The sequence below is a fragment of the Gigantopelta aegis genome, chromosome 11 (assembly GCF_016097555.1).
Source record: "Gigantopelta aegis isolate Gae_Host chromosome 11, Gae_host_genome, whole genome shotgun sequence".
Taxonomy (NCBI): Eukaryota; Metazoa; Mollusca; class Gastropoda; order Neomphalida; family Peltospiridae; genus Gigantopelta; species Gigantopelta aegis.
Window position 1 is genome coordinate 9747366 of NC_054709.1, and position 144179 is coordinate 9891544.

Below are 144179 nucleotides of genomic sequence, written 5' to 3' on the forward strand. Positions count from 1 at the left end.
AAGGCTCATGAATTACAAGTTAAATTAGCGTTCTGTTGAATTCAATAGGAAATGTGTTTGCCAGATTCAGTGTTTTTGCAAATTAATTTTTCTTTAATAAACAATTTTTGCAACTTTATTCATAAAATAAAAAAATATGTTTGCTTACGTCGTCTGTTTGTTTGTACTAAATTTGTAACAAAATCCCACAAAGAAAACCCCTAAATAACTCCATCAAAAAATTAAAAACTAATAATTTTATATATTCTTTATTTTAAAAGGGTTTATATGACAACATTTAGCTAGTCTCCACTGAGCCTAGTAATGCATCTAAAAGACTGACTACTATTTTGTGACTCCTTTTTTCTACTTCTCCCCATCAGCTCCCTCCCTTCTTCTCCCTCCCTCTCTTTCTCCCCACCCCCATCGCTTATTTCTTTCACATATACTCACATACAAGCACATCTTTTATATCCATTTTATAATGCATGTTTATTTATTTGGCAAAATTAGCAGTTGCAGAAATGTCTTAAATATATTGTGAAGTTCATGTATATATTACATTATTTATCTTTGTAATGTCTACTGAAAGAGTCAAACTTTAGATATTCATGAAATTATTTTTAAAATATATTTGCCAAAATCGATTTCAATTGATATTTGATGAATAACCACTTAAACCCAGATAATTATTATTATTCTTACTAAAAAAATTTTTTTAAATAATAATAAAATCCAGATAATTATTGTTACTTTAAAAAAACAACTAAATAATAAAACTCCATTTAAAAATAATAATGTAATACATTTTTTATTTAATGCAGTTAAAAAAAAAAAGTAACAAAACTCATATTTATAGTTTTTAACAAAAAATAGTAATAAAACTCTGATATCTATAGTTTTTAACAAAAAATAATAATAAAACTCTGATATCTATAGTTTTTAACAAAAAAATAATAATGAAACTTGGATATCTGTAGTTTTTAACAAAAAATAGTAATAAAACTGATATCTATAGTTTTTAACAAAAGTAATAATACAATTCCAATATCTGTAGTTTTTAACAAAAATAATAATACAACCCAGATAACAAATTTAAAAAAGAAGAAGTAATAAACCCCAGATATCTATAGTTTTGAACAAATAATAATAATAAAACCCACATAACTATTGTTTTCTTTGAGAATAATAACCAACACAACATCTGGACAAACGACTAAACTCTGCCCCGAATGACAGCCAAGATTGGGAGTGCATACAGCTAGTCAACTACACCTCAACGACCAGGGCCCTATAACAGGGGGGGATCATCTATGAATCATATTGGCCTCTAATAATACTTGACTCCCAGATCAATAGCCATCTGTGACGACTGGCCACGGTGTACGGTGTACCCAGGTCACACATCACAGTTCCTGGCTCACCGGGGCTCACTGAGACCAATCTCCCCACAGCACATTGGCTGATCTGTCCACCGGTGTCGCATACGAGCTATGGCATACGAGCCGTATTCAACCTCTCCTCTGCTACACAGTCATGGCTTGGTTAACTGTTCACCACTGTGGAATTGATTTTTTTTTTTGCCTTCTCTCTTCTCCTGTCTTCTGTTCTTTTCATCTCCCAGGGTGGGTGGGTTGCTCTGCTAAATGATTGGCACAGCGGCTGAAGGTTCCAGCCAATGGGCTTGCAGCTTGCAGCTAGCTGCCAGAGTTGTAAACACACCTTAATTGCAAGGTGCTTCGTAGCTGGAATGGTTAGATCAAGGTGTAGAGTGCATGATTGGATCAGATCACTTGTGACAAGGTGTGCAGGAGAGGTGTTTGCAAATGCATGTGGTGTGATAATGCCAGTGGAGTTGGCCAGTGTGTTGGAATATGTTTGAGGAAATTAAGCTTTCACCTTTTGGTAAGTAGAGCATCTTTCTGTCTGGCTTTTCAACCTGCTTGTTACCTTCAGTTTTTGTGTCTTTGGAAAACCTTTATTGTTTTAGTGTCTTCAGAAAGGCAACAACTTGAAACTGTTATAATTTTAAACAAGACAGTTATATATGATATTCCAGCTTTCCCTTTTTGGTATATGTGTGTAGAGGAGGGGTTTTTTGTGGGTTTTTTTACTGGGTTGTTAACCTGCATTTGGTTTTACCTTAGAATATGCAAACAAAAAATGTGTTCTTGTTTTTTAAAGGAAAGACTTGAAATGGTTGTGATTTTATAAAAAGATAGTTAAATAGTAATGCAATCTGTATTTTCTACTTTGGCAAGAAGAGTGTTTTGCTTCTGGGTCTCAACCTTCATTTTGATATTACCTTCAATGTTTCAAAAACCTTAGGTGTTTTTGTTGTGATTCTGTTTTAAAGAAACTTACTTGAAACTGTTTAGACTTTAAAGACGATAAATAATAATGGAACCTGTATATTCAGACTTTCATTCTTTAATAAATGGAGCGTTTATATTTCTGTTGGTTTTAACCTGCATTTTGATTTTACCTTCAATGTTTCAAAGATGTTGGGTGTTTTTGTTGTGATTCTTTTATTAAGAAGCTTTCAAACTGTTTAGACTTTAAATATGATAAATAATAATGGAACCTGTGTATTCAGACTTTCATTCTTTAATAAGTGGAGTGTTTATATTTCTGTTGGTTTTAACCTGCATTTTATTTTTACCTTCAGTTTGTGTGTTTTAAAAATATTTTTTCCATTTTTTTTTTTTTTTTTTTTTTTTTTTTTTTTTAAAGAAACAACTATAACTGTTATGATTTTAAGAATGATAATTAAATGAAAAAGGAATATGTATATTTGAGTGAATTATGAAGCATTTCCTAACCTGTATTTTGTTTACCTTGAAATTGTGCATTTTATCTGTATTACATTTTGATTTTAGAAAACAAGAATACAAAATGGTTGTGATTTAAAATCAAGAAAATCTATTTAAGAAATTGTGCTTTCTGCGTTAGGTCATTCGACCGTGTTCTGATAGTCTTTTACCTTCGTTTTGTTTACCTTGAGCATGTGTCTGGAAATTGTAATGGATTTTTAAAGAGGAAAAAACACAAAATGTTTACAATTTTATGGTGAAAATTCAGTAAACATGATGTTTTGAAGACAACAAGATCTTCATTTGATGAGTTCAACATACATGTCATTCCTTTTTTGGTGGTTTTCCTTGCCTTTAATTTATCTTGGAAAAAACTTTAGGGTTTATATTCGAAAGAGAAAAGGCGAAACTATATAAAAGACTAACATTTTAAACTAATTAGTTGAAGTAATTCTCGCTTTGACGAATGACTAGGTTGTTTTTGTTTTTATATTCGAAAGAGAAAAGGCGAAACTATATAAAAGACTAACATTTTAAACTAATTAGTTGAAGTAATTCTCGCTTTGACGAATGACTAGGTTGTTTTTGTTTAGCTTTTTGTTTTTACTGTGAACATATATTACAAAACCTCTATGACTTTGAGAAGAAAATAAATGTGTTTTAGATATCAAGTGACAGTATATGTTTGATGTAAGAAATTAATGTAAATCAAATGGGTTGGTTCTTAAATTCACTAGCCTTTTTTTGCAGTTAATTTTTAACACCTGTAATATAAGAAAAGGTGACCCCCCACCCATACCAACTCCTCCCCAAAAAGTGCCCGGTAGTTTTTAACACCTGTAATATAAGAAAAGGTGACCCCCCACCCATACCAACTCCTCCCCAAAAAGTGCCCGGTAGTTTTTACAGAGATGTATATGTGATAAAAGAAACACGTTTTTCAGAATATTTACACATGTTTATTTTCATTTCAACTTATTTTGTGCTTATATCCAATTAAGGTTCAAGCACTCTGTCCTGGGCACACACCTCAGCTATCTGGGCTATCTGTCCAGGACAGTGGGTTAATTGTTAGTAGGTTAGTGGTTAGTGAGAGAGAAGAGGGTGTAGTGGCCTTGCACCTACCCAATGAGCTCTTAAGAACTCGCTTTGGGTTGGAGCCGGTACTGGGCTGCGAACCCTGTACCTACCAGCCTGTAGTCCGATGGCTTAACCACTGCGCCACCGAGGCCGGTACACATGTTTAGGCAATTTTGGCAATTGAAATGGTGTGATAAGTTGATATGCTGTGTAGTATAAAACAATTATTAATAAAATTATTATTTTTGTGAGGTATTCCAGTGAAAAGAAAAACAGTTCATTGAACATGCATTGTAATTAAAAACCTACTCATTCATTCTTGATGGACTGAATCCCCATTCAGCCAGTCCCCCTATGACTGGTATATCAAAGGGACATGGTATGTGCTATCCTGTCTGTACGAATGTGCATATAAGAGATCCAAGGTTACTGCTAATGACAAAATGTTGCAGGTTTCCTCACAATTAATCAGTGTGCTCTAGTAGTGCTGTCTTTCACTCACTCACTCACTCACTCACTCACTCACTCACTCACTCACTCACTCACTCATTCATGGTGTTATCTATGTACATGTGGCTTGATTTTGTTGTAAGATACTTCAGTGTTTAAATATTATTAAAATGTGTTGAGATGTATAGGTAATTAAAAGTTCCAGTTATGTTTTTGAAATGTATAAATGGTCTATTAGTTTGCTATGTAATACAGCCTATATTTAACAAAGGAGCTAGTATGAGATATGGCATTTCCGTTACATATTGTTAAATGTACAAGTTATACGCATGTATATTTGACACTATAAATAACTGGTAGACAGTTCTGTTCACAACTCATTTTAACCATTCTCTGAACTCTCATGCAGTTGGTTGTTTTGTTTCTGTTTTATATGGCCAGTAGCTTCCAGTAATTACGTTATTCATATGTGTAAAAATAACACAAATTGGCGTATTGGATGTACATGAACTTTAAAACCTGTAGATGAGTAATAGGTAGATGACTCAGTCTTTTGAAACCTTACCACTCTGTCATGCTGAGGTTATCTGGCACTTAGCTGCGAACCTCCATGTCATAGAGGGGCGAGACGTGGCCCAGTGGTAAAGCACTCGCTTGATGTGTGGTCAGTTTGGGATCGATCCCCGTCGGTGTGCCCATTAGGCTATTTCTCGCTCCAGCCAGTGCAATACCGCTGGTATATCAACCATTTGGATGTCAAACATTTGGTAATTCGTAGTTACCGGGACGAGACGTGGCCCAGTGGTAAAGCACTCGCTTGATGCGTGGTCAGTTTGGAATCGATCCCCATCGGTGTGCCCATTAGGCTATTTCTCGCTCCAGCCAGTGCACCATGACTGGTATATCAAAGGCCGTGGTATGTGTTGTCCTGTCTGTGGGATGATGCATATAAGAGATCCCTTGCTGCTAATCAAAAAGAATAGTCCATGAAGTGGCGACGGCTGGTTTCCTCCCTCAATATCTGTGTGGTCCTTAACCATATGTCCGACGCCATATAACCGTAAATAAAATGTGTTGAGTGCATCGTTACATAAAACATTTCCTTCCTTCCTTCCTTCTTACCATAGTTTGACGCCCAATAGCCAGTGTATTTTTTGTGCTGGGGTGTCGTTAAACATTCATTCATTCTGTATCTGCCTCCGCCACCGCCACCCCACCCCCACCCCCCCCCCCAACCCAACCACTGCTCCATGTTGGCCATAATATTGACAACTGCTGCTAATTCAGTTTTTGAAAACAAGCTATTTCTCTGTAAACCATTACACAAGAAGCTAAAAGTAATTCCAAATTGGTGTGCACAGGGCTGTGTGGGACTTGTTACATCTTGAGATGGTGTTTACGTTCTTGTCACAGTTTGGGGTGAGACTTGACCCGGGCCATCTGTGAGCCAGATTGAATGACAACACATCCTTGCATCATTAACTATATCTGTAGTAAGTCTGGTGGCTTTTCCATCCCACTGTGTTGGTCTCCATTCCTATGTCTTTCTTTTTTCTCTCTATCTGTCTTGTCTTTGCTGTGTCGGCTCTAGTTTATCTGCCTTTGTCTCTGGGTTTCTTCTGCATCACCTGTCCATCTGTCTGTCTGTCCATCCAGCTATGTCTGTCCTTCCAGTTACAAAAAAATGTCCGTCTGTCCATCCATCCATCTTCTTGCCTTCATCCATCCCTCCATCCATTATCCCTCCATCCATCTATCCCATCTTTCCATCCATCCATCCAATCTTTCCATCCATTCATTCATCCATCCATCCATCCATCCATCCATGCATGCATCTTTCTGGCTGTTAATCCCTCCTATGCATCACTCCCTCCCTCCCCTCTCTCCATCCATCCATCCATCCATCCATCCATCCATATATTAATTATTGCATCAGTTGACAATAAAAAAAACACCCTGTCACCTGCTTATAATAACAGTAAATTCCTTTTAACAGCATATATACAGCTTTCTGACAAAAACAATTAATCTTGGAGGTGATTTTTTTTTTTTAAATAAAAGAGAGCTGCCAAACTACAAAACTGTGGCCAAATCTGCCAACTAATCATATCGTGAGAGTGACAAGTACTAACACTATGTTCCTGATATATCTCCGTGTCCTGTGTACCTGAGTAAATATGGCGGCCAGTGATAACCAGACGGGATGAGGACACAGGGCTCATTGTGTGTTAAGTTACGTCTCGGCCAGTTGTTTCTAATCATGTCTGCAACTAGAACCCACTTATCTGAGTAATTCATATCCACGTCGGCTGATAAAGTGCACCAGCATTCAGTGAGATTTTTTTTTTTTTTTTACATCTTGTACTTTGTGGGTTTTCTTTCTTACTAAAAAAAAAAAAAAGAAGAAAAAAAAAAAGGAACACCTGTTTTTGATTTTCACTTTGATGTTTGAAAGAGGTATGTGTGGGAAAGGGAGGGCGAAATTATGGAGGGGGGAGGAGGGGGAGGTGGGAGTGAGGTCAGGTCACATGGGAAGGCAGTCGAAGATGTGTTTGTGTAAGTAAACAGATGTAAACGGTTTGAGGAGGTTTTTTTTTTTTATATTACATCTGCTGTGGAAGTCTTTTTACTAAAGGAATGTTAATGACACATGGCAGTTATAGTGATGTAGGTTTAACATTGTCATAAAAAAGACATTATTTTAATTTGATTTAAGCTAATAAAGTTGTAGAAACAGACAAGGGTAAAGAGATAGAATTGGGAGGGGAGGGAGGGTGAGAAAGAAAGAGAGACAGAAAGAGAGAGAGAGACAGAAAGAGAATATAAAATTGGCTCTCTGTGACTCTCTCTCTCTCTCTCTCTCTCTCTCTCTCTCTCTCTCTCTCTCTCTCTCTCTCTCTCTCTCTCTCTCTCTCTCTCTCTCTCTCTCTCTCTCTCTCTGTCTCTGTCTCTGTCTCTCTTTCTGGGTTATGGAGGGACAGTGTGTAACATAAGGGCAGGGCGAAATAAAACCTTAGTATTTCCCAGTGATAATGGAATTAGGTGTGGATGGTTGATTGGAAGTGTGAAATGATGGCATTGCAGTGAAACGATGGTGTTAGTATCTGGCATTTTGTTGCCACAGTACTCAATACCTACATCATGTGCATTGAACTTTCTGTACAGTAAAGGGGAGACAACTTTTACAGAGGGTTATTTTGAAAATACAGGCTGTTGGAAGTTTTTCTTCATTAATTTTCCATCAAGAAAATAAATATATTGAAAAGTTAAAATATCTACTTCGATAAAATTTGAATATAGCATCCGTTTTGAAAATAAGAATTTGTTGTTTTCAGCTAAACTAACTAGAAGACCACTGAGGATAGTGTCCTCTATTATTAAAAAAAAGAGGAAAGGAATGTTTTATCTAATAACACACTCAACACATTTTAATTATGGTGATTGGCATCAGTTAAGGACTACAAAGATAATTAGAAAGGAAACCTGCTGATGCCAATTTTTTCGGGTACTCTTTTGGATTAATTATATGCAAGGGGTCTTTTATTATCTTACAGACAGGATAGTACATACCATGGCTTTTGTTAGATCAATTGTGGAGCAATGGCTGGCACGACAAGTAATCCAATTGGCCCACTGATGGGGATCGATCCCAGGCTGACCACACATCAGGTGAACGCTTTACCAGTGGGTTATGTCCCACCGCCTATTATTACTGACTATTCTGTTTAGTAAGGAGTCCACTAAGACAGTTTATAACTGCTCTGTTTATAGAGATGTCCACTAACACAACTGAAGACAGTGTCCTCTTATTACAGGTGCATGATTATCACGGGTAACTACGAATTACCAAAAGTTTGACATCCAATAGCCGATGATCAAGGAAAGAAATATTTTATTTAATGACACACTCAACACATTTTATTTACGGTTATATGGTGTAAGATATATGGTTAAGGACCACACAGATATTGAGAAAGGAAACCCGCTGTCGCCTCTTCACATGCTACTCTTTTCGAGTAGCAGCAAGGGATCTTTTATATGCACTATCCCACAGACAAGGTAGCACATGCCACGGCCATTGATATACCAGTCGTGGTGCACTGGCTGGAATGAAAAATATCCTGATGGGGACCGATCTCTAACTGACTGCGCATCAAGCGAGCGCTTTACCACTAGGCTACGCCTTGCCAAATGTTTAACATCCAATAGCCGATGATCAATTAATCAATGTACTCTAGTGGTGTCATTAAACAATTTTTTTTTTTTTAAATTATTAATACAGGTTACATCTTGACTTGTCCTAATATGCCCTTTCACAAGTTCAGAATGCCCGCTGTGAATAATTTATAACTATTTGATATTTTAAAAATACATTTTTGTTTATTTTTTACGACTGATGTATTTGGTCGTGCCCTGCTGGCTAGATAAGACCGGTGGGTATATGACGGATGTTTGACAGGTTTCTGACGGCCTGAACTCTCATCATCCTCATCCTGGTCTTGTGATATGCCCTGAAGCTTTGAACTAGCAGTGGTGTTATCGGTCTGTTTAGATGTCTTGTGCCCACCGCTGTCTGCATGCTGATAATCTGTGGTGTGATACCAGTTACACTTATTGTTCGTTTCATACATTCATATATACCAAGAGGTCATGGTAGTTACAGGTGCAAAATAATTGATGTGTTCATTCGTCGTTTGTCCATTCATCCATGCATCGTATATTCATCCATCTGTCCGTATAAAACACCCATTCATCCATCCATCCATCCATTTGTCCATCCATCCATCCGTCCATCCATCTTTCCATCCTTCCATATAAATTATTCATTTATCCATCCATAAAAATCGTTCATTCATTCATCCATCCATCCATCCATCCATCCATAAACCATCCATCCATCCATCCATCCATCCATTCATATAAACCATCCATCCATCCCTCCATCCATCCCTCCATCCCTCCCTCCCTCCCTCCCTCCCTCCATCCATCCCTCCCTCCCTCCCTCCCTCCCTCCATCCCTCCATCCATCCATCCATCCATCCATCCCTCCCTCCCTCCCCTCCATCCCTCCATCCATCCATCCATCCATCCATCCATCCCTCCATCCATCCCTCCATCCATCCATCCAACCATCCAACCATCCATCCCCATCCATCCATCCAACCATCCAACCATCCATCCATCCATCCATCCAACCATCCATCCCTCCATCCATCCATCCATCCATCCATCCATCCATCCATCCATCCAACCATCCATTCCTCCATCCCTCCATCCAACCATCCAACCATCCATCCCTCCATCCATCCATCCATCCATCCATACCTAAATTAGAAAAGTTCGTTTTATTTGTTTTACATTTAGCTCAGTCATTTGAGGTGCTTGTATCGCAGGATCGAATAAACACGGTGGATCCATTCAACTGATTGGGTTTTTCTTGTTCCAACCAGTGCACCACAACTGGTCAAAGGCTGTGGAATATGCTTTCCTGTCTGTGGGAAAATGCATATGAAAGATGCCTTGCTGCATTAGGAAAACTGTAGCGGGTTTCCTTTGACGACTACATGTCAGAATTATCCAATGTTTGACATTGAATAGCCGATGATTAATTAATCAGTTTGCTCTACTGGTGTTGTTAAACAAAAAACCCCAAACATTTATAAAATTACTGTTTATCATCACGCTATGTTCTCTCATAGCACATCTTCACAGTGTATATATATATATATATATATATAATATTATAATCAGTTAATTATGTTATCATGTTTGTTTTTAAACACCTGACACATAACACTTGTAACGCACAGTCACATGTGACACCCTCTTACAAATGTACATTATAATCACCACCAGTCTGTTTCCCAAGTGTGGCCAGTTCCTATGAAATAATAATACATTTCCTGCACAGCTCCATTTGCTGGCAGGTGCCTGGGTCCAACTCATAGGTACTGCAGTACCTAGTCCTACACACTGTTCACTTCACATATTGAGGTCACTTCCTACCTTGAGGCCCTCTTTGGGATTGATTAAACATGGTTTTAACACAATAATAGTTTTTAAAATTTAATTGTTTTATGGTTTTCGGAAATGATCACTGGGGATATGGGGAGTGGGAGAGGAGCATTATTTATATTTATATACTCATAATTATATAGTGGCATAGGAAAGTGCCAAAAAGTGGGAGAGGCCACACTTTCATATTTACACTTTTACACTATTACAAAGCAAATATAAAGCAAAATATCTGAAAAGTGGCCTTGCCCCCACCCACCCCCACCACCACTTCCTATGCCAGTGATATATATATATATGTGTGTGTGTGTGTGTGTGTTTTGTAATAAAATCAAACTCACCAGAGATAAACTTAAAAGTTTTTTGTTTAATGATACTACTAGAGCACATTGATTAATGATTAATGATTAATTATAGGATGTAAAAAATTCGGTAAATGTGACATTTGATCTTCAGAGAAAATCTGCTATATTTTCAATTTCTTATATATTACAACATTTTATAATTAGATGCCAAACAGCTGCAGTTATTCTAATTCTAAAACATTCTGTGCTGGGGTGTGATTAAACATTCCTTTCATTTAAAAAATTATATATCCACCTTTGAGATGGACCACAAAGCATGGAATGTTCTACTTGAATGACTACAAGATCTGTTACAGACTGATGGTCAACCGCGACACTTCCAACTGCACGCAATTGCACAATTACTCTATGATTGTAGGGCCAGCCCCTCCCCCGCCACTACGCACCATATCTCCCCTATACGTCCAGGAAGCTCTGTGACAATGTCTTTACTACATGCCTGGTCACCCTTTTAGTGTCGACGCAGTACAGGTTTCCCCATCTCTCCATTCTCCATCCGTTTTACCCTTGTTAGTGACGGACAGGTGAAAAGAATTTTATTGTCGTAGGGGGAAATTGTCGCACGCTTGGGTTCATTCATCACACTTCCCCATTGCTTGTCGTGTGTCTTTTGTGAGCGTAATTAAAGGTTTGCTTAGCAGGGATACATCAGCCGTGTTTCGGATATCAAGCAGAGGTGCTCAGACAATGTATCGATGCGAGGAGTCCGACATAACGAGAGGTCACACCGTGACCTGAGCGGCGGTATATTCTGTGAAGAAAAATACCAAGTCCTTTTGAGTCCTTGTCAGTCATATTCGGGTTACAACAAAGCAAAAATGTCAAATCTGAAAAATCTTTTCTTCGAAAGCCGTGTCAAAGTTTTAATAGAAGTTCTCTCTTTGTGTCCCGTGTTTACTTGACTCCAATATTGTCTTCTTAATGAAGAGGGCCTGTTATCATGACAAGTGCTTTTTTTTCTTTCTTTCTTTCTTTCTTTTTTTTTTTTGCTTTCTTAGAGTAACAACTCATTAGATGTTTTGTGAACAAAGTAGCGAGAAATGAGAGCCGAGTTAATTGCTACGTTGAACAAAACAGCCACTTCCTTGAAGACGGGAGGTAACAATAGAAATCCCCTCATAATTAATAATTCAATCAAACACGTTAAGAAGAATAAGTGACGGCAGTATACAGTCGGGAGAAGAATACGAGAGAGAGATGAAGTATTTTTCCAGGTGTTTTTTCGGCAGATAAATTTGCGACATTTTTCCGACTTTTTATTGACTGTCGGATTCAGATTTCGTCTTGAGTGCCAACGTACTCCTGGTGAAGGACCCGTAACGTGTGTAGTCGGTTGGTTTTCTTTGTAGACACCGTGACGAGAGCATGTTGCTTGCCATTTAGTCACGGCCCCGAGAGCGCGTAATTCGCGTAGATACACAATCGCCGAGCGTGTCGGCTTTATAGGACGTGGCTACATTAGATGTGAACAATTAAGTTTAATAAAGAAGAAAAATGCCGTATTTCTGATTGCCAATCTTTGTGTGAATATTTATGAGTGTTTTGTGACCATTTAATAAGATTTTCTCAAAGAACTCTTCAGCTTTATGAAAGCAGCTTTCTGTTTATTTAATATAACATTCAAAGTGGTGTCATAATTAGATATGTCAATTGTAATTTTATCATTTTACTTTTCTATTTGGTGACAGGTGATATGTCATTTAAAAAATTTTTTTATTACAATTGAAAGAAGATAAACAGTTGTTATAATTTAAAAAATAATAATTAAAAAAATGTTTTAATTTTTGTTTGTTTTTAAATAAAAGTTAGTTTTATTGTTTTGAAAACACTTGTTTTTCGCAATTTGTGAAAAAAACAAGACAAATGAGAATGAATGAATGAATGAATTAATGAAAATAATATTTGTGGACAAAATAGTGATTACTACTTTTTGGATTAAGTTTTAAAGAATAGATATATTTATAAATAATTTATTAATACAAATATAAATATGTTTAGTAGTTACAAAAATATTTGCATATCTAAAAATAAATTAATATTATCATTATTTTATTTCTTTCTTTAATATTAACTCTGCCGATGTCCAATTCTCTGTACTAGCACAATCTCCATAATTTTTAATATATATATGTAGTTTGTAATCCTGGCAATCCTCCACTTCCCCACCAAACAGCAGAGTACCAAATGCTTCGATCATTATCTCTACCTTATTCAAATGTTTTTGTGCAAATGGCCAGAAAACTAGATTTTCAAAACGAGAGAGCCAATATTGACTTTCTATCTTGGATGCGAGCATGCTTGAAGGGCATTCTGACGAATGTCCAACGTGCCGGAATGTATTGGTGTGCATGGACGGCATTGATTTTCCAATACACACACAGCGTAATGGTTTTGGAGTGTGGGTGGGGCTGGAGGAGGGGGAGGGGAGAGAGAAGTGGAAAGTATTTTTATTGATGCAGCCATGGGGGGGGGAGGGAAGGGAAGGGGGGAGACATGAGAAGTGTTTTGTTGATGCAGCCAAGGGGGTAGAGGGAAGGGGGAGAGAAGAGGAAAGGGTTTTTGTTGATAGAGCTGGGTGGGAAGGGATAGAGAAGAGGGAACGGTTTTTGTTGATAGAGCCAGGGGGGAGGGGAGAGAAAAGAGAGAAGGGGTTTTCAGATGCAGCCAGTGGGGAGGGGGAGAGGAAAGAGAAATGGAAAAGGGTTTTTGTTGATACATCAGGAGTGGGATGGGGAGGGGGGAGAGAAGTAGGAAGGGGTTTTGTTGATGCATCAGAAGTGGGTTGGGGAGGGGGAGGGAGAAATGGGAAGGGGTTTTGTTGATAGAGCCATGGGGGGGGAGGGGAGGGAGAAATGGGAAGAGGTTTTGTTGATAGAGCCATGGGGGGGGGAGGGGGGAGAAATGGGAAGGGGTTTTATTGATAAGGCCACGGGGGGAGGGGAGAGAGAAATGGAAAGGGGTTTTGTTGATAGAGCCGGGGGGGGGGGGAGGGAGAGAGAGAAAATGGGAAGGGGTTTTGTTGATAGAGCCATTGGGGGGGGGGAGGGAGAGAGAGAAATGGGAAGGGGTTTTGTTGATAGAGCCATTGGGGGGGGGAGAGAGAAATGGGAAGAGGTTTTGTTGATAGAGCCATGGGGGGGGGGAGGGGAGAGAGAAATGGGAAGGGGTTTTGTTGATAGAGCCATGGGGGGGGGGAGGGGAGAGAGAGAAATGGGAAGGGGTTTTGTTTATGTATCCAGGGGGGAGGGGGAGAGGAGTTAGAAATGGGAAGGTGTTTTGTCGATGCAATTCCTTTCTACCCATTGTGTAATTTCCACCAATCTGTTGTGTTTCGTTTTCCGCAGTTGAGAACGAGGACCCCATCGATGAATCGACAGCGGCCGCAGCCACAGCCAATGAGAGCGCTCTGGAGGTCCCCATGCAGCAGAAGCAGGCCAACGGTTACCATGACGATGGAGCAGAATGTAACCATGACGATGCTGTCGCAGGTGCAGACAATGATGACGACGAAGATGACGATGATGATGGCGGCACAACATCAGAACGCTGCCCAGCCCGACCTGAAGAGAATGGTAAGTTCAATGGCTGCAGGGCAGCAGAAAGGTCTCTTGCCACGGTTTTCTCTGTTATTAGCGTTTTGTCTTTCTCTCTCTCTCTCTCTCTCTCTACACTGACTGTGTTAAGCTGAGTTAATGTAATTTTGCGTCTCTGTGTTTTCGAGTCAAGTCGCTTGTCTCCAGAGTCGACATTGTTTTGTTTTGCGTCGTCGAGACGTGATGAGTCCTTGTGGAGAAATAGTGAGTCGCATTATTGGATCAGTTGTGGAATGGATTTTACGTGATCGTTAGCACTGCGAGTTTATGAAATGTTCTTACTGGTAATATTGTCTTGAATATTTTAAAGATTTAAAAATGTTTATTGTTTGCTCTGTTATTCTAATGGTTTTTATTTATTGGGATCTGTATTTATTGTTTATTTTTATTTTTTTATTATTTATTTCTTTATTTCTTTATTTAAATTTTATAAACATTTTATTTATTATTTATTCATTTGTTTATTTTTTTATTTATTTATTTATTTACTTACTTATCTACTGGTTTTTAATTATTATTTTTTTTCTCTTTCTTTCTTTGTTTCTTTATATAATTATTTATTTATTTATATTTTCATTCGCTCATTCGTTTGATGTTTGGAAAGGTATACAAAACATTAATTCAAGAAACTAACAACTCCATTTATTGATTGCACATTTAAGACAGGTGGTTGTTTTATACAGGTCATTTTGTAGGAAATTAACTAATTTCGAAATCACCAATATGTTTATGTCTTTTAATGCTTTGCGTTTTTATCAATGTGGCTTGTTCGTACGTAATGTGTTCGTAAGACACCAAATGGTCATATTTTAAATATACTGTGGTGTTGCAGATAAAACATTCCTTTCTTTATATCCATATCCATCCTTGTTTGTAAACTAGTGCAAATTAATGAGTTCATTTATAAACAGGGACTGGATAACTAACATAATACATTACTTAATACGACCTCATGAAGAGAAATAATGTGAATCCAGCCTGGAGACTCAGTCTGTTAAAACATTTGCATTGGTGTGGAAGTAAATCTTTAAAAATAATTTTTTACTTTAGATTTATGCTCCCCCCCCCCCCCATTTTTCTCACCACCATATGCCCTCCCCCCCCAAAGCTGGTGACATTAGTTGACATCTTAAGAAACCTAGGAATGCAAAATGGAGGAGGTTCAATGGGTAGTTACTGCCATTTTTCTTTTTTTACATTTTTTTCGCCATAAAAATTAATTATTAAACCATAGAATTACCACCCTCCACCACCCCAACAAAGCCATTTTAAACATTCTGTGTGACATGCATGATTTATGTTCATAACTGTCATCTGAAAACACAATGTTGAAGAAGACCTATTACAATTAATTGATTTTTTTTTTTTTTTTACAGGTTTGACAGAAACATCGGCTGATGAATCAAAGGAAGAAAAGAATAATGAGGAGTCATCCACTCCCCCCGCAGGGCCAACCTCCCCCACCCCACCCACTTCTCGTCTTCCACAGGTGTCGAAGGCCGAACAGTTACATAAGCTGCTCAGATGCAGCGACACCGCAGTTATCTACCCTGAACCGGTCAGTGACCAGGATGAAGAGAGCAGCACCACAGGTATTAAAATCATTTTGTTGTCAGGGCTCGAAATTAACACTTATTACCTACAGAAATATTCAAAGGTTTTTGACTAGGGTATTAAATTTGTTATTGCTGACAGGGCTAAATATTAAGAATTTGTTAGCTACAGAAATTCAGAATTTTGTTACCTACAGAAATTTTCAAAGGTTTTTGCCTTGGATATTAAATTTATTATCTTGGCAGGGTTCGAAATGATGAAATTTGTTACCTACAGAAATTTTCAAAGGTTTTTGCCTAGGGTATTAAATTTATTATTTTGACAGGGCTAGAAATTAACAATTTTGTTACCTACAGAAATTTTGAAAGATTTTTGCCTGAGGTATTAAATTTATTATGTTGACAGGCCTTGAAATTAACAATTTTGTTAGAATGTTTTGAAGGTTTTTTGCCTTAGGTATTAAATTCATTATGTTGACAGGCCTTGAAATTCCTTGGGTATTGAATTTATTATGTGAACAGGGCTAAAAAGATTTTCGTCTTGGACAAAATGTTCACCTGCGGCAATTTTCAGCCTACCTACAGCACATGTTCTGTGTAGTCTGTTGCCAGATCTGGGCCTGTGTGTATATGGGAAAATACATACAAAAGATCTCTTGATTGTAATAGAAAATTATAGCAGGCTTCCTCTAAGATTATGTCAGAATTATCAAATATTTAGAATCCAATGGCTGATGATTAACAAATCAATGTGTTCTATTGGTATCGCTAAACAAAACAAATGTTAACGTTCAGCTTTGTTTTTTTTTCATTTTAGACTGCCTCCACCCAGAAGAGGAATACACCCTTAAGTGTGTCCACTGTAGCGAGTCGTTTCCCCGGGCAACCGAACTTCAGGACCACATGAAGGAGAAGCACGCGGGCAAACCAATCCGGTTCCAGTGTCCCAAGTGCGATGAGACCTTCCTGCTGAGGAGCCAGCTCGACAAACACATCTCTCTCCATTCCCCGACCTCGCAGAACTGTAAAGTGTGCAACAAGACCTTCGCGAACGTCTACCGGCTCCAGCGTCACATGATCAGTCACGATGAGAGCGCTGATTTGAGGAAATTCAAGTGCGCGGAATGTGGAAAGGCCTTCAAGTTCAAACACCACCTGAAGGAACACGTCCGCATCCACTCTGGCGAGAAGCCTTTCGAATGCCCCAACTGTGGCAAGCGTTTTTCCCACTCTGGCTCCTACTCCAGTCACATGACGTCGAAGAAGTGCTGGGTGATGGGGGTCAAAGGTCGAAGGATGGACCGGAACGGCAACAGCGAGAGCATGATGTATTACAACTCAACCCCCGGCCAGCCTTTCCATCATGATCCGTTGAAGTCTCCGCCCCCCGGGAGCTACCCTCAGCAGTTCTTGAAGTATGACCCCCGTAACGGCGGAATCCCGTTCTTCACTGCCCCTGTGACCTCCAGTCCGATTCACGGTGCGGGAATCGTGGCCTATTACTCGAAACCGTTGCAGAACATGAATCTCGTCATACCCACAACCATCAGTCCACAGATCGAGTGCTCGAAGCCGCAGGTTCTCCCATGCACCACGTCCCCGGTGTCCGCGGTGCCGCAGATCTCGCCAGATGTCAACTCCAACACCCAGCTTTTCAACATGGCCGCCGACAAAATGGCCACCGACAAGAAGGTCGATCTTGTTGACGTTACAAGAGTGAAGATGGAAGCGGACGTTGCTACGAAAGGATCGCACGCAGACTCGCCGAAAGAGTCGGCTAAACGCGAGAACCTTGGCCCCGAAGCGAACAGTCATGGCAGCTGCTGCCCCGGAGATCTGACCTGTCGATACTGCAACGCGGAGTTGAAGAGTCCCGTGGAGCTACACCAGCACGAGACGTACCTCTGTAAGCTGAACAAGCTGATCGTCCAGAGGATGACGGGTCGAGACCCGTCGCAGAGCTCGCCTCTCAGCACGGCTTCGGACACGGATACCAGCCACCAGGCGACGCCCAACGGGAGTATTGGGGAGCCGGGGTCGGAGGAGGATGAGGAAGACCTGCTGAAAGAACACGAGAGTCTGCAGGACAGAAAGTATCGCATGAGGTCGCTCATCAGTGACCAGCAGCTGCAGTTCCTACGAGCGCACTACCAGCTGAACCCGCGGCCCGGCAAGTCGGAGCTCATTAAGATGGCGTCGGAGATCGGCTTCTCGAAACGCGTCGTCCAGGTCTGGTTCCAGAACATGCGCGCCCGTGACCGCCGAAAGGGCAAGGTTGTGCCGTACTTCCCGAACATGGCTCGGTTCAAAGCAGCCGACGACATTCCAGTCCCAATAACAGCAACAACAACAACAACATCATCATCATCATCATCATCAATGTCGGTGTTGTCACCATCCTCCTCTTCTTCATCTGCCTACATCCCTGTCGTGCCACAGCCGTTTGCAAGTGCTCTTACGATGACTCCAAGCAACTCCGCCCTCACGCCGAAACTCGTTGGGCAGCTTCCTCCGTCACATTCCCTCCCGGCCTCGAGCAGTCTGACCGCCGGTCAGGACCAGCCTCTTGACTTGAGCATCAAGAGAGTACCGCCCCCTGCTCACAGCAACAACTCCTCCCCTGCCCCGTCCCACAGCGAAGACCAGGCCCTGAACCTCAGCTGCAAGTCGCCAGCATCGGTGGACGATTCTGCGAAGAAATCATCATCTTCCTGCGAAGAAGTAACGCTATCATCATCCTTGTCATCATCTTTGTCGTCGTCTTCTTCCATCGCCAGGATCCAACAGTCAGCCATATTCAAGTACATGCAGCAGGAAGGTCTGTTCCCTAGCAACCTGCTAATCCCGAAACCCGTCGTAACCATGGCGACGACGGCGGCAGCGGCGGCGACCGTCATACCCACCTGGCCGACCAACTCCATCATTCCAGCAGTCGTTTCGAAGCCCAAGTCGTTGTCCGTGTCTCCAAGTCCTTCGAAACTGTCGATTGGCCATCCGAAGAGTCGTGAGAACGGGAAGCGCCATCTGTCGGATGAGGAACGAAACACTGAGCAGTACGACGATGATGACTCGGACTCGTCAGACAGCTCGGAGGAGGACAACTCGATGGAATCGGACGAGGTCATTGATTCGGGCCGCCTAGTCATCGACGAGCACAGCAGCGGACAGCAGGGCGGTCATCACCTGATGATGAAGAACGGCCCCGCGGCCGCAGCTGCCGTCTTCCACCAGAACCTCACCACATTGGCCGATGTGTCGCTGGCTCACATGGAGGCACTCATCAACCCAAACAGCAAACCCAAACGGAACCGCAAAAAGTCGTGGAGACAGGTGAGCGAAACGGGTTTTTTTTTTTTTTTTTTTCGAATTTGGTTTCTAAATTTTGTGTGTTAAAAGTTGAGTGTGTTTTAGCAACCACATGTGTTAAAGAGGCCTGTTTAAAATTTAGAAGGATTCTGGGTTTTTTTCCACAAATCCCAGATTTTCATATTTGGTTTCTAAGTGTGTGTGTTGCAGTGTTTTAGCAGCCACCTGTATTAAGACGCAATCTTAATTTTTTTTACATAATTTGACAGGTTGAAAATACAGCAAGATTCTGTGTTTTTTATGCAAATCCCACATTTGGCAACCTTAAGATTTGACTAAATGTGTGTGTGTAATGGTTTTAGTAGGCACAATTTTTACTGAAATAATCACTGCTTTAGTAATTATGCTATGTGCATTTTCACAGATTACCCACAGTCCCTAAAATCTTCCAAATATTGTAATGGTTTGAATATAAGGAATGTGGCCAAACTTACTACATGTACCAAATATCACATTTAAAATTGTAGGTCTATTCAAGATATTTACAGTTAATGGTATCGCATTTTAATACCTTTTGTACATGTATATCAACTTGTTCCAGTGGAAACCAGTTTAATTCTTATGAATTTTGAATAGACGACACTCCATGAAATCGGTAAATGGGGAAAATCATCATCACGTTTAGAATCCTGTTTCTGTACAAGATAAAGTCCAGTGGATGTTTACAACAGATGGCAGTCTTGTGTGTGCATGCAAGTTTTTATTGGTGCATGTAGGTTGCAATATTTGACTCGAGTTTACCATGTGATTTAAGACACAGGTCTACAAAATGTTTGTGCTTGCCAATATTTAGCTAGTTGTAAGGACTAAGTTATGATCCATCAGTTTTGTAAATCCGTTATCAACATATTGACATTTGTAACTCAGTGGAACTCTATGGAAGAATGCTATACACAGATGCAATAGGTTGTAGTCTTATGTGCGACATCTCACAGACAGGTTAGCACATACCACAGCCTTTGATATACTGAGAAATAGCCCAGTGGTACTTTTGAAATGAAGTAGTTATAAATTGCACCTTCAGGTTACACACCACAGTTAATTACGCCATGCAGTTCAATACAATTTCTATGTCAGAATATATTCTGTGAAAAATACAACACTGTCGAGACGGTCATGTGACTACTAATTTCAGGGAGTGCTCTCAACTGACAAGTACTGTGTAAAAATGTCAACATAGGTCGACCACAAGATTTTTCAGTTTGTGGCCCTATGCCTGACTACCACCTCATGTTGCTGTTACACAAGTGACACCATACCACTTGCACAGTTGTTATCAGTTAGTACTACATATAACAAGTAACTTCAAACCAATGGGTTAATTAAATACGACAGAGGTCAGCCTATGTGTAATCATTGAAGAAAGATTTCAAAAAGCATATCAGAATTTTGTAGTATTTTTTTTAATGAGGAACTATTTCCTAAACCGGACTATATTAAAGGGACAGACCCTAGTTTCAACCTGTGAAAATTAACACTGAGTTTAGTTAAAATTAACACTAAGTTTAGTTAATATACAAACCTGTAACACACTTGGATAAAGTTACAATTGAGTGAAACATGAGTCTGTGACTTTGAAATGGTGAAATACCCTCTCAAAATAGACTAAAAACTCGACCCCATAACTCTTACTTCTCAGATGCACGTGCATTTTTTAAAATATGAGAAATGCATTTTGTGATATTAAAAACACCAGGATGACCGAAAACATTTAGAATGTACGGAAATGGATAATCTAAACAATACAATCTAAGTAATGTTTGATTTTAGTTGTCAAAAAACGGCTCTAATAGTAAAAAATATGCCTTAGTGTTTAAAACTAGGATATATCCCTTTAAGCTGCCAGATAGTGGTGTGTTTACGTCAGGTTTGTCTAGTTATAGATATTTCATTGCTCAGTTGCTCAGGTGCCATAATTGCTGCTTGTGTATCTCAGATAAATACAATGTATGTAATATGTGTACTGCATCTATACAGAATTGCCAAAATTAATCGATACAGTCAGTGTTACTGCCAGATAGAAATGTTTGGGTATGGCGCTATGGAATTGAATGCAACCACAGTCAACAGGGGGTATGGGGGGCCTCCCCCAGAAAGAAAATGGGTTAAGTTTAAGGTTAGGGTTAAGAAAAGCATACAGTAATGATAAGAATAATTAATTTTGTTGAAAGGTTAACTTAAAAAATAAAATCTGCCAAAAATTTGGGTATGGTGCCATACCCATTTTATCTTCTGGAACAAACCCTGACTGGTGTATTTTTGCTGTCAGTTGTGAAACATTTGACTTGTCCTCATCTTACGTCAGTGCATATTTCATGCTGGGGTGTTGCTAAGCATTCATTAATTCTGAAACATTCAAAGAACATTTTGCTTTCAAAATTTTGATTTTAGTGATATTTCTAGTCAATTAAAAATTGATTAGGAACTACTGTTTAATGTTTTTTAAATTGAGTAGCAATATATATGAAACATGCATAGCGAATTGCGGCATGATACTGAACAGAATGTTACCTGACATTGTGCCTAAAATATATTCCTTTTAAGAATAAGACCTTTCTGAGTAATTCTTTTAATAATGACTGAATGTTTGTTATAATTTGTTAGCCTTATTTTTTTTTTATTTTTTTTTTTTTTTTTTTTTTTTATCAAGCAACATTGCGCCTTTAAGAACAAAATTATGGTTACCTAATGTTTGATTATATTGGCAATGCTGTATATCATTTCCCACTATAGTGAATTACGTGTGTGTGTGTACGTGTGTGCTCATTTTGCTTGTTCCTATTGGTGCACTGTTTTTGTATGTGTTCAGAGTTTAAGCTGATTGTTTTTAAAATGTCATCCTTATTAAAGATCCTTCAGAAATTGATTACAAAATTCTTTTAAAACTTTTTTTTAATTGGCAATAAAATGGTAAATAATTAAAGGCTCCTTAATTTTTTTTTTTATAAAATGTATATAATTTATATAAAGTATTTTTTATTTTTATAAAATTGGCAATAAAATGGTAAATACTTAAAATCTTCTTTGAAAAATTCTTTATAAAATGTATATAATGTTAAAGCCAAATTAGCAAATAAAGCAAAATATTTGAAATTTTTTACTAAAACTCATACTCGTAAACTATTAACGTGCCTCTATCCAATTAAGATTCAGGCATGTCTCTCCCACACCCAATCTCTGGCATGGCCAGTGGTCGAGTGTGGAACAGAAAATCACTAAAACAAGCCACCACCCCCAAGTTTTTTTCCAAGATCAGCTTAAAGTCGTCACCATGTCTTGTTGCCTTGGTAACATTGTCTAACCTTTACATGTGTCTAATCCCTCTTGTGCTGAGTGAGGCGTGTTTAACACTTTTTCTATTTCTCAACATGTGCCGACAGCCATGTTTTTTCTGGCAGGTGGAAGCCGACGAGGGCCTCCTGGAGCTGGACGACTCCCTCACCGACGACGACGAGCCGATGCGCAAGAAGCGCAGGTCGTGGAAGAACCACAAGCTGGACGTCGACGTTGGCATGTACGGCTGTGACCAGTGCGACAAGATGTTCAGCAAGCAGAGCTCACTAGCTCGACACAAGTACGAGCACTCAGGTAGGAGTTATGTCCCTTGATTTACTGTTGCTGTAGTTATGTCCCTTGATTTACTCTTGCTGTAATTATGTCCCTTGATTTACTCTTGCTGTAGTTATGTCCCTTGATTTACTGTTGCTGTAGTTATGTCCCTTGATTTACTGTTGCTGTAGTTATGTTCCGTGATTTACTGTTACTGTAGTTAAGTTCCTTGATGTACGGCTGACCAGTGGACAAGATGTTCAGCAAGCAGATCTCGCTCGCTCAACACAAATATGAGCACTCAGGTAGGCAGGTTTTAGAGTTATGTCCCTTCATTTACTGTTTCTGCAGTTATGTCCCTTGATGTATGGCTGTGACCAGTGCGACAAGACGTTCAGCAAGCAGAGTTCGCTCGCTTGACACAAGTACGAGCACTCAGGTAGGCAAGTTTCAGAGTTATGTCCCTTGCTCTCTTGCTCGAAACAAGTACGAGCACTCAGGTAGGCGGGTCTCAGAGTTATGTCCCTTGCTCTCACTTGAAACAAGTACAAGCACTCAGGTGGGGGTCTCAAGAGTTATGTCCCTTGCTCTCTTGCTCAAAACAAATACGAGCACTCAGGTAGGTTGGTCTAAGAGTTATGTCCCTTGCCCTCGCTCAAAACAAGTACGAGCACTCAGGTAGGTGGGTGATAGAGTTATGTCCCTTGCACGATACAAATACGAGTACTCGGATAGGAGTTATCTCCTTTGATCTCTCGCTAGACACAAGTACGAACACCCACTCAGGCAGTTTTCAGAGTTATGTCCCTTGCTGTTGTACTGTTGCTGTAGTTGTGTCCCTTGCTGTATGGTATGTGACGATGTTCAGCAAGCAGAGATATTTCGCTCAGCACAAGTACGAGCACTCCCTTGCTGTTGTAGTCTTACTGTAGTTTCATGGTATACAGGACCCCCCCCCCCCCCCCCCCCCCCCCAGTGGCATCCAGATTAAGTCTGAGGACCATTTTCTCTTTATTTTTTCTTTAGTTTTCTTTATCACACTCCATTTCTCTCTGTCTCTTTCGTCTTCCCTGTCTCTCTCCCCCCTCCTAGCTCTCCCTCTCCCTTCTGTGTAACAAAAAAAAAAATATCCATGGTGTCTTTAAATAAATATTCCTTTGCCTTGTTTCTTGTAGGAGCACGCCCATTCAACTGTGACACATTCCTTTGTCTTGTTTCTTATAGGAGTGCACCCATTCAACTGTGACATATCTTTCTTGTGGGAGTGTGCCCATTCAACTGTGACAAACATTCCTTTCCCTTGTTTCTTGTAGGCATGCCCGTTCAACTGTGACACATTCCTTTGCCTCTTTCTTGTAGGAGCACGCCCGTTCAACTGACAAACATTCTTTTCCTTTTTAATTTTTTTTGACACAATATTCGTTTCCCATGTTTCTTATAGGAGTGTGCCCATTCAACTGTGACACATTCCTTTGCCTCTTTCTTGGAGGAACACACTCATTCCACTAATGTAAAACAAATTATAATTTTTTTTTACATCACATTTGTTTCCCTTGTTGTGTTGTAGGAGTGTGCCCATTCAACTGTGACAAGCATTCCTTTGGCTCTTTCTTGTAGGAGTGTGCCCATTCAACTGTGACAAGCATTCCTTTGCCTTTTTCTTGTAGGAGTGTGCCCATTCAACTGTAACAACATTTTTTTTTTTGGACATAACATTTGTTTCCCTTGTTTTGTTGTAGGAGCGCGTCCGTTCAACTGTGACGTGTGTTCGAAGGCGTTCAAGCACAAGCACCACCTGACTGAACACAAGCGCCTGCACTCTGGGGAGAAGCCATTCCAATGCAAGAAGTGTGGCAAGCGGTTCAGCCACTCGGGCTCGTACAGTCAGCACATGAACCACCGCTACAAGTACTGCAAGCCGAACGACGGCGACGAGGAGGACTGATGAGGTCGGAGGTCAGAGGTGAAAAAGACAGCGACGAGGAGGACTGAGGTCGGAGGTCAGAGGTGAAAAACAAACAAAACAAAGAAACAAACAAAATACACCCCATTACCACACCACACTTGTAGAACTGTGGCCATGACAACCACTATTGGCCGAGCTTAAAAAAGCCCCAAAAACTACTACTGCGGAAATGAGGATGATTTTTTTTTTTTTTTTTTTTTAATGATTTTATGTTAAACGGATTGTTGAGGAGTTGTTAAGAAAAGGTCTTCCAGGATATTTGAAGAAGAAAAAACAGTGAAAGAAGTATAAATTATTTGAATCTGATTCCATTTGATAGCTCTGATTCAAAAAGAAGAAAAAAACAGAAGGAAAAAACTATTTACAGCTATCCAATGTCTTCACTCCTCACTTTTTTTTTTAAAGATAAAAGAAGACCGATTAAGTAATGGTGCTTTAAAATGTTTAATTTAAAATCTTTGATAAAATTGGTTTAAAAAATACCCTATATTAACAGCTGTTTGTTAGAAAGGAGGTGTTGGTAACTCTTTGAGGTATGAAGTCTGAAAATATTCATCCATATGCAGTCAAAGGGAGATAAAAAACAAAAAACAAAGGGAGTGAACTGTTGACTGTTTTTGACCTGGCCAGCCTTTTCTACTTGGGCGACTCGTATTATAGCAATGTCAGTGATATGCAATTATTGTGTATGTTATTTGATCTTCTTTTTCTCAAGTTCCAAGTTGTCAAAATAAGGTTTGATTTCGAAGTGCTCATTTTATATATATATATATATATATATATATATATATATATATATATATATATATATATATCCCACTCTGTCTATATATATATATATTATCTATATATTACGTGACTGTGCTGTATGTAATTTTTAAATGCTATTATTGTTTTTGTTCTTAAACATTTACTGTTATTATGAAAGTGCTTAATTAGATAAGCACACAATTCCAGTTGGGACCACAGAGACAGAAAGGAAAATCCTACGCATGTTATATTTGATCGTTTTTATCATTTCATCATTGTTATGCATGCTATCATAAAACAAAAATCAAGGGTTAAAATCCATTTTGTTATGAAAGGTTAAACCTTTTTACGCAAGTTCCCAGTTTTAATACAAGCAGTGTTTTTTTCTGCTTCGTCGTGTCTTCACTGTCATGTGTTTTTACTTTTTGAATATTATTACTCGTATGTTATGTGGTACGTCGTACTATTCGTCTCCAGAGTTCTGCGTGTGTGTGTGTGTGTACAGTTAATCCTTTCACCTCTGATGAACCACAATTCTCAACATGATGTTTAGCTAGGATTTGGATCTCTCTTTACATGTCCGAAAAGGCACAGGACCTAGCCCAGTGGTATAGCATTCGCCTGATGCGCGGCCGGTCTGGGCTTGATCCCTGGGCTATTTCTCACTCCAACCAGTGTGCCACGACTGGTACATCAAAGGCTGTGGTATGTGCTGTCCTGTCTATGGGATGGTGCATATAAAAGATCCCTTGCTACTAATGGAAAAATTTACCAGGTTTCCTCTCTAAGACTGTCAGAAATTGCTGAATGTTTGACATCCAATAGCTGATGATTAATAAATCAATGTGCTCTAGTGGTGTCGTTAAACAAAACAAACTTTTTATTTTTATAATACTAATATGTGCCTGATCTGTGAAATATTTAAATTATATTAAATTGACAATTTAAAATTGTTTTAAAATGGTTGTCACAGAAACAAAATGGTAGTTGAAAAGTAGACAAATTTGCAAAAAATTAACCTAAAATATTTTCAAACATTTATTTGTAATGTTTTATTACATTCTACTACATTCGGAAATACATTATCGCTACGACTACATTGACAGCTTTCAAACTGAACCCTTTGTAAACCAAACTTCCCTCAAAACCAGACGTTTTTCATGGTCCCTTTTTAAATATCAGTACAGAGGAGAACCTCTCTAAACCGGATACCTCTTAAAAGCAGACATTTAATTTGGTTCCGAGGGTGTCCGGTTTAGAGGGGTTTTAATCTAAGATTGTTTGCAGGGGTGAAAGGGTTAACGTTCCTGCCTTTTTGCAGCTTGCAGCATGATGTACACACGTGTGGATTGAACAAATGTTTTGAAAATGGATTCGTTGCAATACTTAATGCCGTGTGTAATTAATGTTATAGTCAAAATCGGTACCAGTATTAATAGAATAGTCCATTTCAGTGGAATAAATATTCTCATCCTGTTTAAATATGGCAATAGGCATTTATTCCAGTTAGTATTAATACAAGTAATATTTGATAACCATATTTTTAACTGTTTGGTTTAAGCAATAAAAACATTTCTTGTTTTTGCAGTTAATGAACATTTCTGCCTATCGTATATAATGTATTAATCTGCACTGCAATGTAGATGCTTTTGTTGTTACAATTTCATTTGTAATAGTTTTTAAACAAATGCTGTATTTAAAAGTGCCAATATGTATTAGATATTAGTATTTGGCAGATATATTGTCTTTTATAATAGCACAACAATTGTGCTGGTACTACTAATAACAACATAAAAACCAATTTTATTTGAGTATTACTATTATTATTTTATTATTATTTATATGTCTTAGAATTACGTTGCATAAGACTGGCATATTGAAGAAATCCTTCCCACTTGTGAAAGTTTTATATATATTTTTTTTCATTTATCAAAGTTCTTCCTTTTGTCTCAGTATTAGCTAAGTATATGCATATTAATAATGTTTACATAAAAATGCATACTGAAATAGCAGGGTTTCTGCCAGAGGGTAAAATGGGTATGGCGCCATACCCAAATTTTAATTTTTTTAAGTTAACATTTTGACAAAATTAATGACTCTAATAATTATTGTATGATTTTCTTAAGCCTAACCCTAAATGTAACCCATTTTCTTTGTGGAGGAGGCCCCCCATAGCCCCTGTTGACTGTGGTTGCATTCAATAACATAGCGCCATACTCAAAAATTTCTTTCTGGCAGAAACACTGTGAATATGTTTCCACTACATGGATAACGATGTCTTCCTATAGCAAACTAGTTATTTAATCTTGGCACTGAATTTAACTCTCTTGTTATTATCCTAGTTTAATTAAAGCTGTAACATTTTTATGATTGTTTCTAAAAGACATAATGAGCAGTCTGTATTATTTAAAATAATATATACAGAGATAATATGCAATTCTAAATCATCATTTCAACTTTAACGAACACAAAAATTATTCATATTTTTGGCATCTTGTTACATTAACAGGGGACATTTTTGTTTTTAAAATCTGGATTAGCGATATTTGTAGTCAATTGATAAAATTGATTAGCAACTACTGTTCAATGTTTTAAAATTGTGTAGTGATCTCTGAAACGTGTGTAGCGAATCGCGACATGATACTAAACAAAATGTTTCCCGATTAACATCAGATGCATAACAAGACCTGTAGAGCAGTTATATATTTTGTGCCAAAATTTTGATGACTAGTTTTAATTATTACCAACCAAAGCAACAAAACGGTTTGTTTTATTTTATTTTATTTTATGTGTTGTTGAAGAGTTTAGCATCCATGATATTACATATTTAAAATAGGGCTATTTCTACAAGTTAACTTCCATGACTTGCTCTATAGTGGCTGATAGTAACCCAGGGTTTTGTATTTTTTTTGTTATATAAATATGTGCCAAGTTTTAACCAAATATATTCGTACTGTGCCAATATTGTCTAGTCAGTTATTGCATGCATTCGCTTACTCTTGTACATTTTAGTACATGAAGATAACATTCTGCCTCAGACCTTTCACCCCTATTTTCTTAAAATAGGCTCTTCCAGTTATATTTAAGGTCTGCTCAAGAATGGTTTAAAGGGATGAAAGGTTTAAGATTTGGGTTCATAATTTTATTAAAAAAATGGTTGGTAATTTATTTAATTTGCACAAAATGTCTTTAAAAAATTAAAATTATTTTGGACTTTTTCTTTCATATGTGGTTAATATGCACAAACTTGGTTAATTAAAAAAACATTTGAGAGCAAATACAAAATGTAAAGAGGATAAAAAGAATAAAAAAATTAATGTTATTCAGAAATTGTGTAGCAGCGATCTTTGAAATTTGCATAGTAAATCATGAGATAATACTGAACAAAATATTCCCTGTTATTTTGAGTTGGTTTTGTTATAATGCTGTTGTGAACTCAAAGGCAGAATGTATCTCTGAGAGTGAGATGTAGGTATTATGTGTGGATATAGACGATGATGTGTACAATCGGACGTCTTTACTCGACAGTATTAACTCGAAATACAGCCAACAAATCCCTACTCGTTTTCGGATGTGCTGGATTTCTCGTCTTCCAAAGATATAGGGTGTGTGTGTGTGTGTGTGTGTGTGTGTGAAAGTGTGTGAGAGAGAGAGAGAGAGAGAGAGAGAGAGAGAGAGAGAGAGAGAGAGAGAGAGAGAGAGAGAGAGAGAGAGAGAGAGAGAGAGAGAGAGAGAGAGAGAGAGAGAGAGAGAGAGAAAAGGAAAGAGTGTGTATGTGTTAGTGTTACTTATTCAGTATTATTTGAATAAATTAATATTCATGTCTTCCACTGTACAATTGTTCCATGTTGTGATAATGTATGACAGATGCTTTATTTTTGTTTCAGACAATATACAAAGTAAAATTAATAACATAATTTAAAAATAAATAACTAAAACAATATTTACAAAGTATTTTTAATATGGCATTTTAGTAATTAATTATTGATTTATATTAACAAAAATTAATTAATTTAGATATATAGAACAAAAATAAACTGATATTCAGGATCTTGCTAATATATTTCAAATAGATTATAAGTCAAGATAAAAGGATAAAAATACTAGTTGATCAGTGTTCCCTATAGTCTCAAATCTCATGTTTAAAAATAATACGAAAAACATGTGCAAATAATTCAGTGTTTTTGTCTAAATGGATGAAAGTTGTTTGACTGTGTCTCGGTTCATGTGTGGGGTTTTTTGTTGTACATGACTGTGTCTGTTTAAATGCATGTTTTTATTTTTGAATATATATTGTGAACATGTTAAATCATGTTTGACTTTATATGATATTCCACGCCAAAGCCAAATACTTGTACATAAACCATAGGTTAGTTTCTCGTTGTGTGTTGAGTGTATTCGTGTCCACATTGCAAACATTGAGAAACTTTTAAACTTATTTTTATTTTTAAAAAAAAAACCCCAGACAACCCTAAAAAACCAACAAAAAACAATAATAACACCCCCACCCAAAAAGCAGCAACATTTATCATTTTTATAAAATTTCATAATTTTAGCTGAAATTACTGGTAGGTACTGCTTTTTTGCTAATCTGTATCAGACAGTTCAATAAAATAAAATTAAAAAAAACAAAAAAACAAACAAAAGAAAACATTTAGATCCAGAAATTGTATTGTGTAAAAATGGCTTCAAAAATTAAATTGCGATTTTTAATTATTTTTTTTATAATTGTCAATACATTTTAGATAATGTTTAATTTCCATCTACTTTAAATTTAGTAGATTGTTATTTCTACTGACTGTAACTAAGTATTGTTATTGAAGCTGGGATAAATGGAGTTGGGGGTTGAGTATTTTAAAACAAATACATAGATGGTGCAATAAATAAAGACTCGTTCTGTGTATGCTATTTGCAGTGTTCACTTCAGATGTTTGCTTTGTGTAATATTTTGTTTCTTTTTATTATTATTTTTTTTGAAAAAATTTAAAAAAAGAAACAAAATCTGATGTCTAATATTTTTCATTGTGCCAAAATTCAGTTGCCATAGCAACAAAACAACAGTATTCACAATTTGTCTTCCGTGATATTTTTGTTTATAGTTGTTACGTTTATTTATAGTGTAATCTAGTCACCAAGTGTACATTAGTGGGCTATCTTAGGTAGAAGTAATATCGTATTCTACATAAAACCATGTAAATATCAGCTGTTTTCATTTCATCATAAAACAGTTTTTTAATTTGCACTCAGTATTTTACAAATTCAAAACAAAATCTGGAAAAATAAATTTTGATACATTTAATCTTTATCGATTCTCAGTATTTTGAAAGCAAAGAAAGTAAGACAATAGGGATACATCTTATGGTGTTTTACCAAACGTTATTGAATACTGGTCTGGTAGAACTTAATAAGTCGAATAAATTTATTCAAGTTTTTAAAATAAAGATAAAATTTCAATTATTAGTCTCTCGGAATAGAATTTTAGTGATAAATTTTAATTAAAAATATTTTAAGATTTGAGGTGAGAAAACTAGCTTTCTAACTCATCTAAATATATAGTAAAATTTTAATTATAGTCTGTTCATAGTGCATATAAATAAATATTTAAATCAGAAAGAAAAAAAAAAAAATGAAAAAAAGTTGCAATATTTGTTGGCGAATTACATGTCACTAGTGTATATTAATTTCTAGTCAGTGAAAAACCAGTGCCAAAAGTTAGTTTATTTCTGTGTAAAGCAGAATCAGATTTTTTAGATTAATAATTTATTAATAACAATGATGTATTTTATGTTGTACATAATATTTTTTAATCCCTGTAGTTGTATTTTAAATATGTTCTTTCCTGAACATGACTGAGAAGTCATTGTTCATCTATTATGATGATTTTTTTTATAAGAAAATTCAAATATTGCTAAAGCAGCAGAATGTTATTCTATATCCAATCATAATAGAGTATATAATACTATTATCTAGTCTTCCATTCTGTATACATCATTCTGTGCATGTGCTGTTTTAAACCTGTTATTAATTCAACAAAGTGTTATGCTCTGCATTAAAATAAAATTATATTATTAATTTATTGGTATATAATTAATATAATATATATAGCTACTCCTCTAAACTTAATTTTGGCATTCAGGGCTTTAGCGAGTCGCCATATAACTATAAATAACATGTGTTGAATGCATCGTTAAATAAAACATTTCCTTCGTGCCTTCATAGCTTTAGATTGCACCGAAGTGAAGGTGATAAGTGCTATCCCTAAAATAAGTATGCCCTGAATGATCACGCCCAAATTAAGTACAAATATGCTGACCAGCAAAATCTGAAATTTTGAATTTTAATTTTAAAAATTATTTTTATTTATATTAAAATAACTTCCAATATGGTATGTTTCTGAATTTTTACAACCCTTCAACATCTCTTAATATCATTGCTGTGTTTAGACCAAACACACATCCCCCCCAAACCCCCCCCCCCACAAAAACCAACAAAAAAACCCCCCAGACCCCCCCCCCCCCCCCAAAAAAAAAAAAAAGAGAAGAAAAACCTACAACAATCTCAAACCCAACAGTTTTGCCCAGATTAGTGCAATCTAAAGTCCTGACCATTATTCATTGCATAAATAACAGTATTTTAAAATGTGTTATCACTTCAACATAGTATTATACTCTACATTTGTGATTATAATAAATAATACCATTAGCAAATGATTAATATTATATATGATAATATATGGAGTGTTCCTTACTTAATTTTATTGTTATTCCATACTTAAACATGTAGCAGTATTTTAAACTTGTTATTAATGCAAAAAGGTATTAAACACAACAGTCACAAGGAAAATAAATAGTACATGTATTATTAAGTATTCCATATTTAATTTAGACATTATTCTGTATGTTAATTCCTTCCCCTCCCCCCCCCCATAATTAATAATCACAAATTGTAACAAAAATAATGCTTCCAGTATAAATATAAGTCATTTTACAGTGATAATAAATTTGATATTAATGCAATCATAACTTGTAATAATAATTTTCCTCGTCTTCTATTTAAATTAATAACCATAAATTATTTTTAAAATAATGAATCCAGTATAAATATAGGCCCCATATTTGTTATTTTTACAGTGAATAATAGATTTGACATTAATGGAATGACAAATTTACTCATAATGTTATTTATTATTATTATAATCAAAATTGTCCTGGTCTTCTATTTCAATACATTGTATATAATAATATTCATTAATGTTTTTCATATTGTTTGCCATTTCAACAAACCACTGATTTTGCAACAGTGATGTCTTTTTAATAAATACAGAATTATAGTCAGATGTATCCAAAATGCCACTTTTGTGTTCAAAATATTGTAGTTCAAAATACAGTAGTCTGCCTTTAAAAAGCAAAATGCCAAAAAGATCAAAACCTATTTACATGTACACCTGTTATTATTAAAAATATTTTACACTATTCTAGTCTGTAGGTTTAGTATATTATTACATAGTATTATTGTATATTATTACATAGTATTATGGTATATTATTACATAGTATTATTGTAGTGTCTACAGTATTATAATTTATACCTGCTGAATTATTGTGTAAAGGTTTCATTGACCTTTTGTGGTGCAAAGTTGTAAAACTTTATAGAAATGTGCTCTGTAAATATTTGCTCACTTACTCATGACTGCATGTTGCCAAGAACAATTTTCTGGGTTATTATCAGCCACTATTACAATACTCAAGATTCTTGTAGTCGTAATAAACTTTTATTTTTACTGTGCATAAATTAATAAATTATGTTGATTATATCTGCCATTTTTTATGAATGATCAAAATTATGTTTATTGTAATCTTCAACCCTATCTGCATAATAGGTGAATAATGCGACATTTATTAGTACTAGTCTTCTTTGAATACTATATTCTATACAACTTGCAACATTTATTAGTACTAGTCTTATTTGAATACTATATTCTATACAACTTGCCCCGCATTTATTAGTACTTACTTGAATACTATATTCTATACAACTTGCAAAATGTTTTATTATATGTGTACTTCTTAGATTTGCATAATACATTTGCTTGTTTTACTACATTTTAATTACATTACATCGTCTTCCTGGTGTATAGAAATTGATTGTGTTCCAAGCAAAAATCCATTTTCTTCCTCAAAGTATCAAACAAAGATATATGAGCAGTACCGTAAAATACTCAAGTATTATTTTAGCTGTTGTACAGTAGTGATGGTTCGGTTTGGTTTCTAAAAAAACCTGGGGCCTAATTCACACAGGTCTTTTAGGCTTTGTTAGACAACACAGCATCCTCTTTGTAAGTAATTTAGCATTGCTCTTCGAGATCGCAAAGTTGCGAGAGTTTAGTGAATTAGGCCCCTGGAATATGGTCTTGAATGGAATCGCAGGGTTGCATGACGATGAGATTGTATTTAATGAAATGGCATACTATCTGAACAGTATTAAGACTAAAATCAAAACGGTCGGTGTTGTTGTTCCGTGTATACCATGTATTTAGTTGTGTGTTTTGTCTGTTGTACATTTAACAGAATCGTACTTGTCTTGTATGTTATGTATGTATTATACTTGTGTGTGCTTTTTAAAAAAACGAGGGTGCAATTTCAAATAATTACGTTTCTATTTTGGAATTTTGAAGAAATTTTGAATATTGTAGCGCAATCATGATTTTCTTTTACTTGGTGCAAATTGTATGTTTATGTTTTATATTATGAAATGTTTAGCTGTATAATAAACAGACTACAATGCTAATATGGGGGAACGCTCTATAGTCCGAAGGTTCAATGGTCTGAAGGTTCAATAGTCCGGGGTTAGGTCTATAAACCTTCGGACTACTGAACTTAGGGTTAGGATTAGTGTTGAACCTTTGGACCACTGAACCTTCGGACCACTGAACCTTCGGACTATAGAGCTGTAACTGCTAATATGAAACAAGATAGAAAGCTAGGTAACTTCTGGTTATTCTTGTTGTTTTTTTCAGTGTTATTACCCGACTCTTGACAAATGTGGCAATAACAAAATAAAAATAATAAAACTCTCTTTTTTTTTTTTTTAAACTACCTTTACATACATGAACTTTATACAATTTAAGTGATTTTGTATTCAGTACAGTTAATCCAAATTAATTTATAAAACATTATTTTGACGAAAACAGTAATAATAAAAAAACGAATCTCACTAGTTTTTATTTATCCATGATTTTTTATTAGATAATGATCTCATATCACAATTAGAAAAATAAATTATACGATCTGCATAATTAGCATAATTTATTTATGTATACAAAAATCATGAGACCATCTATCGGGTGTTATTTTTCTGTTAAATAATGAGCCATTATTGCAATCTGCAAAATAAATAGGATCTGATTAGCATAATTTATGTACACAAAAATCATGAGATAATCTATCTAGTGGGTTTTTTCTGTTAAATAATGAGCCATTATTACAATCGGCAAAATAAATAGGATCTGATTAGCATAATTTATATTAACAAAACACTTTATTTGGTTTACTTTGTATTTGATGCATAAACTATATATATATATATATATATATAAATGACTTTATTCCATATCGGTTCCATATTCCAGTATGATTATTGTTGTTATTAAAAGTTGTATATTTTCTTCTCAATACATTTTGTTCATTGTTATATCTGCGACCGAGTCCGTTTCATTCACTTGGTCATTTACCATTTAGTCATTTTCTCTTCTTATGCCAAGCTCAAAAATAATGTTTGTAGTTCACAATGAACTTTTTGTATGTACATGTAAGTCGTTCTTTTGGTTTATCATTGTAAATAATTCATATTTTATTATTTTAAAATGTTTTTAAAAAATGTATGAATTTTTTTTTTTTTTTTTTTTTTTTTTTTTATAAATGATTGCATGGAAATGTTGGAAATGTTCTGGAGAAAAATGAGATGTTTTGTTGCTTTCATCTCAGTTGGATGAGTATCATGCCTAGTCATAATTTGAGTCAGTTGTCCATCTGTCTGTCTGTCCGTCTGTGTGTCTGTCTGTCTGTGTGCTGAACTGCTGAATGTTGACTTTACAACTGTTCTTAACACTACACTCGCACTTCTGTAAGACTAAATATGTTATGAAACACAATTTACTTGTAGCCGAGTTTGGAGAGGGTTGGGCAGATGGGTTTAAATGGGTTTGAAGCACCCACATCCACCCCACCCTACCCTCTTGGAAGCAAAATACTTTTATTTCATTCACAAATTTCATTTCTCAGGCTTTTTTTGTGTGTGTGCAAATTTGACATTTCAGTAGAAATAATATCTAAAGTTAGAAAATTCAGATATATGCTCTCCCCACTCATTGATGGGGGGGTGACGTGGGTAGGGGTGGGAGTCCGTCCCTCAATCCATCTTGCATTATACACTTTTGCCATTTTCTGTGAACTTTGTTTGCAGACTAAAGAAATGTCCAGCTGTTTTATATGGATCAGCTTCCAGTCTCATCCCTGTCATTAATACTTTTATCTTATTGTCATAATGCAATAGTACACAGGTGCCCACGAGATGGCCGAAATCAAACCACAGTGAAGAGATTTTGAGATATTGGCCATTTAACAATTTGTTGAGGGAGTCTTGTCATTTAACAATGTGTTGAGGGGGTTTTGTCATTTAACAATGTATTGAGGGTTTTTTTGTCATTTAATAATGTATTGAAGGGGTTTGTCATTTAACAATGTATTGTAGGGGTTTGTCATTTAACAATTTGTTGAGGGGTTTTTGTCATTTAATAATATATGAAGTTTTTTTTCTTCATTTAACAATGTATTAAGGGGGTTTTGTCATTTAACAATGTATTGAGGTGGGTTTTTTTAAAATCATTTAACAATGTATTAAGGGGGGTTTATCATTGAACAATTTATTGAGGTTTTTTTTTTATCATTTAACAATGTACTAAGGTTTTTTTTAATCATTTAACAATGTATTGAGGGTTTTTTTGGTCATTTAACAATGTATTGAGGGTTTTTTTGGTCATTTAACAGTGTATTCAAGGAGTTTCGTCAATTAATGATGTGTTGAGGGGTAATTCATTAAACATTCCTTTTTTCTCTTTCAAGACAAAACTGATGTTTGATAAACTGTGTAATACACAAGACACATTCATCCAAATGAAACATGTATTAACAGCATACTATACTCGGTGACAGAAGTAACACAAGGTGCAAAATAATGCTTTAAAAAATGGATGGAAGAACACTGATTTTATGATTTCAAAGTAACAGACATTTAAAAGAATAGAGTTCCTTTTTTAATTAATAACATATATATATATATACATATATATACATATATACATATATATATATATATATATATATATATATATATATATATATATATATATATACATGTATATATATAGATAGATAGATATATATATATATATATATATATGTATGTATATATATATATATATGTATATATCTATATATATATATATATATATATATATATCTATATATATCTATATCTATATCTATATCTGTGTGTGTGTGTGTGTGTGTGTGTGTGTATATATATATATATACTACTCTGGATTTAACATGTAACCATATTGCCGCTGCTTTTAATTTTCCCGTGACTTTTACTTTAGGTCACATTAAAAAAAAAGTTAAAATTAAATACTGACAAATTAAACTCCTCTTATAGATTAACTACAAAACTGTCATGGAGACTGTTGTTCCATAGCATATTTTAGGCCGCAGACAATTTTTTAATTTCCAGAGTTGTATCATATACAACAATATTCGCTATGGGGAGTTTCTACAAGGTATTTGCATTTGCTTGCGTTTCTTCTGTCACTTAGTGTGATATTGGTTAATTTTTTTGCTTTGGATTAATGGCTGGTTTAAAAAATATATATTACACTGTTATAGAAAATACGGATTTGAGTGTGGACTTTCTTCACTTAAGAAAATAAAAATAATTGTATATCATAACGATAACGATGGTGAGTCAGTTAACAGGTCTCAAAACATGTCATTCCTCTTCTGATTGGTTAGAAGGTGACATGTTTCATTTAACGACACACTCAACACATTTTATTTATGGTTATATGGCATTGGACATATAGTTAAGGACAACACAGACATTGAGAGAGGAAACCCGCTGTCGCCACTTCATCGGCTACTCTTTCTGATTAGCAGCAAGGGATCTTTTATATGCACCATCCCACAGACAGCATAGCACAAAACCACGGCCTTTGATATACCAGTCGTGGTGCACTGGCTGGAATGAGAAATAGCCCAATGGGCCCACTGATTGGGATCGATCCCTCACCAACTGCGCATTGAGTGAAGGCTGTACCACTGGGCTATGTCCTGCCTCTGATGGGTTGGAAAGAGAGATTATTATACGAGTTAGTTTGTCTTACTGATTTTTCCAGTTCCAACCAGTGACTGGTATATCAAAGACTGTGGTATATATTGTCCTGCCTACTAATGGAAGAATGTAGAGCGTTTCCGCTAAAAACTATGTCAGAATTTCATGTTTGACATCCAGTTGCTGATGATTAATAAATCAATGTGGATTTGTGATGTTGTTCACCATGACTGGTATATCAAAGGTCGTGGTGTTTGCTATCCTATCTGTAGAATGGTGCATATAAAAGATCCCTTGCTACTAATCTACTAATGTAAAAATATAGCAGGTTTCCTCTCTAATACTATATATATATATATATATATATATATATATATATATATATATATATTGATATCCAATAGCCAATATTATAAATCAATATTCTCTAGTGGTGTCATTATCCAATTTTAACCAATAAGCAAAAACAAAGGTTTCCTACAACAAATTATTTTTGTTTTGACATGCAATTGTTGTGATTACCACAAATGTAGAAAGTGCACACACAAATATGTATTCCCTGGGATGGTGCATTCAATCATAATCATTCTTGTTATCTCAATTTTTAACTTTTTTCTGTCTTGTTCCAGTCTAGTATATACTTCATGTTGTCACATCCATTATTTCGTTTCAATGTAACGTGTATCATTGCATTCTCGTTATGTATTTTAAACATGAAAGCTTTCCAAACCAAGGGACATTCCACACATATTTGCATGCCTTTTGTTTTCTTCTTTATTTGTCCCAATTTGTAAAACCCCCTTTTAACCAAGCATTTGATTCTATATGCAGTTACATTGTTACTTTTGTGTGCTCTAGTCTTCGGTGTCATTTTTGTAATTATTGTCTCAACACAAAAAACATGGTTATTAAGATGTTCTGAAGAGTCGGCAAATTTATCAACAATTCAATGTGGTACTTGACCATGGATACAGATCTGGGACCCAATTCACAAAGCTCTCTTAGGCTCTGTTAGACAACAAAGCATCCTCTTTGCAAGTCTTTTAGCATTGCACTGCGAGGTCGCAAAGTTGCAAGTTTGGTGAATTAGCAAGCCCCTGGGACCCAATTCATAAAGCTTGCTTAGGCTGTATTAAGCAACATCTCATAATCTTTGCATTCGCAAAGCTCGTTTAGACTCTCCAACACTACATCCCATCATCTTTGCAAATCTTGCATTGCTGTGCGAGATTGTAAAATTGAATAAGTAAATAAGGCTTCTGGGCCGATATTTTGGAAGCTATCGTAGCGATACAATATCGTAAAACCATAAGGGGCTATTGTGAATGTCGTAGTGACGTCGTAGCCTATGATTATTTTATGATATTGTAGTGCTAGGATATTTCCAAAAATATCTGGCGTTGACTTCTAGATTATATATAGTTTGTAGGATCACAAGAATGTTGATGAGTTTGTCGCCCTTCATAGCAACAAGAAAAACCTACCTCTGTGTTCTTCACACCTGCCGTAATTTAGCCTTGTCAGTAGGTGCGGACGTGAAAAACCACAAATTAACTCGTACACCATTGGATGCTACAGTGGTGCAACTTACATAGTTCAATGTTTTCATTGGCTAATAAAGAATTTCAACATTTTGGTCACAGATCTTTTTGATTTTTACTCCCATATTGTGTGTTTTAATTTCTAGAATTTAAGCATGTGATCACAAAAAGCTTTTTTCTTGTTGTGGCATTAATATGTTCATATTCCTAGGATTGGAGTGCAGTGAGAAATCGTGACTCCTACACAAGTTATTTGCCAATTGCAATGTGACTCCAGCTTAAAAAAATCTTCTTTAAAAAAAAAACAAAAAAACTACAATACACTGTAATGGGAATATTCCAAATGTTCTAATGATAATGACCCAAGTTTTTGTTTCTTAAACAATGATTAAATTATTAAAAAAAAAAAAAAAAAAAAAAAAAAAAAAAAATCTTGAACAAAAAAATAAATAAAACAATACACTGTACTGGGAATATTCTAAATGTTCTAATAATAAAAACTAGAGATATGTATATAATATGTCATTCCAATAGATGAAATGAATCCATTTAATACAATGGGGTAGTGGGTGGGGTTCTAAACAGGCAAGTACAGTTTATAGGGGGTTTGAGACATGCTCCCCCCACAAAATGGAATTGTAAAAAAAAGTATTTTTTTCACTTGATTGGGGTGTGTGTTTGCACCAATACACCTCCCCCCCTGTCAGTGAGCCCATTGGGCTATTTCTCGTTCCAGCCAGTGCACCACGACTAGTATATCAAAGGCTGTGGTATGTGCTATCCTGTCTGTGGGATGGTGCATATAAAATTTCCCTTGCTACCAATAGAAATATGTAGATGTTAGATGTTTAGTTTAGTCCCGGCTTTGCCGATGAACTTGCCTAATTGTTTTTGGTTGGAATTAGTTTACTAGTTAAATGAAAGAGTGGTCATCCTGGGGATGGTTAGGGGCAAGGCAGTGATTATTAGTGACATCAGTGCACAAGACAGTCCAATAGAACTTTTGATGTCCTAATGGTATGCACAAATGAATCACTGTCAGCTGTTTCATCTATTAGAGAACTGTGTGCAAGACAAGTCCATTAGACTTTTTGATGTTATGGTAGTGTGCACTCATGAATCACTGTCAAATGTTTCATCTATTAGAGAACTATGCGCAAGAAAAAAAATCCAATAGACTTTTTGATGTTACGGTGGTGTGCACTCATGAATCACTGTCAAATGTTTCATCTATTAGAGAACTATGCGCAAGAAAAAAAATCCAATAGACTTTTTGATGTTACGGTGGTGTGCACTCATGAATCACTGTCAAATGTTTCATCTATTAGAGAACTATGCGCAAGACAAGAGTCCAATAAGACTTGTAACATCTCTGTGCAAGACTGAGTCCAAGAGATTTTTTTATATCCATGAATCACTGTCGGATGTTTCGTCTGTAAGAGCCTGTGAGCCTGTGGAGGGAAATTGTAAGGGCCCAAAGGACTTGGGGGCCCCGTTCCACGAAGCGATCTTAGCACTAAGATCACCGTAGTGCATAAAGTAGCTAGTCACTTAAGGTGATCTTAGGGTTAAGATCGCTTTGTGGAATGGAGCCCTGGACCGGTTTGAGGGTTTTTGAGGCATGCTTCCCTGGAAAAAGTTTGAATTTCGGGTGTTCAAATAAAATACAACATTTCCTGCATTCCGAGCACAATAATGGAAAATTGAGGGGAGAGAACATAGCCGCTGTGCCATCCCCACCCCACCCCCCACCTCACATTCTTCATCTGTTATATAAACTGCTAAACTGTTCTAAAACCTGATTTATTCTTCATTTTCAAAACAAAGAGTCACATTGCAGCAGGCTATAATTGTGTAACTTTTAATTCTGAAATATTGTTTCTTGTTTTTTTTTCTAATGGTGCTACCACACGATGCAACTTGTAAAAAACCCATTATGTAGCTTGGAATCAACGACACTAGTGTGAGATATAATAATAATTTTCACTCTTGACAGTTTCTAGAAAAGTGTAAGCTCACTAATTATAGCACTTGCTAAGACCTTTTAAGATTCATTTTCCATGTGTACAAGTGATCCATTTACTTATATTTAAATCCCAGGGCCCGGTAACACAAAGCACTCGTAACACTTACGTCAGACGTACGCCACACAATATTTATGGTGTACGTCTGACGTAAGCAAGGTGCTAGCATAAGCAGGGCTTCTAGAATTTTTATAAAATCCACTAGCCATGGGATCAGTGATTTCAAAAATTTACTAGCCATGATTAAACATTAACTAGCCCGACTTTACCTTAAGTTAATACAGTTTTACTAAATAATAGTAATAATCAGATGTCACCTATAGAGGGAGATAGAGCTTATAAACACTAACATTGGGGGGTTGGGGTGGGGGCAGGATATTGATATAAAAATTTACAAAATAGACAAGTGCAACATTTGACCCCAAAAATATATTTTTTAATAGGTTGATGCCCTGCTACTAATTGTTATTACAAGTTGCAGTGAAACCCACCAGTGTGTATGTATGTGTGACTGTGTGAAAGAGTTCATCCCAGAGGGAGGTAACCTGTCTCATTATGTAAACTTCTTTAATGTTACACATCAAAACTTTACTTTAAACCTTAGTATACTGTTTGTAACCATTAGCAGGACATCTGTCCTGAGTAGAACATGTTAACTGGTACATGTTGATGTATTTTATACCTTTACTGCTACTTCGGATCTGACATATTTTAAATATCGACAGCTTTCTGTCTCTTTTCATATCACGTTTGTGTATTAAATCTAGCAATATGTCTTGGCAATAGGTTTTTTTTTAAATAACTATTTTCGTTTTCAACTATAAAATGTACAAGTGGTTAGCATATTTGTTTTTAACTTGATATATATATATATATGTAGAATTACATGTATTTTTTAGAGACAACCAATTTGAGATAAAACATCAGTGTTCATAGTTGCAATTTTCGAAGTTTTTTTGTTTAATTTAGAAGAAATACGGTAATAGGGAAATAAGTATCAAACCAGCCAAAGATATTAAAAATTAATGTCTAACATTAATATTATTGAATATAAATACATGTATATAAATGATAATCAGGCAACCATATCACTTATTTTCATCCAGATTAAGCACGCCTGTCTTGGGCAAATTTATCTACAGAATTTCCTAAAAAGATCTTCACATTTAATATATATTGAAACTTGAGAATTTATATGCTTATAAAAGACTCTTTTTTTTAGGAGTTATGTTTAAGCATCGGACCAAAATACATAAAGTTTGTGTATGATTAACGATATCTACAGTACTTCTCATTTTTTACGTATGTCACAATGCCCTTTCCCCTCCTTTTTTCTTTTTTAAAGATTTAGTGCATTGAATAATAGATAACTGTAAACCTGTTGCTGTAGCCGGCCTTAAGCTCATGAATGTTTTGTGTTTGTCTTTAAAACTATTGTGATATTCGATATACTAGTCAACTCACAAGAGAATCTCACGTTTACTTCTTCCCAAGTCATATAATAAGACATGTATGTACTACTCATTTGTTGAATAAACTTTGATATGCAAACAGCATTAACACCTTGCATTTGTTCTTTGTGCCATATAGAGGAAGGAAGGAAGGAAATATTTTATTTAATGACACACTCAACACATTTTATTTACAGTTATATGGCGTCGGACATATAGTTAAGGACCACACAGATATTAAGAGAGGAAACCAGCTGTCGCTACTTCATGGACTACTCTTTTTGATTAGCAGCAAGGGATCTTTTATATGCACCATCCCACAGACAGCATAGTACATACCATGGCCTTTGTTACACCAGTTGTGGAGCACTGGCTGGAACGAGAAATAGCCCAATGGGTCCACCGACGGGGATCGATCCTGGACCGATTGCGCATCAAGCGAACACTTTACCACTTGGCTACGTCCCGCCCGACACCATATAGAGGGGGTGGGACATATCTCAGTGGTAAAGCGCTCACTTGATGCGTGGTCGGTTTAGGATCGATCCCCGCTGGTGGCCCATTATTTCCTGACATGGCAGTGACACTGAAACCCAAATACAAAGGAATATTTGTTTACTCGTACCCAAGTACAATGGAATATATTGACTTCCAACACAAAACACTGAGACCAAAGTACAAAGAAATACATTTACTCACGTTCCAACACAAAACAAAAGATTGAAACTAAAGTACAAAGAAATATATTGGTTTACTCCGATGTACAAAGGAATTTATTTACTCCTATATATATATATACACATACATGAAAAATTGAGGGGGGGAGAGAAAGATAGACAGATGGAGAGAGAGACAGATGGAGAGAGAGACAGAAGAGGGAAGGAGGGAAAGACAGGAATATGGATGGGGCTAAAGATGGTGGGCAGGAAGAAAGGTAATTTATATGTCCCTCTGTATTTACTTTGTTGTCAACATTTAATTAAATTAAGTTCTATATTACATCAAGCAACAAAGATATACAATGAATAAACCGAAATCAACATTTAATTAAATTAAGTTCTATATTACATCAAGCAACAAAGATATACAATGAATAAACCGAAATCAACATTCAAAATAAGTTTGTTTTTAAATTAATGGTAACGACCATGAATAGTTACCATATACATGATTACATTGTGTGTTTTTTTCTTCTCGCAATGTGGACTGAATCACGTAAATTCAGTACTACACGTATTATAAACTAGTACTAGCTATACCATACAGGGGTGAAACTGGCTGAAATTCCTGCCGGAAATCGGTCTGGCAAGCAACAAAGTCTACCAGTCTGAATCGAGACCTGTTGGACTAAACATGATTCACTAAAACTAATGCGTGCATATAAACGTATAATTATTGGCGGTCCGATAGGAAAGAAATCTCCTGGCCCACGGCAATGGTTACTGGCTAAAACTAGTCAGGATGGCAGTATTTCCACCCCTGTCGTATATATGTGTATGACAAAATATAGTGTGTATATAATTAGTGAATACATGTATCTTACGTTCAGTACTAAATACACAGGGTTGATAAAAGGTCTGTGTACACTTGTCAACATTTAATAACTATGTATATATTATAGAAACAGCGTGTAATACTATATGATAATATGAATCCATTTCCAACAGATTGTATATATGTTACAGCCCAAGGCACCAGAGTGAAATTATTTTGGTCTGAGAAAACGTGATAGAAAGTAAGTTGTCTATTATTGCCCCTTGTTTTGAAGGAAAAGGTAACCTTGTTTTGAAGGAAAAGGTGCCCTTGTTTTGAAGGAAACCCTTGTTTTGAAGGAAAAGGTAATTTCTCTTATTAAAGCAGACTGATCACCAAAAATTCAAATTTGACTTGTTTTCAGAATTCAACATTACATGTACCTTTGCCACTCCTGATAAAGTATCCAACTCGCTAAAAGGATTCCCCCAACTGTTATTGACTGATGTTAATATTAATTACACTAAATGTAATTTGATATGCTATTTACTATGATAATATATGCACAGTTATTAAATATTTAAAAGTGAAATTCTATACCATAAAGAAATTAAAAAATGTTTACAAAATAATTCACCATCAAACAAATAATGTAAAATTCAATACCAAATTCATCATCAAACAATTAATATCAATTAATAATAATTAGTACGAAATTCACCATACGTAATCATAATACATAATTAGGCATCAAACAAACCAAGTACAAAGCACCATCCAAAAATAAATCACTAAAATATTTTAAAATCTCATCATAATAAAATTAAGTTCCAAATTCACTTACAAACATATCTGTATCAAATTAAGCATCATACAAATCTAAGTAAAATTCAGAATCTAGTACCTTGACGGTATTTCAATTCTATGTCCACCATCAACATTTCTATCCAGTAAAATTCAATACCAGTTTCATAAAGCCAATTCGGCTAGACACTATAAAATAAAAGTTACCAAATGATTAACAAGTATTTTTTTTTCTTAATTTATTTATATTAGCAATCACAATTTAATGTTTTAGTATCGTGAAGTTAATCTCTGAAACTTGCAGAGAGAATCTCACGACATGATACCGAAGAAAATGTTGTCTGTAAACATGACATTGAAGTGCAGGAACTATTTACAATGATCAACTCACTGGTGTACTAATCATACTGCCTTTTGGTAACGAGTTTCCCCCACCTAAAAACGTACATCAGTCCTTCCCTTCATATCTAAGGTGAACGATTGAGCTTACACATTCAAGAGCATCTCACACTGGCTGTCAAGCTTTGGGGTTCCAAAGACGACTTGACAGAGAGAGCGTTTTTTTATCACCATAACCGGACTCCAGATCTAAAGCATGGTCAACTATAGCTTGAATGCAGAAGAAGAGCACATTACCAAATGATTAACAAGTATTTTTTTCTTAATTTATTTATATTAGCAATCACAATTTAATGTTTTAGTATTGTGAAGTTAATCTCTGAAACTTGCAGAGTGAATCTCACAACATAAGTTCAAGGGACACAACTCTGTTAAAAATGAGTAAATCTCCAATGGAATTTAACTCAATTTGTAATTCGACATGATAAAACTAGACACAAAATTTCACCTCAGAATCTTAAGACAGTGTGAATAAAAGTCTGGAAAACCATATGCAGATTGGGGTGTGTGTGTGTGTTCAAAAGCATAAGTTGACACAAAGCCCATACCCTGGCTAGCTCTGCCAACTGGTGAATTTTATTTTAATTTGGCAAAATAATTTCATGCCATGATCGATATTTTCTTTAAAATAATGGTAGCTTTCAGATATGTTTTTTAAGTTTAATAGATAATTTGGCAAAATATTTTGTACACCCAGAGCTGGCCCTGCTGCCCGCAGTGTACGGTTGGTATTATCGTGAAAATATTGATAATACTGTCGACTGCTCCAGTTTAAATACAGAATATCCAACAATGCATAATTTATCATGTGTCAAAAACTCACGGTCACTATGACAACCCCTGCTATCACCAATGCTGTGGAGTTTTTTAATTATCCACGGCATGCCTTTTTTTTCACTGTTTTGTTTCCAGGGCATGTTTTTTGCCGTAGACATTTTCTTAACTGCAAGGATGGCATCATTTCTTGGATTTCGTTTTCTTTGTTGCCGTTTTAGCTTTTTTCGGTTTCGGTTCGGCATACTTTGCCTCGAGCTGGGCGAAGAAGTTATCGGCTGCTGCTTCCCGGGTTTTCTGCCGGTTTTTGATGAGTGCCGTCAAAGATTTATCCTTCAGACCAAGTTCGGTTGCTGCTTTCTCCGCTTCATCTGCCTCAGATTCTGCCTACAAACAAAAAGAAAATTTTAAATTAATGTAGAAAACTTTGGAGTGTTTACTCTTTTAAGAATACTTTACCTGACCTCAAACAAAATGCATATTTCCTGGGCTAGCACTGCCAATTGCCAAATTCGCCAGTTGCGAATTTAGGAATAATTGGCGACTTTTATTTTAATTTGGTAAAAAAATGTTTTAAAGTAATAATTGCTATTTTGTTGGAAAATAACTCTGGGTTTTGTATTTTTTAAAGATAATTTGGCGAACTGTTTTGCTCACCCAGAGCTAGCTCTGATTCCCCTAGGGATAGTAGTCTGGTCCTAACATCCCAACAGCCAATGGAATAGCTACACTCCTCCAACGAGTTCTCTACTTCCTGTTCTGGTCACATGACTACATGGCTTGTAGAATTGTAGAACTCCACTAGCCATGGGATCAGTGATTTTAACAATTTACTAGCCACAATTAAAAATTCACTAGCCCTACTTTACTAACTACAATTTTACTAATAGTAATAATCGGATATGCTACCTAAAGAGGAAGATAGAGATTAAAAACACTAAGATTGAGGGGTGGGGGTGGGGGTGGGGGCAGGATATTCATATTTATAAATTTATACTTAAATGCAGCATTTGTCCCCCCCCCCCCCCCCCCCCCCCCCAAAAATAATTCACTAGCCGTTGGATATGGCAATATTAGTATTTACTAGCCCAACATTGAATATCACTAGCCATGGGAGTGGGGCTAACATAATCTAGAATCCCTGGACTAACTTCTTTCTTTCCCCAGAACAGGAAGTTGAGACTCATTGGAAGATTTTTGGTCTTGGGATATTTGGACCAGACTAATATCCTTAGGGGAATATGCATTTTGTTTGAGGTCAGGTGAAGTAGAAAAGCAAAAAACTAATCTGAATGACAAAACCATTACAGGGATTTATCCAGGATTTCGCCATGGTCCCATATCTGATGAGATTGGGAAAAAAGTTCAGGCCCCCGAATGAAAGTTTGTTTTGTTTAATGACACCACTAGAACAAATTGATTTATTAATCATCGGCTATTGGATGTCAAACATTTGGTAATTTTGACATATAGTCTTAGAGAGGAAACCTGCTACATATTTTCCATTAGTAGCAAGGGATCTTTTATATGCACCATCCCACAGAAAGGATAGTACATACCACAGCCTTTGTTACACTAGTTGTGGAGCACTGGCTGGAACGACAAATAGCCCAATGGGCTCACAGACAGGGATCGAGCCTAAATCTATCGCACATCAGGTGAGCACTGTATCACTGAGCTACGTCCCACCCCACGTGTACAATGAATGAAAGGTTGAATGACACGAGAGAAAGAAGCAATGTTTTATTAAAGGGACAGACCCTAGTTTCAACCCGTGAAAATTAACACTAAGTTTAGTCAATCTACAAACCCGTAACACATTTGGATAAAGTTACAATTGAGTGAAACATGAGTCTGACTATGAAATGGTAAAATACCCTCTGAAAATAGACTAAAAGTCGACTCCATAACTGTTACTTCTCAGACGCACGTGCGTTTTTAAAAATATGAGAAATGCATTTTGTGACATTAAAAACACCAGCCTGAACAAAAGCACTTGGATAATCTACATTAACCTGACCTCTCACCCTTGTGCATTTACCACCTCCACCTTGTGGACTGGTCCAAACATCCTAAGAGCCAAACATGTTTTAAAATGTGCTCCTTCTCAACTATTACTTAGATCTATTATTATTCTCTCCTGGTGTGACAATTATAGAACTGCTATCTTTCAATAGCATTCTCAGTCTGTCTGTCTGTCTGATATTAAATATATTGTCAGGTAATATTTTTGTCTGAGCTACTATCTCTTCATACCTATATTCAAAAGGGTTAGTCTGTAATGTTTGACCACAATACAAGGGATGTTAAAGAGACAGACCCTAGTTTCAACCCGTGAAAATTAACACTAAGTTTAGTTAATCTACAAACCTGTAACACATTTGGATCAAGTTACAATTGAGTGAAACATGAGTCTGCGACTTTGAAATGGTGAAATACCCTCTAAAAATAGACTAAAACTCAACTCCATAACTGTTACTTCTCAGATGCACGTGCGTTTTTATAAAACTCATTTTGTGATATTAAAAATACCAGGATGACCAAAAACACTTCGAATGTATGGAAATTGATAACCTAAACCGTAAAATGTAAGTAAAGTATGACTTTAGTTATCAAAAACGGCTATAATAGTAAAACATATGCCTTAGTTTTTAAAAACTAGGGTATGTCCCTTTAAACGATAAACTCAAAACATTTTTTTATGGCTATTATTTATCAAACAAATGTTTAAGAATCATAAAGTCTTATTTCATCTTCAAGGCTCAATCTTAAGCATTTATTACCTATGGTAATATTTCTGCTGTACCGGCCTCGGTGGCGTTGTGGTTAGGCCATCAGTCTACAGGCTGGTAGGTACTGGGTTCGGATCCCAGTCGAGGCATGGGATTTTTAATCCAGATACCGACTCCAAACCCTGAGTGAGTGCTCTGCAAGGCTCAATGGGTAGGTGTAAACTGTCTATGTACAGTAATTTTAAACCACTAACTTTTGTAAGACATATAAATACAAAAATTATCCCTGTTCAACCAATGACCATAATTTGTATCCAGTGGAAAAACACTGCCATTGGTAAAGTTCCTGACCTACAACAGTTCATATCGCAACTACTGCAATTGTAGTGCCATAGTTATTTTACACGGGATATTTCTATCAACATTTAGGTTTTTTAAGTGTATAGACAGCAGGGATTATGCAAGGGGGTGATGTGGGCAATTATTAATAATTGCCCTTTCATACTAAACTTCGCCTAACTTTTCATCCATGGCGAAGTTCTAAGTCGCCTTCTTTTGAAGAAAAAAAAAATCACAAAGATTCTGCCTTTTTTCCCCTCGAAAATATTGGTACATTTCGCCTCCATTTTGTCCAAAGATCACGTGACCACATTTTGCAATCGGCCAGTGGACTCGGTTATTTACGTCAACTTGCAATATTTTATTGCCATTCTTCATTTGTTATGTACTGTTTTATAAATGCAAGGGAAATGAATAAATAAATCGCAAACAAAAATAACTTGTCAAAAATAATGTTCAATGTTGCCGACTTTTCAAGAATCATTGCTTTCAAACATAAAGGAGTCAGTTTAAAGATCATTAATAGGCCTTTGTTTCTCTGTGAGCCTCATCAGAATGTTTTTAATGACAACAAACAGAAATCTCCTTGTTACGCCATTCAGTTAATTAATAGACTTTGTGTCTACGACAGAGTACTCCAGAAATGGCTGCCTATCACTAGCTGGTCACGTGAAAGAAGATCATGTGACCAGCTGTATGAATAGCTGCAAAAACACACCGTTTTACCTTTGTGATTAGACATTGACAATAAACACAGTTCTTGTAAACTTATACACCAACTAAATTAATTGATGTGGACATGGTAAACGACTGTACATAATTACATGTACAGTAAAGATTACAAACCTATGTAAATAGGGGTATGAGACTAGAGGTAGTGGGCCACAAGCGTAAACAAACCTCAGGACAAAACTTTTGTTAAATAATTTTACCACTTGTGGCACGAGCCCACATAAGACTGTCTTTTATTACAAACTGAATATCGATGCACACAGATACATGTATAGTTCGTCCCATCGTCCTACCAAAATGTTTTTTGTAAATATTTTCAGTTTGGTTTAACGTAAAAAGAAAAGTAAAAGCGTTTTGGAAATAAAAACAAAAATATTATTTTTGTGTACAATTTAGAAAACAAATGGTCTCAGAAATAAATAACTTGTAGTAAAATTTAATAGTAAGAAAAAAGGCATTCCCTGTGGGAAGGATTATGGCTTGATTATATCTTTTCAAAGTTGGCTGGGTTCAAGTGGAAGTGGTACCTAAAACAAAAGTTGTTTTCCAAAGATTTAAATCAGACTTCTTTTTAAATCAGATGTCTCATTTCTCAGCATGAGTCCGACCTGTTTCATCCACCCATTTCAGTGGTTAGGGTTAGGGTTAGGGTTAGTCTTAGAGCCTTTGATATAGAGGGGTACGGTTAACTCTTTCCCATTTCTCCTGCACCAAACCTCACTTCTCCCTAATGTGTCTAGAGAGAGAAGTCACACCTCCCTGTTTTTCTAGCCTAGCTTGAACCCTGGACAAGTGTACTTCATGTAAATACTATTACTGAGCTGTTTGAAAACCTTTTTAGTATAATGGAAATAACATCAGAGATTTGAAAATATCTATTTAACAACAGAGAGAGAGAGAGAGAGAGAGAGAGAGAGAGAGAGAGAGAGAGAGAGAGAGAGAGAGAGAGAGAAAGAAAGAAATGTTTTATTTAACGACGCACTCAACACATTTTATTTACGGTTATATGGCGTCAGACATATGGTTAAGGACCACACAGATTTTGAGAGGAAACCCGCTGTCGCCACTACATGGGCTACTCTTCCGATTAGCAACAAGGGATCTTTTATTTGCGCTTCCCACAGGCAGGATAGCACAAACCATGGCCTTTGTTGAACCAGTTATGGATCACTGGTCAGTGCAAGTGGTTTACACCTACCCATTGAGCCTTGCGGAGCACTCACTCAGGGTTTGGAGTCGGTATCTGGATTAAAAATCCCATGCCTCGACTGGGATCCGAACCCAGTACCTACCAGCCTGTAGACCGATGGCCTGCCACGACGCCACCGAGGCCGGTAGAGAGAGAGAGAGAGAGACAGAGGGAGGGATGTAGGGTTAAAGGGAGGGAGAGAGACAGACAGACAGACACACAAAAATCCTACTTTTTTCTGCCTTGCTTTCTTTTTGGTTTTTGATTCTTTTGAAAAATTCTTAAAATCTGGCAACTCTTTCTTGCATATCAAGTCTTTCAAAATGTCGACAAATCGTGGTTCATCATCAGCCGTTGTACACAGCACACCGTCAAGAATCCTACCCATGTCTCCTTCACACTCCAAGTACGCAGCTTTCAAATCCTGTAGCTCCTCCATCGACCCTGGGGGAAGGAAAAAAGTTTGTTTTGTTCAACAACACCACTAGAGCACATTGATTTATTAATAATTGGCCATTGGATGTCAAACATTTGGTAATTTTGACAAACAGTCTAAGAAAAAAGAAAGAAAAAGTTTTTAATCTAGGGTATGTTAGACTTAACTTTGTACTTGTGTGTCTACATCTCAATATCTTTGACATACCCTTGTACTTGTCTACATCTCAATATCTTTGACATACCCTTGTACTTGTGTGTCTATGTCTCAATATCTTTGACATACCCTTGTACTTGTGTGTCTACATCTCAATATCTTTGACTTAACTTTGTAATTGTGTGTCTACGTCTCAATATCTTTGACATACCTTTGTACTTGTGTGTATACGTCTCAATATCTTTGACATAACGTTGTACTTGTGTGTCTACGTCTCAATATCTTTGACATACCCTTGTACTTGTGTGTCTACGTCTCAATATCTTTGACATACCCTTGTACTTGTGTGTCTACGTCTCAATATCTTTGACATACCCTTGTACTTGTGTGTCTACGTCTCAATATCTTTGACATACCCTTGTACTTGTGTGTCTACGTCTCAATATCTTTGACATACCCTGTACTTGTGTGTCCACGTCTCAATATCTTTGACATACCCTTGTACTTGTGTGTCCACGTCTCAATATCTTTGACATACCTTTGTACTTGTGTGTATACGTCTCAATATCTTTGACATACCTTTGTACTTGTGTGTATACGTCTCAATATCTTTGACATATCTTTGTACTTGTGTGTATACGTCTCAATATCTTTGACATATCTTTGTACTTGTGTGTCCACGTCTCAATATCTTTGACATACCCTTGTACTTGTGTGTCCACGTCTCAATATCTTTGACATACCTTTGTACTTGTGTGTATACGTCTCAATATCTTTGACATACCTTTGTACTTGTGTGTATACGTCTCAATATCTTTGACATACCTTTGTACTTGTGTGTATACGTCTCAATATCTTTGACATATCTTTGTACTTGTGTGTCTACGTCTCAATATCTTTGACATACCCTTGTACTTGTGTGTCTACTTCTCAATATCTTTGACATACCTTTGTACTTGTGTGTATACATCTCAATATCTTTGACATACCCTTGTACTTGTGTGTCCACGTCTCAATATCTTTGACATACCTTTGTACTTGTGTGTATACGTCTCAATATCTTTGACATACCTTTGTACTTGTGTGTATACGTCTCAATATCTTTGACATATCTTTGTACTTGTGTGTATACGTCTCAATATCTTTGACATATCTTTGTACTTGTGTGTCCACGTCTCAATATCTTTGACATACCCTTGTACTTGTGTGTCCACATCTCAATATCTTTGACATACCTTTGTACTTGTGTGTATACGTCTCAATATCTTTGACATACCTTTGTACTTGTGTGTATACATCTCAATATCTTTGACATATCTTTGTACTTGTGTGTCTACGTCTCAATATCTTTGACATACCCTTGTACTTGTGTGTCTACGTCTCAATATCTTTGACATACCTTTGTACTTGTGTGTATACATCTCAATATCTTTGACATACCTTTGTACTTGTGTGTCATACCTTTGTACTTGTGTGTCTACGTCTCAATATCTTTGACGTACCTTTGTACTTGTGTGTCTACATCTCAATATCTTTGACCTACCTTTGTACTTGTGTGTCCACGTCTCAATATCTTTGACATACCCTTGTACTTGTGTGTCTACGTCTCAATATCTGTGACCTACCTTTGTACTTGTGTGTCTACGTCTCAATATCTTTGACATACCCTTGTACTTGTGTGTCTACGTCTCAATATCTTTGACATACCCTTGTACTTGTGTGTCTACGTCTCAATATCTTTGACATACCTTTGTACTTGTGTGTCTACGTCTCAATATCTTTGACATACCTTTGTACTTGTGTGTCTACATCTCAATATCTTTGACATACCTTTGTACTTGTGTGTCATACCTTTGTACTTGTGTGTCTACGTCTCAATATCTTTGACATACCTTTGTACTTGTGTGTATACGTCTCAATATCTTTGACATACCTTTGTACTTGTGTGTCTACGTCTCAATATCTGTGACGTACCTTTGTACTTGTGTGTCTACGTCTCAATATCTTTGACATACCCTTGTACTTGTGTGTCTACGTCTCAATATCTTTGACATACCTTTGTACTTGTGTGTCTACATCTCAATATCTTTGACATACCTTTGTACTTGTGTGTATACATCTCAATATCTTTGACATACCTTTGTACTTGTGTGTCATACCTTTGTACTTGTGTGTCTACGTCTCAATATCTTTGACATACCTTTGTACTTGTGTGTATACGTCTCAATATCTTTGACCTACCTTTGTACTTGTGTGTCTACGTCTCAATATCTGTGACGTACCTTTGTACTTGTGTGTCTACGTCTCAATATCTTTGACCTACCTTTGTACTTGTGTGTCTACGTCTCAATATCTTTGACCTACCTTTGTACTTGTGTGTCTACGTCTCAATTTCTTTGACGTACCTTTGTACTTGTGTGTCTACGTCTCAATATCTTTGACATACCCTTGTACTTGTGTGTCTACGTCTCAATATCTTTGACATACCTTTGTACTTGTGTGTCTACATCTCAATATCTTTGACATACCTTTGTACTTGTGTGTATACATCTCAATTACTTTGACATACCTTTGTACTTGTGTGTCATACCTTTGTACTTGTGTGTATACATCTCAATTACTTTGACATACCTTTGTACTTGTGTGTCATACCTTTGTACTTGTGTGTCTACGTCTCAATATCTTTGACATACCTTTGTACTTGTGTGTATACGTCTCAATATCTTTGACCTACCTTTGTACTTGTGTGTCTACGTCTCAATATCTGTGACGTACCTTTGTACTTGTGTGTCTACGTCTCAATATCTTTGACATACCCTTGTACTTGTGTGTCTACGTCTCAATATCTTTGACATACCTTTGTACTGGTGTGTCTACATCTCAATATCTTTGACATACCTTTGTACTTGTGTGTATACATCTCAATATCTTTGACATACCTTTGTACTTGTGTGTCATACCTTTGTACTTGTGTGTCTACGTCTCAATATCTTTGACATACCTTTGTACTTGTGTGTATACGTCTCAATATCTTTGACCTACCTTTGTACTTGTGTGTCTACGTCTCAATATCTGTGACGTACCTTTGTACTTGTGTGTCTACGTCTCAATATCTTTGACCTACCTTTGTACTTGTGTGTCTACATCTCAATATCTTTGACCTACCTTTGTACTTGTGTGTCTACGTCTCAATTTCTTTGACGTACCTTTGTACTTGTGTGTCTACGTCTCAATATCTTTGACGTACCTTTGTACTTGTGTGTCTACGTCTCAATATCTTTGACGTACCTTTGTACTTGTGTGTCTACGTCTCAATATCTTTGACGTACCTTTGTACTTGTGTGTATACATCTCAATATCTTTGACGTACCTTTGTACTTGTGTGTACGTCTCAATATCTTTGACCTACCTTTGTACTTGTGTGTCTACATCTCATTATCTTTGACATACCTTTGTACTTCTGTGTATATGCCTCAATATCTTTGACGGAGACTTTTGAAAACAGCAGACGCCAATAGTCGTACCAGTCTCTGTCCTGATCTACAACATCTTCCTCGTCAACCTCACCTAAATATTAAATAAATAATAAACTAAATAATCAGGGCTAGCTCTGGGTGAGCAAAACATTTCGCCAAATTAAACGTCAAAAATTGCAGAAATCAACTGTTATTTAAAAAAAAGAGTCAATTATTACAGTGTTTTCCCTAGCTTGTTTTAGCATGGTGCAGCACAATGCCTCAATAGTCTAGCACCATCTTGCCTCAATCAGCGCCATGCTGCCCTGAGATTAAACAAGCCTTTTCCAGTAATTAATACTAAAATTGCCTTAAGAAAACACCCAAAAATGTATTATTAATTAATAAAATATGACTTTTATATCTTTTGCCATTCATTTATTAAAGCAAACACATAAATTACATTAAAGTTTATTTTAATTAATTTTTGTGTATTTTTAATGAAAAACAAGTGCCCCGAAAATGGTGAAAATGTCCCAAAAGTGTTTGGTCTACCATGCCTTGACTAAATTCTAGGGAAATCACTAACACCTAAGCACATCAAGTTTCATTGATTTACAGCTAGATCATGTAGTGTCTTGGAACTTACAGTGAACATTGTGGTCTGTCTCCCGGTACTCCTATGAGACACGCATGTGTAGAGGAGAAAAGGAAACATCCACCCAAGTAGCGCTGCCTCCATGTTTACGTTATACACAAGTGTTTTTCAACATGAATAAATCTTATGTTTAAATACTAAACGTGTTCCTATATGTAGACAGGACACTATAGATCAAGTGATGTTATTTTGCTAAATGAAGTTTGTAACATTGCAACAGGCTAAAAAATCAAGGTGCGAAATAAAAAAATTGTTTCTTTTGTTTAATGACACCACTAGAGCACATTGATTTATTAATCATTGGCTATTGGATGTCAAACATTTGGTAATTTTGGACATTTAGTCTTAGAAAGGAAACCTGCTACATTTTTCCAATAGTAGCAAGGTCTTTTATATGCACCATCTCAGAGAGGACAGCACATACCACAGCCTTAGATATACCAGTCGTGGTGCACAAAATAGCCCAATGGGCCCACCGATGGGGATCAATCCCAGACTGACTGCGCATCAAACGAGTGCTCTACCACTGGGCTACATCCCACATCTTGCTGAATGGTTTAATTTCAGTAAACGACATCAACTGCCCCAGTCTTATGACAGTGCATTTCCATATCTCGTTTAGTTATACTGGAAGTAATTCTGTCCGATGTTTGTTCATTGATGTACGCAGTGTAATAAATAAAATATTACACTCGTTCCTGTGAGAGACCATTTATAACTCGTACGTTTTGATTGTACATCACTCGATTTTTTTGTTCATGATGTATTACTGAAAATGCACTTGTTTTATTCTATAGTATACGATGTCGCAAAATTAACATTTATACCAAAAAAAATTGGGTTGTGCAAAACTAGATATAAATGGTCTTGTTTAGTATTCTATAGTATATGATGTCCTAAAATTAACATTTGCACAAACAAAATTTGGGTTACGTAAAACTAGACATTTATAAATGGTCTTGTTTAGTATTCTATAGTATATGATGTTCTAAAATTAACATTTGTGCAAACAAAATTAGGGTTATGAAAAACTAGATTTGTGTGAACACTGGGCAAACAAAACATATTGTACAAATTGTATTTCCAAGAAGCATACTCACCTGTTTCATCGTATATTGACCTCGTTTCTTTGTCCGACAAAATACTGTAAACCTTTCCCAGGGTCTGGAACTTTCTGGTGGCCTCATCTTTCTCGTCATCAAGTACTCGGTCTGGGTGACATTTTAAAGAGGTCTTGTGGTAACCCTTTTTCACTAAAAACAAAACATTTTCAAAGATAAAACCCACTAACACACTATAATATAATTAATGAAAGGATTCTAAGAAAAATATAATTTCTGTCGGTTCATCGCAGAGAATTAGACGGGAATTATTTTCTCTTGATTTGGGAGTAGTTCCCATAGGTGGCGCTTCAGTATAGCAACCCCTGCAATTGCCCACAGCAATCGGCGATGCTATGGAGATTGCCGTGGAGTTTTTCATTCTCTGCGGCACTTTTTTTGCTGTGGACTATGTTAGAATTGTTTTCCCACTGCTTGTTTTCTTAATTGCAGGGGTTGTATAGTTAAGGGCATATTGTCACAGGCCACTGACCTATTTAATGGTCTAACAAAGTATTACCTGAACAAATATAATTTGATTTGTCCCTAAATGTACTTTATTCAACCATCTTCATAACCACCATACTCCATTTATTAATGACATTTTGTAAAAATAATTGAATTATGGCAATAGTCCATAATTCAAAAACCAAAATTGCCAAGAGGGTTGATATGGATTTCACTCCATCATGGTTCAGTTACGGTGATGTGATAGCTAGATTTGGTTTCCAACAATTAATGTAATTTTTATTTATTATCCATTTTTAGAGAAATAGGGTCCTTAAATCTGTGACAGTATGCCTTTAATGCTGCACGTGCAGTTTGTAGCATGTGTCATTGAGCTTAGGAGAGTTATTTTGTATTATGGTGAAGTATTATTTAGTAGTGATTGCGTGAAGCAGTCAGTCGGTCCAGCCTTGTGTGTTAGCAATAAATGGCTTCATATTTATTGGTGTTTTATGTTTTTTTATGGGAGGGCTCTGGAGTTACGGGAAAGGGAATATTTCTTTAACAATACCTCGTGACATTTTAAGTTACAGCAGGACTAGCTCTGCCACTCGCCAAATTCGCCAAATTTTAAGACTTGGTGAATTTTATTTTAATTTGGCGAAAAAAAATTGTGTAATAATTGATATTTTGTTGAGAAATAGCTAGGTTTTGCATTTTTGAGATAATTTGGCGAAATGTTCTGCTCACCCAGAGCTAGCCCTGTACAGTGATTTGGTACCCCAAACCTCAACGTTTTAGACCTGATTTCCATTAACGTGATTCAGCGTGTAATTTATTGTGAGTGTTTCCATCTGCGGAAATGTACTTTTCCATATAGATCTGCGTTTTTGCAAGCACAAGCAAATTACTATAGACATTTTAAAAGTGTATTTTTAGGCCACTCGTGAATACTTTGCGTTACGATGTCACCACGCTGAAAAACGGCTATATGCCAGTGCAAGCAATCATGTATATCGTAAAGGTACTATGTCAATATAATATGTATATCAAATGTATCGATAAATTTAGCACAAACTTGCATTCATGGAAAACGGGTTTAAAGGGAGCTATTGCTCTCTCTCCCCATCACTCCCCTCAGACTAGTTTTAAGGGGAGTAATTTTTAACTCCACTCAATATGTCATTTTATGTGGTACTGCATGGGAACATTTTGTTCAGAATTACATCACAATTCACTACGCAAGTTTCAGAGATCGCTACACAATTTCAAAACATTAAACAGTAATTGTGGTATCATCTTGAGACAGCCTACACAATGGCGTTACTTCTGAGCCCTGTATACATTGATCAGTCATTTATTTGGGTGAAGGGGAATATACTTGAATGGGAAAAACATCTTGGGGGTCACCCGAAATATGCCAAAAACCTGGTTTTTGGTATATTTACACTCAAAAAACCTTTTCCCAAAGAAAAAACATCACTAAAGCAATAGCTATTGTTCGAAACACACGTGTTAATTATGATTGGAGCTTCATAAACTCTAAAATCTGTTCTGTCCCGCTTTTGTGAGGTTTTTTGATTGGGAAATGGGTTTTTTGAGTGTAAATATACCAAAAACCCGCTTTACAATATTTACACTCAAAAAACCTTTTCCCAAAGAAACAACGTCACTAAAGCAATAGCTATTGTTCGAAACACACCTGTTAATTGTGATTGGAGCTTCATAAACTCTAAAATCTGTTCTGTCCCGCTTTTGTGAGGTTTTTTGATTGGGAAATGGGTTTTTTGAGTGTAAATATACCAAAAACCCGCTTTACAATATTTACACTCAAAAAACCTTTTCCCAAAGAAACAACGTCACTAAAGCAATAGCTATTGTTCGAAACACACCTGTTAATTGTGATTGGAGCTTCATAAACTCTAAAATCTGTTCTGTCCTGCATTTGTGAGGTTTTTTGATTGGGAAATGGGTTTTTTATTGTAAATATTGTAAAGCGGGTTTTTGGTATATTTACACTCAAAAAACCTTTTCCCAAAGAAAAAACGTCACTAAAGCAATAGCTATTGTTCGAAACACACGTTAATTATTTCGTATAGTACAATCCCAAAAGCTGCTCATCCAATACGTGTAATAATTGTGGTGTCTTGGTGTATTTTTGGGTATCTTGGGAGTAAATAGTCAGACCCTAAAATCAGTCCTGTCCCGCATTTTACAAACAAGGCGGAAACGAACGTATGCATATGTTTAGGACTGACAACAATATTTGTGCTTCATATAAATTGTAAATCATATAATATTGATAAACTGTCAATAAAGTATATAAAAAACCCTTATTGAATACGATTTTGGCAGAATTATGGTTTTTGTGAGGTTTTTTGATTGCGAAAAGGTTTTTTGATTGTAAATATGCAAAAAAACGGGTTTTTGGCATATTTCGGGTGACCGCATCTTGGGTTGTAGACAGGTTGTAAGACAGAATGATGTGCATTTAATGATTTATGGTAACCATTCCCTCCCTAGTTCATCAAGATTAACTCGAATGTAAGTGCACATTGAAATGATTGATGTGCACTTACATTCGAGTTAATCTTGATGAACTATTCCCTCCCCACAAACTAAATATTTTAATTATTGTTGTTGGGTTGTTTTTTTGTTTGTTTTTTAAAATTAGATCTTTACTGTTATTTAGGTGAAATACATATATCAAAACGTAACACAAAAGAATTAAGCAAATCATTTCTTTAAAAGTTTAGTTAACTATCATTTTGTCAACATTTTAAAAAGTTTGACATTAAAAACATGCAATAACAGTCAATGATTAATACCTTCTTGTGGCGAAGCTGTGTTTCTAATATTAAGAATATCATACAAGTTGTCAGTACCAAATAATTCTTTACAAGAATTTAGAAGTGATGGCATCTTAGGAGCTTCCAAAATCAAAATAAATAATAAAAAACAAAACAAAACAAAAATTATCACGAAATGTATTCGCGCCAACTGTTTTTGGAAAAAGTTGTCTTGATTCCTGAAGAGTTTATTTAGGGGAAATAATTCTGATTACGTTTTGATTTCAGCCAGTGTAGTTATAAATTTAGTATTTTTGTGACTTTATTAATTTGTTTCTTGCTGTTTATATTTCTTGTAAGTCTTTGGTGGTGTTTATATTGGATGTGGTCATAATCGAATACAGTAATAATCTGATTAAAAAGCATTCGTAAATTCTAGGAGAAAAACAAATAAGAATTCCCCCTAAACCACGGACAGGAACATAAACAAATAACAGTATCTGCTAAACTTCGAACAAGAGCAATCTCTATAAATATTCTGACAGGCGAACAGAAAGCATGTATATACATGGGCGTATGAGGACTCTTTAATTTAGGGTGGCTGGAGGGGTTGATTTGCCCGAAATCTATATATGTATTAGATTATTATGATGATATTTGCTGGCATTGAAAACTGAAAACCAAAAAGGATTTTATAAGTATAGAAATATAAAAGGTGCCCTCTAGAAAACATGTAGGCCAGTGACCCTTTTTTTTCTTTTTTTTTTAAATTGCCAATGATTTCTGTGATATGTAGAATTTATTCTGCCCCTTTGAACACTATCCAATAGTATATCAGACATAAGCCAATTCCATTTGTTGTCCAGGTGTGTTATATTGAAAATGGAACTATATCAAAATGGCCCCAAACAAAAACGTAGCCCAAGTCACATCCAGTCCTGCCCCTTATTGATATCGGTATATGGGGTAAGGCTAGAGGAAAGTCTATGTAATGCTTTCACAAAATCCGACAACCAAGCAAGCTACTGTGTCTGAAATTAAAACAAATTCCTAAATCTGATGCCACAGAGCTTTAGTTTAATTATTCTCAAGTCCAGTCATGAGATTAAACTTACATGTTGTTAACCAGCACCAACACTACACAAAGAAACCTGACGCCCCTATGTGAAACACCATGCACGCATTCTTGCCTTCATGTAGCGTTGGTACTGATTAACAACATGCATGTTTGTACGTATACTTAATTTGGAGGTGAAGGAAAGGAAATGTTTTATTTAACGATGCACTCAACACATTTTATTTACAGTTATATGGCATCAGACATATGGTTAAGGACCACACAGATGTTGAGGGAGGAAACCCGCTGTTGCCACTTCATGGGCTACTCTTTTCGATTAGCAGCAAGGAATCTTTTACATGCACCATCCATAGACGGGATAGTACATACCACAGCATTTGATGTATCAATCGTGGTGCACATGCTGGAGTGAGAAATAGCGCAATGGGCCCACTGACGGGGATCAGTCTCAAACTGACCGCGAACCAAGCGAGTGCTTTACCACTGGGCTACGCCTCGCCCCTAATTTGAGTGTGATTTTGGGGGAACACAATTAAGGATTGAACATAAAAAAAATAGCAGACAATCCTTATAATTAAATATGAAACAGTAGATTCAGGTGATCGATTGAAGGGATCAGTTTGTTACTTCTAATGTTTTTGCAGACGATACAAAAATTGACATGCAGGAGCCAAAATTAGAGGGTTGATTTTTCAGTCATCCTAAGCTGCCTTATTTCAAGGCTTGAAACGGAAAGTCGAAATTGTCAGTGCTTTAAGGGAAATGATCTAGGGAGGGTGTAATTGACCAGACCCCCTGAGTTAGCCCCCCACCTAGGTCTGGCCTAGTACTTTACTTTTTAGAGGGTGCAGTGTAGCTGTCATATACTTTCTAGCAATGAACCAGAAATTTTATATTGTGTCTTGTACTTTTTTACTATTATCTTGTAGTCAACATAGCCCAAATGAACGAGCAGTTATCAGCGGTGATTGTGGTTTCGGAGAAAGTGAAATACCAGTTTTCACAGATCATGGGTGAGACGAAACTTTCAGCAGACAAACAACTGGAGTTTCTCTGTCAACTTTACTTTTGGTAAGTTAGGTGTTATTATTGTAATTCAATGTGACGTTATTGCACTAATTGGAATTTTAACATACTGAATAACATTTAAAATTAAAATATTACTGTAGTTGCTACTACTGTTATTACACTTATGATTACTGCTACTACTGATACTGCTGCTGCTGCTACTACTACTTCTAAAATAATTTTTGTGCTTATATCCAATTAAAGTTCAAGCACGCTTGTCTGGGCACACACCTCATCTATCTGGGCTGTCTGTCCAGGACAGTGTTAGTTATTAGTGGCTAGTGAGAGATAGGTCTGCTGCTGCTGCTGCTACTACTACTACTACTATACTGCTGCTACTTTTACTACTACTACTACTACTACTACTACTACTACTATCATTTCAGAGCTTCTAGAATTTTTTTTAAATCCCCTAGACATGGGATTACTGATTTAAACAATTTACTAGCCACAATTAAAAATTCACAAGCCCTACTTTACTTTAAGTTAATACAATTTTACTAAATAATAGTAATAATCAGATATGTCGCCTAAAGAGGGAGATCGAGATTAAAAACACTAACATTGGGGTTTGGGTGAAGTCAAGATATTCATATTTCCAAAATAGACTTAACTGCAACATTTCACAATATTTGTTTTTCACTAGCCATTGGGCATGGCAATAGTAGTTATTTACTAGCCCAACTTTGACTATCACTAGCTATGGGAGTGGGGTTACCATAATCTAGAAGCCCTGCATTTGAGTTTTAATGTATTGAATATTTAAGCACGTCTATACAGGCTGTTGAAACTACATTACCAGTACTACTAATAGTACTAGTCTATCAATTATTGTTTATATATAGAGAGAGAGACATAAAACATGTTTTGCTGTTTGGTTGGAATAGCCTATATGGTGACAGTTTAATTAAAATTAGCTCCACTGGTTAATTACTATCACCTGTGGATCTAACAGCACCCTGTTGAAGCTCATGTCCAGTTGACCTTTCATTCAACTAATCAAAACCATACTTGCAAAATCATGCCAGTGATTTGAAAAGATTTTGAAAACATTCAGGATTATGCCGAGGGTGTACGAAATTATTCGGGTGAATTACGAAATATGCCGGAAACTAATTTCAATATAAAATTTTATATAAAATTTGTTTCAAGACGAAAAAAACAACAAAAAAACTTTGATGGTATAGCTATAAAATCTGTTTATACTAGTATACAATCCAGAGTTTATTACTGAACTTTTTCAATGTTGAAATAGACCAACAAGTTTGCCTATATTGCAGTCTTTTCCAATATTTTTAGAATTTGTTTCTCCCGAATAATGCTATAAAAGACGATGTGTAATTGGTTGATATTTAAATTGTTATTTGTAGATGAAATGAGTCCACGAAATTCTGTTAGATCTACTGGTAGACCAGTAGAGCTAATTTTAATCAGATTGATATGGTGACATCAGGTTTCTCATCTCACTAGGATCAAGATTTAGCAGAGTGGAGCACTCAACTGAGGTGCTTGTGTTATAGGATCTAACCTTGGTAGACCCAGGTTTTTTGTCCTGTCCCATTAACAAAGGCCATGGTATGTGTTGTCCTGTCTATGTGAAATTGCATATAAAAGATCCTTTGCTGCTCCGGGAAATATTTAGCATGTTTCCTCTGAAGACGGTGAAATCTGTTACCAAATGTTTGACATCCAATAGCCAATGATTAATGAATCAATGTACTCTGGTGATATGAAGAGTTATGTTTTTGTTTAACGACACCACTAGAGCACATTAATTAATTTATTATCGGCTATTGGATGTCAAACATTTGGTAATTCTGACTCGTAGTCATTAGAGGAAACCCACTACATTATTTCTATTAGCAGAAATTAAGGGATCTTTTATATGGACTTTCCGAAACACAGACAAGAAAACACATACAACAGTCTTTGACCAGTTGTGGTGCACTGGTTGGAATGACAAAACTAACGTTTAACCTTCTCTCACTAATTATACCAGGTGTTACAATAGACTAGGATGGATATACAATATTCATATTATAAAATGTGCTGGGGCGTCATTAAATATAAAACAAAATCCTTTGTTATTATGGCTGCTAGCATAATTACTTTGTAAATTATCTTTTACAGCACCAAGCCTCTCCATGGCAATTTCTACAACTCCAAATCAGATTCTGGAGTCGGCGTACAAGAAATGTTGTGTGGCGTCCGACGATATGTTTCTCTGTTTGTTAGTAAAATTCCAGTATTAAAGTCATCAGAACCCATTTTGACTTACAAGCAAGGTTTGGAGAACACAACACTTAACACTCCTGCTGCTATGGTAACCAGATCTGACAGTCACCAAAATGATAGTATCAGTTATAATTCTGACCGAAGTTGGAATACAGTGATGCCTGCATCCTCAAGGGTGGAATGTACAAAAGAATGCATTCAAAACCAAGGGACAGCTGTCGGGAGTTGCTGTACAGTGGTGCCTACATCCTCAAGGGTGGAAAACACAAATGAATGCATCCAACACCAAGGGACCACAGATTGGTCTTACATCTTAGAGGGTGGTTCTAAAAACGATGCAGTTAGGAACTGTGATACTGGAGTACATCTTCGTTCAAGGGTGGAAAATACACAAAAAACATTGCCTGTAATTTTAGGAGTGGAAAATACACAGAAAACATTGCCTCTAATATCAGGGGTGGAAAATACACAGAAAACATTGGCTCTAATATCAGGGGTGGAAAATACACAGAAAACATTGCCTGTAATATCAGGGGTGGAAAATACACAGAAAACATTGCCTCTAATATCAGGGGTGGAAAATACACGAATGGTGTCTGTACTCTCAGGATCCAAAAATAAACACATGTTGCATATTCTATCACAGGCGGAAAATAAACAAGTGATGCCTGTACCATATGGATTGGAAATCGCACAGGAATACATTGAACATGGGGTTGTTGCTGGTGCTTCCATTGATAATGCCACTAAGAACTGCAATACTATGGTGTATGAACTGTTAAAGGTGGAAAATACACAACTAGTTCCTGTACCGTCCGGGGTGGGGAAGTCACAAGAAGGACGCATCCAGCAGAAGGAAAGCACTGATGCATCTGTCGCCAAGAGTCATGATCTCACACAGTTTGAAGAGTACACCCCACCGGCTCTGATAAACCAGACAGTTCGTCCAAAACCTGATACCATGGCAACTTGTAATAAAGCTAATAACTCAGAAGGATGTGAAGTCGCTAGCTGCAATTCAGAAATGGAAGAAGTTCGATTTTGGACTACTCAGATACTCATAGGTAGTTTACCAGTCTTAAAACAAAATGTGGCTGCTGATGTTGATGATGGTGATATAAGTGTGGAGCCGAATGTTGATGGGCTTGGTAAAGAAACTGGTGAAACCACAGATGTAGAACAGTCAAATATGGACTTACAAAGCCAAATTTCACAACAGCAAAACCAGTCAACTATGGACGGCAAGAATACACATCAAAGTCAACCTAAAGACACAGACGTAAAAAGCCAAACAATACAACACCTGTTAAGTAAAGACTTAGAAAGACAAAATACACCTCAACATCACCCTTCAAATGTGGACTTCAAAAATAATACATCATCTTTCAGTTCATCAGTGATGGCACCAGTCAGCACAGTTCTTAGTTCCTCAGTTATTACACCAATCAGCACAGTTCTTAGTTCCGTTATTAAACCAATCAGGACAGCTCTCACTTCACCAGTTATTGCACCAATCAGCATAGGTGTTAGTTTTTGTGTGATTGAACCAATCAACATACCTTTAACTTCATCAGTAATTGCACCAATTAACACACCTCTTAGTTCTTCAGTTATTGAACCAATCAGCACATCTCTCACTTCATCAGTTAGTGAACCAATCAGCACAGTTCTTGGTTCATCAGTTATTGAACCAATCAGCACAGTTCTTGGTTCATCAGTTATTGAACCAATCAGCACACCTCTTACTTCATCAGTTATTGAACCAATCAACACACCTCTTACTTCATCAGTTATTGAACCAATCAGCACACCTCTTACTTCATCAGTTATTCTTCCAGTTTGCCAGTCTGATGGTTCGGAGAATGTAAATTTGATTACGAAACATTCATTGAAACTGAATGATGAACTCAAAGAAAATAAAGTATTGCTGCCGCAGCTCACATCATCGACTCGTAATAAAAATATTCACTTGTGTTCTGTTTGTGGTCAGAAATACGGAAGTGTTTCCAAGTTGAACAGACATCACAAGACACATCTACACGTGAAGAAATATAAGTGCGACAAATGTGACAAACGTTTTGCTCTCTTGGAGTATCTGAGCAGCCATGCAAAGACTCACCGCGGTGAAAAGGAACACCAATGTACCGTGTGCAAGAAGAGCTTTGTGCACAAGTCGACACTTGCAAGTCATGTGAAAACTCACTCGGATGCAAAGCCATTCGTTTGCGAGGTTTGTGGTAGACATTTTCGAAGAATGGCTCATCTACGCGAACACGCAAATCTCCATGCTGAAACAAAGATGTACCATTGTGACGACTGTAAGAAGTCATTTACGACGTCGTCTGCTCTGAGATCTCACCAGAACGTCCACAGACTGGACAAGCTGAAGATCGAGTATATCTGTGACACATGCGGGAAGATATTCAAAAACAAATCAAACTTCCATAGACACATGAGGAGTCACTCGGAGGAAACAAGATACAGATGCAGAGTGTGTGGGAAACGCTTCAAAGAAAAGGCGTATCTCAAAGTTCACGCACAAGTCCATTCCGACGAGAAGCCATTTGTGTGCGAGTTGTGCGGGAAAGGTTTCACGCACAGGACAACTCTAACCAACCACTTACGGTCGCACACCAACACCAAGCCATTCATGTGCGACGTATGCGGGAAGAGTTTCAAACGGCTGTCGAATCTACAGACTCACAGCCGCAGACATACTGGGGAGGCTCCCTATCAGTGTAACGTCTGTGGAAAGGCTTTCTCCGTGGCGTACACTCTAAGACTGCATTACAGAACACACACAGGCGAGCGTCCACACAGGTGTAGCGATTGCGGGATAACATTTGCGAGACCGTCAACGCTTCTCGGACACAAGAAATCACACCTGACGGAAAAGGCTTATAGATGCACTACATGTGGAAAGAGTTTTGCAGACATTTTACGCTTCCAACAACATTTAAGAAAACATCAGAAATAAATATTTTTTTAATGAAGTATTTTCTATTAAAAGAATATAGATTGGGTTGAATAAAAAACATCCAATCAAATCAAGTTGCAATGATTTTTTATTCTTTTTTAAAATTATTTTAGTGGTCCAGTAAAATATGATTTTAGACAGTTGTATCTCATAAATTCGTGGTAAAGTGCTCGCTGATTGATCCCTGTCATGGACTATTTCCCGTTCCAGCCAGTGCACCACGACTGATATATCAAAGGCCGTGGTATGTACTATCCTGTCTGTGGATCCCTTGCTACTAATAGAAAAATGTAGTGAGTTTCCTCTGACTGGTAATTTTTTTTTTTTAAATGGGCCCAGAGATGATTCTTTCCAACAACTTGTTTAACGACACCACTGGAGCACGTTGATTTATCAATCATTGGCTTTCTGAATGTCAAACTTTTTGTGATTTTGACAGTCATAGAGAGGAAACCCACTATATCTTTCCAATAGTAGGGATATTTTATATGCACAAACAGGATAGCATATACCACAGCCTTTGATATATCAGTTGTGGTGCACTGGCTAGAATGAGAAATAGCCCAATGGGCCCACCAACGGGGATCGATCCCACACCGACCGCGCATCAGGCCTTAACTGACTGAGCTAAATGTCACCGTAAAGGACAAAGACCATTATGTAGATTTCTCTATTGTTAATCACAATTCTGGGTACCTGGTTTAACCTTATACTTGCTTTGATATATAAGCAATGATAAAAAAAAATTAAAATAAAAAGCCTGGTTGAAACTTAATAGGATAAAAAAAAGGTGCCTTAATTGGAAACACCCCTGGATGCCCCCACCCTCCAAAAAAGAAAAAAAAAGAAAAAACATAAAACAAAGATGAAATTGATGCACTTTATTGCATACAAAGATAAATTCTTAAAAACATAAACAATACATATATACAAAAATGGTTTTGTAAATAGCCATTTATAAAATAAAATGTTTGTTAAATAACAGCACAGCACTGATCAATTTGTGGAGACGGGATGCACTGCAGTTAACATTTTATGTCTAGTAGGTCTGCTGCAAGTTTTTCTCATTTATTGTGTGGTTTATTTTGTGAATGGATACATTAAAAAAAAAATATATATATATATTCTAAATCTGACAGTACCATGTGACAGCCAGAAATTAACAATAGAAATTTGTGTACCGGTAGGTGCTGGGTTTCAATACTGCATAAAGGGGGATTAACTCTATCTTAATTTGGAAAAACAATTACCAATAAAGATTTGCATAGTATAGGTTCCACTGAACCAAATCAATTGACATTTCCGATGTTAACATTTAATGAAACTGATATTAGCTCACATCCAGGCAGTACACTAACATAAAAGTATGACACATCACGTTTAACTGAAAAGAAAATGGGATGGCAGTCCCATCATTTAAGAGATTTAATTAATGTTTGTAGTAGCAACCCTAATTTTTACTGAAAACTGCAGTTTAATTTTTCGCAATACCCGGCACAGGTTTCAACCTCTAATGTATACTGCATAACAAATAAAAGTGTACTTATTTATTGCCAATGAATAACAGTATTGGCACAAATATCCAATGTCACATATTACTACCAATCGGAGCCACAGCTGTTTTTAATATACCGGTATTTTATAAAACACAATTCTGGGTATATAATAAAGTCTTAATTACTGAATCAGTTGTCCAGTAAGTTGTCTGTTGTGTGCGACAATTCCTGCTTCTTTCGCCACTCGCCACAAGCCAACACGATCCATCACACATGCGTGAGTGGTTTTCAGGACACCAGTCCGAGGCCGACCATTACATCAGCCCTCTAGGTTAACTTTTCCATCTAGGAGCCGGCCATTGCTTTGTTTTTATTGTTCAAATTGGCTGCAATGTTTACTTGCATACAGATTTGTTGATTGTTCTATTCATCATTGATTGGTACACAAATATTTGGTGTTGTCATTAGTGACCTGATTTCATTTCTGATTCAGACTTTTCTGAAAGGTACACACACGTATGTCATTACAAAAGTAATATTTAAAGAGGGGCCACTCACATTAATCTCATGTCACATTTCAATCTGACCACAGTCACTTACATTAATTTCATGTCACATTTCAGTCTGACCACGGTCACTTACATTAATTTCATGTCACATTTCAGTCTGACCACGGTTACTTACATTAATTTTATGATCTACCGTAACTTGGTTCAGAGCTGTGTGTCATTAAAGTGAAGGATAAAGACAAACTTCGATGAGATTTAAACTACCCCTCCTTCAGTTTCAATGTGTAACACAAATCAATATATGGTATATATCAGTTTCTCAATGTTTTCATTCATTTACCATTGACACACAAAAGCCAATGTTGTTTTTTGTTGGTATTTGTTATTCATTTTTCATTAATTCATTCATTTGTTCTTCGTTAATTCATTCAATTGTTCTTCATTCATTTGTCCATCAATCCATCCGTCCATCCATCCCTCCATCTGTCCATTCATCCATCCATTCATCTGTCCATTTCATTCATCCATCCAAATACCCTGGAGCACACTGTTTTCCACGGCTTAACAATAAATACACCTATGACACTTTCCGATCCACTGAAAAACACACATTCCACTCATCACATCATCATCGTCATCATCATCAGTCGACATACTTCACCAACAAGAAGTCTTTCAGAATTTCCGGCAGTGGAAGCTCGTAAGTCCTGGGCAGGCCACTCGGGCCTAGCGACAGTCGTAGAGTCTGCCGACAGTTGCGCTTCAGACTGCGTGGGTTGTACAGCTCCCGGTTGAGCCAGTCTCCGAAGTCTGGGTACGCCTCGCACATCTGCTGCACGCGAGGGTGTGATGTCAACGAGTAGTCTCTCATGCAGTCCGACTCCAGTAACAGCTTCATGAGGCGTAGCTTGCCGAAGTTTGCCGCTTTCATCAGGGGAGTCGCACCTATAGTAAAAGACAGGAATGTTTGTTTAAAGTTAAAAGTTAGTGGGCCGAATTTATGAAAAGAAGGAAGGAAACGTTTTATTTAACAACGCACTCAACACATTTTATTTACGGTTATATGGTGTCGGACATGTGGTTAAGGACCACACAGATATTGAGAGAGGAAACCCGCTGTCGCCACTTCATGGGCTACTCTTTTTGATTAACAGCAAGGGATCTTTTATATGCACCATCCCACAGACAGGATAGTACATACCACGGCCTTTGTTACACCAGCTGTGGAACACTGGCTGGAACGAGAAATAGCCCAATGGATCCACCGACGGGGATCAATCCCAGACCGACCGTGCATCAACCAAATGCTTTACCACTGGGCTATGTCTCGCCCTGGATTCAATGAGAAAGTTTGATTATGCAACCAAACCGCCTTAGGAAAGAACTCTACTAACTGAGGAAGAAAAAAATGAAAAACTATAATCCAAATTTGACAAAAATCCATACCTTTCTTGTCAGGGCACTCGATGTCAGCCCCAGCATGCAACAGTATAGTGGAGATTTCCAAGTTCTGTCCATTCTCGGACGCCATGTTGAAAATTGTCTTGCCAGAACTGTCTTGCTATAATTGTGAATAAAATGTTGAACATTAACTAGAACTGCAAACTTGGGAGTGTTAGCTAAAATGTGTAAAAACCAACAGAGAAATCAATGTCAAACATCTAACACGACCTTGCAAAACAAATTTCCCAACTTTACCCGAGGTGAATACTACCAAATCAAATTCCATAGATGACAATAGTAACTCCTACCTACAGCGTATCAATCGACATAAACACCACCACCCTTAAAGTGAATCCGGGTCAAGCTGCTCTGAGATAACGGGTAGCGTCTATGACTACCCTAGTTCGGCACAAAATTTAAGTACTTTTTTTTTACAGGTACCCCATACATATTTCAAACACAAGGCTACTTAACACAATGGTACTAAATGAAATAAAATTGCATACTTTTTTTGCCCAGATGAAACTAATTTCTTTTTACAACCAACACTCTCACATTTATCACCAATGGCAGGACGTTAACTTCTCTATCAAAAGTTGGGTGCACCTCGAACTTCGACCCAGCCAGACATTATTAGGTTTAGTACTACCACCAAGATAATGCGAGTCATTAGCCGAGTCAAATTATACTTGAGAATGTTTCCTCGGCTATCAATTGAACTTAATTCACCAAATAATTCTATTTACAAAATTCTGTCCATTTCCCCCCTCCCCCCCCCTCCCAAATCAGGCGTATTATCTATCTAATTTCATTTTGACTGCCCAATCTAATCTAGCGACCAAATTTAATGAGTAGAATTTTGTTTATTGATTATATTAATTAGAGATGCACATCAACATTTTAAAGGCCCACTATTTAATTTTTGGATGTAAATTTCAAAATTTCCCCCTTAATTTTGTTCTGTCCCGGAGCAAGTCACTGGCTATCCAGAGACAGGCCCCGGGACGGACATGCTCGAAATTCTAGTAGTATATGAGCATGTTAAAATTATTCCCACTCGCACTCGAATGACCAATGGAAACACAAAAATGCATCAGTGACACCATTGTGGCAGTTGGAAGCAAACTAGCTCTCATCATGTGCGGTGAAATTGTTATGAGCCAACAGCTGAGTAAAATGTCTCAAGTTACGTTTCACTCAGTTCAGAGGTCTCGTGTGCAGAAGGCTTAAAGGGACAAACCCTAGTTTTTAAACACTAAGGCATATTTTTTACTATTATAGCCATTTTTGATAACTGAAATCATACTTTACTTAGATTTTTTGGTTTAGGTTATCAATTTTCATACATTCGAAGTGTTTTTGGTCATCCTGGTATTTTTAATATCACAAAATGAGTTTCTCAAATTTTTAAAAACGCACGTGCATCTGAGAATAACAGTTATGGAGTTGAGTTTTAGTCTATTTTTAGAGGGTATTTCCCCATTTCAAAGTCGCAAACTCATGTTTCACTCAATTGTAACTTGATCCAAATGTGTTACAGGTTTGTAGATTAACTAAACTTAGTGTTAATTTTCACGGGTTGAAACTAGGGTCTGTCCCTTTAACTAAACTTAGTGTTAATTTTCACGGGTTGAAACTAGGGTCTGTCCCTTTAACATCCCTTGCTTTGTGGTCAAACATTACAGACTAACACCTTTTGAATATAGGTATGAAGAGATAGTAGCTCAGACAAAAATATTACCTGACAATATATTTAATATCAGACAGACAGACAGACTGAGAATGCTATTGAAAGATAGTAGTTCTAAAATTGTCACCAGGAGAGAATAATAATAGATCTAAGTAATAGTTGAGAAGGAGCACATTTTAAAACATGTTTGGCTCTTAGGATGTTTGGACCAGTCCACGGTGGAGGTGGTAAATGCACAAGGGTGAGAGGTTAGGTTAATGTAATAAAAAAAACATAATGTTATCACAAAGCAGAGTTTAATAATCTTACGTGGTTGATATCAGCTCCAGATTCCAGGAGGAACGTGACAGCTTTCTTATGTCGGTTCCCGGCTGCCATCATAAGCGGGGAGGCTCCCTTTATATTACACAGGTCGACGTCGGCTCCTCCTGCAAGCATCATACAACGTTTTATCACATGATATTCAGTGAAATCTCTGAAATTTTACCTCATGCATATTCTACTTGACTTCCGATTGGTTAATTATGTCACGTGTGATTCCATTTGAGATCTGATTGCACTACCCAATCCCATTGACGAGACAGCATGTACTACGGCCTTTGATATATCAGTCGTGGAAGGAAGGAAGGAAATTTTTTATTTAATGACACACTCAACACATTTTATTTACAGTTATATGGCATCAGACATATGGTTAAGGACCACACAGATATTGAGAGAGAAAAACCGCTGCCGCCCCTTCATGGGCTACTCTTTTCGATTAGCAGCAAGTGATCTTTTATATGCACCATCCCACAGACAGGGTAGTACATACCTTTGATATACCAGTCGTGGTGCACTAGATGGATCTCTGAAATTATTACCTCATGCATATTCTACTTGACTTCCCTCTCTTACCCACCCCACACATTTTGCCATTCATTTATTAAAGCAAGCACATAAATTACATTAATGTTTATTTCAATTAATTTTTGTGTATTTTTAATGAAAAACAAGTGCCCCGAAAATGGTGCAAATGCCCCTAAAGTGTTTGGTCTACCATGCTTTGCCAAATTTCTAGGGAAATCACTATGTAACAGAGAGCATGTAAATGGCCGAACCTCTGACAAGTTCCTGCAGGACACTGAGGTCGTCGCGCTGCGACATGTTGGCGAAGAAAAGAGCCGAGGTGCCCTTCATGTCGACCAGGTTGACGTTGGCCCCGGCCCCAATCAACGTCCGCACCACCGGCACATTGCCACAGCAGACGGCCTCCATCAGAGCTGTCTTTTTACTGGACGTCTGGATGTCTAGATCAGCTCCTGTAACAACGGAAACAGTAAAAAAATGATGGGTAGATGGATGGATGGATAGGAGGGAAGGACTGATTGGCACATTGCCACAGCAGACGGCCTCCATCAGAGCTGTCTTTTTACTGGACGTCTGGATCAGCTCCTGTAACAACGGAAACAGTAAATGATGGGTAGATGGATGGATGGGAGGGAGGGACTGATTGGCACATTACCACAGCAGATGGCCTCCATCAGAGCTGTCTCTTTTTACTGGACGTCTGGATGTCAAGATCAGCTCCTGTAACAACAGAAACAGTAAATGATGGGTGGAGGGAGGGATGGATGAAGGCAGGGGAGGGATTTTGGATGGACAGATGGAAAAACGGACAGATGTATGGGTGGATGGATGGATGGATGGATGATGGATGGATGGATGGATTTTTGGATGGATGGATGGATGGATGGATGGATGGGTAGATGGATGGATAGATGGGTGGATGGATTATGGATGGATGGATAGATGGGTGGATGGATTTTGGATGGATGGATGGATGGATGGACAGGATGGATGTATGGATGGGCTTGAAATGATCCTCGAAAATATTGGATGGATGGATGGGAGAGTTAGTTATGGATAGGTGGGTGCTTGGCTGTTTGGGTGAATAAATGGATGGATGAGCCAAAATTATCCTCAATTATTGAATAAATAAGATTAATGGATGGATGGATGGATGGATGGATGGGTGGATGGATGGATGGGGTGAATGGATGGACAGGATGGATGTATGGATGGGCTTGAAATGATCCTCGAAAATATTGGATGGATGGAAGGGAGAGTTAGTTATGGATAGGTGGGTGCTTAGCTGTTTAGGTGAATAGATGGATGGATGAGCCAAAATGATCCTCAATTATTGAATAAATAGATGGATGAATGCTGGGTGTGTATGTAAAATGGTATGTAAGGTGAAAACAAAAAGAGAGGACAGTGACTTGCTAAAGACTGTATTTTAGCAGTAATGATTAACATCACACTGAAGGTGAATACCGTTTTGAGCCAGAAATTCAACAACATCATTTCTTCCAATAGCTGAGGCCACAAACACAGAGGTACGGTCATTTCCGTCACAGGCATTAATGTCTGCTCCACTCGTCAAGAGGAAGTCTATCATCTGAATAAAAAAGAAAGGAATAACTGTGAGGCCTGCTTTTCATCAATGTGATTTCATGTGCGTTTTACCATGTGGGTTTCTGCATGCAGAAATGTGTTTTTCTATATCTGTGTTTTCTCAAGTGGATTATTATACAAACATTGACATCGTCAAAGTGTATTTTTAAGCTTCACGTTATTATGTCACCATGCTGAAAAACTAGTGTGGAAAACGTGCTTGTTGATCTACTTTTTTTCCTGCGTGCGGAATCGCATATATGGATATAATTACAAACTTTCCGAATTTATACGATTTACTGTATTCTGATTGGCTGACGTCACTAAAAAACCAAGCGTTATCCTTCCATAAACCTCATAAAAATACGTCATCACGGAAGACCAAGATCGATTGGAACTATTTTTAGCTGGATGGGCGAGAAGCCCAATGACCCAGTTCGGTGATCGTTTTAAAAATAGAACAAGGAAGTGACCTGTTTTCTCGATTAAAAAAATAAGGGAAACTGGATGAGATATTCATGTTATATAAAAAAAAAAAACATTACAATATATTTTTTATTTGTTTTTATTCTGTTAAAAAAAAAACCCAAACATCCAATAGTATGTATACATGTATTCCTACGCTTATTTACAGAACATGGTTGACGGTAAGAACGAAAGAAATTATTTTTGAGTGTTTTAAGGTACACTTCTTGTACTGTTTGTAATTATAAGAATTGTTTCTAATTTTTTAGGAATTTATCGATGTATAAGTCACAAATGGTATAAAATCGCTTTGCTACGCTACGCGATTTTATACCATTTGTGACTTTTATACAATTCCTATAAGGTCCTATGTAAATTCATAGTATTGTAGTATTGTTCTTAGCACATTTGGATCTTTTTCTGTTCTTAACACATCGGGTTTTTTCTGTTCTTAACACATCAGGGGGTTTTCTGTTCTTAACACATCGTTTTTTTCTGTCCTTAGCACATCAGGTTTTTTCTCTTCTTAACACATCAGGGTTTTTTTCTATTTAAAGCACATCAGTTGGGGGTTTTCTGTTCTTAACACATCAGAGATTTTTCCTGTTCCAAGCACATCAGGGATTTTTCTGTTCTTAGCACATCAGGCATTCTTTTGGTTCTTAGCACACTGGGGATTTTCCTGTTTCCTGTGGTATGTGCTGTCCTTTCTGTGGGATGGTGCATATATGTCAGAATTACCAAATGTTTGACATGCAATAGCCGATGATTAATAAATCAATGTGCTCTAGTGGTGTCGTTAAACAAAACAAACAGTTATATTATACCTTGATTGATGAATGAAGAGCAGCTACGTGTAGAAGTGTGTAATTAGACATCCGGATATGACGAGCCATGCCAGGTACCCTAATAACACACGGTTCACCTGAAATACATGCAGAAATATTTATAGTCATGTGGAACATGGGGTTATCTCCCTTTAACAAAATTACATCTATATAAGGATACGCCCCTCTCCCCCCCACCCGAGTGTCTTGTAATATCATAATTTATCAGCATGAGTTGATAAAAGTATGATATCCGAGGCGTGCCATGGATTTTTTATAATTTTTATCAACGAGTGCTGATAAATTATGATATCACAAGACACAAGAGGGGTAAACCGATAACACACAGTTCACCTGAAATATATACACAAACATTTATAGCAATGCTAAACATGGGGTTATCTCCCTTTAACGAAATTACATATATATCCAGATATGATGAGTCATGCCAGGTACTCGAATAACACATGGTTCACCTGAAATACATACACAAATATTAATAGGAATGAGGTTATCTCCCTTTGACAAAATTACATTTATATCCAAATATGACGAGCCATGCCAGGTATCCAAATAACACACGGTTCACCTGAAATACATACACAAACATTTATAGCAATGACGAACACGAGGCCATCTCAGTGTTCTACATGTTTGACAAAGTCACTAGCCCTCAAGAAGCTTCAGCTAGTGCCCTATGCATTATAGTAATACAGTCGATAATTTTCACTTGACTGAGAGTTAGTGCATTTGTCAAACTCTGCAAATCCCTTTAATGAAAATTACATATGTATCCAAATGTGACAAGATATGTCCGGCACAAAAATCTGACAAAATACTAAAATATGTATAGTTTTGTCCTTTTAATATATAGAGAATGTTTAGTAACACAAGTGGCTGTTAGATACCATTTATCTTAGAAGTTGTTTCAAAACGTATTCAATGAGCAAAAGAACAATCAATTTTGATTGTGCTTATTTCATTCGATGGTATCGCTGTGGTGACCAAGTCATCACCTAGGAGTAGCATGTTATTGCTGTGTGATATCATAAACAGCGTATGATGTTCTCATCCAGTGGATGCGTAAGTAAACTACATGTTATACAGAAGTTACAAGTAGCAATGCTCAGAGACAAGTTTTCATGGCAATTTAGTGTTATATATTGTTGATGATGAATTTTTCAATGACATCACTGAAATTTCACAAAAAACTTTGTTTTGTTTAATGACACCACTAGAGCACATCCATTGTTTTTTAATCATCGGCTACTGGATATCAAATATTTTGATAATTTTAAGGTATAGTCTTAGAGAGGAAACCCACTATATTTTTCCATTAGTAGCAAGGGATCTGTTAAATGCACCATCTCACAGACATGACAGCACATACCATGGCCTTTGATATACCAGTCGTGGTGCACTGGATAACGAGAAATAGCTCAATGGGTCCACAGACGGGGATTGATCCTAGATTGACCTTGCACTTTACCACTGGGCTACGTCCAGCCCATAAAATATTATCAGCTCCAGCCAGTACACCACGACTGGTACATCAAAGGTCGTGGTATGTGCTATCCTGTCTATGGGATGGTGCATATAAAAGATCACTTGCTGCTAATCGAAAAGAGTAGCCCATGAAGTGGCGACAGCGGGTTACCTCTCTCAATATCTGTGTGGTCCATAACCATATGTCTGACGCCATATAACCGTAAATAAAATGTGTTGAGTGCGTCGTTAAATAAAACATTTCCTTCCTTCCTTATTATCAAGCCGCACTCCACTGTTAACAATGATACCTACCATCTTTTGGCAAAGCTTCGATGATGCGCATTGTTGCCTCGTGGGACTCGTCCACATTCTCGGGTGCTGGGCTTTCTGACTCTCCTGCCAAGTTAATTCTCTCCTTCACACTGTGAACTAGAAACCAAAACACAAACCACAAATGAACGTCCATATCATAGTCGTGAGTCATGTACAACTTGGGTCCACTGAAGACCATCGATATTATGAACAATCACACCTCAGGTAGGGCCTATAAATTATGGTAGCCCCACTCCCATGGCTAGTGATATTCAATGTTGGGCTAGTAAATAACTACTATTGCCATGCCCGATGGCTAGTGAAAAAAGTTGTCAAATGCTGCATTTAAGTATATTTTGTAAATATGAATATCATGCCCCCCACCCCCATTCTTTGTGTTTTTAAGCTTTATCCCTCTTTAGGTGACATTATTACTACTAGTAAAATTCTATTAACTTAAAGTAAAGTAGGGCTAGTGAATTTTTAATCATGGCTTGTAAATACATGTATTAAAAATCACTAGTGGATTTTATAAAAATTCTAGAAGCCCTGTCTCAGGCCAGTCTTTGTATTTTGTATTAGTAAATGATGTTATAATATTTGATATATTTCACTTTTTTTTTTTAACAATAACCATACAATATACATAGTTTTGTTTGTTTCTTTTAAAAAACAGCACCCAGTGTAAATACAACAATATATAACATAAATGACCGGAACTTTAAGTTTTAAAAACAAAATGTACACAACATAGTGGCTTAATGAGAACAAAAATAAAAATAAAATAATATATAATATAATATATAATAATATATAAAAATAAATAATAAGTTTTTTTATATCATCAGATTTTTTTCAGTATTATTCTTTTATTTTTTATTATAAATAATAATTTTTTAAAAATAATAATAAAACAATAATACTGAAAAAAATCTGATGAAAAAAAACAAAAAAACAACAACAAACAAACAAAAATACACAAAAACAATTGTTATAATACGGTGTTGTGAGATTGTGAGTTTATTAAACTTGTAGTTGTTTGTATTTTATATTAATAATACGGTGAGGTGAGATTGTGAGTTTATTAAAACTGTAGATGTGTTTGTACATTTGTATTTTGTATTAATAATACGTTGGGGCGAGATTTAAGTTTATTAAAACTGTAGTTGTGTTTGTATTTCGTATTAATAATACTGTGAGGTGAGATTTAAGTTTTATTAAAACTGTAGTTGTGTTTGTATTTTGTATTAATAATACGGTGTGGTGAGAGCAACTTAACTGCAGCATTTGACAAAAAAATGTCACTAGCCGTCAGGGCTAAACAATTGTAATTATTTACTAGCCCAACATTGAATATCACTAACCATGAGAAAGGGACTACCATAATCTAGAATATCTGATGCATGTGTCTGTTTTTCTTACCAGTGTGTCTGATGGAAATGTCAATATTAGGACAACTCAACAATCGTCCCTCCATGGTATTTAATGTTTGCTTACCGGCCTCGAATCCCGGAACCGGCTCCCACCCTGAGCGAGTTTTAACGACTCAATGGTTAGGTGTATGACCACAACAACCTCTTTTCTCTCACTAACCACAAACAACTAACCCACTGTCCTGGACAGACAGCCCAGATAGCTGGGGTGTGTTTGCCCAGGACAGCATGCTTGAACTTTAATTGGATATAAGCACGAAAATAAGTTAACAAAAAGAAAAAAGTTTTAATTGTAATTGTGTTGTTTTTCTTACCAGTGTGTATCATGGAAATGTCGATACTGGGTCGCCTAAGCAATCGCCCGACCATATCGACATCACTGTACCGCACTGCCCGGAATATCAAGTGCTCCTGCTGTGGTATTTTCACAAATGGGTTGTTGATGGCAAGAGCGTCACCAGAAAGCTTCGTAGCATCGTCACTGTTGCTGTTCTGTCGCTGCATTTTTCACGGTTAAAATTATTTAACTGTAAAAAGTAAAAGAGCAAAATGAAATGGAATACTATTGGTAACAAATAAATCATTCAAATATTTTACCCTCCCAAAATGTTATTTAAACATTTTAAATAAGATTAAAAAACAAAAACAGAAATCTCCAATCAGTTTGACAAAGAACCCTAAAGCACAGTGATCAGTTTAAAGTTAAAGTTTGTTTTGTTTAACAACACCACAAGAGCACATTGATTTAGTAATCATCGGCTACTGGATGTCAAACATATGGTCATTTTTGACAGTCACAGAAAGGAAACCCACTACACTTTTCCATTAGTAGCAAGGGATCTTTTATATGCACCATCCCCCAGACAGGATAGCACATACCACAGCCTTTGATATACCAGTTGTGGTGCACTGGCTGTGACGAGAAATAGCCCAATGGGCCCACCGACTGGGCTACGTCCCGTCCCTTGTTTTGTTTAATGACACGACTAAAGTACATTTTTCCATTAGCAGTAAGGGATGTTTTGTATGCACTTGCAGGGCCGTACCCTGATCAAAATCCTGGGGGGGGGGGGGGGGGGGGGGGAAGGGAACTACTTTTTATAAACAAATTAAACACTATATAAATTAAACCCCGAGATGTGTATGCTATTTTCTAGTGTAAAAAAAGAAAAAGAAAAAGTGAGATTGTCAGGGGGGCAAATGCACCCCCCCCCCCCCCCCCCCCCACACACAGAGTAAAAAGAAAGAAAAAAAGAAATGTTTTATTTAATGATGCAATGAACACATTTTATTTACGGTTATATGGTGTCGGGCATATGGTTAAGGACCACACAGATATGGAGAGAAAACCCGCTGTCGCCACTGAATGGACTACTCTTTTCGATTAGCAGCAAGGGATCTTTTATATGCACCATGCCATAGACAGGATAGCACATACCACGGCCTTTGATGTACCAGTTGTGGTGCACTGGCTGCAGCGAGAAATAGCCCAATGGGCCCACTGACAGGGATCGATACCAAACTGACCGCGCATCAAGCGAGCGCTTTACCACTTGGCTACGTCTCGCCCCCATACCCATGGAGAGTATGGACCTGACTTGAGTTCCAGAAACATAGTTTAAATAACATCTCCAACCCAATCGATGAAGCAGGTGATTTAGAGCCCTAAGGCACAGTGAATAACATAGTTTCTGGGATCTGATAGCACAGACGTTTAGCAGGGGTGCGGAAATGGAACATATTTCACTAGCCCACCGGACCAGAACCACCTAAAATTTACTAACCCACAATAATTTCTACTAGTCTGCCAGTCCATATTATTATAATATTATAATATAAAATGTCTTTACTCTTCAAATGATATATATAGATATATTGACAAAACATTATTAAGAACACCTGGTAAGTGATCAACATCACGTGGCAAACAAAATCAAAAAGACTCATCGTATTTAGCGAGTGGAAGAGTAAGTACTGCCTGCACTCCTGGAGTTCACTTATAACACTAAACATTCATGTTTCTGACTAATGCAAATACCCGATACCGTTATGAGAAACATTTTAGTCAACTGGTTTTGGATAAGGGGGTTGTTTTTTTTGTTCTAGCTTTTGTACTAGTTAGCCATTAACATGTTAGTTTAATTTCTGTTTGTTTTGTTAAAGACACCACTAGAGCTCATTGATTTATTAATCATCAGCTATTGGATGTCAAACATTTGGTAATTCTGATGTACACACAGTATTCGAGAGGAAAGTTAAAGTTTGTTTTATTTAACACCACTAGAGCACATTAATTTATTAATCATCAGCTAATGGATATCAAACATTTAGAGACTTAGAGAGGAAACCCACTATATTTTTTTCTAACGTAGCAAGGGATGTTTTATATGTACCATTCCAAAGACAGGATAGTACATACATGTACCAATGCCTTTGATGTGGCAAGTCAGGAAGTTGACCTAGTTTAATGTTATGCGTAAACTAGAACATAGAGGTGGAACATAGTCTAGTGGTAAAGCGCTCGCTTGATCTGGGATCGATCCCTGTCAGTGGGCCCATTGGGCTATTTCTCGTTCCAGCCAGTGCACCTCGACTGGGATATTAAAGGTTGTGGGATGGTGCATATAAAAGATCCCTTGCTATCAATGAAAAAATGTAGCAGTTTTTCTCTCCAAGACTATATGTCAAAATTATCAAATGGTTGACATCCAATAGCCATTTATTAATAAATTAATGTGCTCTAGTAGTATTGTTAAACAAAACAAACTGTAAACTAGAACATTATAATATTAAAGGTCTGTAAAATCAAATTAAGAAAAAATATATTTATCAAAGACAGTAGAACTTTGGCTACCACTTGGTTGTTATAAAAATTGACAATCTGTTGCATATGGTAATCTCTAGCCCTAAGCCAACATATAAACAGGAAAAGAATATTATAACTACTGGTACCCCTCTTAATCGTTCTAGCCAGTGCTTCACAACTGGTGTCACAAAAAAAAAAAAAAAATGTTTTATTTAACGACGCACCCAACACATTTTATTTACGGTTATATGGTGTCAGACATATGGTAAGAAAAAAGAAAGAAAGAAATGTTTTATTTAATGACACACTCAACACATTTTATTTACAGTTATATGGCATCAGACGTATGTTTAAGGACCACACAGATACTGAGAGAGGAAACCCACTGTCGCCACTTCATGGGCTACTCTTTTCAATTAGCAGCAAGGGATCTTTTATATGCAAAATCCCACAGACAGGGTAGTACATACCACAACCTTTGATATACCAATTGTGGTGCACTGGCTGGAACGAGAAATATGTCACAAAAAAGGTTTGCTTTGTTTAAAAACACCACTAGAACAGACTGATTTATTTATCAGTTTGTAATTAATCCTGGCTTACTGTCTTAGAGGAAATCCACTGCATTTCTCCATTAGCAGCAAGAGATATCTTATATGCACTGGCAGGAATGAAAAATAGCCAATAGGGTTCACCGACGTGGATTGATCCTAGACCGACCGTGCATCAGGTGAGCTGCACTGTACCACTGGGCTATGTCCCGCCCCTCTGGTGTAACAAAGGCCATGGTATGTACAATCCCGTCTGTGAGATAGTTCATATTAAACATCCCTTGCTACCAAGGGTTTGCTCTCTAAGACTAGATGTCTGAATTGCCACATGTTTGCCATCCAATAGCCAATGATTAATAAATTACTGTTCTAGTTGTGTGATCAGAGCCGTAGCTAGGATTTTTTGTTTTGGGCGGCAAGTGAGTAGTTAATAGTCTAAAACTCCTTAAACAGTTAAGAAGAGAATTTTCTTTAAGTTTCTTTAATGCTTTCCGGATTTTTTTCGGGGGGGGGGGGGCGGGGGAGGCAACTGCCCCCCTTGCCCCCAAGCTAGCTCCGGCCTTGGTGATTAAATATATTTCAAATAACACTAACTTTCTTTATCAGATTATTATCACTATACCAACCCCACCCCACCCCTGTGATAAATTTTAAAACAGCCCTCATATTAATAAATAACAAAATTGAGGATATTTAAAAATTATATTACCACTCGCGATGCCGTCAGTAGCCTAGTCTTTAATGACAACTATAACAGTTGACAACCTTTATAAGTTACTCAAACCAACACATACCATGAAGAGTGTTACTACTATAACTACCTGGGTTAACTTCTGGGAGCACGCCCATACATGGTCAAGTCAAACAACTTACACACGAGTGTACCCTTCCAAAACTATAAATAATACCATATATGGAAACGGGTACCAGTCAGCAATAAAATAACAGATCGCAGCATTATTAAAACACCAGTCTATTTGATCACAGGAATTTTCATGTCAAACATTCTCTGCAAACTACTTCCAAAATGTTAAAGGGATATGCATTTCACAATGTTTGTAATTCCAATTGCAGGAAAATATATAAAACAAATATGAACTCGGGAATATTCGGTAGTTATCGTTCACAACCCGAAGTCGTTCGGAACATCTAGTTCAGAATCCCGAGATCTTCCGAATGTGTCCGATGATTCATATTTATAATTAAACTACCATTCCATTCCAATATTTATTTACATGCTTATATACCACTAGTGTTTCAAGCATGTCTGACCGGGCCCGGTCTCTGGATTAATATTTATAATTAAACTACCACTCATGATCGACATGAGGCGGATCGGGGATAGTGTGTGTGTGTGTGCAGAAGCCCGCCCCCCCCCCCCCCCCTAAATTATGCTTGTTATAATTTTATTATATATTAATTACCCCCCCCCCCCCCCCCCCCCCCCCCAAAGTTCTCTCTGCATTTCGCCTCATGTCATTGGGGGCCCCCTAAATATATTTTCTGGATCCATCACCGTTAATGTATAGAAAGAAAGAAAGAAATGTTTTATTTGACGACACACTCATTTTATTTACGGTTATATGGCGTCGGACATATGGTTAAGGATCACACAGATATTGAAGAGAGGAAACCCGCTGTCGCCACTTCATGGACTACTCTTTTTGATTAATAGCAAGGGATCTTTTATATGCATCATCCCAAACAGGATAACACATACCACGGCATTTGATATACCAGTCGTGGTGCACTGGTAGGAATGAGAAATAGTACAATGGGCCCACCGACTGGGATCAATCCCAGACTGACCACGCATCAAGCGAAACGCTTTACCACTGGGCTACGTCTCGTCCAAGAGACACACACACACAACACAACTAGAGCAGATTGATTTATTAATCACCAGTTATTGGGTGTCAAACATTTGTAATTTTGATAATCTTAGAGAGGAAACCTGCTACCTTTATTCCATTAGCAGCAAGGGCTCTTTTATATGCACCATCCCAGAGACAGGATAGCATATACCAGTCATGGTGCACTGAATGGAATCAGAAATAGCCCAATGGGCACACTGATGGGGATTGAACCCAGACCACCACACATCGGGCGAGCACTTTCACCACTGGGCTACTTCCCACCCATTTATCAATGATAGATGCTTCAAAGTATATTTCTAAAAGGTTTTAATTTTTTCCATTTTAAAACTGGATGGGGGCGTGTCACTCATTCTGGACCACACTGCCCTGACCTGTATGACCATAAACAACTGACCTCAGTCGTGTAATGGTCAAGCCATTGGACATAACAATGGCAGTTCGCAACCCGGTACCGGCTTCCAACCAGAGCAAGTTTTAACGACTCAATGGGTAGGTGTTAAGGCCACTACAGTCCATCTGTTCGTCAGCCCAAACAAAAAATAATCAAAAACCCAGACACACAGACATGTACGTATGACAACAAACTACAGAGTATTAAAAAATGTTTAATCAAAAAAGATTGCAAATTTGTTTTTGTAAATATACATCCAAAAATAAAGTACCATATACTGTAATCATCAGAAAATAATAAACATTTCAATATTTGAGATCTTTAAATATACAAAACCTGAGTATTATTGTTTATTACAGTGAAACCCCTCTAAACCGGACACCCATAGTACAAATTAAAATGTCCAGTTTTAAGAGTTATCCGGTTTAGTGAGGTTAATTTCTGTACAGATTAAAAAAAAAAAAAAAATGGGATAAATGTCTGGTTTTGGGGGAATTCCGGTTTACAGAGGAGAGGGTCTGGTTTTGAGAGGTTTCACTGTATTATTATTATTTTTTTTGGAGGGGGGGGGGGGGGGGGGGGGGGGGTGGTGTTCTCATTATTACAATCCTGCTACGACTGATTACAATTACTTTGTCAGTACTGGAAACATCGATATGAAACGGTAATGATAGCCAACTCATGTCATGAGGGTGAAAATGATGCTGCCATAGCAAAAACTTTTAATGATCGTCAATACAATATGATGTGGAATGCTACGGTTATCACAGCAGTTTTAAGTGTATTGTCACAAATAAATGAATGAATGAATGAACGAATGTTTAACGACACCTCAGCGCGAAAAATACATCGGCTATTGGGTGCAACTTTGGTGAACAACAGCGCAAGCCCTGGTGTGAAACTATGGTAAATGCAAAAAAAATTGTCACAGACGAATGACCCAACAACTTATTATTAGAAGAAACTTGCTGAAAAATACAGATATGAATTGATATTTTGGACAATAAATGAAATGTTTCGAACTGCTGTTTATAGCCACAGTTCACAATACTATTATGACACAGCTATGTTTCCCTGGCAACAAGTAAATGGTAGTCATGTTGCCACAGGAACAAAAGAACAACAGTAGTTTATACGACAATTTGACATGTCAAGTTAATGACCAATATAATATCATCATAGTGGAACTAAGTTGTCATGACAACCACTTGGTGAAGGCCAATGCAGGAATTGTGGAGTAGAAATGTTGTCATAGCAACAAGTTAAAGAAGGCCAATACAGTATCATGATGCAGGGTCTCCTGTGATAGGGACACAAACAATTCTGCAGAAATATACCGTTGTCATGACAACACGTGAACAATAGCTGATATATCATGAGACTGAACTGTGATGTAGACAGACAGGGTACAGAAATACACCATTGTCATGACAACGTGAACAACTGTTAAATCATGAGACAGGAACTACTGTGTTATAAGACAGAATACAGAAATACGCTGTTGTCATGGCGACCGTTTAATGATGGAAGAGGCGGATCGCAGTGAGGGCCAGAACAATGTTGCCATGGCGACAGTTTAATGATGGAAGAGGCGGATCGCAGTGTGGGCCAGAACAATGTTGCCATGGCGACAGTTTAATGATGGAAGAGGCGGATCGCAGTGTGGGCCAGAACAATGTTGTCATGGCGACCGTTTAATGATGGAAGAGGCGGATCGCAGTGAGGGCCAGAACAATGTTGCCATGGCGACAGTTTAATGATGGAAGAGGCGGATCGCAGTGTGGGCCAGAACAATGTTGCCATGGCGACAGTTTAATGATGGAAGAGGCGGATCGCAGTGTGGGCCAGAACAATGTTGTCATGGCAACAATTTAATGATGGAAGAGGCGGATCGCAGTGTGGGCCAGAACAATCTTGTCATGGCGACAGTTTAATGATGGAAGAGGCGGATCGCAGTGTGGGCCAGAACAATGTTGTGGTCGTCGCAGGCCTTGATGATGTCGCCGTCATTCGTGGACCCAGCGGGAGATGCAATGTACTCCACACCACTCTGAAAGAGGAGGAGTTAAATTCAATTCAAAATATGGAAACACCACTTTAAATAATGTGAATTAAACCAAAATAATATATAATAATATGGTAAGAGTGTGTAGGAAAGTATTCCACAAAAGAACCTCTCAATTAAACCAAGAGAAGAAGACAGATGAGTAAATTGCTGACCTCATCTACCTGACTCACGGATGGGAGGGTGGAGGGGGGAGCTTGATAAGGCAGGATAACCACTAAATTTAGTTAGAAATGATAGTAATGAAGAAAGTACAGTTTAAATGCACTTTTTATTAATAAAAGTCTAGTAAACATCACCCATCCTCAGGCACAAACAGGGATCCAACATTAATGAAAACACCTAATGGCTTTTTTATATATATTTCAGATAAAGCATTTCCGGAATTGGTGAAGAAAAATATTTTTTAATTTGCAAAATATTTCCATATTGTGACGCCCTCCGCATTCCCTTGGGTGGGTGTATGTGTTTTGTGGTATCAAAATGACCAAATTGTTGTGTCATCCAAGACTGCATAAACCTATATCAGCTGAGGGAGACTACCTGGACAACTACCACAACTCTCCAGAAGACGCTGTACGGCACAAGAAGTGATCTACAGAGAACAGTATAGTTCATAGTCACTGCTGGCCTCGATGTGTAGTCAACAAGATGACAACGACCAAATTGTTGGAAAAAACACCCAGTGCTAAATCAATATGCTGCACATGTTTTAAACAAACCTGATGTGCTCGATCTATGTTGTCACGGAATGGGAAAAAAGCATCAGAACTCAAAGCTACTCCATTGAGGTCAGAAATCCAGCTTTTCCTTTCAGCCTAAAAGAGAATTAAAAAAAACCTTTATCATTATAAGTTGTCAGAAAACATTTATTATGGCAATATTAATTATTTTAACACATTGTGTACCTTTTATGTAAAATTAAACTATACTGACGTCTAAAAGAAACGTTACAAGGCTTGAAATTGCGTTTTAGAAGGAAGAAAATGTTTTATTTAACGACACACTCAACACATTTTATTTATGATTATATGGCATCGGACATATGGTTAAGGACCACACAGATATTGAGGGAGGAAACCCGCTGTCGCCACTTCATGGGCTACTCTTTTCGATTAGCAGCAAGGGATCTTTTATATGCATTATCCCACAGACAGGGTAGTACATACTACGGCCTTCGATATACCAGTTGTACTGGCTGGAATGAGTGTAATCAGGTTAAAATGTGTTGTAAATAGAGAAATGTTACCTCTGTAAGTGGAGATGGGGCATCCTCTAGCATGTTAGTCCAGACTTTGACATCCATGTCCTGAAATATATAATGTTATTTAATAAAGAGGATTGGTCACAAGTGTTTTTTAACATGTAATAAATAGAGATTGGTCACAAGTGTTTTTAACATGTAATAAATAGAGGATTGGTCACAAATGTTTTTTAACATGTAATAAATAGAGGATTGGTCACAAGTGTTTTTTAATATATACTCTTCAAAAGAAGAAACGCAAAACCACATTGTCGTAACATTTGGAGAATTGATTTAATTATTGAATGGTGAGTCCGATAATTACCAAATGTTGCAGGATTGTTCACAATTCACTCTAGTCCATTGTGAGTAAGTGATAGGACACACCACCAAGGTCAAGGTCATCTGGAGTCAATACCGGGTGTGGCCTCTGCGTGTGTTGACAACTGCCTGGCACCGCCTGCCCATTGAAGCAACCAGAGTACGGATGACGTCCCGGGGGATGGTGGCCCACTCGGCCTGCAAGGCTGCTGCCAGCTCGGGCAGGGTCTGGGGCTGTGGTTGTCGCTGTCGGAGGCGTTGGTCCAACTCGTCCCATAGATGCTCAATTGGGTTCAAATCCGGTGATATCGATGGCCAAGGAAGGACATTAATGTTGTTGTTCTGTAGGAAAGCCGTTGTGAGACGTGCTGTGTGAGGCCTGGCGTTGTCATGTTGGAACACTGCGTTAGCGTTGGCCATAACTGGAACGATGTGTGGCCAGAGGATCTGGTCAATGTAGCCCTGTGCATTCAGGTTGCCCTGCACGTGGACCAGGTCAGTTCTGCCAGTGTGTGAGATGGCTGCCCACACCATGACACTACCCCCGCCGAATCTGTCCACTTCCTGCACGCAGTTTGCCGCATAACGTTCACCACGACGCCTATACACGCGACATCTTCCATCATGACGTCGGAGCAGAAATCGGGACTCGTCACTGAACCACACCTGTCTCCATCGCAGTTGAGGCCATTGTCAATGAATCTGGCACCACTGCAGTAGGAGTCGACGGTGTTGTGGTGTTAAGATGACACCTCGAACTGGACGTCTGGCACGAATTCCTACCTCACGTAGGCGGTTCCGTACGGTCTGGTCGGATATCCTGCACAAACCTGGTATTGCTGCGGCTGTGGAGGTGGCAGTAGTCAATCGTTCCCGAAGGTGGCGTACCCGGATGTAGCGGTCCTGCCCGGGGGTAGTGACCCGTGGTCGACCGGATCTAGGGAGGTCACGTGTTGATCCATGTTGCTGGTAACGGTCCCACAGTCTGGAGATGGTGCTTGGGGACACATGGAATGCCCTGGCAACGGCCGTTCTGGATTCGCCTGCGTCTAGTCGGCCGATGGCATTGTTTCTCTGCGGTTCACTGAGACGTGGCATGTCCTGGATTGTCAACTGTCGGCCAGATACAGAGGCCAGGCAAGCGAACACCCTGCACTTTTATACTGTCGGTGTTCATGTTGCACGTGCAGACAACGCACGTGCAGTGGTGACATGGTTTGCACGTGGCTGCGTTTTTGCGAATATTCACATTTTGGAACTTTATTGTACAGTAGCTGCGTTTTATCGAATGTAACCGTGGGAATGTGTTTGGGACATGCAATGACCTTATATTCACAAAGCATGAACCGGTAGGAAACATAAAATCGGAGTTATAACCCATTTGTACCCTTTTGCGTTTCTTTTTTTGAAGAGTATATGTAATAAATAGAGGATTGGTCACAAGTGTTTTTTAACATGTAATAAATAGAGGATTGGTCACAAGTGTTTTTTAACATGTAATAAATAGAGGATTTGTCATAAGTGTTTTTTTAACATGTAATAAATAGAGGATTGGTCACAAGTGTTTTCTAACATGTAATAAATAGAGGATTGGTCACAAGTGTTTTCTAACATGTAATAAATAGAGGATTGGTCACAAGTGTTTTTCAATATATGTAATAAATAGAGGATTTGTCACATGTTTCTTAATATGTGAAAATATCAACCAAGTGTAAGTCAATCAGTATTTGGCAAGCCTCATCCCGGGTCGAAATTTCCACCACCTTAGGTGTACTTTTTCTATCACATATGATGGAGTCTTAATCTGATGTACCTCTCTGATTGAGATATTTTCAATCCCACAGAAATGGAATTATTTGATTTACCTGTCCCACAGTCCCTAGGACATAAACGTCTATTGCGTTTGACATTTCAGCTCTTTTCACACCTTTCTTGAACTTCATGCCAAGCACTTTAGGATGCTGGCGCAACCACCTGAAACATTAATTAATCAGTTGTTTAAGTAAATAATCAGCTGCATGCTAGAAAAAGTATTCCGTCAAATTTAAAAAAAAAAGAAGATTAAAAAAAAGTTTTGTTTAATGACACCACTAGAGCAAATTGATTACTAATCATCGGCTATTGGATGTCAAACATTTAGTAATTTTGACATACAAGGGATCTTTGATATGCACCATCTCACAGACAGGATAGTACATACCATAGCCTTTCATATACCAGTTGTGGTGCACTGGCTGGAACGAAAAATAGCCTAATGGTCCCACCGACGTGAATCGATCGAAGACCGACAGTGCATCAGACGGGCACTTTATCACGGGTCTACATCCTGCCCCTGTATAGTCTTAGAGAGGAAACCTGCTACATTTCTCCATTAATAGCAAGGTATCTTTTATATGCACTATCCACAGACAGGATAGCACATACCACACCTTTGATATAGCAGTCATGGAGCACTGGCTGGAACAAGAAATAGCCTAATGGTCCCACCGATGGGGATCGATCTCAGACTGACCGCGCGTCAAACTAGCACTTTACCACTGGGCTACGTCCTGTCCTATCCCTGTGAACCAGTCACAGGCTGAGCTCAGTATCATTTTGTAATCAGATCCACGAGAAATGGAATCATACAAACGAGATTAATCATCACAGCTCAGTCGACAGTTTTATTATTGTTTGTTTTTTAATTGACAAGCCTTCCAAGAGTACAGGGAGTATACAACCAAATCAAATCCCATTGACAACAATAGTAACATATATGGCTAAAACTCCTACCTAAAGCTCATATACACCACAGATGTAAATACTTCCACCCATCACTCTTAAAGTGGATCAGAAAAAATTGGGGGTGAAGCTGCTCATTTCCGAGATAACAGGTAGCGTCTATGACTATCCTAGTTCAGCACTAAATTTGAGGGTTTTTGTTTGTTTTTTTGTTAGGTACCTCTCACATGTTTTAAGCACAAGGCTAATTGACTCAGCGGTACTAGATGAAATAAAATTGCATACATTTTTTCCAGGGGGAGGGGGAGGGGGAGGGGGAGGGGGAGGGGGAGGGTGAGAGAGAGAGAGAGAGAGAGAGAGAGAGAGAGAGAGAGAGAGAGAGAGAGAGAGAGAGACAGAGAGACAGAGAGAGGGAGAGAGAGAGACAGAGAGAAAGAGAGAGAGACAGACAGACAGAGACAGAGTCCACTAGACCTCGATCCCGGCTTGTGAATATTTGGACTGGGCTATTGGAAATTATCAGCTGTAGTACTCAGGCACTAGCCAAGGCTTCGGCGAGGGCTAGTGACTTTCTCAAACAACTATAAAACACTGGTATTTTGAATTTTCCTAAGTTCAAGGGCCATAACTCTGTGAAATATGGGTAAATCACCATTAAGATCAAACTTGATCTGTAACAGTACATGATAAAACTAGTAAAAAAAGTATCTATATTAAGGCATTGTGAAAAAAGTTACAAATATCCATTTTACCATCTCCGTTCGGCGTTGCCAGTAAAACTCAATTGTTGACTGTAAAAACCACCATTAATATGTGAAAATTCCACCAAGGCTGATGTATATTGAGCTCAGTCTTCCTGGAATCAAGACAAACCCGATAGGTGAGTTCATACGAACGAGACAATACTCATCATCGCCCAGTCATTTACATCCTTGAGCAGCATGATCTAGCTATTAACGCCTGAGGTGCTGGGGTCATAGGATCAAATCCCCTTGGTGGACACATTCTCGGACGGTGTTTTCCCCTGTCCCAACCAGTGCTATTCTGTCTTCATGAAAGGGCATAAAAACATCTCTTGATTGAAGATTATTTGTCAGAAATACAGCCGATGATTAATTGATGTGTTTTAGTTGTGTCGTGAAACAATTTTTTTTTTTTACATTATTTAATAATTACTCAGTGAATTAATTCTCATAATTTTTCAGTTTATTACAATCTTTTGTTAGTGCTCACATTTAAGATAGCCATGCGGCAAATTGCCGTTAATACTCCAGCCATATGCCTCAATGCCCTAAAAATTAAACACAGTCTCACGGCCAAACTATGTGCCTTATTTTACATGTTACTAACTGGTCTATTGCTGTCATGCCCTAGCCATATGCCTCAATGCCCTAAAACTTAAACACAGTCTCACGGCCAAACTATGTGCCTTATTTTGCATGTTACTAACTGGTCTATTGCTGTCATGTCCATGCCATATGCCTCAATGCCCTAAAAATTAAACGTAGTCTCACGGCCAAACTATCTGTGCCTTATTTTGCATGTTACTAACAGGTTGTCATACTGAAAGTTCTTTTATTACAAATATATGAAACCCCTCACACTTCTTTACTTTAAATGGTAACCGTTGTGTTATATAAACTTTTATTACACACCAGTGTAAGATATTACTTAATATCTAACTAGTGTAATATTGGAGTGACGTGAGCGTGACCCTATTTGTAGAAAAACAACATGTAGTAGGTCTCGATATCAACTTACTTCTGCATTGCAGCTTGTTTGCAGTTGGTTTGTAATAAATAAAATACTAAACTAGCTTGCCTGTCATAATATTTTTATGAAACTCGTGAACAGTGTTGTATCCGACTCGCTTTTGCTCGTCAGGAAATGGTTTATTTAACGACACACTCAACACATTTTATTTATGGTTATATGGCGTCGGACATATGGTTAAGGACCACACAGATACTGAGGGAGGAAACCCACTGTCGCCACTTCATGGGCTACTGTTTTCAATTAGCAGCAAGGGATCTTTTATATGCACCATCCCATAGACAGGATAGCACATACCACGGCCTTTGATGTACCAGTCGTGGTGCACTGGCTGGAGCGAGAAAAACTGAGCTCAGAGTAACACTATCAAAATCACGCTGTATGAGAAAGTCATAAGAACAATCGGTCATCATCACAGCTCAGTTAGTTGTCAACAAAAAACGGCCGACACCGGACATAATCACCCAGATGAAGAATCTTTTGGAAATAAACAATTTATGTAACCCATTACACAACAAACGTTTTATGTAGTCCAGTACACAACAGTTTTATGTAGCCCATTACACAAATGTTTTATGTAACCAATTGCACAATGACTAATTTTTTGGAAATAAACGTTTTATGTAGCCTATGTAGGTAAATTTTTGTGCAGCTATTTCATGAAATTATTTTGCTAAATTAAAAAACAAATTGTCAATTTTTTTCAATATTCGCAATTCGCAGAGGACGTTGATTTATTCATCATCAGCTTCTGGATGTCAAACATTTTAATATATAGCAGGGGTTTCCCTAGAGCGATAAGCCGACACAGCCCGTGCTCCCTTAGCCAGCCAAGTAAGCGCCTTCATGTCTGGTAAGCGCCATAACTGCAGGACCGTGTCGGCTTAATTTGTAACATGTATACAAAACAATGGAGCTGTGATCCGTAACGTCATTTTCTATCTTCTGATGTGAACAAACGGTTACATAATCTATTCGACACCTCAAACATAATAATACCAAATATTCAATTAGCATAATAGCGATCTCGCGACCGGTAACGAGAAACGGTGTTATCCAGAATACAGCGTATGCCTTATGTTTGCTAATTTTAATAATCATGGTTATTAATTTTAACGCATGCATTCGACATGTATGACAGCAATGTGACGGCGATTCAATGTCTGGAAGATATGTAACTTGCTATTTTAATTTTGTAAAGTCTTTGAACCAAAGTAATAAAAACAAACCGACAATGCATGCACGCACTGAGATCGCGATCGCGGGAAATGTGCATGCAGTATTTATACAAATTGCAGTTAAACGTACACTGAATTAGTTTACAATAATCATATTTGTTAGATAATGCTAGATATATATTTGTTAAACTGTGAGATGACATTTAATAAGTTAGCTGGATTTTTTTTTAAAAGTAAAATTTTATTTTATTAACGTTTTGGGGTTTTTTTTGTAGTTTTTTTTATAAATGGAATATACTGTGAAGTCAGCATTCTTAGCTTAGGTATTTTACAAGCAGAAATCACAACAAGCATTTAACACGATGCTGAAATCAACAACAACAACATGACGCAAATTATGAAGTTGTTGGGGGTGGGGAATTGATGGGGTTTTTTTTTAGAAAAAAGCCCCCCCCCCCCCCCCACACAAAAACAACCCCAACATGATTTGATGGATTGAAGACAAACACTTAACTGTTTTCAACTCACTACCCTACTTCTTTTGGCTTGATTTTTGTGTTATAATGATGCTAAATATATAAGCGCCTTAAAAAAATCCTGGGGAAAGGCCTGTATAGTCTTAGAGAGGAAAACCACAAAAATGTTTTATAAGTAACAAGGAATCTTTTATCAGCACTATCCCACAGACAGGATAGTACATACCACTGCCGTTAATATTCCAATGACTGGGATCAATCCCAGACTGACCTATTTCATGAAATTATTTTGCTAAATTAAAAAACAAATTGTCAATTTTTTTCAATATTCGCAATTCGCAGAGGATGTTGATTTATTCATCATCAGCTTCTGGATGTCAAACATTTTAATATATAGTCTTAGAGAGGAAAATCACAAAAATGTTTTATAAGTAACAAGGAATCTTTTATCAGCACTATCCCACAGACAGGATAGTACATACCACTGCCGTTAATATTCCAATGACTGGGATCAATCCCAGACTGACCACGCCATCAAGTGTCGTTTAACCACTTCCACCAAGGCTGATGTATATTGAGCTCAGAGTCTTTCTGGAATCAAGACAAACCCGATACCCACCCAACCCATAGTTTAACCACTTCCACCAAGGCTGATGTATACAGAGCTCAGAGTCTTTCTGGAATCAAGACAAACCCGATACCCACCCTACCCATAGTTTTAACCACTTCCACCAAGGCTGATATATACTGAGCTCAGAGTCTTTCTGGAATCAAGACAAACCTGATAGGTGAATTCATACGAACGAGACAATACTCATCATCGCTCAGTCATTTACATCCTCCATGGGGGGACTAGACTACTTGTCTAAGTTGCTTGGGTCATTGAATCAAATCCCCTCAGTGTCTGAATGAGTTCTCCCCATTCAACAGTAAAAAAAATTGGAATTACAAGAATGTTTTTAGCAAAAGTCCCTCCATTCAATAGTAACACCTAACAAATTTTGGAATTACGAGAAAACAATTTGCAAAAGTTTTGTATCTCGATGTTAAGTAACCAAACACACTTGCAACCAGTTAATATCATTAATATTTATTATCGTGCTTATATCCAATTATGGTTCAAGCACTCTGTCCTGGGCACATACCTCAACTGTCTGGGCTGTCTGTCCAGGACAGAGTTAGTGGTTAGTGAGAGCGAAGTTGGTGTAGTGGTCTTACACCTACTCACTGGGTCGTTAAACTCACTCTGGGTAGGAGTCAGTACCGGGCTGCGAACCCAGTACCTACCAGTCTTAAGTCCAGTGGATTAACCACTACACCACCGATGCAAACAGTTTTACCATGATGCCTCTCCAATTTGCTTTGGTGTCCTAAGTTTTGTTACTAAACCGAAGGCAGCACTTTAAAATTAAAATTTGACCCCTACCTTTGTAATTAGTCAACTGATGTAAGATTACATCATTGTTTAATTACTCAGAGCATAAAATTCACCAATTGTTAAAGGGACAGACCCTAGTGTCAGCCCTTCAAAATGCACACCAAGTTTGGTTAATCTACAAACCTGTGACACATTTGGATAAAGTTACAACAGAGTGAAACATGAGTCTGTGACTTTGAAATGGTGAAATAACCTCTAAAACTAGACTAAAACTTGACTCCATAACTGTTACTTCTCAGACACACATGCATTTAAACAAATATGATAACTGCATTTTGTGATATTAAAAACACCAGGTTGACCAAAAACACCTCGAATGTACGGAAATTGATAATCTAAACCATAAAATCTAAGTAAAGTATGATTTCAGTTAACAAAAACGGCTATAATAGTTGAAAATATGTGTTAGTGTTTAAAAACTAGGGTATGTCCCTTTAACTGAATTTGTTTAAAAAAAAATTGTGGGTATCTGTCATTGATGAAGTTACAAAGATAATTTGGCGAATCACCATAAATCAATTCAGACCCTGACTACAGAAGTTTGTTTTAACACCACCACTAGAGCACACTAATATATACTCTTCAAAAGAAGAAACGCAAAACCACATTGTCGTAACATTTGGAGAATTGATTTAATTATTGAATGGTGAGTCCGATAATTACCAAATGTTGCAGGATTGTTCACAATTCACTCTAGTCCATTGTGAGTAAGTGATAGGACACACCACCAAGGTCAAGGTCATCTGGAGTCAATACCGGGTGTGGCCTCCGCGTGTGTTGACAACTGCCTGGCACCGCCTGCCCATTGAAGCAACCAGAGTACGGATGACGTCCCGGGGGATGGTTGCCCACTCGGCCTGAAAGGCTGCTGCCAGCTCGGGCAGGGTCTGGGGCTGTGGTTGTCGCTGTCGGTCCAACTCGTCCCATAGGTGCTGAATTGGGTTCAAATCCGGTGATATCGATGGCCAAGGAAGGACATTAATGTTGTTGTTCTGTAGGAAAGCCGTTGTGAGACGTGCTGTGTGAGACCTGGCGTTGTCATGTTGGAACACTGCGTTGGCGTTGGCCATAACTGGAACGATGTGTGGCCGGAGGATCTGGTCAATGTAGCCCTGTGCATTCAGGTTGCCCTGCACGTGGACCAGGTCAGTTCTGCCAGTGTGTGAGATGGCTGCCCACACCATGACACTAACCCCGCCGAATCTGTCCACTTCCTGCACGCAGTTTGCCGCATAACGTTCACCACGACGCCTATACACGCGACATCTTCCATCATGACGTCGGAGCAGAAATCGGGACTCGTCACTGAACCACACCTGTCTCCATCGCAGTTGAGGCCATTGTCGATGTATCTGGCACCACTGCAGTCGGAGTCGACGGTGTTGTGGTGTTAAGATGACACCTCGAACTGGACGTCTGGCACGAATTCCTACCTCACGTAGGCGGTTCCGTACGGTCTGGTCGGATATCCTGCGCAAACCTGGTATTGCTGCGGCTGTGGAGGTGGCAGTAGTCAATCGTTCCCGAAGGTGGCGTACCCGGATGTAGCGGTCCTGCCCGGGGGTAGTGACCCGTGGTCGACCGGATCTAGGGAGGTCACGTGTTGATCCATGTTGCTGGTAACGGTCCCACAGTCTGGAGATGGTGCTTGGGGACACATGGAATGCCCTGGCAACGGCCGTTCTGGATTCGCCTGCGTCTAGTCGGCCGATGGCATTGTTTCTCTGCGGTTCACCGAGACGTGGCATGTCCTGGATTGTCAACTGTCGGCCAGATACAGAGGCCAGGCAAGCGAACACCCTGCAATTTTATACTGTCGGTGTTCATGTTGCACGTGCAGACAACGCACGTGCAGTGGTGACATGGTTTGCACGTGGCTGCGTTTTTGCGAATATTCACATTTTGGAACTTTATTGTACAGTAGCTGCGTTTTATCGAATGTAACCGTGGGAATGTGTTTGGGACATGCAATGACCGTATATTCACAAAGCATGAACCGGTAGGAAACATAAAATCGGAGTTATAACCCATTTGTACCCTTTTGCGTTTCTTTTTTTGAAGAGTATATTAATCATCGGCTATTGGATGTCAAACATTTGGAACTTATTTTACATACAGTCTTAGAGAGGAAACCCGCTACATTTTTCCATTAGAAGTTTGTTTTGTTTAACGACACCACTAGATCACTGATATATTAATCATCGGCTATTGGATGTTAAACATTTGGTATTTTTTTTACATATAGTCTTAGAGAGGAAACCTGCTACATTTTTCCATTAGTAACGAGGGATCTTTTACATGTAGAAACCCAGTTATTTTATGAAATTATTTTGCCACATTAAAATAAAATTCACCAACTGCTTTTAAAATTGGCAATTGGTGAATTTGCCAGAGGTAGCCCTGGTTATTGATGATAGGATGAACTTCATGTTTCAACAAATTGCTGGTATTTTGTTACCAGAGCTCAGAGTCTTAATGTAATCACTTTCTGTGAATCACAGAGTCATGCGAACGAGACAAAACTCATCATAGCTCTATTTCTAAATACCAGTTTAAACACTGAGAAAATACTTCTGTTATTACCCATATGGGCTCAAATATAGGGGTGATATTTTTGTTTAGATATCTGCACAGTATGCAAATTGCTTCTACAGCCACTGATTGGCTGGCTTAAAAATCATGACGTTTGGTTGGTTGTTCGCTACAGCTGGAACTTCACTTTCATTCATATAATATTTCCATTCATTAATCAGATTACACATCGTATGTTATACAATCTAGAAAGATTTACAGAATAAATTTGACCCCTTTGTTTTATAAATATGAAACGGTATATTTTCATAAGCAGCAGCTTTAGTAGCATAGAAATTTTAAAAAATTAATTTCAAATGCAACTACAGTTGTATTATTCAGTAGTGTAAATATTTCACTGTAAAAAAAGAATGCCATTATGCCATGATGTCACTTACATTACGTCATGTAATGCACGTAAGATTATATGACGTAATGGCTGATGGCTTTGTTGTAGACAGCAGGGAAATTACATTAAAAAACAGTTAAATAGTGACAATGGGTAATCAAGAGAAAGAAAGAAATGTTTTATTTAACGACGCACTCAACACATTTTATTTACAGTTATTTGGCGTCAAACATATGGTTACGGGCCACACAAATATTGAGAGGAAACCCCATCACCACTTCATGGGCTACTCTTTTCGATTAGCAGCAAGGGATCTTTTATATGCACCATCCCACACAGGGTAGTACATACCACGGCCTTTGATATACCAGTCATGGTGCACTAGCTGGAACGAGAAATAGCCCAATGAGCCCACCGACGCGGATCGATCCCAGACCGACTGCGTATCGAGCGAGCGCTGTACTACTGGTCTCTGTCCCTTTGATATACCAACCATGGTGCACTGGCTGGAACAAGAAATAGCCCAATGAGCCCACTGATGTGGATCGATCCCAGACTTACCGTGCTTCAAGCGAGCGCTTTACCACTGGGCTACATCCCGCACCCGGGTAATCAAGAGAATAAGCAACAATTTATATAACTGGTGCTGGTGAAGTAGTTGTTAAGACATCAGGTTTGCTTTGATCTTTATCAGATTTTTTTTTATATAATTAATTAATTAAAAACATTAACCCACCAGTTGTTAGCTTTGTCACCAGCCAATCGGGTGCAGTGGATTCTAGACTGCTGTCCAGCTCCAATACCAATCACCTACAGAGAAATGAGTACCAGTCACAGACAACAATATTATAACACATGCCATATCAATCACATGGTTTCTGTCATATTTATGAGTACGACAGCTGAAGGGGAAAAATATCCATTTTCAGGCCTCGAAATTTGGCTTTTGCTCGGTAGATAAGTTTGTATCGTTAGTATTGTTTAGATACTCGTAAGATATATGGTATCTAAAGGGCACTCGTGTAATATTTAAACCAGAATATACTTATTTGTGTTTTGTTATCATATGAGGGAGTCATAATACTGATTGAAGGATCGTCTGTTATTTCTTTTACATTCACCAGGTGTGGGAATTGGTGAACTGTGAAAAAAAGAGGAAATCTAGAGGGGTCCCGGAAATTCTTGAAATACTAGGTTAAAATCTGTGCCATCTGACACATTTTGGAGGAAAGGACGATTAAAATGCGAGGAAATGCAATGTTCCATGAGAGGAAAATAGCTGATCTGAGGAGAATTCCCACCCCCACCCCAACCCCCCATAATCATCGGGGTATAAATAAAATAAAAAATCGCTAACTATGTGAATCGTCAAAGGCCTGAATTAGTGGAAGAGGCCAGGTGGACCCCACATGTATTGAAAAAGAAATGTTTTATTTAATGACGCACTCAACACATTGTATTTACGGTTATATGGCGTCAGACATATGGTTAAGGGCCACACAGATATTGCGAGAGGAAACACGCTGCCACTTCATCGGTTACTCTTTTCAATTAGCAGCAAGGGATCTTTTATATGCACTATCCCACAGACAGGGTAGTACATACCACGGCCTTTGATATACCAGTCATGGTGCACTGGCTGGAACGAGAAATAGCCTAATGGGCCCACCGACGGGATCGATCCCAGACCGACCGCACATCAAGTGAGCGAGCGCTGTACCACTGGGCTATGTGGGTTAACAGTTATGGTTGCTATGGTTACTACGGTTACCTGTCCATCCTTGGCGTAACAGACCGAGTTCGACTGAGTGTACTTCAAAGCAATCGTAGCCACAGTCAAATCTTGAATCGCAGACTCTGGCAACTAAACAGAATTAATAAATATACTGACGTCCAAAAGAAACTTTACATTTATAAAATTTGAATAGTTTGATAAATATTGTTGCTAATTTAAAAGAACCAATTTAGAAAAAGAAAGAAAGAAATGTTTTATTTAACGACACACTCAAAACACATTTTATTTACGGTTATATAGCGTCAGACATATGGTTAAGGACCACACATATTCTAAGAGGAAACCCGCTGTCGCCACTACATAAGCTACTCTTCCGATTAGCAGCAAGGGATCTTTTATTTGCGCATCCCACAGGCAGGATAGCACAAACCATGGCCTTTGTTGAACCAGTTATGGATCACTGGTCGGTGCAAGTGGTTTACTGCCTCGACTGGGATCCGAACCCAGTACCTACCAGCCTGTAGACCGATGGTCTGCCACGACGCCACTGAGGCCGGTGAACCAATTTAGAAACCACTTTACAAACACTTTGCATATATCATTAGTGCACTGTGACGTTTAGATGTTGAATTCCGTGGTACTTTCATATCCCACCATACCGTTTCAAGCCTTGTATCACAATGCACTGCTCATGGGCGGATCCAAGGGGGGGGGCCAGGGGGACGTGTCCCCCCAAAAAATTGTTCAAGTGCCCTCAAAATGTCCAAGTGCCCTTTTTGTTTGTAGAATTTTTTTTTTTTTAAGTAAACAATAATTATATTGTAGATAAATGAAATCAAGATTTTCGTGTATATGCGCAAGCTTGCAGATTTGTGTCTGTGTTATTGAGTCTCAATGGGGCCCCATTGAGGTTCTAACGCGAGTGACGCCAATTTACTTCATTATTGCTAGTATATTATGACGTAGAACTGTAGGAATTCATATTAATTGTAAATATCAAAACTTGTAGTAAGGTGCCCTTTTGACGAGTCAATGTGCCCTTCTTTTTTGGTCCCCCCCCCTAAAAATATTTCCTGGATCCGCCCATGCTGCTTACCCTATATTTCTCTCCAACCTATTTGCATATGTTTTCACAATAAATATTACTTTGGATTCAGTGTTATTTTCAACAATTGTTATTTTTGAAGTAAAAATATTTTTATTAAATTAATTAAAGAAAAATAAAATAAAATTATATATATATATATATATATATATATATATATATATATACATATATATATATATACTCTTAAAAAAAAAAGGTAGGAGAACCTGAAATATTAATGTTAATATCAACTATTAGACATCCTAGTAAAGAACGTTCAGGTCTGTTTATCAACACACCGAAAAACATTCCATAGTTTGTACGTGCATCACGCAGTTGCCCCGTACACGTGCGTGGGGTGTCATTCTTGATTTGGACAATTTCCAGAAAGGTCCATTAATGAGTGTGGAACATTATTTCTGTCAATCTTTTTCATTCTGTTGATCATACAAAAAAACTTCAATTTTCAAATTTCACTCGTCCTTCAAGATCTTTGGTGGTCATAAAACCTACTGTAATACTGAACTACCGGTTGTAATGTTTGCCCAATTAATTCACTATTATCATATAACCATTCCCCACAGCTAATACACCTTACAATTTTGGCAATTGTAAATTCTTATTAGAGTTCCCCTACTTTTTTTGAAGAGTATATATTTGTTGGTTTTAAACCTGCTAACCCCACCACTCTTATTTTGGTTGATTTTAACACATCTCTGAATATGCGTATACTGAAATACTGATACTGAAAACTGTAAGTGACTTAAAAAAAATCCTGGGGAAAGGTCTGCTGGAATTGCACTGGAGGTTCCTTTTTGATAAAAAACCCCAAATAAAAACATTTCTCAATAACCAATGAAAAACCCCAACATAACACTGATATACTAACACACCTCTTTTCTCTGCGAGGTGATGTTTGTGAAGAGTTTTTCGCTGATCACTGCGTTGTTTCTTTCCTGTTGTAGCTGTAGACCAAACAACGTGCGGGTCTCTTGCGGAGATGGCTCATATTCCGGATCCATCTAAATATATATGTAAATGATAATGATGTTAAAAAGTTGGTTTGTTTTGCTTAATGACACCATTAGAGCACACTGATTTATTAATCATCAACTATTGGACATCAAACATTTGGTAATTTTGACATAGCCTTAGAGAGGAAACCTGCTCCATTTTTTCATTAGTAGCAAGGGATCTTTTGTATGCACCATCCCGCAGACAGGATAGTGCATACCACAGCCTTTGATATACCAGTTGTGGTGCACTGGCTGGAATGAAAAATAGCCCAATGGGCCCACCGACAGACCTGTCAACCCTCCCGGATTCCGCGGGAGTCTCCCGGTATTTGATCAAATCTCCTTTCTCCTGTGCGGGAGACAGTTTCTCCTGTTAAATGACATTTTTGTAAGCATAAAAAAAAAAATCGATCCTCTTTTGTCAAAATAACAGAAGGGAAGTAACTCTGCCTTTTTTTCTCATTCGGAAAATGTCGACTACTTTCGGTTTCCGAGAATGTAACAGGCCGAATTGTCCCGACTGTTTAACCTTTGCCGAAGTGAGAATTGTGGGATAGCCTATTTATATTGTTAAAAAAGCACATGGAGTTTATAAAATGATGTGTTATTATAATGTTTGTTGTCATCGTAATGGCTACGAAGCGTGTTGCCGCTAATTAAACAGGCTGTGTATTGACATATAAAAAAAAAAAAATATCCAATTTAGTTCCAATAGCCGATGATAAGATTAAAAATCAATGTGCTCTAGTGGCGTCGTTAAATAAAACAAACTTTACTTTTAATAACACCTCTGAATTGTAAAATGTCTTCCCACTGGATTACATAATGCAACTATGACAAATCTGAACTGCCAGACTCCCGACTTGACAGCGATACACACGATGCATGTTAAAATCACATGTCACAGCAAGACAACGAAAAGACCAATTAGCTGTATAAACATACTTGTGTCAGTTAATTTTGTATGTTTGTGCGGTAAAATGTTGGTTATAAGGGTACACTTCAAGAAATTATTTTTGTACAATTAAAAAATGTTGTTTGACAATGACATAAAGTTACTCACGGAAATGGGTATAATTCCGGTATATTTCACACGATGTCTGTAATGAGGTTTTACTTATGATTAATGAAAATACAATGTTTATTGCATCATTATAATGATTTTAAATCAGTACCACGCCACCGTTCCTCATTATGGTAAAAACTGAATATTAATTTATAAGATTTATATAAATTTGTCTTTGGTACACTAACCACAAATGATAATGTAACGCAACCTGTAAGGCTGTAAGTGTAATACCGTAAATGTACTAATTAATTTTTTTATTTCTTGTTCTTGTTCTTAACATTTTTGGATAAAATAATTTTTTTTTTTTAAATATGTATTAAATCATAATAATATTTAAACTTAAAAAAACTAAAAAATAATAATAATAATTTTTTTTTTTTTTTTTTAATGCCAAGATCTAAAGTTAAGAAGTATATATGACATTATAAAGTATTCATATAACTTATTGTAATAATGTTTTTTTTAAATCTTGCGATTTTGGGTTAAATTGTGTTAATTTAAAAAATCTCCTGCTTTTTGACCAAATCTCCTGCTTTTTCAACACACACCTCCTGCTTTCTCTTGACTAAAGGTTGACAGGTCTGCCCACCGATGGGGATCGATCAGACCTACTGTGCATCAGGTGGGCACTTTATCACTGGGCTAAGTACAGCCCCTATATAGTCTTAGAGAGGAAACCTGCTACATTTTTCCATTAATAGCACGGTATCTTTTATATGCACCATCCCACAAACAGGATAGCACATACCACAGCCTTTGATATAGCAGTCATGGAGCACTGGCTGGAACGAGAAATAGCCAAATGGGTCCACAGATGGGGATCAATCTCAGACCAACCGTGCGTTAAACGAGGGCTTCCCGGCTGAGCTCAGTATCCCCTTGTAATCAGATCCACGAGAAATGGAATCATCGAAACGTAATAGATCATCACAGCTCAGTCGACAGTTTTATTATTGTTTTTTCTTGAATTAACAAGTATTCTGAGAGTAAAGTAGTCTGCTAAAGCAATAAAAGTCCCCTCCCGTGCCCCAAAAAATATTGGTATCTCCTAAATTCAATAACTCTATGAAAAATGGGTAAATCGCCATGAAAGTTACACTTGATCTGTAAAAGAACATGATAAAGCTATACCCAAAATCTCAGCTTAATATCTTGAGGCATTGCAAAAACAAAGTTCCGGAAAAAAATAATTTATCTCCGAAGTTCAAGGGCCATAATTCTGTCAAAAAATGGGTAAATCGCCATGAAAGTTATACTTGATCTGTAAAAGAACATGATAAAGCTATATCCAAAATCTCAGCTTAATATCTTGAGGCATTGCAAAAACAAAGTTCCGGATTTTTTTTTTTTTATCTCCTAAGTTCAAGGGCCATAATTCTGTCAAAAAATGGGTAAATTGCCATGAAAGTTAAAAACCCCAAAACATTCCAGGATTTTCAGGACGCGTAAGAACCCTGATGGAAATAGTAACCAATCAGATGTGCTATCTACATATTAAGTCATACTGTGTGAAAACCGACCTGTAATATGCAATAATTTCCACCTTTCTTCTTTTTAAGGATTTCAAAGGCTGCGTCTTCATACCCAGGGGCAATAACTCCATCTGAAACCTGAAAAAGTAAACAATGGGTCCACTGGGGGGATTAGATCCTTTGAACAAAGTGCCTCAAGTGAGTGCTCTACTGACTGAGCTAGATATCGTACCAAGAAACCTTAAAAACATTTAAGTAACCCCAGAAACAAATTTGGTAGTGTCAGGGTTGGGGCCCTGATATCACTACCCTACAATGTTATATGCTAGACATTGCGTTTAATATATATAATGTATTACACTAGTAATTAAAATCGTTCCTCAAAATGTTTTGGATGTAGACAGTGTTATTTAAATATCTGAAGTTACCATAAAAACATCAATCAACCACCCCTTACGCTATCCCCCAACCTGGCAGAATATTTTAAACTCTGTCAATAGTTTAATTTATACTAGTCAAATTTTTTTTATTATTCTGCACACAAAAATAAAACTTGCTTTATTGGTGGAAAAATACTATCAAATCTTTACTTATTACATTAATCCGATTGGAAATGCATATTTTTGTCACACCAATATAATAATACCCACCTCTCTTGATATTATTTTTGTTACACCAATATAATAATACCCACCTCTCTTGATATTATTTTTGTCACACCAATATAATAATACCCACCTCTCTTGATATTATTTTTGTCACACCAATATAATAATGCCCACCTCTCTTGATATTATTTTTGTCACACCAATATAATAATACCCACCTCTCTTGATATTATTTTTGCTGTAGAAACATCACATTTATCCGAGAGAGAAATAAAGTCACCGAATGACGACATTCTGTCAGCACCTGTGGAAAGAATGGAAATTAAAAAAAGCAACAACAAAACATGTATGTTAAATGTGACTTAGAAATGGAAGCAATTGTTTATTTAACAACAAACTCAACACATTTTTATTTTATGATTATATGGCAGCAGACATATGATTAAGGACCACAATAATGAGAAAGAAACGGCTGCCATGGACTACTTTTTTAAAAATTAGGAACATGGGATCTTACCCATTGCACTGCGAGATCGCCATGTTACAAGAGTTTAGTGAATTAGGGCCCTGGTCTGATCACTAAGCGGCAGATGGCAACTTTAAGCCGTGCATTTAATGACTGTTCATCAGGTATTAAATTTTAAAGAATAAATGCATCCTGACTTACGTTTTGGTGTATTTTTGTGCATCTTAATAAGCATGCTGTATGTATTCAAAAGTTTATTCCTATTTTGTTAACAGTAGCTGGTTTCATGTCCAAGGTTTTGTTATCAGCCTGCTTATGTCACAAAGAAGGAAATTTAACAACGCACTCAACACATTTTATTTACGGTTATATGGCGTCAAACATGGTTAACAACCATACAGATAATGAGAGGAAACCCGCTATCGCCACCTCATGGGCTACACTTTTCGATTAGCAGCAAGGGATCTTTTATATGCACCATCCCACAGACAAGGTAGTACATACCATGACATACCAGTCATGGTGCACTGGCTAGAACAACAAATAGCCCAATGAGTCCACCGACAGGGATTGATCCTAGGTTGACTGCGCATCGAGCGAGCGCTGTACCACTGGGATACGTTCCGCCCGCTTATGTCAACAGGTATTTACAGCAGACTGCATGCAACACCTGGCTATAATTTCAATTTCACCTATCACGGACAAGTTAGTTTATTTGGCTTTAATCAGTCTGCACCAAATTATCAACTTTCTTTTATGATAATAACTACTACTGCCATGACCGATGGCTAGTGAAAACAAGTTGTCAAATGCTGCATTCAAATCTATTTTGTAAATATGAATATGCTCCTCTCCCCACCCCCACCCCCAATATTGGTGTTTTTAATCTCTTTAGGTAACACATCCAATTATTACTATAGTGAAACTCCTCTAAAACGGACACCCTCAAGACCAAGTAAAATGTCCGGTTTTAAGAGGTATCTGGTTTAAAGAGGTTCTCTTCAGTAAAGATATTTAAAAAGGGACTGTGAAAAATGCCCAATTTTGAGGGAATAGAAATATCTTTTAAAATCCATGATCCCATGGATAGTGGATTTTGTAAAAATTCTAGAAGCCGTGTTTTATCAATGTTAATATTTACCTCTAGCTCTAGCATATGCAATAGCCAAAGGAGACAACTCTGTCATATCGTCGACCATACAAAGTCGAGACTGGGCTGCATTCATTGGTATGCCGACAGCAGCTCCTGTAAAAAAAAAAAAAATTACAAATACTATTAGAGTTTTAATAAATGTACATGATACTACCAGCAACAGCAATCACTAACAGCGGAAAAGCACCTTCTCACTACTGGTAGTATTAAACCAAATAACTTCCGGCTGGGTCAAAGTTCGAGGTGCACCGAACTTTTGATAGAGAAGTGAACACCACAAGTCCTGTGATTGGTTATAAATGTGAGTGTGTTGGTTGTAAAAAATAATAGTTTCATCTGGGTAAAAAAAATATGCAATTTTATTTCATCTACTACCAATGTGTCAAGTAGCCTTGTGCTTGAAACATGTATGGGGTACATGTAAAAAAAAGTACTCGAATTTTGTGCGGAACTAGGGTAGTCATAGACGCTACCCGTTATCTCAGAAACAAGCAGCTTGACCCCCAATTTTTTCTGATTCACTTTTAAGTGTGAGGGGTGGCAGTATTTATATCCGTGGCGTTTATGTTGATTGATACGCTGCAGGTAGGAGTTTTAGCCACATGTTACTATTGTCGTCTATGGGATTTGATTTGGTAGTATACACCCTACTAGTGCTAAAATGAAGAATAACTTTTATGTTAAAGTTTGTTTTGTTTTAACACCATCACTAGACCGCATTGATTTATCCATCATAGGCTCAGAGAAGAAACCCGCTACATTTTTCCATTAGTAGCATGGGATCTTTTATATGCACCAACCCACAGACTGAAAAGCACATACCACAGCCTTTGAATGAGAAAAAAACAAAAAAATCAGCTGCGTCGATCCACCAAGGTGGTTTGATCCTGCGACACAAGCACATCAAGCGATCACTCAACTGACTGAACTAAATCCCGCCCGTATAAATGTAAGTGTTACCACCAGCAACAGCAATCACTAACAGCACCCTCTCACTAGTGCTAAAATGAAGAAGGAAGGAATGAATGTAGGAAGGAAGGAAGGAAGAAAATGTTTTATTTAACGACACACTCAACACATTTTATTCACAGTTATATGGCGTTGGACATATGGTTATGGACCACATATATATTGAGAGAGGAACCCGCTGTCGCCACTTCATGGGCTGCTCTTTTTCGATTAGCAGCAGGGGATTGTTTATATGCAACATCCCACAGACAGGATAGTATATACCACAACCTTTGTTACACCAGTTGTGGAGCACTGGATGGAACGAGAAATAGCCCAATGGGGCCATCAACGGAGATCGATCCTAAACCGACTGCGCATCAAGCGAGCGCTTTACCACTGGGTTACAAAAAGAATAAGAGTCATTAATTTAACTGGTACATTGAATGGATGGACATATGGCCAACTTATGGGCCCATAAATAACACAAAAAAACAATCCATGATACTGCAGCCGTAACATAGAAAATGTTTGTACTAACCTGCTGGGCTGACGTGTTTGAAGGACGTAGCCGCCGGGAGTCCAAGAGCAGACCGCAGTTCTCGAACCAGCTGCCAGCCGTTGAGAGAGTCGCAAAGGTTGATGAAACCAGGAGAGCCATTCAAAACTACAACACGAATAACAGTTCATAATCTGACAGGCACATTAACAGGCAATACTGCCAATATTTGTGAAAGACATTAAAAGAAACTACAGTAAAACCCCTGTAAACCAAAGTCCTTCATATTGATGAAACCAGGACAGCCATTCAAAACTACAACAGGAACAACACTCTATACTTTAACTGGTATACTGATAGGATATACAGTCAACTTTTAAGAAAGACATTTAAGTGACAAAAATACTAGTTTTTAAACACCGCAATGCATTTTTCATTATTAGAACCCATTTTTACAACTGAAGTCCGACACTAGGCTACTTGTATTTTATTGTGTAAAATATCTATTTCCTAACATCAGATTGTCAAAAGAAACCAATTGTAACAGTGTCTATGGTGTCTGTCAGGCCAAGAAATGTAGTTTTCATAATTCTAAAACCATACATACATGTACTTCTGAGAACTGTTAAGGAGACGAGTTCTAGTCTATTTCAGAAAGTATTTCTCCATTTTAGAGGGGGTGTCACTATATTAATTAACCTTTGATAAGTACGTCCTAAAGGTGATTATATAAAAAAAGGTATCAACCAATTTTCAACTCAACTCAAAATCCAACAACTTTCCACTAATTCTAGGCCAGCAAAATGACATCTGCAAATGCCATGAGTCTCCAGATTTTCATGAGCTGTAGGATGCTTGCCTACCTTTGACTGGGAGTTGCGGGCGAGTCGTGTACAACTGGGCCGGTTTTTGGTGCGGGTTCGCACCGTATCTCAGAGGGAGGTGTGACACACCCTTGCTGTACTGACGTCGGAAGTAATCCGATATCGCCGCGTCATAATCAGCGGTGTGGTTGAAAGCCTGAAAAAGAGTTCATAAAAAGAACAAATAAATTGTAGAAAACTTGGATCATTTTATCTTTTCATGACTACATAACCTAACATCAAACTAATGGCATTTGCCCACCATGATAGAATAGTAAAGTAAAATTTGTTTTATTTAACGTCACTAGAGCACATTGATTTTTTATCTTATCATTGGCTATTGGACGTCAAACATATGGTCATTCTGACAGGTTTTTTTTTATAGAGGAAACCCGCTGTCACCACATAGGCTACTCTTTTACAATAGGCAGCAAGGGATCTTTTATTTACGCTTCCCACAGGCAGGATAGCACAAACCATGGCCTAAGTTGAACCAGTTATGGATCACTGGTCGGTGCAAGTGGTTTACACCTACCCATTGAGCCTTGCGGAGCACTCACTCAGGGTTTGGAGTTGGTATCTGGATTAAAAATCCCATGCCTCGACTGGGATCCGAACCCAGTACCTACCAGCCTGGAGACTGATGGTTTAACCACTGCGCCACAGAGGCCGGTAAAATATAATATTGATAGAATAGTAGTCCGAACATCCCAACAGCCAACAGGATGGCTAAAAATCTTCCAATGAGTCCTCTGCTTATTAGGTTAAGCTGAAAAGAAAACACTTTCCCATCATAGTAAATAACAAACAAAATGAAAACACATAATTCCATTATAGTGAATAAACAAAATAAATCCACACATTTCCATTATGCTGAATAAACAAAATAAATACTTTTCGAGCAAAAAAATTGCTAATGATTGAAGGGATGTTGTAACATAAAAACACATTGGTTACAGAAGTTAAAACAAAGTAAGGACTTATCTTGACCAATGTTTTTACAACTTGCACATAACATAGTAAATTTTAATATTTCCCAAACAGTTTTCCATTTTGTTTCATATCCAGGGCCATCTCTGAAGGAGCAGAAACTTTTGCCAAATCATCTATTTAAACTTCAAAAATTTCAAAAACACAATTATATTCTAATAAAGTAACAAGTATTATGTGGAATTTATTCGCCAAATGAAAATAAAAAGTCACCAATTGTTTTGAAAATTCACAATTGGCGAACTTGCCGAATGCCAGAGCTAGCCCTAATATGAAGCTAAACTAAAATTAACAAAACGAAACTCAGTAGTTTGCTAATACAGGACATCAATTCTTTACCCAAAGCTCACCTTCACAGCTAGCATCTGTCTTGTTGCTTTGGACGTGTCTTTCTTTTCTGATTTACTCATTTCATCTGCAATACTGAAAACAATACTTATTTGAATTAGTAAAAAAACCCCAACAAAATATTGATATGATTCTTTAGTGATTTCCCTAGAAATTTGGCAAAGCATGGTAGACCAAACACTTCAGGGGCATTTTCACCATTTTTGGGGCACTTGTATTTCATTAAAAATATACAAACATTAATTGAAATAAACATTAATGGAATTTATGTGCTTGCGTTAATAAATGAATGGTAAAAGATATAAAAAGCATATTTTATTAATTAATAATACTTTTGGTGTTTTATAAAGGCAATTTTAGAATTAATTAGTGAAAAAGGCTTCTTTAATCTCAGGGCAGCATGGTGCTGATTAAGGCAAGATAGCACTAGACTGTTGAGGCATGGTTCCGCACCATACTAAAACAAGCTACGGAAAACACTTTCTTATTAAAGATTTCTAAAAAACGAGGTGCCATTATGATATTTTTGTTTTAAAATTATGACATAAGCATCAGTTTTACATTAATGACAATGTTAAAAATATTAACATTTCAGCTTCAGATAACATACATGGATCAGAAATTAGAAGACTTCTGCTCTTATTAAATATTATAATATTCTGTAACCGACCAACAACAAAAATCCAAATTTTAGGGTTTTTAAAAAATTTATTTAAAATTAAAACTGAATTCCTTTACTTTTAACTGTTTAAAATTGGCAATATTTTTTAGAACATTTTAAGCCTATATTAAAGTCTATTTTCCGAATTAATTGGATCATGAAAGAAAGATATGTTTTATTTAACGATGCACTCAACACATTTTATTTATGGTTATATGGCGTCAGACATATGGTTATGGACCACACAGATTTTGAGAGGAAACCCGCTGTCGCCACTACATGGGCTACTCTTTCCGATTAGCAGCAAGGGATCTTTTATTTGCGCTTCCCACAGGCAGGATAGCACAAACCATGGCCTTTGTTGAACCAGTTATGGATCACTGGTCGGTGCAAGTGGTTTACACCTACCCACTGAGCCTTGCAGAGCACTCACTCAGGGTTTGGAGTCGGTATCTGAATTAAAAATTCCATGCCTCAACTGGGATCCGAACCCAGTACCTACCAGCCTGTATAATTGTATCATGAAAAAATATACTTGTTAAAATACTTCAATTTCTTTTGGTGTATTAGAATTACACTTATATAATGTAAAATCTTTTGCATTTTGCCGAATCCCCGAAATGCTTATTTTTAGATGGTTAATAAATTTAGTTAAACTAATAAACACTGAATGAAAACAATTACAGTTAAATTCTGTAGGCTCAACCCCATAGCAAAGGTACTTAATTAATTTTATTAATCTTACTCGATACTGGGAATTTTGTATATACAGTAAAACAGAATTAAGCCATACAGCACATACTTGATAATTTTATTAATCTTACTCATTATGGGAATACAAATTATACAGTAAAACAAAATTAAGCCATACAGCACATACTTGATAATTTTTATTAATCTTACTCAATATTGGGAATACAAAGTATACAGTAAAACAGAATTAAGCCATACAGCACATACTTGATAATTTTATTAATCTTACTGGGGTTTTTTATGGGTTTTTCTTTACTCGTTATCGACCGGCCTCATTGGCGTCATGGTTAGGCAATCGGTCTACAGGCTGGTAGGTACTGGGTTCGGATCCCAGTCGAGGTATGGGATTTTTAAAAACCAAACCTTTAGTGAGTGCTCCACAAGGCTCAATGAGTAGGCAGTGTTTCTGCCAGAAAGAAATATTTTGGGTATGGAACTATGCAATTGAATACAACCACAGTCAACAGAGGGTGTGGGGGACCTCCCACACAAAGAAAATGGGTTAAGTTTAGGGTTAAGAAAATCATACATTAATGATAATTAATTTTGTTAAAAAGTTAACTTTCAAAAACCAAATTGCAAAACAAAATCTGGGTATGGCGCCATACCCAGTTTACCCTCTGGCAGAAACCCTGGTAGGTGTAAACCACTTGCACCGACCAGTGATCCATAACTGGTTCAACAAAGGCCATGGTTTGTGCTATCCTGCCTGTGGGAAGCGCAAATAAAAGATCCCTTGCTGCCTGTCATAAAAGAGTAGCCTATGTGGCGACAGTAGGTTTCCTCTAAAAAAACAATGTCAGAATGACCATATGTTTGACGTCCAATAGCCAATGATAAGATAAAAAATCAATGTGCTCTAGTGGTGTCGTTAAATAAAACATTTTTTTTCCCACTCGTTATTGGGAATACAAAGTATACAGTAAAATAGATTTAAACCATATAGCACATGTTGTATTAATTTAAAAAAAAAAAAAATCTTTACCATACAGTTAATTTTATTACAAAATTAACCTTTTAAATAAAGTACAGACTGCAAACAATTCTCACCTGTCGTAATCGTCAGGGTTACACACGACTGTTACGCGTTCATGATTTTTTGCTGCAGCTCTCAGCAAAGTCACTCCACCTAACAATAGAATTCAACGGATTCAGAAATCTCATCTAATATAGATTTAAATTTTGCGATGTTAAATTCATAATTTAGTTTTATTAGTTCAAAATGCAGGCATGAAGCTTCCTTACTTCAAAATAAGAGCACAGCAAAGTGACCGCCTTGCAATTAAATTGTTTAATACGTTATTCGACACTATACAGGGTTCATAGCCTTAAAGGGACATATCCTAGTTTTTAAACACTAAAGTATATTTTTGACTATTATAACCGTTTTTGATAATTGAAATCATACTTTACTTACATTTTATTGTTTAGATTATCAATGTCCGTACATTCAAAGTGTTTTTCGTCATCCTGGTGATTTTAATATCACAAAATGCATTTCTCATATTTTTATAAACACACGTGCGTCTTTAAAAAACCAGTTATGGAGTTGAGTTTTAGTCCGTTTCCAGAGGGTATTTCACCATTTCAAAGTCACAGACTCATGTTTCACTAACTAACTTTATCCACATGTGTTACAGGTTTGTAGATTAACTAAACTTAGTGTTAATTTTCACGGGTTGAAACTAGGGTCTGTCGCTTTAAGGACCAAACAAATTCCTAGACTTTCAAAGACTTTTACATAGCAGTCAAAGACAACAAAAATACCAACGTTTGTTTACGTTGCTGTCCATGGCAAAATTTTTTTAGCTTTTTCACCTGCATCATGACAGATTAAACCTTGAAAATGAAAAATATCAAATGCATGCAGCCCCACTCCCATGGCTAGTGATATTCAATGTTGGGCTAACCTACTCGTGAAAAACCAGTTTTTCAACACAAAATTTCCAGGTTATTTTTTCACAGAAAGAAATCAAAAGTAGACTATTTCCTGTTTGTTGTATTAATTATTTCCACAAACAGGATAATACATACCACGGCCTTTGTTACACCAGTTGTGGAGCACTGGTTGGAGCGAGAAATAGCTTAATGGGTCCACCGACTGGGAACGATCCTAGACCGACCACGCATCAAGTGAATGCTTTACCACTGGGCTACGTCCCGCCCCTAGTGCAGTATACAGTATGTCGGCTTGGGTGACGTCGGGCGAGATACCTAGCTTGCAGTAGTCTGAAGGTTAAGATGGGATACATTCAAATACCTATATCGATCTGTTCAACAGCTTGTTCCATGGTAACGTCAGGATTTGTGATCGTTTTCTCAAATGGATACAGGTTACAGACAACTACACTGAAATAGAAAGTAGAAAAATAGGTGATGATCAACTGACAAAAGCATTCTCCAAAACAAAGACAATCAGAGAAGTGACTTTTCACTTCCCAAGAGAAAAAGATAGAAATGTTTTATTTAATGACACACTCAACATATTTTATTTACGGTTATATGGCATCAGACATATGGTTAATGACCACACAGATTTTGAGAGGAAACCCGCTGTCGCCGCTACATGGGCTACTCTTTCCGATTAGCAGCAAGGGATCTTTTATTTGCGCTTCTTACAGGCAGGATAGCACAAACCATGGCCTTTGTTGAACCAGTAATGGATCACTGGTCGGTGCAAGTGGTTTACACCTACCCATTGAGCCTTGAGCCTAACCATGATGCTGGACTAAAAATCCCACCCCATTACCTACCAGCCTGTAGACCGATGGCCTAACCATGATGCCACCAAGGCCGGTCCCTTCCCAAGAGAAATGGGAGACGTTTGATAAAAACAGGCGAAGTGAACATTTTATGGGTACATTTCGTAATGTTTTGCCAGTTTCCGTGTTCAGTCGAAAAGCTTCTGAATTTTACACACAGTTCTAATCATAATATTTTGACATAAAACACTATTTCTGGTAATAAACTTTAAAAAAAGTTAGTATATGTTTTATTAAAAATGTGATATTATTAAGTAGTTGAATATGAGCCGTAATGTTAAAATTAAAGTATTAATTAGTATTTTCTAGCATTACAGAAATTCAAGCACGACACTCATTGCTTTGGGAAACAATACCCCGGTTTATGGGTGTATCTGAAGAATGTCAAAATTAGACTACGACATGTATTTAATCTCTTCACAACAAAAACTGGCATGAGTATCAGCATTAAATTATTTTGTTGGTTGATTTTGATAACAAATTTAACACGGTAAAACATTATTTCATGAAATCAATTCTTGCGCAGAAATTATTTTCCGTTTATAGGCCCCTTCTCGATTACCGAGGATACAGTCTGGCTCCAAAGTAAAAACACTATTTGACATATGGCGACAAGTGAGCTGTAACAATAAATAAGTTGGCTTTTTGATGTCTGTTGTGTGATTTGTTTTTGAAATCTGAATAGGTCCAGAATATTAGGGCGACCGACTTCTCACTACTGCTAATAACTCTGTGACTGAGCAGACTTTCGGCGAAAAAAAAAAGCTCATTTCGCCAGCAAGATTAGAGCCTGATGACAATGATGTATTTTATTAATCTAGCTTAACCTTCAGCCCACTGGATGAATTTTTTAAATAAAAACACACCTTATGAGAGTACTTGTTCAGGAATCGAAACGTAACAATGTCCACTGGATAAAATATTAGTTGAAGGGATAAAAAAAAATTAATTTCTAGTTTTATTTGTTGCACAAAGCTGGTTTAAAATTTATGTAGGCAGACTCAAATTGTAGGTGAAATTGCAGCAGATGTGTGGCTATGATAATTTTGTATCTATACCCACTGCAATTATGTAACTGGTCTACAGCCAAAATACTGAATATAGTCAACAGCCAAAAAATGTCAGAATTTGAAACTCCATAGCAATCTTCACGGTCATCACCTATGAACTACCTTATACACAGAAAAAGAACTACATAAAACAAGACAGGGGAAGTAACTCTATGTCAGACTCAAAGACATCTCAAGGTTGGTTAAAGTTTGTTTTGTTTAACAACACAACTAGAACACACCAATTTATTAATCATCAGCTTTTGGATGTCACATGTGGTAATTTTGACAAGTCTTAGAGAAGAAACCCGCCACATTTGTCATTTCCAGCAAGGGATCTTTTATATGCATAATCCCACAGACAGGCTAGCACATACCACAGCCTTTGGTATACCAGTCATGGTGACTTGGTAGGAATGAGAAATAGCCCAATGGGCTCAGCGATGGGGATCGATCCCAAACCAACATCAAGGAATCAAGGAAGTGTTTTACAACTGGGCTATACCCTGCCCCCTTTAATGCTGGTATCCATTGTTAACAGACATTACAGTGACATGGATGGCCACAAGAGCCAAAGACATACAGATCGGGATTGTAGAGACAAGGACTGGGAAGTGTACAAACAAAATAACATAAAAGATGAATGCATCTGCTAGAAATGAGATTATAAAACTTGTTTAGTACCGAATCATCTTGAAACCTTGCTTATCCATATCAGTCTGGTCCGAACCGGTCAGCCTTGCAAGAATACCTGAAAACAAAGTATAATCCATACTAATGTAGCAAGGAAAAGAATATAGATCTATCTATTAACAATAATTGTCATTTAAGTTCCATGGTTCATACAGGAATGGAAATGGAAATTTCCATAACTTTTCCAAGACCATGAAGATAAATTTCATTTTAATACGATTCACTATTAAAAATACATTTTATAAGCAATTATAAAGCGATTATACAGTCATTTGTTCTGCATGTACAGGTATTGTAAAGGACCAAATAAGACAGAGACTAAAGTGCACAGCGGTTGTTTACCGGAGAGAATTTTTTTTTTTTTTTTTTTTTAGCAATCAAATATTGATTTTCACCACTAAGCTTTTTAATATATTGCCAAAAGACCACTTTTCCAAAACTATGAGCATAAATGTGATTTTTCCAAAACTTTCCAGGTCCTGGAAATGATTTTTTCCCAAAAAACTTTCCAAAACCTGTAAGAACCCTGTTCAACTACCTTAGAACCAGATAAAAAATTAAGTCTTTAGGAAACTCCAAACACATGAAAGTGAACACAATATACTTTTCACAATGTACACTTCAGTTTACATCCAAAATTATTAACAAAATGACACCCTATTTTCTTTGGTAATTACAAGGATAGGGTGTCATAGTAGCCATACTCAAAGAAAGTTTGTTTTGTTTTATGACATGATGCAGTTCGTGTCTGGTGAATCACTGAATTAAATGACAAGGGTTAAAATTGGAACAAATTTTGGTGTAGCCAATTTTCAGAAATATAGAGCATTCCCTTGAAAATGATTAAAATGTGGTTAATTTGAGGAATATTTTATTAGCCAAAGTCAAAATTGTGTAGCCACCAGGCCTTGACCGCAACTTTTTTCAGCGGTAGCCAACCAGGCTACCAGGTTATAATATCTGGTAGTCCCCAGTAAAAATGGGTAATTTTAATACTTGAAAAAAATGCAGAGTAACTGGACGTGTAAAACAAATATATAGTAGCCCGGTGGACTACCAGGTTTAGACATCTGGTAGCCCGAGCAAACATTTGGTAGCCAAAATATGCTGGGCTACCGCTAAGGTCGAGCCCTGGCCACTTTGGATAAAAATTATCAATTGGCTAATTTGGCAATGTACAGGGTGAGCCGTGTAATCAAAACCCCACTAATATCTTACCACCATGAACAGCAGGGTGTAGTGTTTTCACTCGTCCTCCCAACATCTCTGGAGCTCCTGTAATGTCGGAAACATCGCTATAACGAGAAAGAAAATAAATGTTTAATAATACATCACTGTCAGTTCAAAACCGATTCGGTATAACGTATTCCTACAGGCCAGTAGTTTGTGAGAATTTCCCTATTTGCTCAGTTTTTAGAGCACTGAACTGTCACAAAGAGAGACCTTGATTCAAATCCTGGCATTATGCCTCTATTCATGGGAAATTTAAGGGACCAAATCAATAAGATGAGGTTTGAAGCGTGCTCTCCCTTGATAATTTTGAATTTCCAGCATTCAGAGTACAAAAGAGACCTCCTACCACCCACCCCACCTTCTGTGGCCCCATCTAGGAAGCAAGGAAATGTTTTATTTAACGATGCACTCAACACATTTAATTTACGGTTATATGGCGAAGGACCACACAGATATTGAGGGAGGAAACCTGCTGTCGCCACTTCATGGGCTACTCTTTTTCGATCAGCAGTAACGGACCTTTTATATACACTATCCCACAGACAGGATAGCATATACCACTGCATTTGATGGCCCCGACTAGTTACAAAGATTAATCTTTATTTACTGTAACTCTCCAGGGCTGAGAATTGAAAATCTGCATAGTTCATGTAGTGTTCGACAAATGTTTGAGAAAGTCACTAGCCCTCACAGAAGCTTTGGCTAATGCCCTATGTATTATAGTAATACAGTTGAATATTTCTGTATAGCCCAAACCTAAACTTCACTTGCCGGGACAGAGGGCTAGTGAATTTGTTGAACCCTGGCTCATGTATGGGTTATGCAAAAAACCAAGGAAGGAAGGAAATGTTTTATTTAACGACGCACTCAACACATTTTATTTACGGTTATATGGCATCAGACATATGGTTATGCACCACACAGATATTGAGAGAGGAAACCTGCTGTCGCCACTTCATGGGTTACTCTTTTTCGATTAGCAACAAGGGATCGCTTATATGCACCATCACACAGAAAGGATAGTACATACCACGGTCTTTGTTACACCAGTTGTGGAGCACTGGCTGGAACAAGAAATAGCCCAATAGATCCACCGACAGGGATCGATCCTAGACTGACCATGCATCAAGCGAATGCTTTTACCACTGGGCTATGTCCCGGCCCCATGCAAGAAAACAAATGCAGGTAACCCAGTTTGTTTTCACATAACCATTATTTCCATGTAAATATGTCGGCAATTTAATCTTTAAAAAAAAAGGAAAGAGTTCGAACCGTACCCCTCTATATCTAAGGCTCTAAAGATTGCCCAAACCATAAAACTACCTTAACCATTGAAGGGGGGTACGGGTCGAATTCATGCCCAAACAAAATTTGTGAGATCGCACTCTCTATCTGCTAACATACCTAACATCCAGACCAGCATCACGAATGACCTTTGCCGTTCCACCAGATGCAACCAACTTGAGGTTCAGAGAGGAGAGCACAGTGGCAAACTTCACAAGCCCGCGCTTGTCCGAAACACTTAGAAGGGCTAAAAAATAATTTATATTAATCATATTATACAATTTAATAAATCAGTTATAAACAAGAATGGCTGAGCCTATGTAACGTTAGGTCACCTAAATCAAGACTATACACTAACTTTGGCTACTAATTTAATTTCCAGTTTATTTTTATGAACTAATGTGTTTTACGTAACGTTAGGGTTTCAATATTTTCATGATCTAAGATCTTACAAATTTAGGAACTTTGTCGGTCGATTGTTACAGAGGATACACGGCTACAGAGTGTATGGTTAGCACGGGGATCTGCCCTCCCCCCCCCCCCTAAAAGCATACATAATTATATTTTTGTAGATTTTTATTTACTAAATAAAGAATTTCATTATCTTTTTCTTTTCTCAAAAAAATACTATTTTTTAAGAATCCCACCAAAAAATCCCTCTTTTTACAGAAGGATTAATACTGTAACAATTTTTTTTTGGCTACAGATATTTTTGATCCAGGACAAGTTCTGTAAAAATTATGATGGGTAGCAGGAACTATTGTTTCGATTTTGGTACCTCGATTTTGTTAGATTTAACGAGCTTTTAATTCTTCCTTTTTCCAAATTTTAAAAAGTTCATTCAATCATTGTTCAATTTGTTGAATAAATTTATAAAACTTGTGTTACCTGCCTAACCACTTAAACCTGGTTTCTAAATCGGTTAAAATCCTATTTACCTTACAAGTTCAAGTACATGCACAATTTCTCTATTTATTTATAGTGTAACTGAAATTAAACACACCCATTTCTGAAGCCATATTTCTTCAACTTTCAGCAAACTTTTACTTCTGCCCGCTCTCCACGTGGTTAGCAATGCTCACAGAAAAATAAGATCAAGTTATCTTCTCATAATATGAAAAAGGGAGGAAAATAGAGTTATCTCCCATCGATCAATGACTTCGCCCGTATAAGGTTGCACACCACTATTTCTTTCTATACCAATCTCGTCGGTGGCCTAATTAATTTTTTAAAAACCGCCGGCCTTACTAGGTTCGCAACTCCGTACCGGCTCCTACTAGTATATGTTTTAACGCCTCAGATGTAAGACCACTAAAAATTATCTCTCATTAAACACCACTAAATCACCCACCGAACAGACAATCCAAGGATAGCGTGCTTATAAAGATTGGACAGAAGCATAAAGTCTGTTTTGTTTAACGACACCACAAAAGCACATTGATTAATTAATCATTGGCTATTGGATGTGAAACATTTGGTAATTCCGACACGTAGTCATCAGAGGAAACCCGCGACATTGTTTTCTAATGCAGCGAGGAATCTTTTATATGCACCATCCCACAGACAGGATAGCACATATCACGGCCTTTGATATACCAGTCGTGGTGCACTGGCTGGAACGAAAAATAGCCTAACGGGCCCACTGACGGGGATCGATCCTAGACCGACCGCGCTTTTTTACTGGGCTACTTTCCGCCCCTGGACAGATGCATAAAGATCAAGTTAAAGTAAATAAAATTCTTTGTATAATAAATTAATCCACGACCTACATATGTTACAGATTCCTTCGATGGGTTTAAATTTGACCAATTAAAATAACTGCCTGGCGTGTGCAGACTTGCAGGAACAATGTCTGGAGGGGGTAAGGTGGTGGGCACAGTCTCTAGTGCATACGGAAAAGTCTCTAGTGGGTGATGCGTGGCACAAGCCATCTTTTTATCTTCATTTACATAGAGTAGGATGAACACTCCCATACATTTTCGTCCCCAAGTGAGGGGAGTACAAGTCCCTTGGTTCCTACAATCCTGGTGTGTATATGTGTATACGTGCGCAAGTGCGTGTGAATAACCACGCCATGGGGGGAGGGGGTACCGTATTTATATAGGATGTTATATATATATATATAAAACCCTCGTACATTTCCCTCCTCAAGTGGAGTACAGACCCATCCACCCCAGGTATCTCGGTTGCTACCGGCCTGAGAATGGGCAGAAAGGTAATTGTATTATACAGATATTTATATTCCATACACACCATCTTTACAAGTAAAAAAAAAAAAAAGAAGACACTCCCAAAATCAAAAGTCTGCCTCCTGCTTTGACTGAGCACATTAAAGGGACATTCCTGAGTTTGCTGCATTGTAAAATGTTTCCCACTAATAAAATATTTCTATGAGTAAACTTACATATTAAATATATTTTCTTATTTAGAATGTCAGTGTCTGTATATTCAATGTGTTTCTGGTCATCTTAATATTTGTAAGAAGCCCAAACTGGATTTTGTCTTCAAATAATTTCGTACCTACTAATTTTTTTAGGAAATAAAATGAAATTTACGCTAGTACAAATATTAGAACGATCAGAAACACGTTTAATATACAGTCACTAATATGTTATGTAGGAAAATATATTTGATATGTAATTACAATCGTTAAAAAGTCTCTGTTAATCGATAACATCTTAAAAATTGCAGCAAACTCAGGAATGTCCCTTTAAGCAAAATAAAACCATGCTGTGAAAAACTGACGATCAGCAAAACCCACCGAATGTGAATATATCCGACTGTGGAATGAGAAATATAATTATTACAATTAGGCTATTATAATTATTATTATTATTATTAATCATTATTGTTATTATTATCCCACTGCCCCATTTCCTTTCTCTCCTTTGAATTCAATCTCATTTCCCGATTTTACAGCTCTTCCAACCTTTCAACTTTTTTCGCTGTCCACCTCCACATCCCAGTCCTTGTCTCCTAAATCCACCGTCCATTATTTTTTTTTTTTAAATTAGTATACATAAATTCAGAAACTGACAACAGAAATAACAACAAAATCCACTGCAATGTTTTAATCAACCTGGCATAGCAGAAGGTGGGGTGGGGGATGGTGCATGCCCCCACCAATAACACGTCTTTTTGACCACCACCTTAAACGAGTTAAGCTACGTGTTTTCATGTCCGTTTTCGTGAATTCGTAAATCTGTGAATTATCGAAATAATGTGTCTGCCATGTTTGTTTTTTCCATATTATCCACAAATATATATATATAGTCAAACCTATCTTAAACGGCTACACAAGGGAGAAGATAAAAATGGCCGCTTAAGTCAGGTGACCGCTGATTACAGATTGCCACATATATAGTCTTTAAAACATTTGTTGTTGTTTCTTGTTTTACCGTCTGTACTGCTAATCAACGGATGTGTGCTTGACACACTTGACTATAAATCGACTTTTGACATGTCTCCTTCAGAAAAATGTAAATGAATTGTATTAAATTAACCCTTATCAACAAGTTTGTTTTCTTTTTCTATTTAATTATTTAATTCCTACTTCACGCGGTGTATTGTCATAGTAAGCGAATCTACAAATGTCAAGCGTAGCCTGCCCAGAGGCAGTTAGATGCACGCAGAGTCACACTTTCTTAACTGATACACAGTAGAGATGTCGTGACTGAATGGGTACTATTATTCCTGAAGGTGTGAAGATCAGTTATTTGCTGCACCGTATCTCTGCCGGACTCGGGGTAGGCGTGTTCGAAACCATAGAGGTATATGAGCACGTTAAAACCGTATCTAAGTTTAAGTCTGTTGTTAAAATATCCCTTTTGTATAATAGTAAACATTTAATGTGGCCGCTTAATACAGGTATTTTAGCGATTTGGGATCCGATTTAGCTGGCCGCTGGCCGCGTTAACAGGTGACCGCTTATTACAGGAGCATTTACATTATAAATCGTTTGGGAGGGGAAAAAGTGGCCGCTCAAGGCAGGTGACCGCCGATTACAGGTGGCCGCTAGGACAGGTTTGACAGTATATATATATATATATATATATATATATATATATATATATATATATATATATATATATATATATGTATATGTATATGTATATGTATATGTATATGTCTATGTATATATATATATATATATATATATATATATATATATATATATATATATATATACATACACACACACACACACACACACACAGGCACACTCACACACGCACACGCACACTCACACACATGTATAAAGAAAGACAGAACAAGTCAAAACAAAAAGTAAAATAAAAAATAAAATAATAATAAAATGCTTAAATGAGAGAAAAAAAATAGGATGGGACAAAATATGTACGGTGTCACAGAGGTGAAAAAAAGCAGTTGATTCCACCTATGCACTCACCGAATATTAGCTTCCTAATAGGGCTAATATGATTTTTATACTGTCATCAAAATAGAATGTTTCCCGTCAGTTTTGCTTACGTCTAATTTAACGCTAGTTACGCCCCTCCAAGCTATATTTATACATCATTCCTTTCACAAAAATTCCTGAATTACAATTTTAATATCCTTCAGAACAATGGCCGCATTTTTGACAATGTTTTTACGAATCCCACACATTATTCTCTAGCACTCCCACTCCGCTTCATCCCGGCAATACAAAAAGTGATTTGATTTCGTGCATTGCGTGTTCCATTCCGCGAGAAACCGTCGCATACTTTCGCGGAGTTTTTGTCAATGAACTAGCCACGGTTTATTACCGATGTAACCGTTCGTGGTCATGCCTGCCTCGTCCCATTCATTCATAAAACGCAATAGGGCCTCGAACCCGTTGACCTTTTCTTAATGTTTCTTCTTGTTTCCGTCAGACAAACGGTATTAAAAGTGAACGCCTCGGGAAAGAGATTTCGCCGATCAAAAGGACGTCGTCTCCGTGCATGTTGACGTTTTGATTGATGCATGGTGTACTAAAAACGAGAGCGCTCCAGACGACGCATTATCCATGCTTGTCACTAAGCTTTTTAAACTGACAATTAAATTTGTCTACAAATACCCCCCCCACTCTCTCCCCCCCCCCCCCCACCCCCACCCACACATTCGAAAGGACATCCAAATTCTCCTGAAACTTACGTTACGGAAGGAAGGAAATGTTTTATTTAATGACGCACTCAACACATTTTATTTACGGTTATATGGCGTCATACATATGGTTGAGGACCACACAGATATTGAGAGAGGAAACCCGCTGTCGCCACTTCATGGGCTACTCTTTTTGATTGGCAGCAAGGGATCTTTTATATGCACCATCCCACAGAACTGATCAAAGGCCGTTATATGTGTTTTTCGGTCTGTGGGATGGTGCATATAAAATATGCTAATGGGAAAATGTAATAGGTTTCCTCTGATGAATTGCAGCCAGTGCATCACAACTGGTATATCAAAGGCTGTAGTATGTACTGTCCTGTCTGTGGGATGGTGCATATAAAAGATCCCTTGCTACTAATGGGGAAAATGTTTCCTTTCTGAGACTATATGTCAAAATTATCAAAAGTTTGACATCCAATAGCTGATGATTAAAACATCAATGTGTTTGTCAACGCATCATGGCTATTTGGATGTCAAACATTTGCTAATTCTGATACGTGGTCATCAGAGGAAACCCGCTATATTTTCCAGAATGCAGCAAGGGATCTTTTATATTCATCATCCCACAAACAGGATAACACATACCATGGCCTTTGATGTATCAGCCATGGTGCACTGGCTGAAACGAGAAATAACCCAATATGCCCACCGACGGGAATCGATCCCAAACCGATCGCGCATCAAGCGAACGCTTTTCCACTTGACTACGTGCCCCCATCCAACCCTTACGGCACTTGGTAGAGAGACAGACAGACAGACAGACAGACAAAGAGTAAAAAGTAAAGTTTGTTTTATTTAACGACGCCACTAGAGCACATTGATTTTTAAACTTATCATCGGCTATTGGACGTCAAACATATGGTCATTCTGACACTGTTTTTAGAGGAAACCCGCTGTCGCCATATAGGCTACTCTTTTTTACGACAGGCAGCAAGGGATCTTTTATTTGCGCTTCCCACAGGCAGGATAGCACAAACCATGGCCTTTGTTGAACCAGTTATGGATCACTGGTCGGTACAAGTGGTTTACACCTACCCACTGAGCCTTGCGGAGCACTCGCTCAGGGTTTGGAGTCGGTATCTGAATTAAAAATTCCATGCCTCGACTGGGATCCGAACCCAGTACCTACCAGCCTGTAGACCGATGGCCTGCCACGACGCCACCGAGGCCGGTCAAATGGAATGAATGAAAGTTTGTTTTTGTTTAACGACACCACTAGACCACATTGATTTATTAATCATCGGTCATTGTATGTAAAATATTTGGTAATATCGACATATAGTCTTAAGGAAATAAGTAAATGTTTTATTTAACGACGCACTCAACACATTTTATTTACGGTTTTATGGTGTCAGACATATAGTTATGGACCACATAGATATTGAGAGAGGAAACCCGCTTCAAAGGGTCTTTTATATGCACCATCCCCCAGACAGAATAGTACATACCACGGCATTTGTTACACCAGTTCTGGAGCACTGGCTGGAACGAGAAATAGCCCAAATGGGCCCCACCGACGCGGATCGATCTTAGACCTACCGCGCATCAAGCGAACGCTTTACCCTTGGGCTACGTCTCCCCCCTCTATTGAAAGAGAGAAAGAAAGAAAGAAGGAAAGAAAGAAAGAAAAGAAGCAATAAACGTTTTCTATATGTTCGATTATCAGACAAGTTTACTAAAATCAAAACAATCAAAAACGTTTGTTTGTTTTGTATAACAACACCACTAGAGCACATTGATTTATTAATCAGCGGCTATTGGATATCAAACATTTCGTAATTATGACATATAGTCTTAGAGTGGAAACCCACTACATTTTTTTTTCATTAGTAGCAAGGGATTTTATATACACCACCCAACATACAGGCTAGCACATACCATGGCATTTGATATACCAGTTGTGGTGCCCTGGTTGGAACGAACGTTTTAAAATATACTTACCTTGATATTCGTATTACATTGTACTTTTACCCACAGTTCTCTACACGTTTGGTTGCTGTTTTTAGTTTTTTTTCGTGGGTGTTTTTTCGTTAGTTTTTTTATTTTTTATATATATATATAACTACATAAGTATATAAGTTTTGTTTTTAATGTAATCCTCTTCATACACCTACCTTAGTTTGACACCCTATCAGAGCCGGTTTATCCTAGTAGCACATGTAGCACGTACTACGGGTCCCGCGGTGATTTATTCTTCCCAGGTCATGTATGTATGTGTGTGTATGTGTGTGTGTGTGTGTGTGTGTGTGTGTGTGTGTGTGTGTATGTATGTGTGTGTGTGTGTATGTGTGTATATGTGTGTGTATGTGTGTGTATGTGCATGTATGTGTATGTGTGTGTGTGTGTCTGTGTGTCTATGTGTGTATGCGTGTGTGTACGTGTATGTGTGTGTGTATGTTTGTATGTGTGTGTGTGTATGTGTGTATGTGTATGTGTGTGACTGTGTGCGCTTGCGTGTATATGTGTGTGTGTGTGACTGTGTGTTTGCGTGCATGTGTATGTGTGTGTGTGACTGTGTGTGTGTCTGTGTGTGTCTGTCTGTGTGTGTATGTGTAAGTGTGCGTGACTGCGTGCGCGCATGTGTGTATGTGTGTGTGACTGTGTGTGTGTCTGTGTGTGTATGTGCGTGTGTGTGTTGCATTTCGTGCTTCTTCTTCTTTTTTTCTTTTATTAAAAACGCTAACAGAAAAAAATCAAAAATGAAAGTGTGTTTTCATTTCCCGTATTAAACCGAAAAACGCGAGTCTAACGTCTGACCACGTACACCGTACCCCAAACGCGTACCGCTTTAATGCCTGTGTAATCGGATACAGCGAATCTATCATGATGTCTGCGGTCTACTCGGCTTAACTATTACTATTTAGCGTTGACAAAACACCGCTAACAGGGAGACGGCTGTTGCAAACAAGCCCACATTGTCTGCCGGAATAGAAAAACCATTGTGCAATATATAAAACCGATTTATTTCACCAGTAAACTGCTCCGGGTTGATGAAGAAACCCGATCTCAACTCGTGTTTTATGATACCCGTGTCAGACTGGGGTGGGAGTTACTGACAAATGTTACATAGAAAACCCGGGATTTGCACGAAGCCCCATGAGCCCCGTTGAGTCGGGAGTTCTGCATACAGGCGGCAGTGTCTCGGGGTTCATGTGAAAAATAAATACGGTTTATTCGGATTTGAGATGGACTTCGGAGGTGAGGGCGGGAAGTAGTCCAATCACGGCCTTAGCAGTAGTCCGGGGTGTTTTTGGCTACCGATTTCTCACTCGGACTACCAGTTCGTCTAAACCCGGTAGTCCGCCGGGTTATTAAATAAATATTGAGTGGTAAAGCGCCCGACTGATGCGCGGTCGGTCTGGGATCGATCCCCGTTGGTGGACCCATTGGGCTATTTTTCGCTCCTTCCAGTGCGCCACGACTGGTACATCAAAGACCGTGGTATGTGCTATCCTGTCTATGGGACGGTGCGTATAAAAGATTCCTTGCTGCTAATCGAAAAGACAGGGCGACCAACTTTCCGGATTTTTCCGAAAATCCGGAATTTTTAACCCATATCCGGAATTCCGGAATTAATGCCAAATATCCGGAATGTTTTCCAAATTCACTATCATTATTTTTTTTTTGAAGCAACCATTTCTGGATATATTTTAAATTTTCTATAGTTTTAAATCCCGAGTTTATTAAACAGAATTTATTATTCTGCATTCTCCATTGCAACCTGAACTTGGCATTATCGACTGTTTCGTGCTATTACTAAGACGTTTGTCTATTGGTTGTATTTGTCAACAGCCGATCAATGAAAATGTTTTTGACATTCGAGTAAACCGAAGCCATGTATGACATTTGTCTTACTTATTATGCAGTTTATGTATTCATTTTAAAGATATTTCAAATATCATACAATTACTACGGGGCAGACATCGGTTCTATGGCGATGCATGCAACACTATAAAAATAACATTGGTCCCAAGTTTGTCATTTTATTACTAATCTGTAGGTGGGAGTGAAACTGTACAACACTATTTGCTAATAAAGTGTGTATGTATCTCTTTGGTTGTTGTTATTTTTAAAATATGTCAAATATGGCGTTGTTTAAATAATTTTTTATATTTTTGAAAATGGCGTTTTCGCGTGCTTTAAACTATTGTTTTGAAAAGGGCATTCGCGCACTTAAAAATGAAAATGCCAGAAAATTCCGGAAAAATATTTCCATTAGGTTGGTCGCCCTGAAAAGAGTAGCCCATGAAATGGCGACAGCGGGTTTCCTCTCTCATATCTGACTGACAACGGACTTTAAATACGGAAGTTGCCGATTGTACTGGTACAGGTGAAAAGAGGACATAGCTAAGTGTCCTTCGACCCCCCCCCCCCCCAGTTTGCACAGTAGAACCGCCTTTATCGTTTGACAGTTATGATGGAGTGTCGGCTAAGTCTGCCACGTTGACGCGTCCATCCGTTTAATACTACCCGTACTCGATGTGTACGGAGATACACAAGACGTATACAATGGGGGAAAACAAGTCCAGTTTGTTCCTACCACGTCACTCTGACGTCATTTGACAGCTGACGTGAGAGATACATACATTATGACATGCATCGTTAAGCGTAACATGACCCTTCATCTTGATTTACTTTCATGGTTATATTCAGTTAAGGCAGAAGCATGCTGGTCTTGTCAAACACTTCATTGTCGTGTCCAGGAGATCGAGCGCTCGCAAGGCATTTGACTGCTACCATCGTCTTCTATCACATCGCATTCATCTTACGTACGGGGCAAACCAGTCTAGCGATCGCTCGCCCTCCTGAAAAATAATTTAATTTGTTTTATTTAACGACACCGGTAAAGTACATTGATTTATTAATTATTATTGCCCTTTGGATGTTAAACATTTCGTAATTCTGATGGTCTGATCCATTAGTAGCAAGGGATCTTTCATATGCACCATCCTACAGACAGGATAGCACATACCACGCCATTGCTATACCAGTTGTGGTGCACTGGCTGGAACGAGAAATAGGCCAGTGGGCACTTCCACACATTTTAAATCACGACCTTTTGTTGTGCAACGTTAGACATTTAGGAGGGAGACAGAGACGGATACACAGAGACACACAAAGAGAAATCAGACAGACAGAGAGAGAGAAAGACAGAGAGGGGGAGGGGAGAGAGACATACAGACAGACAATCAGACACAGAGAGAGAGAGAGAGAGAGAGAGAGAGAGAGAGAGAGAGAGAGAGAGAGAGAGAGAGAGAGAGAGAGAGAGAGACGGATAAAGAGATATGGGGAGAGGAGGGGGGGGGAGGAGAGAGAGAGACATACAGACAATCAGACAGACAGAGGGGGAGGTACATGGATTCGAGCCCAGTAACTAGCATATCAGACGACCACCATGATCACCACAACCACCATCACTGTCGTTGAGATGATCATCATCACCACCACCCACCACCACCACCACCACCATCATCATTATCATCATCATCATCATCACCATCAAGACCATCCCCCTCAACACAAGACCGATGAAGCCTGCTATCTTGTCAATACGTCAAGTTAACACAGCGTCGTGATAAATGAATGCACTTGTCCAAGACGTAGCTGATACGTTTAGTGTTTGTTGTCGGATTCCGACAAACGAAGAGTCAGTCCTTCACTGATTACACAGCTAGCCTCAAACTACGGCGCAATTTTCCTTTGTCTGTAATCCGTGTACTTTTAAACGAAATCTATTCATTAGATTTTAATTTTTTTTTTTTTTTAAATCTGTCCCGGACCAGGCCCCTGGCTATCCAGAGACGGGACCCGGGACGGACATGCTCGAAACCTTCGTGGTATATGAGCATGACAAAATTATCCGCTCCGCTCAACTTGTTTTTGTGCTTATATCCAATTAAGGTTCAAGCACGCTGTTCTGGGCACACACCTCAGCTATCTGAGCTGTCTGTTCAGGACAGTGGGTTAGTTGATAGCGAGAGAAAAGAGGGTGTAGTGGTCTTGCACCTACCCATTGAGTTGTTAAAACTCGTTCTGGGTGGGAGTCGGTACCGGGCTGCGAACCCTGTACCTACCAGCCTTATGTCCGATGGCTTAACCACGACACTACCGAGGCCTGTGAATCTACTCAACCTATTTACATAGAAAATGATTGCTACGAATTACGCATTACGTATCACCTATACCTATAGGCAAAATAGAAGGGTTTTTGTTTGTTTGTTTAACGACACCACTAGAGCACATTGATTTATTAATCATCGGCTATTGGATGTCTAACATTTGATGATTCGTAGTCATCGAAGGAAACCCGCCACATTTTTTCCATTACAAGCAAGGGATCTTTTATAATCACTTTCCAACATATACCACGGCCTTTGACCAGATGTGGTGCACTTGGTGGAACGAGAAAAGACCCACCGAGGTGGTTTGATCCTGCGACGCAAGCACCTCAGGCGAGCGCTCAACCAACTGAGCCAAATCCTGCCCCAAATGAAAGAAATAAATGTTTTATTTAACGACGCACTCAACACATTTTATCTACGGTTATATGGCGTCAGACATATGATTAAGGACCACACAGATTTTGAGAGGAAACCCGCTGTCACCACTACATGGCGCTTCCCACAGGCAGGATAGCACAAACCATGGCCTTTGTTGAACCAGTTATGGATCACTGGTTGGTGCAAGTGGTTTACACCTACCCATTGAGCCTTGCGGAGCACTTACTCAGGGTTTGGAGTCGGTATGTGGATTAAAAATCCCATGCCTCGTTTGGGATCCGAACCCAGTACCTACCAGCCTGTAGACCGATGGCCTAACCACGATGCCACCGAGGCCGGTTGCCCCAAATGAATACATATATAGTAGAGAACATGTAATATGTTTGTCGCCTTGGTGTCGTGGGGAAGTATTGCCGTATATCATTATGCGTTACAGTACTTTTGAATATTGTAGGTGCCTTTTTTAAAACGTAGCACCCCTTAATAGGAGCGAGACGTAGCCCAGTGGTACAGCGCTCGCTTGATGCACGGTCGGTTTGGGATCGATCCCCGTCAGTGGGCCCATTGCACTATTTCTCGCTCCAGCCAGTGCACCAGGACTGGTACACCAAAGGCCGTGGTATCCTGTCTATGGGACGGTGCATATAAAAGATCCCTTGCTGCTAATCGAAAAGAGTAGCCCATGAAGTGGCGACAGCGGGTTTCCTCCCTCGATATATGTGTGGTCCTTAACCATATGTCTGACGCCATATAACCGTAAATAAAATGTGTTGAGTACGTCGTTAAATAAAATATTCCCTTCCTAAATAGTGTAGGTGCTTGAACTGAATTCATTCAATCATCCGTCCGTCCGTCCGTCCCTCCGTCCATCCATCCGTCCGTTCTTTAGTTCATTCATTCGTTCATTCATTCATTCATTCATTCATTCAATCGTTCGTCCATTCGTTCATTAATAAATGTTTTTATTCATTCATTGACAAATTCATTCATCCATCCATCCATTTATTCATCCATCCATTGATTCACTGACTAATTCATTCATTCATCCATCCATCTGTCCATCCATCTATCCCTTCCTCCCTCCCTCCATTCATTCATTCATTCATTCATTCATTCATTCATTCATCCATCCATCCATCCATCCATCCATTCATCCATCCATCCATCCATCCATCCATCCATCCATCCTTCCTTCCATCCACCCACCCACCGACCCACCCATTCATTCATTCATTCATTCATTCATTCATTCATTCATTCATTCATTCATTCATTCATTCATCCATCCATCCATGCATCCATTCATCCATGCATCCATGCATCCATTCATCCATTCATTCATCCATCCATCCATCCATCCATCCATGCATCCATGCATTCATCCATTCATCCATTCATCCATTCATTCATTCATGCATTCATCCATCCATCCATCCATCCATTCATTCATTCATCATTCATCCATCCATCCATCCATCCATCCATCCATCCATCCATCCACCCATCCATCCATCCATCCATTCATCCATTCATCCATTCATTCATTCGATACAACACGAGAACGTCTGGTTTGAATTGGTTGGTAGATTAGATTAGCTGCCCACACTACGTCCGGACACTCCGCTCCGAGTTGATGACATCGTTGAACCGGGTGAATGGAATCTTGGTGATAAAAAGTATTTTAAAGGACTGGGACTGGGAACTGTATTAACGTGCCCCTATCCAAAAAGGTTCAGGCACGCCCACTACGGATTTAGCCTCTGACTTCGCCAGTGACTAACTCCGGAGCAGGGGGGGGGGGGGGGGGGGGGGGGGGTTTGGTAAGTTTGAGGTGGGCAGAATTTGGAAGAAAGCCATTTAGTAGTGTCAACGCGAGCGCGGACCGACTAGCAGACACTTCGCAAACTTGAAGTAACGCCGAGTGGGAGCCGTGCTCTGATTGGCTGAATTTCGATTCCTCGGTGAAGCCTGTAATTTACCTAAGTCTACAAAGAGTAACTGCATCCAAAAACATGTCCGGACTCTAAATTTAAAACCAAAGAGTTTATGACTGCTCGGCCGAAAGGGTTTTAAGGTGATTTTGAGCAATTGAACGGGCGCCAAAATAAAATGCGTTAGACTATTTACAAAAAAATAAACATAAGAATTTAGAACTCGATCGAAAACTCTTAAAGTCTAACTAGCCCAGAAAAAATAGTACTCACGGAGGTGAAGGAGGTTGGCAAAGGGGAGGACGTCACGGTGAGCCGATGAAGTTGGTTACGTCAAAATGCGGGATGGCCGGCCGGTAAGTGGATCCTGCTATCGACCTGGCTAGTGAACGATACTCTTTCCCGGCTATGATTTTGATAACTCGATGGAGGGTCGGGTTGTCCATTTCTGGGAGTAGCAGTGCTTGGTTGTAGCTCCCATTCCGGCGTACGGTGAAACAGAGTCCACGGCCATCCCGCATTGTGACGCTGTGCACGCAGAAGTCTCCCTCTGACGGGCTTGCTGGTAGTGGCATGAAAGCGCTGAGCTTAGGTTGAGTGAATAGGCTCCGGACGTCCTCGATGTTGGTCTTCACTAACTGGGAGTAGCGCGTTGGTAGTTTGCCGGCCTTGAGTGACCACTGCTCCTCAGTTTCAGTAACAGGCTTCGGCGGTTGAGTCGGGGGTCCTGGCTTGACTGGTTGGTCTCCTGGTGACGCAATCGCTTTCCGCTTGGCAACGGCTACAGATCGGGCCTGGGACTCGACTGCGGCACTCTTCCGAGGTGGAGGTGGCATCACAGGAGTCCCGGAAGCTGAGTTCATCGGAGTTTGTGGGGGGCGATTCCATAACCGGGGGCGATGTTGGGTCCATCTGAGCTGGATCCTCTGGTTTCGCCGGTGTAGGGGCTGGGCTGGGATGTCCATCGTAAGGGGCCGCCGCCGGCAGTTGAGCTGCCGGTTTTGTACCCCCTCCCCCCCCGGTCCGTCCCTGGCGCGTCCGTCTTCCTCCTTCCTCTCTTCCTCGGTGGTTTCCTGACCGGGTCACCGTACACCAAGGTCACGGTTGCCCGTGGCCCGGTGTACGTGACGCGGTATTCCAGCAACACTCCATAACTGGCTATGAGTCCCCCCAGGTGGGGGGGGGGGGGGGGTAACTCAAGAGAGCAGGCGCACACGTCTTGCTTCATCGCTAGCCGTAGTAGAAGTCGTATTTTAAAGGCATATTGTCACAGACCACTGACCTATTTAATGGTGTAACAATGTATTACCTGAACAAAAATAATTAGATTTGTCCCTAAATGTACTTTATTCAACCATCTTCATAACCACCATACTCCATTTATTAATGACATTTTGTAAAAATAATTGAATTATGGCAATGGTCCATAATTCAAAAACTAAAATTGCTGAGAGGGATGACATGGATTTCATTCCATCGTGGTTCAGTTAAGGTGATGCGATAGCTAGATTTGGTTTCCAACAATTAATGTAATTTTTATTTATTATCCATTTTAGAGAAATAAGGTCCTTAAATCCGTGACAGTATGCCTTTAATATCATTGTAACCCCGTGAGCTGATATACTCTTGTCATTCACCAATACGGGACGCCGTCAAGACACCAAGTTTCAGCCGGCCTCGCTGATGTAGTGCTTTTAAGCCATCGAACTGATAGGTGCTGAAGTGTGTCTTGTTTAACGAGACCAGCATGTCGATTAATTAATCATTGGCAGGGGGCGGGGGCGGGGGCGGGGGCGGGGGCGAGGGCGGGACGAAGCCCAGTGGTAAAGAGCCCGCCTAATGTGCAGTCGGTATTGGAATCAATTGGGCCCATTGGGCTACAGTATTTCTCGTTCAAGCCAGTGCACCACGACTGGTAAATCGTGGTATGTGCTATCCTGTCTGTGGGATAGTGCATATACAAGATCCCTTGCTACTAATGGAAAAAAAAGACTATATGTCAAATTTACCAAATGTTTGACATCCAATAGCCGATGATAAATAAATCAATGTGCTCTAGTGGTGTCGTTAAACAAAACAAACACACGTTTAATCATTGGCAATTGGATGTCAAACATTTGATAATTTTGACAAACAGTCGTGAAAAGAAATCCTGTATATTTTTTTCCATTACGCAGCAAAAGTTTGTTTTGTTTAACGACACCATTAGAGCACATTGATTTATTAATCGTGGATGTCAAACATTTGGTAATATTTTACATAATGTCTTAGAAAGGAAACCCGTTACATTTTTCCATTAGTAGCAAGGAATCTTTTATATGCACCATCCAACAGACAAGATAATACCACCAGTCGTAGTGCACTGGTTTGAGCGAGAAATAGACCGACCACGCATCAAGCGAACGCTTTACCAGTGGTTACGACACCACTGTATACACCATGTACTAGGGTTTGTCGTGGGGTATTGGTTGGACCTTTAATTCACTAACTACCATTAACCAATAATCTATGTCCTGGTCCTGGGCTGACAGACAGACTTATGATCAGGACACTGTGCTTCAACCGAAAGTTTTAATATATCTGTGATGGGCTGGAGGTCAGTGATAGAGTGATCGCACGAGGTGCCGGGAGTCGTAGGATCAAGCCCCTGCCTCTCTGCATATAAAAGTTTTCTTACTGCTAAGCGGAAATAGTAACTTATGTGGCCGAAGCATCTGATCTATCCATTTTCTTTCTTTCTTTCATTATCTCCTTTCTTTTTCTGCCTCTCTCTCTCTCTCTCTCTCTCTCTCTCTCTCTCTCTCTCTCTCTCTCTCTCTCTCTCTCTCTCTCTCTCTCTCTCGCTGTCTCTCTCTCGCTGTCTCTCTCTCTTTCGATCAAATGACTTTATGTCAAGACACAATTGTTAATGAGGTTATCGTGAAGTGACTATTTGCTTTTCGAATTTGTTTCGGTAACCGGAAACCTTTCGTATGCAAATATACAGGTATCAGTATCAGCAAACTAAATAACATGTAGAGATCTCATCGGAACAATCTTAAGCGTAACAGAAAATAATCTTTAGAACAGTCTACAACCACCTGTGTTATCGTCGTCATCATCATGATGATCATCATCATCTTCAACAACAGCAGAAGCAGCAGCAATAACAACAGCATCACCAACAACAACCAATTATATTTTGACAACTCTATAATAAATTTATTTAACGTTTTTAGTGCAAATTTATAATACACATTTTTATGGTATTTTCAATATATATTATGCAATAATTATGTTGTGTTGTATTGTATTGTTGTGTTGTGTTGTTTGTGTTGTGTTGTACGGTTCTATGCTGTTATGCTACGTTTTGCCTTAATATGCTCTGCTAAACGTCGCTATGCCTCGCTTTGATTTACTCTACCTTGCTATGCTATGCTATGCTATGCCATGCTATGCTATGCTATGCTATGCTATGTTATGCTATACTACGCTATGCTATGCTACGCTATGCTATGCTATGCTACGCTACGCTACGATGTGCTATGCTATGCTACGCTATGCTATGCTACGCTACGCTACGCCACGATGTGCTATGCTATGCTATGCTACGCTATGCTATGCTATGCTACGCTACGATGTGTTACGCTATGCTATGCTATGCTATGCTATGCTATGCTATGCTATGCTATGCTATGCTATGCTGTGCTGTGCTGTGCTATGCTATGCTAGTGCCTTGATAAAATTAGACCTTGCTATACGTTGATGTGCTTTGCTATACCTTGCTATTCCGTTCTTTGTCTTGTTATATTCTGCTACACCTTGCTATGTCATGCTATGCTTTGCTGTGCCTTACTATGCTTTGTTAAGCCTTGCTATGCTTTGCTATATCTTGCTATGCATTTCTATGCTTTGCTATACTTTATTATGCCTTTCTATGCCTTTCTATGCTTTGCTATAACTTGTTATGCCTTTCTAAAGTTTGTCGTGCTATTTTATGCTAGCTTTGCCTTGCTATAATTTGCTTCGCTGTACTTTGCTGTGCAATATACATGTAACCGGTTTTCGTCATGTTTTAAACGACGAGAGTCAAAAGGTCAAAGGTTAAAGGTCGACTGTCAATAAGCATTGAAACTGCTGACATATTGATAAGTTTGACAACCGGGCACGGGTTAACTAATTGTCGGCTTTTGACAACATTTACTCACGGAATTCGACGATCCGGGGGCAAATTTATATAGTGTCACAAAGTGCCCTGACACTGTTGCTTCTTCGGACGCTGTTATTTAATGACGGTTTCAATTACAACAACACAAGAAAAATAAATATACCTCAAATCGCCACGTGACAATCTGTCGAAAGTAGAGCAATGACATACCAAGGCTTCCTAATTAAAGAGTTTTCTTAAAGATCGATTTGTGTTCCCCTGCCTGACTCCATATTTTGATTTGTGGCCATATGCGTACGGGCTCCCATTTTTGTAAGGGGGCAGACTGGCTTTTGCCCGAATTAAACGAAAATGTCCGAATCTTGATAACAACATTGATTCATATTAGCATTATTACCAAACAGCTATATAGGGCCTAGAGTTGCAAACAAATCATTACGCATTTTTACATAGATTACAACTAATTTTGAATGTTTGAAAAAAAGTGATGGAAATACATGGCAAAAGGGTCTTAGGTTAGCACATTTTGCCCGAATATTTGTATCATGTTTGAGGTTTTTCTCCAGCAATAGGGAGCCAGTTGCACCCCTGCCCCAACCCCCCGCCTCGTTCGCTTATGTTTGTGACACAGAACTTCATGTAAGCTAGTACGTGTACCTGGGACAAGTTAAAGTTTGTTTTGTGTAACAACACCACTAGAGCACATTGATTTATTAATCATCGGCTATTGGATGTCAAACATTTGGTAATTCTGACATGTAGTCTTAGAGAGGAAACTCGCTAAATATTTTTAATTAGAGGCAAGGGATCTTTGATATGCACCATTCCAGAAACATGATAGCATATACCACGGTCTTTGATATATCAGTCGCGGTGCACTGACTGAAACAAGAAGTAGCCCAAAAGGCCCACCAACGGGATCGATCCCAGACCGACCGCGCATCAGGCGAGCGCTTTACCACTAGGCTACGTTCCAGCATTAATGCTAAAGGTCGCAAAATCACTGCGCATTTTTATATGGACTCGAGCCTTTTTAAAAACGTTTGTTTTGTTTTGTGTGTGTAGGTTATGTGTATGTTGTCTTGTGGGTTTTTTTTTTTTTTTTTTTTTGGGGGGGGGGGGTTGGGTTTTTTTTTGGGGGGGGGGGAGATTTGGGGGGGGGGGCGTGTGCTTGAAAGGGATTTTTTCGCTTCTTGTTTCTTAAGGGTGCGAGTCGTGGAAGGAATATTCTACAAGTTATGAGTATTATTATGCCTATTATTATCAAACAGTAAAATAAAACACTTATATTTTACTCGAAATTAACTCTGCCATGACAACACCCACCTACCCCCCACCCCCCTCCCCTTCCTCCATCGGCCTCGCATGTATCTCCCGACGTCGTATCCACAAACCGGCCTCGGTGGCGTCGTGATTAGCCCATCGGTCTACAGGCTGGTAAGTACTGGGTTCTCATCTTAGTCGAGGCATGGAATGTTTAATCCAGATACCGATTTCAAATCCTGAGTGATTGCTCCGCAAGGCTCAATGGATAGGTGCAAACCATTTGCACCGACCAGTGCTCCATAACTGGTTCAACAAAGGCCATGGTTTGTGCTATCCTGCCTGTGGGAAGCGCAAATAAAAGATCCCTTGCTACCTGTCGTAAAAGCACTGAAGAGGAGGACGTCGTTAACTGCAACAACAACAAGATTTGGAAAAAACCCGGAACGACAGCGCCTTGCCTACCGGTGTTTACACAATTGGACGAGTCTCCCTTGGGTTGTCTTGCAACGACCAGAAGCGGTCAGGCCCTTTTTAAGGGCCCTATGGGCAACCTAGGGAGACACCACAGCATCGCAGAGGTCTAATTAACGAGCTACTCTCGATTCACTAATGTCTAAACCTATATTAGCTCTGGAACTTTCTTTTTGACCGACCGTTCAAAATTGCGCCCAAATTCCTTAATCAAACTTGCGCACCTTTTCTCTTTTGGCATAATTCTTGCTCCATTCAAAATTCCATAGCACCATAACCCCCCCCCCCCCCACCCCCCACCTGCTACCGACCACGGTCGGGCTGCTGGTGCTCACTTGCACAGGCGGTCCATCCTCACCCCCCCCCCATCTTTTCTGCCCTGGACAGGCGTGCGCTACAACAGCTTGCTCTGAATGTGCACGTAAAAAGCCCCATGACCTGACCTGTCGTATAAGAGAAGCCTATGTGGCGACAGCGGGTTTCCTCTAAAAACAGTGTCAGATTGACCATATGTTTGACGTCCAATAGCCGATGATAAGATAAAAAAATCAATGTTCTCTAGTGGCGTCGTTAAATAAAACAAACTTTACTTTAATACGAGCCGATAAGTTAGGCCCCATAATCGATCCATTCAAGGATGCACGAATCCCCCCCCCCACCCCACCCCCCAACACACGCACACAGCACCCCTTCCCATTATCTTGATCTTGGCGTAACACAAGGCGGGACGTAGCCCAGTGGTAAAGTGCTCGCTTGATGTGCGGTCGGTTTTGGGTCGCACCCTGTCGGTGGACCGATTGGGATATTTCTCGTTCCAGTCAGTGCGCCACGACTGGTATATCAAATGCCGTGGTATGTGCTATCCTGTATGTGGGATTGTGCATATATTTAATTTCATTTCAGCTTATTTTTGTGCTTATATCAATTAAGGTTCAAGGACGCTGTCCTGGGCACACACACACACACACACACACACACACACACACACACACACCTCAGCTATCTGGGCTGTCTGTCCAGGACAGTGGGTTAGTTGTTAATTGTTAGTGGTTAGCGAGAGGGAAGATGGTTTAGTGGTCTTACACCTACCCACTGAGTCGTTAAAACTTCTCTGGGTTAGAGCCAGTACCGGGCTGCGAACCCTGTACCTACCAGCCTTATGTCCGATGGCTTAACCACGACGCCACCGAGGCCGGTTTGTGCATATAGAAGATACTTTGCTTCTAATGGAAAAACGTAACGTGTTTCCACGCTAAGACTATGTGTCAAAATTATATCAAATGTTTGACATCCAATAGTCGATGATTAATAAATGGGTGTGCTCTAGTGGTGTCGTTAAACAAAACAAACTTCTTCTCTCTTTTTTTTTTCTCTTTTTTTGGCGTAACACAATACGCAAATCCTGGGAGCCGGTCTATGGAATGGCAGGTACGAACGACACATGTCAAGAAATTGTTTCAATATTTCCCTAGTTTGCGTGAAGCGACAAAGATTACCGCTTGTACACGACGCTCGACCGCTAACTCGACGACATCTGTTTGTGGACGACGGCAGAGAGACACCGAGTGTTGGTTGACGTTAAACCTGCAAAGAAACGACGACAATAAAATGGAATTTTAAAGCGGCAGAATCCGTTTGTAACCAATCGCTACATTAAAGCGACGGGGCCTATTTTAAAACTAAAATCAGACATCGCATTTTTCTCTTTTTATTTTGACATCTAGTCATCTAGAATTTTAGTCCCAATGGACATAGGAAGTGTGATTCTTTCTATGTCCGAAAATGGTTACATTACCCTATATATAGCTGGTATTCAAAACTTGTGGCACCATGTTTCAACCGTTCCTCAACCGAAATAGTGCAACAAATGGACGCACAAACCAAAAATGTACAACCTACTGTACTCGCTAAATCCTGATTGAAGTACTTGCGTCATTATTAACAAAATAAATCTTCCAACGACAACCTTGAAAACTTTCCCCGCCATTTTAAATTTACTAAATAGAGGAGGGCAACTCGCCTTGCTCATTAAAAAAAGTATTGACTTAATGTGCTCCCTGCACTACTCGAATTTTAGTTTTGACTGTATTGGGTGTTATACTACCAAATCAAATCCCGTAGACGACAATAGTAACATGTGGCAAAAACTCCTACATGCAGCGTATCAATCGACAAATACACCATGGATATAACTACTACAACCCCTCGCCCTTAAAGTGAATCACAAAAACATGAGGGTTACGCTGCTTTTTTCAGAGATAAGTGGTAGCTTCTTTGACTACTCCAGTTCCATACAAAAATTGTCATGCTTTTTTTAGTATGACGCCGCACACGTGGTACACTGACACTATTTCAAATTAAATCACAGGAATTTATCACAACAAACATTGTCACCAATGGCAGGACATGTAATATTAACGGCTCTATCAAAAGCTAGGTGCATCTCCAGTTTTGACTAAGCCGGGTGTTCTTTGGTTTAGTATTACCTGACGATGTCAACATTTAGTTGGCGAAACGTTTAGATTTTAAACTTGTGGTTTTAAACAGAGACTTTACTTTTATTAGTATTACCTATAGAATGATTTACAAATTTGTCCAGTACTCCACTCCCCATACCAACGCCAAAACGTTAAATCTTGCCAAGAGATGACTTCGTGCTTAAAGCGACAGGCCCTAGTTTTTAAAACACTACGTACTATGTATGTTTCTCTATTAGAAAGAACCCGTGCGCGTGCTGTAACCTCACCGTGGTGCAGGGTGTAACATTCTCTTTGAGAATGGCCAATACAGCACAAATTGAAGTTTAGAGTAAAATTCAGTATCCGTAAAATTCTGTGATATTTGTATTTGTATTTTTGCACAGTTCTTTACACTGTTTTTGTTTAAACCTTGAATTTTTATATTGATGTTGATCATCACTTTATTTATTTGCATTACCATAGTTTGACACCCAATAGCCGATGTATTTTTCGTGCTGGGGTGTCGTTAAACATTCATTCATTCATTCATTCTATTAGAAAGAAAATACTGTTTTATTTAACGACGCACTCAACACATTTTATTTACAGTTATATGGCGTCATACAAATGGTTAAGGACCACACAGATATTGAGAGAGGAAACCCGCTTTTCGATTAGCAGCAAGGGATCTTTTATATGCACCATCCCACAGACAGGGTAGTACATACCACGGCCTTTGATATACCAGTCGTGGTACACTGGCTGGAACGAGAAATAGCCCAATGGGACCACCGACGGGGATCGATCCCAGATCGAGCGAGCGCTTTACCACTGGGTTACGTCCCGCCCCGTTTCAATATTAGAGGCGTTTTGATAATTGTAATCAAACATTACTTAGATTTTACCGTTTAGATTATCCATTTCCATACATCCGAAAGTGTTTCTGGTCATCTGTTGTTTCTAATACCACGAAATGAATTTTTCATATTTTCAAAAACGCACGTAGAACTAAAAGTTATGGAGATGAGCTCTATTTTTAAAGGGCATTTCTTCGTTTTAACGTCACAGACTCTTGTTTCACTCTATCCAAATGTGTTACACATACGTCTGTAGATTAACCAAACGTAGTGTCCATGTTTACGGGTTGAAACTGGTGTCTGCGACTTTAAGATAAGTTGTTAATAAAAAAACAAATCAAAATGGCAACTAAAGCATCAACAACGTCCTGCTCAAGTTTTTTTTGTTTTGTTTTGTTTTTGTGGGTTTTTTTTTTTAGCATACTGCTTTATTAATCAACGGCTATTGCATGCCAAACATTTGGTAATTGTATTATAATTGTAACTTTATCCAAATGTGTTACAGGTTTGTAGATTAACCAAACTTAGTGATAATTTTCACAGGTTGAAAGTGGAGTCTGCGCCTTTAACATTCAATGTTGAGGCATGTGCAGGAGAGCGGGCGATCGAGGTCGCTCGCGAGACTGGTTTTTGAGCCTAACGTGAGATGAACGTGATGTCATAGATGGTACCAGTGAAATAGATTGCGAGTGTTCGGCCTCCTGAACACGCTACCGGCCTCGGTAGCATTGCGGTTAAAGTTAAAATTTGTTTTGTTTAACGACACCACTAGAGCACATTGATTAATTAATCACTGGCTACTGGATATCAAACATTTGATAATTCTGACACGTAGTCATCAGAGGAAACCCGCTAAATTTTTCCATTAACAGCAAGGGATCTTTCCCACAGACAGGAAAACCCATACCACGGCTTTTCACCAGTTGTGGTGCACTGGTTGGAACGAGAAAACCCCCCAAAACAATCAGCTGAATGGATCCACCGAGGTGGTTCGATCCTTCGCCGTCAGCACTTCAAGCAAGCACTCAACCGACGCTCTTTGGTAGTAATTTTAGTAATATGAATAAAAACGTTATCATCCATATTCAGGCATTTTCGTTTAATGCAAGCAAAAACCAGCCTTCACCTCT

General features: G+C 38.0%; 5 protein-coding genes across 8 annotated transcripts in view; 2 read left to right on the top strand and 3 right to left on the bottom strand.

The window, feature by feature from the left end:
- Positions 1-24864, top strand: part of LOC121384955 (zinc finger E-box-binding homeobox 2-like) — a 151024-nt gene extending 126160 nt beyond the window's left edge. Inside the window, exons 2-6 of the mRNA XM_041515448.1 lie at positions 14047-14274; positions 15672-15887; positions 16666-19178; positions 22595-22802; positions 24503-24864. Of these exons, the coding sequence (XP_041371382.1) occupies positions 14047-14274; positions 15672-15887; positions 16666-19178; positions 22595-22802; positions 24503-24708 (3371 nt within the window). The 3' untranslated portion in view covers positions 24709-24864. The remainder of the gene's footprint in view (positions 1-14046; positions 14275-15671; positions 15888-16665; positions 19179-22594; positions 22803-24502) is intronic.
- Positions 24865-43554: 18690 nt separating this feature from the next.
- On the bottom strand, positions 43555-60585 carry LOC121385294 (dnaJ homolog subfamily C member 9-like). The gene is made up of 5 exons (XM_041515914.1): positions 60401-60585; positions 57126-57278; positions 55363-55479; positions 51553-51764; positions 43555-46715 (listed from the first exon to the last, which is right to left on the bottom strand). The coding sequence occupies exons 1-5, from the start codon at positions 60492-60494 to the stop codon at positions 46512-46514; spliced, it is 780 nt and encodes a 259-aa protein (XP_041371848.1). The 5' UTR covers positions 60495-60585; the 3' UTR covers positions 43555-46511.
- Positions 60586-60626: 41 nt separating this feature from the next.
- LOC121385239 (uncharacterized threonine-rich GPI-anchored glycoprotein PJ4664.02-like) lies at positions 60627-67789 on the top strand. Its single transcript, XM_041515830.1, has 3 exons — positions 60627-60716; positions 62369-62510; positions 64638-67789. Exons 2-3 carry the CDS (start codon positions 62383-62385, stop codon positions 67717-67719), a joined length of 3210 nt encoding a protein of 1069 aa, XP_041371764.1. The 5' UTR covers positions 60627-60716; positions 62369-62382; the 3' UTR covers positions 67720-67789.
- Positions 67790-68585: 796 nt separating this feature from the next.
- LOC121385240 (ankyrin repeat domain-containing protein 50-like) lies at positions 68586-84128 on the bottom strand. Of its 3 annotated transcripts, XM_041515833.1 has the most exons (10): positions 83997-84128; positions 80133-80345; positions 78386-78502; positions 76586-76683; positions 75174-75297; positions 73958-74158; positions 73167-73285; positions 71171-71285; positions 70381-70669; positions 68586-69714 (listed from the first exon to the last, which is right to left on the bottom strand). In XM_041515833.1, exons 2-10 carry the CDS (start codon positions 80320-80322, stop codon positions 69705-69707), a joined length of 1263 nt encoding a protein of 420 aa, XP_041371767.1. In that variant the 5' UTR covers positions 80323-80345; positions 83997-84128; the 3' UTR covers positions 68586-69704. The 3 variants fall into 3 exon arrangements, with proteins under 3 accessions (XP_041371767.1, XP_041371765.1, XP_041371766.1); XM_041515831.1 differs by having other exon boundaries at positions 68586-70669; positions 83997-84127; XM_041515832.1 differs by having other exon boundaries at positions 68586-70669; positions 83885-84007.
- A 1883-nt stretch (positions 84129-86011) lies between these two features.
- LOC121385470 (bifunctional purine biosynthesis protein ATIC-like) lies at positions 86012-121379 on the bottom strand. Of its 2 annotated transcripts, XM_041516167.1 has the most exons (19): positions 121271-121379; positions 120388-120514; positions 118969-119045; positions 117742-117808; positions 115507-115595; positions 114297-114375; positions 111835-111907; positions 110495-110651; positions 109674-109799; positions 108173-108277; positions 106784-106869; positions 106006-106095; positions 103294-103422; positions 101350-101442; positions 100315-100388; positions 90938-91046; positions 88758-88817; positions 88231-88326; positions 86012-87493 (listed from the first exon to the last, which is right to left on the bottom strand). In XM_041516167.1, the coding sequence occupies exons 1-19, from the start codon at positions 121284-121286 to the stop codon at positions 87374-87376; spliced, it is 1773 nt and encodes a 590-aa protein (XP_041372101.1). In that variant the 5' UTR covers positions 121287-121379; the 3' UTR covers positions 86012-87373. The 2 variants fall into 2 exon arrangements, 1 of the variants encoding a protein (XP_041372101.1); XR_005959548.1 differs by lacking the exons at positions 86012-87493; positions 88231-88326 and adding an exon at positions 92546-92649 and having other exon boundaries at positions 88785-88817.
- Positions 121380-144179: the final 22800 nt, after the last annotated feature.

What these genes read in the sequence shown, in the direction of transcription:
- LOC121385294 (XM_041515914.1), bottom strand. Translation starts at nt 60,494, where the DNA reads ATGCCATCACTTCTAAATTCTTGTAAAGAATTATTTGGTACTGACAAC. An exon ending in CACAGCTTCGCCACAAGAAG is followed by an intron (nt 57,279 to 60,400) that starts GTATTAATCATT and finishes TTTTGTTTTTAG; the next exon opens with TGAAAAAGGGTTACCACAAG. An exon ending in ATATACACAGAAGTACAAAG is followed by an intron (nt 51,765 to 55,362) that starts GTATGTCAAAGA and finishes TCCTTCCCCCAG; the next exon opens with GGTCGATGGAGGAGCTACAG.
- LOC121385239 (XM_041515830.1), top strand. Translation starts at nt 62,383, where the DNA reads ATGAACGAGCAGTTATCAGCGGTGATTGTGGTTTCGGAGAAAGTGAAA. An exon ending in CTCTGTCAACTTTACTTTTG is followed by an intron (nt 62,511 to 64,637) that starts GTAAGTTAGGTG and finishes TATCTTTTACAG; the next exon opens with CACCAAGCCTCTCCATGGCA.
- LOC121385240 (XM_041515831.1), bottom strand. Translation starts at nt 80,322, where the DNA reads ATGCAGCGACAGAACAGCAACAGTGACGATGCTACGAAGCTTTCTGGT. An exon ending in TGAATTTCTGGCTCAAAACG is followed by an intron (nt 74,159 to 75,173) that starts GTATTCACCTTC and finishes CCGTTGTTACAG; the next exon opens with GAGCTGATCTAGACATCCAG. An exon ending in CCTGCAGGAACTTGTCAGAG is followed by an intron (nt 73,286 to 73,957) that starts GTTCGGCCATTT and finishes TGATGCTTGCAG; the next exon opens with GAGGAGCCGACGTCGACCTG.
- LOC121385470 (XM_041516167.1), bottom strand. An exon ending in AACCCTGACGATTACGACAG is followed by an intron (nt 111,908 to 114,296) that starts GTGAGAATTGTT and finishes TATTGTTTTCAG; the next exon opens with TATTGCAGATGAAATGAGTA. An exon ending in CAAACACGTCAGCCCAGCAG is followed by an intron (nt 108,278 to 109,673) that starts GTTAGTACAAAC and finishes TTTTTTTTACAG; the next exon opens with GAGCTGCTGTCGGCATACCA.